The 140,340-nt window shown below is 52.5% G+C and overlaps 5 protein-coding genes across 11 annotated transcripts in view; 4 read left to right on the forward strand and 1 right to left on the reverse strand.

The window, feature by feature from the left end:
- Positions 1-6,082: 6,082 nt before the first annotated feature.
- On the reverse strand, positions 6,083-32,819 carry MAEA (macrophage erythroblast attacher, E3 ubiquitin ligase). 5 transcript variants are annotated; one of them, XM_066278705.1, is made up of 10 exons: positions 32,662-32,819; positions 18,889-19,071; positions 16,818-17,021; positions 15,438-15,560; positions 14,664-14,777; positions 11,905-11,981; positions 10,724-10,832; positions 7,972-8,105; positions 7,018-7,213; positions 6,083-6,848 (listed from the first exon to the last, which is right to left on the reverse strand). In XM_066278705.1, the coding sequence occupies exons 1-10, from the start codon at positions 32,728-32,730 to the stop codon at positions 6,753-6,755; spliced, it is 1,305 nt and encodes a 434-aa protein (XP_066134802.1). In that variant the 5' UTR covers positions 32,731-32,819; the 3' UTR covers positions 6,083-6,752. The 5 variants fall into 5 exon arrangements, with proteins under 5 accessions (XP_066134802.1, XP_066134804.1, XP_066134805.1 ...); XM_066278707.1 differs by lacking the exon at positions 32,662-32,819 and adding an exon at positions 31,631-32,139; XM_066278708.1 differs by lacking the exon at positions 32,662-32,819 and adding an exon at positions 31,627-32,139.
- A 12,749-nt stretch (positions 32,820-45,568) lies between these two features.
- CTBP1 (C-terminal binding protein 1) lies at positions 45,569-71,174 on the forward strand. 3 transcript variants are annotated; one of them, XM_066279270.1, is made up of 10 exons: positions 45,660-45,800; positions 53,546-53,744; positions 55,380-55,534; positions 64,035-64,179; positions 65,791-65,997; positions 66,656-66,870; positions 67,541-67,671; positions 69,116-69,243; positions 69,801-69,918; positions 70,254-71,174. In XM_066279270.1, exons 2-10 carry the CDS (start codon positions 53,738-53,740, stop codon positions 70,438-70,440), a joined length of 1,293 nt encoding a protein of 430 aa, XP_066135367.1. In that variant the 5' UTR covers positions 45,660-45,800; positions 53,546-53,737; the 3' UTR covers positions 70,441-71,174. The 3 variants fall into 3 exon arrangements, with proteins under 3 accessions (XP_066135365.1, XP_066135366.1, XP_066135367.1); XM_066279268.1 differs by lacking the exon at positions 53,546-53,744 and having other exon boundaries at positions 45,569-45,800; XM_066279269.1 differs by lacking the exon at positions 53,546-53,744 and having other exon boundaries at positions 45,569-45,800; positions 70,257-71,174.
- A 26,839-nt stretch (positions 71,175-98,013) lies between these two features.
- SPON2 (spondin 2) lies at positions 98,014-102,464 on the forward strand. Its single transcript, XM_066232550.1, has 6 exons — positions 98,014-98,283; positions 98,702-98,927; positions 99,263-99,486; positions 99,568-99,759; positions 100,122-100,296; positions 101,713-102,464. Exons 2-6 carry the CDS (start codon positions 98,705-98,707, stop codon positions 101,895-101,897), a joined length of 999 nt encoding a protein of 332 aa, XP_066088647.1. The 5' UTR covers positions 98,014-98,283; positions 98,702-98,704; the 3' UTR covers positions 101,898-102,464.
- Positions 102,465-111,579: 9,115 nt separating this feature from the next.
- On the forward strand, positions 111,580-135,996 carry LOC136338283 (transmembrane emp24 domain-containing protein 11). Its single transcript, XM_066280502.1, has 5 exons — positions 111,580-111,785; positions 125,580-125,680; positions 133,169-133,294; positions 134,002-134,148; positions 135,815-135,996. The coding sequence occupies exons 1-5, from the start codon at positions 111,662-111,664 to the stop codon at positions 135,962-135,964; spliced, it is 648 nt and encodes a 215-aa protein (XP_066136599.1). The 5' UTR covers positions 111,580-111,661; the 3' UTR covers positions 135,965-135,996.
- A 2,256-nt stretch (positions 135,997-138,252) lies between these two features.
- The window catches only part of RNF212 (ring finger protein 212), a 22,158-nt gene continuing 20,070 nt past the window's right edge, over positions 138,253-140,340 (forward strand). Inside the window, exons 1-2 of the mRNA XM_066233109.1 lie at positions 138,253-138,361; positions 139,832-139,893. Coding sequence (XP_066089206.1) covers positions 138,253-138,361; positions 139,832-139,893 — 171 coding nt within the window. The remainder of the gene's footprint in view (positions 138,362-139,831; positions 139,894-140,340) is intronic.

Below are 140,340 nucleotides of genomic sequence, written 5' to 3' on the forward strand. Positions count from 1 at the left end.
ATGGGTGCTCAAATGATAGCCCCAGGCCCAAACCTGTGGTCCAGCTGCATTGGACATGTGCACCCAGGTATTCTTTATGCACTCCAACCTACCTTCCAGGCCAGCAGCCCAGAGGAGGACTCTGGGAGTCGCTCTCACAGCAGGGCCCCTGCACACATCCCATCAGGTCCCAAGCGGTCCTCTCAGAGGACATGGTAGGTGGCCTCATCTTCCCATGGAGCCCCCACTCTGTCCTCTTGTGCTGTGTACCGGGCCTCAGGGCCTTTGCACATGCTGTGCGCCCTGCTGTCACCAGTCTCAGCCAAACCCCTCCTCCTGATTTGGCTGCCTTTTCTCAGGAAGGCCTGCTTAACCTCCAGGTGTTTTGAGTCTCTCTGGGGTGTCTTCAGCATGGTGCTCAAGCAGAGTGGATGCTTCCTTGGACCTGATGTGGTGGCCAAATGGGATGAAAGTGTTAAGGACATAGGAAAGAATGGACGTACTGGTTGACGGCAGCACTGTTCTGAGTGGCCAAAAGTGTGGATACCCGAATGTCCATCAACAAGCAAAGTACAAAATGTGTCTCCTTTACCCTTAAAACTTCACCGGAAATGAAAGAAGCCAGACAAAAGGCCACACAATGTGGCTGCGTGTGTGAAATGTCCAGAAAGGCAAGTCCATAGATGCAGAAGCAGCAGAGGGCTCCCAGGGGAAGTGGGGGGAGGGAGGGACAGCTTATTGGCATGGGGTCCTTTGTGATCTGCAGTGAGAGGCAGTGGTCGCACAACCTGGTTACAATGCTAAAAACACTGAATTGTACATTTTGAAAGGGTGGCTTTTATGGTACGTGAATTACACATCAATAAGCAGTTATGAAACAGGAGAAGCAGGGTAGTGCCTGCCACGCCAGTCTCCCTGTGCCCTGTCCCAGGCCTGCGGTTTCTCCAGCGGCAGTTTCACGCCCTCATCCTGATGAAAACTCTCTGTCCCATCTTCTCTCTCCAGCCTGTTGCCTCTGTCTCATCTCACATCAAGATTCCTAGAAAGCTTTGCATTCACCTGTGTCCACCGTGCCGCCGTGGCCTTTGCACGGCTCTCTGTCTCCTATGAGCATGACTTGAGTGACGTGTCCTCTGTCCTTGTTCCAGCTGTTGGGCGGGCGACCCTCCCTCCATTCACTCGGCCTCTTCCTCTCACCCCACATCCAGTCCACTTGGAAATCCAACAGCCCCACTTTCAGAAAGCACTCAGAACATAAGCACCTCTCACCACCCCACTGCCACCACCAGGTCCCAGCCACCATCCCCTAAGCGGGTCCCCACCTCTGCCCTCATAACCCCAGCCCATTCACCTTGCTGCCACCAGAGAGTGGCCCTTAACGCCTAAGGTTTGATCACATGACCCCTTCATCCCCGTCCACTGGCTCCCATCCCAAAGAAAACAAAACCTTTCATACTGCGCAGGAGGCCTTCCTGACCCCCAACAGTGGTTCTTTGAAATGATCTATAAAATTGATGAGCCTCTAGCTAGATCAATCAATAAGACAAAAAGAAGCAGAGATCCAGTGTTAGGGTGACATTACTACGTGTCACAGACAACTCACCTACAAAGTTCTAGAACCATCCAGAGACGTGCAAAATAAAATGCACCCATGGGGGGTGGGGGTGGGGAGAAGGGTGATACCTTGAATAGTCAGTCAAGGGCTGACTATTCAAATCGAGGTAATTCTTCAACAGAATAAAGGAAAAGGAACATGGTAATGTTTGTAGAGAAACAAAAACACATTTGACAATTCAACCTCCATGCACGATAAATCATGAAACAAGAAGTGTACATCCTCGGCCCTGGCCGGTTGGCTCAGTGGTAGAGCGTCGGCCTGGTGTGCAGCAGTCCGGGGTTCGATTCCCGGCCAGGGCACACAGGAGAAGCACCCATCTGCTTCTCCACCCCTCCCCCTCTCCTTCCTCTCTGTCTCTCTTCCCCTCCCGCAGCCAAGGCTCCATTGCAGCAAATTTTGCCTGGGTGCTGAGGATGGCTCTGTGGCCTCTGCCCCAGGCGCTAGAGTGGCTCTGGTCGCAAAAGAGCGACGCCCAGGATGGGCAGGGCATCGCCCCCTGGTGGGCGTGCCGGGTGGATCCCGGTCAGGCACATGCGGGAGTCTGTCTGACTGCCTCCGCGTTTCCAACTTCAGAAAAATACAAAAAACAAAAAAAAACCCAGAAGTGTACATCCTCAACTTGAAGGACAGATCCAAAAACCTGCCAGAACGTGGTGGTCCACTGAAGACTGCAGACCAGATAGCGTCCGCAGTCACCCCACTCAACAGGTGCTGGGGTGCAGCAGCTGCAGTGGTGGAAGAAGAGGAAAGGGCAGAGGCGGGAACAAGTATTCTGCAGTGACACATCCGTAGGTCCAAAGTGCTTTAAAATTTACTTTAGAAGCTACTAGACATAATGGGTGAGTTCAGTAAGGTCACAGGAAACAAGATCAAGACACACAAAAAATCAATTATATGTCTGTATGTATGTCAGCATATGGGAACAAGCTGTCAAGTTAAACTTTAAAATTACGTTTGTGATAGCATTAAAAATTGTGGCCTACTTAGGGCTCACAAAATACATACAAGTATGTGCACTGAGTTATCAAGTGTAGATGACAGTGTTGAAAGTTCTAAGCACATGGAGGGATATTCCATGTTCACAGAATGGAGGACTCAATGTTGTCAAGATGTTTAAGTCCACGCTATGGACTCAATTGTGCCCCCCCCCCACATCTGTATCTGGAGGTAATTAAGGTTGGTCTTTTCCGGCAGCCATAACAACAGAAAGGCATTTTCTCAATTCTGCACTGATCTACAGATCCAGTGTACTCTCCACTGAAATCCCAGAAGACATATTTTGATACTTTTACAAGCTGATTGTAAAATTTATGTAGAAAAGCAAGGGAACTAGAAAAGCCAAAACAACTCAAGAAAGTAGAAAATAAGTATTACAAAAGGGACTCATACTCCCCCATTCAAGACCGACTTCAGAGCTACAATGGCCGAAACCCTGGGGTGTTGGTGTGAAGACAGCCCTGCGGGGCCACATAGAACAGAGCATCCAGAAATAGACCCAGGAGATACTGTCAGGGAATTTTGTTTCAACAAAGAAGCTACATCATTCAATGGGAAGGAAAAAAATCTTCTCAACAAATGATGTTGATTTCTCCCTCCACACACATGTTAACCTATAATAGGTCACAGACAACATCAAAGGTAAAACAAAATCTTTAAAAAGATTTAAGAGGGTATCATCGAGAAATTGGGATGGGCAAGTTTTTCACAGAACACAAACTAACATTAACCATAAAAGAAAAATTTGATAAACTGTAACTTAACTAAAATGGAAACCTCTGCCCATCAAATGAACTGTCAAAGGGTAAAAACACTTAACAGATCTGTATCCAGAATATGTACAGATTCCTTCAAATCAAGAAAAAGTAGGCCCTGGCCGGTTGGCTCAGCGGTAGAGCGTCGGCCTGGCATGCGGGGGACCCAGGTTTGATTCCCGGCCAGGATACATAGGAGAAGCGCCCATTTGCTTCTCCACCCCCCCACCCCCTCCTTCCTCTCTGTCTCTCTCTTCCCCTCCCACAGCCAAGGCTCCATTGGAGCAAAGATGGCCCGGGCGCTGGGGATGGCTCCTTGGCCTCTCCCCAGGCGCTAGAGTGGCTCTGGTCGCAGCAGAGTGATGCCCCGGAGGGGCAGAGCGTCACCCTTGGTGGGCGTGCCGGGTGGATCCCGGTCGGGCGCATGCGGGAGTCTGTCTGTCTCTCCCCGTTTCCAGCTTCGGAAAAATACAAAAAAAAAAAAAAAAAGAAAGAAAGAAAAAGTAGACAACCCAATAAAAAACAGGCAGACTTCAACAGATAGAGGGATAACCAATCAGCACATCAGAGCCAGACATCATCAGTCAAGGAAACGCAGCCCCTCCCCCCGCCCCCCTGCCCCCCCCACCCATGTGGCCCCAGTGCACCGGCCTGGGTGCTCACCTGCACGGGAACTGCAGCACCCAAGGTTGGCAGAGCGTGCGGCAGGGAAACCTTCACACACTGCTTTCCCTCTGGAAAAACTCAGACCTTTGAAGTTACACGCACAGCAACACCATGGCTCAGTCATTCCACTTCCAGGTCTTACCTGAGAAATGAAAAACCGCCCACAAAGTCTTTTCCAGCATCTATCACAGGTAAACATGGAAACAAACCAGAAGTCCATCATGCAGAGACCGGGTGAACGTGTGGTTTAGTATGGGATGGTCACTGCGCAGCGATGCAGAGGACCAGAGGCACCACACCGCACGACTCGGGACTCGCTGAGCCCCGTCGACGCCCAGCTCTCTCTAGAACGTGTGGTTTAGTATGGGATGGTCACTGCGCAGCGATGCAGAGGACCAGAGGCACCACACCGCACGACTCGGGACTTGCTGAGCCCCGTGGACCCCCAGATCTCTCTAGCAGTGACTCCAGCTCTCCAACAGCCGTGGGTCTGGTGACACTTTCTGGGGTTCGGAAACGCTGTAGCCAGACTTGGGGGAAACAGGTCCACATTTATAAAAACACATCAAATTGTTTAAGGTTTGTGTATTTCAGTGTGTGCAGTCTTTGCTACAACTGAAATCCCAGTGATCTGACGGCCAACAGACTGTTAACTGAGCTGTGAGTGTCCAGCCCAGTGAGGATGTGCTGCAGGTGGCCTCCCACACCCAGACGGTGAGCGCGGGCACCCCACTAGCAGGCTGTGTCCAGTGTCCCCTATGACGGGATAGCCACCAAGTGCTCTTCCAGTGGGCGCTGTCCAGCAGTATAGAGCCAGTCCGGCTCACCGCCTGCCATTAGGACCCACATGGCCATTTCCTGTCCACGAGGTTTAAGAACTGACTGAGCCACTCCGCTGCTGACACATCCCTGTGGGTTCGCTGACTGGGCAAGACCCTAGGTCCCCGTGGGGCCATACTGGTCTTGGTGGCTGCCAGCGTGTGCCCGTTTACTTTAATAAAGGAAGAAGCTAAGGCCAGGCCAGAGGGGTGAGTGCCACGGGGTGATCAGAGAAGCCTGCTCACAGCTGCACTGTTGCCCCAGCAACCTCAGGGCACGCAGGGCATGCACAGCTGTCCACAGACCACAAGGCTGCTTCCCAGGCCAGCCACCGGGGACCGCCCTATGTGGGTGTTCTCACAGTGACACCTGGGCGGTGCTGCCACACTGTGCTCCCCCGAAGCAAAGCGTGGCGACAGCCCACAGGCTGCGGTCTCTCTGGGACGTTGTCTCAGGCCTGGGCTGAAGAGCAGAGGGTCGAGTGCAGGCAGTCAGGGCCGGGAGCAGCCCGGAAGGAGAGGTGCGGCCCAGGTGGACAGCAGGCCAGGGAGGGCCTAGTTGGGGGCTGTGAAGACCATCTGTGGCTTTTGCAGGAACATTTGAAGGGGCAGTAGGGACAGAAATTAACCACCCAGTGTGTCAGGGTCAAGAACTGAGACACGGGGCTGCTTCCCCCAAAGCACCAGTGTCCTATGTGATCCAGTTAGTCTAAGCCCCCTTTTGGCCACATCAACAGAAGCTACACAGATGAAGAGGAATTTGCCAGAGCAAGCTAGGCAGCTCCTGGTGGCTGAGCAGAGGATGGGGCCCTTGGCTAAGGGCATCCTACCTGGCTTCCATGCAGCCCAGCCCCTGACACCTCATGTCCCAGTGTGTGCTGACTGGGGCAGGCCGGGGTGTGTGTGACCCGCTGCCCAGTCTCTGTCCAGCAATTTCTGGGGAGAAACACAGTTCCAACGAAACCTCCCCTGTCGTGGAGAAGGGGTGAGGACACTGCCCCACTCCCAAGTTCAGCAGGGGCCTCTGAGCATGAAAAGGGCCCTGTTGGTGGCCTGGCCACTGGACAGGTAACTGCTCAGCAGGGCACTCACTCTTCTTCAGACACTCCCAAGGAACCAGTGGGACCGTGTTAGCAGGTGCCCCTCGAGTGCTGTGCGGCTCAAGGGGCCCTACCTTGCATGCTGCTAACAGCAGGGACGGCAGACAGGGCCACGGTGTCAGAAACACACAGCAGCCTCCACCTCACAGGGAAATGAGAAATAGAAAACCCTTTTATTAACATGTTTTACATTTACAGTTTATTAGCTAAGCAACATCCACATGCAAACATGACACTACAAACCTCTACGGGACAGCGGTGCTGACGACAGAGTGGTTCCCTCAGTCCCAGGTTGTCGCGGTTACTTCAGCTGGACTGTTCTGTGACCAACATCATTTAGAACCGAGTGATGGAACCACAAGGCCTCACAGACTCGGTCCAGCGGGCCCCACGGGGTGCACAGGCCACGCCAGTGGGGACGCTAAAGCCGGTCAACCTGAGGGCGCTGGGCGTGGCAGCAGCTCCGTGGTCCACGTTCCTGGTGCTTCGATCATGGCCGGTGAGCCAGCAGCCACCCCTGCCCCGGCCACCACGCAGGACACACCTGTTTCCCAGGGCTCACCTTCAGCACAGGGAGGAAACTGTTTCTGAAATGTTCTCGAGTGTCCCTCAGTGTCAGGTGGGCCCCGAGTCTCTTGGGGGAGGCCCCTTCCAGAGGATCAGCTAGCTGACTCCCGGTACAACATCCTGCCGATCAAACTGTGGTTCTCACGTGCGCCCGCACCCTCTCCCTTCCTCTCCTCCGAAGTGCCTGTCGGGGCTCACAGGTCTTTGGTCGCAAGAAACAGGAACACCGCCGCAGGCAGGGCACGGCAGGGGCCTACATGATGTACACCTTCTCCGCTTGTGAGAAGTGGAAGACCTCTTTGGTTCTCGGGCAAACGACCTTATCATCTTGACGGATAGAGAGCAGAGACTGGAAAACAAGACCGGAACTCATTAAGACAAACCTCACAATGAACCGTCAGGAAGTAAGTCATCTGGGTTTTACCCAAGTCGCTTCCTGAAGGCACACCCGCCGCCCCTGGTGCCCCGCCCCCTAGTGCCCCCGCCCCCCCCCCCCCCCCCCCCCCCCGGCCCCTCACATTGTAGCCGTAGACGTATCCGTTGGGCAGCATCATGGGCGGGTTGTTCTCATTCATCACATCGCCCGAGATCTTGCAGACCAGGCGGGAGTTGGCACAGTGGGCCATGGGCAGGGGCTGCGCCAGCTTGTTCAGGGAGCGGCTGCACACGGGGCAGTCGGGGCTCTTGGAACTGCCATCCTCCTTGTAGCACTGTCTGTGCCTCGGGTTAAGGAACGGTCACAGGGTCGTGAGATCCGGGGTGAGACTAGGTACATGGAGGCCACTCATTGCTGCACGGGGACCAGGCAGAAAATACACAAGAGTTCTTCCAAGGCAAAGAAAAGACTGCGTTTGGCAGGAAAACAGCCCGAGGCCTGAGCAAAATCAGAGGCCAGAGTCCCACAGCCAGGCCCCTCCCACTACTGGAGAGCAAAGGACCCGGACTCACAGCTGGCCCTACACGACCCTCACCACCCTCACCATGGAAGGGCAGGGGAGAACCATGTCAGCTGAGGCCGCCTTGGGGAAGCTGGGAAGGCTGTGAGCTACAAAGTTAAGCTCTCTCTCTCTCTCCGAGTGCTCGACACAGGCCCAGGGATAGCCACTGGTCCCATCACAGGCAGGGCCTGCCCAAAGTGCCCAGCGTTAGATGAGCAAGAGGCAGACAGCCCTGATGGAGACCTAGAAGAGACCATGTGGTACACTAGAGAAGGACCCACACACACTAGGTCAGTGTCAGCTCTCTGGCCACAGGGGGGCTGCCACTATGCGAAGATGTGACCACTGGGACAAGGGTCAGAGCAACTGACACTCCACCGAATACTCAACCCCACAGGAAGACTATTCTGAATGGTTCGACTACCAGCTGCCAGAGACAGGCCAGCGTTAGCCTTCTGTGGACACGGTGTGCTGGCAGCCTCAGGGCAGGCTCCTAGCCCAGCCAGGGCCACGGACACGGGCCCAGAAGGATACGGCGTCTTGATGGCCGAGAGGCCGGCCTGCAGGGTGAGGGTGAACACCGAGTTGTTCCCCAGCTGGTGCAGCCGGTAGTTGTCGTATCGGAACTGCTGGATCAGCATCCTCCACCGGGCCGGGTCCAGCAGATCCTGGAAGAGAAGGCAGAGGCTGGGACGAAACAGCACCCACGCAGATCAGCACTGCAGGACAAAGCCCCTTCCTGCTGGCTGGGTGCTCAGCGGTGGGGGCTCTGTGGCCCCGTGACAAGGACAGGACTCGCTGTGGGCTAGAAGGACAGCTCAGCTGAGTGCACCCTCTTGCAGGGAGCCCCGAGCTCTAAGTGAAAAAGCCACATTACAGAAAGTGAAGGTTAAATCTGGTCAATGTGTCCCTAAAATTACAAGGTTCACACTCAGAGGCGTGGGGTGGGGAGGCACATACAAAAACAAAAGTGAAACCCCTGATATCCACCCAGGAGGAGGGTGTGACCTCCCTGCAGGAGCCCTCGGAGAAGCGGAGAAGCGGTACACGTCACAGCCTAACCATAACTAACTGTCCTAACACCACTCCCCTCGGAGCCCAGTGCAGGGAGGGCTGTGCCTGGAGAGAGCAGCCCTGCACCCTCCACTCCAGCCCCTGTGCTGTTTCCTGGGTGACCCAGTCCCACCCACCCAGGACTTCCCACCAGGGTATGAGGCAAGTGTCGGGGTCCTCTGCTCTGTCCTCTGAGCCTCCTGCTTTTGTTTCCAGGCCACCCTACAGCCTCCGCTCCAGGGTGTCTGCACCCGATATCGCCCATTCCCTGAGCCCAGGTCCTCCCATGTGTATCCCCGAGCTGCACCTGTCACCTGTCACCCAGCAGGCCCCGACTCTGGGGGAGTGGGTGAGCACTGCTATTTGTTGGGGAACCCCCCAACAGGCAGACCTATCTGAGAATTGCCATTGTAAGGCCTCTAAGGGAGGAGACCTGGGTGTCACACCACCCTGGGCCAGACGTCCAGTCCCAGGGGTAGGTCCCCCTGGGTACTTACATTGTCATTGTCAGTACCCTTCTCCACAGCAGGGAAGAGTTAAAACAGCATGAGTTAGGATCTGAGTTTAAGCTCAACACCTGAAAAGTTCTGTGACCTCATGACTTTTGATTGTAATACATCCCGGACTTTTGATTGTAATACATCCCCAAATACCACAGAATTCTGTGAACTCAGTCTGGAGAAGCTTTCAGATGCTGTGCAGAAGGCCTGTAGCCAATACTGCAGAGGTGGGGGCAGTCCGCCAAGGGCTTCACAGTACCCTGGGCATGGCCCAGCCCTGGGCTGGGTGGAGCGTAGGGCAAGCCCTGGACAGAGCAGCTTCAAGGCCCAGACAGTATGGCTGGTCCAGACCACAAGGAGGAAAATTCATGTCAGTCCTCCAGGCACGGGCACCTATGCATGAGTGCCGTGGTCGGACTGTGTCCCCACAAAATCCACATGCTGAATCCTAAGCCGTGCAGTGGTGGTAGAAGATGGGGCTTTGGGAGCTCTGGCCATGAGAATGGAGCCCCATGACAAGTCTATGGCTCCCTGGTGCCCACCCCCAGATGTGGGCCACCACAGTACACAGATCCAGCCTCCAGGACAATGAGACTATGTTTCTGCTTTACAAGCCCCAGTGTCCGGGTTCTGTGACAGCAGCTGGCATGACCAAGATGGGACGTGAGTGCAGAGTGGTGCTGTTGTACAACACACACACGCAGGGCAGCTCTGGGTGCGGGGCAGCTCCGTGCAGGGGCAGCAGCGGGAGTGGGGGCAGCTCTGGGTGTGGGGCAGCTCTGGGTGCGGGGACAGCAGCGGGAGTGGGGGCAGCTCTGGGCACCAGGGCAGCTCCGTACGGGGGCAGCAGCGGGAGCGGGGGCAGCTCTGGGTGCGGGGGCACCTCCGTACGGGGGCAGCAGCGGGAGTGGGGGCAGCTCTGGGCACCAGGGCAGCTCTGGGTGCGGGGACAGCAGTGGGAGCGGGGGCAGCTCTGGGTGCAGAGGCAGCTCCGTGCGGGGGCAGCAGCGGGAGTGGGGCCTTGGTCTTCAGGTGATGGTGCAAATGGAGATGGGAAAGGCTAGGGGCAGCTGAGTGAACTGAGGGGCCTGTCACTTCTGCTGGAGGGACGATGACCCTTGTCACAGGCAGAGCATGCTGCACTAGTGGACAATGGTGGAAGCTGCTTCTGAGGTGAAGGGGCAGCTGGCTTCCCAGGTGCTCGCGGTAGCAGGACGAGAGAAATGGCTGCAAGTCGGAATTGTTCATGAGCAGGAAGCAGGCTTCAGGATTCGGGAGAGAACTCAGAGAACGTAGGTAGCCCAGCGACCCAACGAGGAGACGAGTGTGACTAGGACAGCGCTGCATCCCCGCCCAGCAGGAGAACCGAGGGGAGGGGAAGGAGTGAGGACGTCGACTTGGATGTCAGGACAGGATGATCTTCAGGACAAGGGGAGAAGGACCCTGGGTCCACTCCGAGATCCGCGGGGCTGCCCTAGGCTTCAGGGAAGACGACCCCTGCACAGTCGTGACGACCTTGGGAAAGGCCCCAGGACACCTATGCTGAGACCCGGGCACACGCAGGGCAGGCCTCCCAGTTCAGGAGGCACCGGCAGGGGGTCCTGGGAGGTGTGTGCTGTCACCCGAACTCAGGTTCTTCTGATCCACTTTCTCAACAGTAAAATGGGAACCAAATGAGAAAGGGTTCATTTGGGATGTCGGTCAAAGGCCCAGGGCTCACAGACGTAGATTACCTTGTAGGGGGAAATGTGTGTGTCCGGCGGAAAGGCCAGCATGCCCATGACCTGGCGGACTTCATCCAGCTGGCTCCCTTCAGCCTGACTGAAGTGTTTCCTTGCATGTCTAGAAAACAGCAGTTTGGTTCTTCTAAGTTTGCATTGTCATCTTTAAGAATCTGAGCTCAGTCTATACTCAGTGACATGGGCCAGGGTCTGCCAGAGCTCAGCTCATCCAGGGCTGGACTCCCACCCAGTGCTCGGAAGCAGAGTTACTCCAGCACCTCTCCTCGACGGGACGGGGACGGGGACAGCATGAGATGCACAGGTAGAGACTCTCACACAGAAACACCTGGAGACAGTTGTTCAACCACACAGGGCACCTGCCCGAGCCCCTCTCGTGACCCTGACTTAGCACCCAAATCCCAAGGATACACACTGTGTCTGGATCCCAGGAGACAAGACCCTAGAAGACCCCAGGCATGCAACTGGGAGCCACTGGGCTCAGGGAAGCTGGGCTCCACACCTGCACTCCTTCCCCAAGACCCCCTCTCTCCTCAGAGGAAACCTGCCCTCACAGATGCCTTGGTCAGCCCTCTGCACTCAGACCTACCCCACCCTGGGGCCAGTGCCATCCTGCAGAGGCTGGATGGGTCAGCAGAACGGAGTCAAAAAGAACAAGCACACTGGGGAGACACCGAGACTGGGGCCATGAGACTGCCTGGCCATGGGGAACCCCTTGTTCACTCCCTTCACGGTGCTCATCCTGGGTCAGAGCACAGGCTGAATCAGGTGGGAACCAGAGTAGAATAGCATCAAGACACCTACACTCCAGGGACCGCCTCTGCCCCACGCTGGACCAGTGGGACACTGACACATCGCCCTTACCCAGGGGTCCTTGTTTGGGGACACTGCATCCAAAACAAGGCTGAGCAACAGTAACGGGCCAGTGTTCCCGTCCTTCTGCCTAGACCACCGGGCCTGCCAGGCTGAGGCCGCCTTGGTCTGCCCAAGGATGGGTCTCGAAACCACCAGGCCCCCAGCCTCCCCCACCCGCACTTCTTCCAGTGACAGTGCAGGCTGCTCTCCTTGGGCAGAGACCGCCCATCAGGACAGCCTGAGCCACCTTCCCCAGAACATGAACTGCCGGGCCCCAGCTCCCCACCCTCCACCAGAACTGTGCCCGTCCTGCTGCATACCTCACGGCGTCCAGCCTCTTGTTCTGCCGGATAAGTTCAATGAACTCCTGAATCCTGAGGCTGAACTCCAGGCAGCTCTGAGGGCAAGAACAGGACAAGGACTTGGGGCAGCGGCACCACAGAGCAGCATCCCCGGCCGACCCCACAGACGGGCTCGATGCTGGGTTTACAGCACTGCAGAAGGAAGCTCAGAGCCACCAGGGCAGTTCTGACGTCCCAACCCTAACTGCAGTCCACAGCCCACTGCCCACTGCCCACTGCCTCCCGGTGTCTGCGGTTCATGGGCCCAGCCTCACTGGCGAAGCCTCAGTGAAGTGAGGCAGGAGCAGGACTGCCACCCGCAGGCCTGGGCCCTGGAGGACGTCTGGTGGGCCTGACAGGCGTGACCAGGGGTGAGAAACAGCCAGGAGTCCCTGCAAGGCCCTGGGGCCATCAGCAGTTCAGTGTGTGGGACACAATGTCCCAAGCGAAGCAGGTAACCATGCGGGGAAAGCCCCCTCTGCACTGAGTCCTTTTCCTGGTCACCTCCTCCTCGGTCACCAGCCTAGCTGGGGCCTCACCTCGCCGGCCTCAGTGTCAGTGTCAGAGTCGAGTTCACATCTGCCCTGACCTGCCCGTCGGTCCCACCCTGCCAGGGGCTGCTGAGGGAGGCAGGCCCGTTCCTGTGCTGCGGCCGGAAGGTGGCACTGTACACAGACGGTCGTGTGGGCAGGAGCAGGGACCCGCAGGCTGAGGCCCCATGGACACCTGGGGAGGCCGGCCCAGGCAGAAGGAACGAAGGCTGGGGTGAGTGGCTGGCCAGGACCAGGCAGAACCAGCACAGGTGGGGAGAGCTGGTCAGAAGCCCCAGGACTGGCCAACGCCCGCCATGTGTCTGACAGGAGCCACCTGGAAAGTTGCACTGAAGATTTTGAGGGGCACTAAGATGCCACAGCAGGGTCCTTCGTACGGACACCCCCACACTAACTCTGAGATCTCAGGGCTATCGAGTCAACTTGGGCTCACATGCTATGGCTGGGGGGTAGGGGTCGCCAGCAGGCAAAGGTGACTTCTGTGACCTAAGATGGAAAACAAACTGCTTGCTCTACAGAGGTAGTAATTCAAACTTAACTGTCCTAGCCGGGGCCCTCAGCTGGTTAGAGAATGGTCCCGATATGCCAAGGTTTTCAACTCCATCCCCAGTCAGAATCAAATGCATAAATCAGTGAAGAATTGAAGTTTCTCTCTCTCTCTCTACTGTCAATCAGTAAACACTTTTAAGAAATATCTAAACTAAAATATCTTTCACATGGTTTCAGATAACATTCAGTATTTCCAACCAAAAACAGTTATGTGAACTACTGAACAAGAGGCAAATCTTAGGGTTCTTCATTTGCGTTCACTGCGCCCATATCCCAAGATGGTGTGAACAGAAACTGCCCCCAGCAAGTCAGGTCCATCAGCCCCAAACACCCGGTACTCAGTTTACTGACCCTGCATGCTTCTCCCGCCCCGCCTCCTGGCTGCCCAGGCCCCACAGCTCAGCAGGGACTCCTCAGCCCCAGCCCTGCGCCAGGGACCAGGCGGGAGCACCGCTCACAGGCTTCCCAGACCCTGGGGCCAGCCCAGTAAGGTGCAGAAAGCCACTCGCCTGGTGCCCTCCCGTCCACACCACAGGTGCTCACATCACAGCAAGGCTGGTTTCCCCCCTTCGCCCAGCCCTGACCTCCATGTGGGTGGACCTTTCCCATGCCCGACCCCTGGCTGGGTGAGGCAGGTGCTGCGTTCAAGGGGCAGGTGTGGTACAGACTAGAGGGAGAGCCCGCCTGCCTCCGGTCTCCGAGCGGCGGAGGCCCTGGGAGGGTGTTGCTGACGGTGCCCTGGGTGTGCTCCAGGTTACAGCTTTACACACTGGCGAGTCCCATTGCTTACGATGGCTCTCTGCTCCACCAGGACCAGTTTCAAACACAGCAGGTCCTGAACCACGTCTTTTCGTGATAATGTTGATAAGGCACCATAGGGTATCAAGGGGTACAACTGGTCTCGTGGTTTGTCAGAACCCACTGACCGGGTGGGGCAGGACTGACTGCAGGCCACCAGTGGTGACGGTGTGTATACAGAAACACCACGGCTAGGCAGTGGCGAAGTACTGAGCGCTGACTGCACCCTGCACTGAGACTTCCACGACACGCAGCACCATCACAGGTCACTGTGCACACACCGCCCCATTTCTTGAGACCCCAGTCAACTCACTAGACACTAACTTGGCATGACCAACTACTTCAGAAATACCTTCCAACTACTGGAAACTCGTGTCTCAAAGCTTCTTTTCTCTGCTAGTGTCCTGCATGGCCTGTGGGGTCCTGCTGGCCCTGGCATGGCCCTCCCAGGATCCTCTCTCCTTCTGGCCTGTGTGAGCTCGTGTGTACACACATACTGTAGAGGCAGTCGGGCACCCTGATTTGTGCAGTCATTGTTTCCTGAGCATGGTGCTAGGTCATAGGGCATCCTCCAAATGCACTTTAGAGTGACCTGTTCTTTCAAGTTCAACGGCCATCGGTGGGTTCAGCCTCGCCCGCTTGCCCACACGTGGCTGCGAGGCCCCGTTTGAGAGCGCCCGAAAGGGCAAGCTCTCGCCAAGCAGCCGTGGGTCTGGGAGGCAACGGGCTTGCAGAGACAACCTGTCAAGACGGGAAGCCCATTTCCTTCCGACCCAGTTCCCACTCTGTGAGCAGCACGGCTGTGGGGCTGGGGCAGGGAGCAGGGCGGGTGTTACGTACCAATTCTGGCTTTCCTTTTATGGTTTCCATACCAAGATCCTCACTTTCCTTAGGGGAGCCACTGGCCACTCTACTTTTCCGTCCCGGCTTCACGTCATGCTCGCTTTGGCGGCCCTGAGTGGCAGAGAGTGTCACCCTTGGCTGGTCACTATGTGCACACGACAAACTCAACCAGGGAGGGGTTAAAGCGCTCGGTTTAGAAAACAGAAACAAAGTTTTCTAACGGAGGCGGGAGGGTTAATACATGTTAAACATTTCCGCAAGCCCCACAGCGAAAACACCTCTCCATAAGCATATTTAAACTCTGTAATTATGTTTAGATGTCCACTTTTAAAGCTGCTTGTGGGTCTCAAGAAAAGCTGTATTCAAGAAGAATATCTCAGCCTGGAACACTGCCCCCTGCAGGTGGACAACAGCCTTTCCACAGGGCTTGTCTGAGTCCCCGTGATGACAGGTAGGAGGAAGGGACCGGCTCCAACCCCAGCAGCGGCTACCATGCTGCTTGCACGTGGTTGCCACCTTGCTCCCTCAGACCTCATGCTCAGAACATCAGTCCAAACCCTAACGCAGAAGGTGGTGCATCATCCAAAATGCCCAAAGCCCACATCAAACCCAGCAACCCAGCTGATGACCAGAATCAAAGAACTCAGAACCAGCAGATGGACGCGCCTTGACTCCCTTGTGCAGGTGGCACAGCCTCAGCCCCACCCGGCAGGCTCCAAACCGAGAGGCCCCACCCTCCGGAAGACCCGCCCCTCGGGGAGCTCCTCACACCTTCATCTTGCGCAGCCGGGACTTGTTGTCATGGCACCAGGCCAGACAGGTGGCGGTCTCCCGTCTTTCCAGGGACTCCTCCACTTCTTTGGCCGTCAGGAACATCTCGATGTTCACTAAGTCCTTGGGGGAAGGAAGCAGTGCAGTCAGAGCACTGGACCCAGACACTTTCAGACCCCCACCCAGCGCCCTGCAGCCCGCGCTGCTGGGACCACTCTGATCACACAAGTGCACCCCACACCAACAGCTCCCAGAGGTGTGGAAGGGTCTGCACACTGCCAGGTGGGCTGCCCGTGAGCCCTAGCCCAAGCAGAACCTTCTAGCCAGATGGAACTGAGGCCTGCCCCCCATTTCACCCTTCACAAAAACACCTGGAAACCCCAGCAACCCAGCACCTCATTATCTGAGGTTTTCCCTCTGAGGATTTGTTTGAACTTGAGATTTTTGAAAAGGGGTGGTCAGAGTGGATGGGTGGGACTGCAGTTGCTGAGCCCGGGGGATCCCAGCAGGGCAAGGCACCCAGGACGCAGGCCCCAGCAAGAGGTCAGGTACAGCCAGTAAGGAAGGACCATCCACAGCACAAGCCGAGATGACCAATGCTCAGACATCAGGAAAGAAGGGAGTCATTCAAAGAAAAAAAAATTTTCAAAGGGTAAATTTCTTCATCTGGAATGGACGTGTGGAACGTCAACACAAAAGGACCTTTGAATTTTAAGAGAAACTGAGGCTCTGAGCGCCTGCCAGTTCCCTGCACAGGTCACTCCCCATTCAGCCCAAGGTGGCAGCCACACACATGCGTGGGGTTTAAGCTACAGGACGGATCAGGTCATGGTGGGTGCAGTGTGTCATTGAGGAGTATGAGGCTAGGGCTCAGGGGGTCCCCGCACAGGGCAGAGGCCACAGGGCTGGAGGGCAGACGATCACCCGAGGGGGATCACCTGAGGTGGACACCCAGGGCCCAACAACCGTGAAGAGCTTCTGCCACCAAAGGTTAAAACATGGTCACTTGACTTGTCAGGGGCATAGATATCTTGGATCTGGACAGGGACAGAGTGGGCAGCAGGGACATGCTCTGCTCCATGAAGCTCTGACCTAAAGGAAGGAGCACGCTTGTTTCTGTACCTGCTCCACTGGAGCTACTGTAAACAGACCAGTGGAGACCGGGCCCTGCTGTGGAACAAAGTTCCACACCAGGAAAAACGGAGAACACAGGGAAAGATGGGTATCGTTGACAACCCTGCAGCTCTTCCTAATCACAGCATGTTGAAACTCCTGGGGAGGAACGAGGCACCTACAGGCCCTCGGGTTCAAAGACTGGCCCCTGGAGCCCCCGCACGGTGGGCACGCAGGCCGAGTCCCCGCCCACCGCCCACCGCCCACCTCGATGCCGCTCTGCCGTGCCAGCTTTACGGCGGTGTTGTAGTAGCCGCAGCGCAGCAGGTGCTCCACCATCATGCGGTCCATGCGCTTCCGCTTCCACAGGCTGGCGGCTGCAGGCTGGTCGCTGCTGTGCTCCTTGAGGTGCTCGATCCTGCGCTTGCACAGCTTGGCGCTCTCATCCTCAGCCTGGATAGACTCCACTGCCTGAGACACGCGGCACAGAGGCAAGCTCAGGCCAGCCGGCCAGGGTGTCGCTGACCCCGCCCCCGCCCTCAGCCCCAGGCCCCCAGCACCCTGGAGGCGCACTGGTGCTGGAGTCATTCCTGACGCACAGCAAACCCCCCCCCCCCCCCGCCTGTGGACCAGCACCTCTGTCCACGGGGGCTACCGGCTCAGGAGTTCCGCAGCTCTGTCACATACACATAATTTTAATGTTATAGCTTCTTAATTAAACCATTCTTTTTCACTTTTATTTATTCATTCTAGTGAGAAAGAAGGGGGCTGGTGGAAGGGGGGACATCAGCTGCTCCTGTATGTGCCCTGGCCAGGGTTCAAACTGGCCACCTCTGGCTTTGGGAGGATGCTTCAACCAACTGAGCTATCCAGCCAGGGCTTAAACTTTTTATCTTTATAAATTCATTTTCTATCTTACACAATACATTTTTTCCTTAAAGTCAATTTTGTTCAAAACTAGTACAGCTAGATAGCAATGTCCTGCACCTGCACTATGGTCCAGCACAGCCACCACTGCCGATGAACTGAAGTGTGGCCAGGAGCCAGGCACTGGGCAACACAGGCCCAGAGCTCTGGCTGGCCCTCGCTTTCTCGCACACACCACTATTTTTTGGCTTCCAGCTGCTGTCACAAGTGGTCTTCTCCTGTCTCCTTCCGCATCCCTGTGCACAAACCCTCTGGGCTTGCTTCTGCTCTTCCTGTTTGGAGTGTGAACGGGTCCTGCTCTCTGCACCACCTCTGCGCCTGCCCGCTGCCTGGACTGGCCACACCCAGCATCTCCACTCGCTCCCACAGCTCTGCCCTGCTCTGCACGTCCACCTTGCCATCCCAGGGCTGCACTCCGGACACCGCCTCAGGCCCACATGCCAGCGCCTTAGTCTCCACTGCAGTGCTGTCGATGCTTAAGTGTTAAATGTCTGCTATAAACATTTGTGTTTTTCACTTCAGTTACTACTTTCTTTTTCTTAAAGTTTTATTTCATTTAAGCTGAATCACTTTTTTATTTTTTGTTCTCTGCAAATACTTCCAAGCTGCTATTTATCCCTTAAGGACAGTAAGCATGGTCTGACTTCTTCTGAATCTGAAGTCTGTGCCGACCTCACTGCTTTGTTCCTTCTGTCTGGTCACAGTGGCCCATGTACCCGGTTACGCAGACACCAGGGTGCACACCACAGAAATGCATTTACTCTGCCTGGTGCCAGGGGGTTCCCCTGTCAGGACCACTTATGCCAGGCTGAAGAGCTGCAATGCTGTTGGGGGCATCCACTCCTGGGGCACCCACACCTGAGCACAGGGCCCGGGTCACCTGCACGCCAGCCCCTGGAGAGCACCTGTGTGCGCAGAGCAGCAACACACCCTCCTCCGGGGCTCCTCTCTGACCCCGCCCTCCGGGCGGTGCCCTTTTTCTCAGGAGCTCTTTGATATATTCAGTAAGATATTTTAAAACACCACATTTTGGGGGTTGTTCTCAGTGGGCATATTAGTGCAAACACTCTATCTACCATTCCCAGAAACAAGAAACCCTACATGCTGTTTTGAAGCGATATTCTAAAAATGACACATCAAGCTACGACCCATCCTGGCCTGCCCATGTGGGCACGGGATACTTTGGGGCCAGGACAGCGAGGCTCAAGATGAGGAGCAGGGCCTGGTGCTGGCCTGAGGCTCCAGAGCACAGGCAGCATGAAGGGAATGCCTGTCCAGCAAAGCCTCCCACTTCAGGCGATGACCACCAGCCCCCTTCAGGAGAGGATGGCCGTAGGTTCCACAAGAGATGGCCCTTTCTCAGGACAAACTGAGCGGCCCGAGGGCTGGCAGGCCCAGAACCAGCACTGACCTTCCTCTTGAGGACGCTGAGCTTCTCCACGACGCCATCCAGAAGGCTGACCACGGAGTCCACGGCAGGGCAGCTGCTCAGGGTCTTCTCCAGCTCGGCCACCACCATGGTGACGTGGCTGGTCTCACGGTCGATGTTCTTCTGAGCAGCGCGAAAGCGTTTGTTCAGGGTTTCGTAGGGCACCTGGAGGAGAGAGAAAACACTGCGACCCTCAGTCCAGGCAGGGCCTGCAGACGCCTGCACTGCACCTTCTTAGGGCTCTGGTTCTCCAAAAATGCTGCTTCTCTTCTGAACTCTGACCTGGGCCTACGAAAGACAGCATGAAAGGAGGGTCACTCATATTCCCAGATGAAAAGACCAACTGAAAAATACAAACTGTCCCAAACCCACAGCACCAACAGAACGCGGGGGACGCCAGGCAAGCTTCTCAGCCTGGGCACGAGGGTCCATTTTGTATTTTTTTCCAAAAAGGAAGCAGGCGATGCTATAGTTTCATCTACGATCCATCATCGGTGTCCTGTCCCAACAATTTATATTTCAAGATTATAGCCAAATGTAACTTTATTATTATATTGGGGGGCAAGGAAAGAGAGAACGTTGAGCCGCTCCTGTATGTGCCCTGTCACTGAGCGGCAACCTCCACGCCCCAGCAGCCCAGGAGGAGGCTCCAGCGGAGCTAGTCAGCCAGAGGAAGGGAGAGAGAGGGGAGGGGTAGAGGAAACATTCATTTGTTGTTCCATTCGGTCATCCATTCACTGGTTGCTTCCCATGTGTGCCCTGACCAGGGATTGAACCCACAACCTTGTTTTGGGACAACATTCTTAACCAACTGAGCTAATGGCCAAGGCCTTAACTTTTTAATTTTTTAATGAAAGACACCAACTCAGAACATTTGGGATGCAGGTAACCAAATGTCGTAAAATTGCCGGTGGGCACAGGGCCCCAGTGTCCACAGGCAGACGCTGCGCTGGTCCACCCAGGGTGTCCCAGCACTATCCATGTCCTGCAGCTGCAGGCACTGTCACCTCAGTACCCTCCTCGAGCACAGTGCCAGCCACTACGCCTGCACTCATCCCCAAGTGGCACCGAGCCACACTTCCTGCCACCACCTCCCAGGCACGGACTCACCTGCACTCAGCCCTCAGGACCTGCACCCTTGGCGAGCTCCCCAGGACTGAGCTTTCAGCCCCGCCTGCAGCCACCCTCCCCTCCCCACCAGTCTGGGCGCAGCCCAGGACCTTGGGCGTGGGGAAGGTCATGGGTGTGACCAGCGCCCCCCTCCCAGCAGGAGCTCCTAGAGTTTATCGTGTGGTCCACGTGTGTGGTGCTGAGTCACGTGGCAGTCTCTCATGCCAGCTGCTCCCCAACCTTCTGCACCAGTGCACCCGGCCACCCAGCCAGGCCCCCGCCTCCCCTGCCTTTCCCAACCCCACCCTGCTGTTTAGTCACCGAACAGCCAGCAAAGGGCTTCTGCCAAAAAGGAACGGAATTTCAGAAATGCTGAAGATTCTAAACCACATCAAACTATCACTTGAGAATGAGGGGGAAAGTACAACGCTCTCAGATGCTCAGGGACTCCACATTTTGTACTCACAAATCTTTTGGGAGAAAAAAGACTCAGAGAAAAGCCTCAGTCAAACAAAATTATAAAGTCAATGAGAGATACAATAAACAACAGTGAAGAAAAAAACCAATAAAAGATACAGTAAGGCTGAAAAAATGTCGTTAGACTAAAAGGAAAAATAAAAGACACTGCCTACATAAACATGGATAACATGACTAGGATTATAAGGCTTTGGAAGAATGAAAAAGCAAATAAAAATATATCCCAAAAGCACAAGCAACAAAACCAAAAGTAGACAAATGGTACTACATCAAACTTTAAAAAACTGTGAAGCAAAGGGAGCCATCGACAGTGAGAAGGCAGCCCAGGAACGGCAGGGGTGTGTGCAAACCACACAATCGACAGGTGAATATCCAGAACACATACAGAACTCCTACAACTCAACAGAAAACCCCAAATAATCTGATTAAACAATAGGCAAAGGTCTTTTTTTTTTTTTTTTAATTTTGAGAGAGAGAGAGACAGACAAGGTCAGGAAAGGAGAGAGATGAGAAGCATCACTATCGTTGAATAACTTGAGTTGTTCACTAATTCTCATACAAGCCTTAATCATGGGGGTGTGGGGGGGAGTGTCTCAAGCTGAGCCAGTGACCTTTGGGCTCAAGCCACTGACCTTTGGGCTCAAGCCAGTGACCTTGGTGTTTCAAACCTGGGTCAAGGCTGATGCTCTATCCACTGCACCACCATTGGTCAGGCTGGGCAAAGGTCTTGAACAGACACTTGTACCTTTCACATGCAACACTGCAAGTGAACGGTACTCCGCATCCCTGACCACAAGGGAGAGGCACTGCCACCACAGTGAGGTCCCACTTCAACCCACTCGGCTGGCGCCTCAAAAACCAGAAACAAGTGCTGGTGGGACATGGGAACACTGGGACCCTGTGCACTGTGGCAGGAATGTAGATGGTGCAGCCGCTGTGGAAACGGGTTGGAGTTCCTCAGAAACTGGTATGACCCAGTGATTCCATTTCCACACACAGAGAAAGCTGACCCTTGAAAAGAGGGAGGAGGGGTACTGAGCCCCCTGCAGTAAAAAATCCACACATACTTACGTCCACCCCCACAATATGGATTCCCAGCCTCAGAAGAGAAAATCCCGTCTTCGGTGGGTGGTTGGTCACATTGTGGCTGTGACACCGAGGTATACAAAGGCCAACTGCATATTTACTGAAGAAATCCACGTGTAAGTGCACCTGGGCAGTCCAAGCCTGTGTTGTCCGAGGGTCTATGGTATCCTTACAGGACTGAAGACAGGGTCTCAAAGAGACACCTGCACACCCATGTTCACTGAAGCAACCTTCCCAAAGCTGAGAACTGGAAGCAGCCTATGCATCTATCTATGTGGGAGAAAGAAAACGCTGTCTATACACGTGGAATACGATTCAACTTGAAAACAAAGGCCACCTGCCACAGGCTGCAACAAGGTGAACTTCAGAGGCCATGACGCTAATAAGATGAGCCAGGCACAGACAAACACTGTGTGTGCCCACTTCCAGGAGGCCGATCTATTGAGACAGAAGGGATATGGTGGATGCCAGAGCCAGCAGACTGAGTGGGGAGCTATTGTTCAACAGTGCCGTCGACCAATTATGTCCCCCCCATAAATCACATTGAGCCCCTAACCCCACTGGGATGGCGCCTCTGGGAGGTGATTAAGTCTCATGAATGGGATGCCCTTATCAGGGACCCACGGGCTCTCACTCTCCGCCAAGTCGGCCATCTGTAATTGGAAGAGGTCTCACCGAAAGCAAGCAAGAACGCTGCATCCTGACCTTGGGCCTGCAGCTTCCTCAAGTGTGACCAGTCTTTGGTACTGTGGTGCAACTGCCTGAGCTGACTCACAGCACTGGTTTGGCTATTCTGGGTCCCCTGCATTTATTTCCACAAGAATTTCAGGACTGGCTTGTCAATTTCTGCAAAAGAGCCAGCTACAACTTTCATATGGATTGTGCTGAATCTGTACATGAATTTGGAAAGTACTGCTATCTTAATAGTATTAAATCTTCTTCTTAAATATTTTGTTATTCCTGGTGCCATTATAAATAAAGTTGTTTTCTTGATTTCCATTTCTAGATATAGAAATACAACATCTTGTATACAGACTGGGTATCCTGCTTGTTGGTTCTAACAAGTGTGTGTATTGCTTAGGATTTTCCATGTACAAAAAGCATTCCATCTGCAAATAGTTTTGTCTCTTTGTGATTGAATGCCTTATTTCTTTTTCCTGCCTAACTGCCCTGATTAGTCCCTCAGGACAACACTGAATAGCAATGGAGAGAGGGGACAGCCTGGCCTTGTACCTGACCTCAGAGATACAGCACCTCATCAACTGTGAGTTTTCACAGATACCTTTACCAGGTTGAGGAAGTTCTCCTCTACTCTGGCCCAGTTTGTTGAGTGTCCTTATCATGAAAAGGTGTTGAATTCTGACAAGTGCTTTTGTCTGTCATTGAGATGGAGAGGTAGTTTTGCCCTTTGTGCTGTTAAATTTGTGAATTGCACTGATTTTGCATGTTGAACCAACCTTGCATTCCTGTAGTAAACCTCCTTCAGTCACTTTTCACACTCCTTTTCGCTTGTCAAATTCAGTTTTCTAGCACTTTGTTGACGATCCTGGCACCTATATTCATGCATGTGGAATACTGGTCTGTAGTACTCCTGAGACAGCTGTGTCTGCTTTTGGTATTGGGGTAATACTGACTTCATAGAATGAGTTAGGGAACGTTCCTTTCTATTTTTTTGGAAGAGTATGTCAAGAATCCATACTGATTCTTCTTTGAACTTGTAATGAATTTACCAGGAAAGCCATCTGGTCCTGGGGTTTTCTTTATGCAGTTTTTAAAAATCTCTTTAAATGCTATTGGCCTATTCAGTCATCTTTTATTTTTATTTTTTAAGAGAGAGGCAAGGAACGAGAGGGAGAGAGAGAGAGGTACACTGCGCTGTTCCTGTGTGTCCTGACTAGGGATCGAACCAGGAACCTCTGCGCATCAGGACAACGATGCAACTCACCGAGCTATCCAGCCAGGGCTTCCGCCATCATTGTTTAACCTTTAACCTTTACAAAATAGCAATTTTACGTGGTTCAATTAAACACACTTTCCCTTCTACACATGTTCAGTTTGTGCTCTTGTCCAACACTCCACAAGGAAGAGAGGTCTTGGATCTTCCTCAATTTGAAGCAGCTCTTTATGGTTCATACTTGGCGAAAATTTTGTTATTTGCTTCTAAATTCTATCTTATCTGCTAAACCAGAGACTTTGAGTCTGTAAGACTCAGATCTACTCAGTTTTTCCCTGGAACTTGGCTGTGTTATAGCTTAAGACCCTGGGCCTTCTGCAGCCAAAGAGTTGATGGTGTTTCCCTTCTGCACTTCTTTCCCCTTCAGTGACTCACAAAAAGTATCCTTCCTGTTTTCAAAACTGAAACGAAATCTGGCAAACAGGCAGCGGAGCCTTGTGTGACACATCTGCACTGCCACCCAGCTGCACACGACCCTCCCACAGTGTCGTGCTTTAGAGAGCTCTCATCACTGCTTCTCCAGTGTCTGCTGTGGGTTCCTGACAGTATTTGCTGACAAAGAAATGCATTTGCATTTGTCATCATAATGTTTTCAGCCATTTTACCAGCACAGGAAGGAAGTATTTCCCCAATGGCACGAGGCTTTTTATCTTTCACAATTAAGAAACCTCAGAAGAGGCTTCTAAATATTTATCACAAAGCCAATACATCTTCTAAAGTGTTTCCTTGAGCCCTGAACAGCAGTATATATCACTGTATGTTCTGCAGAGCTGTCTCGCGTTCAGGTAAGTGCAGGGGACAGTCTCCCAACCTCGGTGTTTTCGTGGTATACTGAGCTGACCTCCCCAAGCACAGCACACACTCCAAGGGAGGCTCACCACGAACAGGAGTGGTGCAAATCCCCCATTTTAAATAGGTTCCTTGAAAAATGACACATTCTGGTCCTGGTCAGGTAGCTCAGTTGGTTAGAATGTCAAGCGTCATCCTGATACGCCAAGGTTGTAAATTCAATCTCTGGTCAGGGTACATACAACAACCAACCAATGAATGCACTGATAAGTGAAACAATGAATCAATGTTTCTCCCCTCCCTCACACCAGACTTTCTTCTCTAAAATCAGTAAATAGTAATTAGGTCCTGGACAGGTGGCTCAGTGTCATCCCAGTGTGCCAAGGTTGCGGGTCTGACCCCTGGTAAGGGCACACAGGAGAAGTAGCCAATGAATGAACAAATATATGGAACGAATTGATGTTTCTCTCTTTCTCTCTCCTCCCCTTCCTCTCTCTCTCTCTCAAATCAATGGGGAAAAGTTTTTAAATTAGAAAGAGCAAAGAAAATCGGCATGTTTCTGGTCACCTGCCACAGGGGTGTGATGAAACCAGCAGCAGGAGGGAACGGCAGTCAGGACCACCACACTCTCCTCCAGTGCTCATGCCAAGGTGCCACCACAATCCACTGGTTACCCGCAGAAGTCTTGTCAGGCCACACCGGTCCTTTTCAGAAAGGGCAGTTTAAGTAAAAACGAGCTGCCCATCCTGAGTCAGCTGGGGTGATCACACAGCAGGAAGCCTACTATGGCCACAGCATGCAGGAGCCTGGCTGTCCTCCTCACGGTCAAGCACCCCTCGCCTGAGAGGGCTCACTGTCCAAAAGACACGTGGCCCCAATGGGCACCTGTGTCAATTTGAGTATGTGACAGTAACAGAGCTTACTCTCTCACTTTTTAGTTAAAAGATATAAACGAAAGCCAGTTGTTCTGCAACCAGGTTATTCTGTCACTTCACATCCCACTCTGGTGCCAAGCAGGGTCCAGCCCTTCCTGTTATGAATAAACGTACCTGACCAAGCACACAGAGGCAGGAGGTGCCTGTACAGCGGTCATTTGTACTTTCAAACAGAAGCGTGACAGCCTGTGCTGATGCAGCCCTTCTTCATCTCAATGCCAGGCCACGTCCCCTGGTCACCTGGTTTACTAGGTCACTGCGAGTGACGGGCTCGAGCTGCTCCTGCTCCTGCTGCTGGAGTGGTGAGCTCTGTGCCTTCATCATGTGCCAAGTGACTGAGCTGCCCTTTCTCATTCATTGTAATCGCTTCCCAGTTGGTTGGCTTGTGTTTTCTGGGTACATATACATATTATCTCTCATTCAATCTAATAGTTACATTTACTTGTTTCAATTCTTTTTTTTTAAAATAATTTATTTGTTGATTTCAGCAAGAGAGGAAGGGAGAGAGGCAGGAGGGGAAGGAAGGAGGAAGGGGGGGACATCAAACTGCTCCTGTACGTGCCCCCATTGGGGATCGAACCAGCAACCTCTGCACTTCCAGATGATGCTCCCACCAACCAAGTCACCTGGCCAGAGCTGTTTCCATTCTTAATGCTTTGGACAGAATTGACAAAATAATACTGAATAGTCTATTTTTTAATTGAAAACTTATTTCTTCTCTGCCCTCTCTAGGACTTGCAGCCCCATGGTCAAAACAGACAAAGGAGTCAAACACACTGTGTCAGGTGGAGGTGGTGGAGCTTCCAGTTTAAATAAGGTGACCTCACTGGAAGGTGACACCGGAGCAAAGACCAGAGCAGGTTAGGGAACAAGTCACATGGACATCTGGGGGAAAAGGTTCCTGGGCAAACAAGTGCAAAGGCTCTGAGGAGCCACCCTGTGGCAGCAGGGAGGCCACCGTGGCTAAGTCCCAAGGGCAGTGGAGGGTGGGGAGGAAGGGGAGAACAGGGAGAAGGGGGAGAGTAGGGACAGAGAAGGGGACGTGGGAGGCCAAGTCATGAGGGCCTGAGGTCTGTTCTGACAACTCTGGTTTTTCCTGCATGTAAGAGCAGAAGGTCCCAGACAGGGTGGAGGGCAGAGAGAGGACCAGCAGCTGGAGGAGGACATGGTTCATAACGGGGCAGTCAGAGCCACTGGAGGGGGAACTGAGGCAACAGAGAACACCAAGTGCTGCAGCAGTAGGCAAGACGGTGTGGGCTCCAATGCAAGCTGGCTGTGGACAGGGCAGCTCCCTCTGGGTGTGGGCTCCAATGCAAGCTGGCTGTGGACAGGGCAGCTCCCTCTGGGTGTGGGGTGTGGGCTCCAATGCAAGCTGGCTGTGGACAGGGCAGCTCCCTCTGGGTGTGGACTCCAATGCAAGCTGGCTGTGGACAGGGCAGCTCCCTCTGGGTGTGGGGTGTGGGCTCCAATGCAAGCTGGCTGTGGACAGGGCAGCTCCCTCTGGATGTGGGGTGTGGGCTCCAATGCAAGCTGGCTGTGGACAGGGCAGCTCCCTCTGGGTGTGGGCTCCAATGCAAGCTGGCTGTGGACAGGGCAGCTCCCTCTGAGTGTGGGGTGTGGGGTGTGGGCTCCAATGCAAGCTGGCTGTGGACAGGGCAGCTCCCTCAGGGTGTGGGGTGTGGGCTCCAATGCAAGCTGGCTGTGGACAGGGCAGCTCCCTCTGGGTGTGGGGTGTGGGCTCCAATGCAAGCTGGCTGTGGACAGGGCAGCTCCCTCTGGGTGTGGGGTGTGGGGTGTGGGCTCCAATGCAAGCTGGCTGTGGACAGGGCAGCTCCCTCTGGGTGTGGGGTGTGGGCTCCAATGCAAGCTGGCTGTGGACAGGGCAGCTCCCTCAGGGTGTGGGGTGTGGGGTGTGGGGTCCAATGCAAGCTGGCTGTGCACAGGGCAGCTCCCTCAGGGTGTGGGGTGTGGGCTCCAATGCAAGCTGCCTGTGGACAGGGCAGCTCCCTCAGGGTGTGGGGTGTGGGGTGTGGGCTCCAATGCAAGCTGGCTGTGGACAGGGCAGCTCCCTCTGGGTGTGGGACGGAGCAGGGACGCTGGTCGTGTTTTAAGGGGGCGGGGTGAGGACGCTGTGTGCCAGGAGGCAGCAGCTGAGGGCGGGTTGAGCACCACAGGTCCACGGTCAGGAAATGACAGCTAGAGCATCAGCAGAGTTGGTAATTTTCTCACTGAGCCACATTCAGTTGATCAGTTCAGGTACTAAATTATTTAGGGATATTTAGTTATTAACTATTAGTTTATAGTTATTAAAACAGTAAATTCTTTTCTCCAGAAAATTTTCAAAATAATGGTACCCATGTATAGTCTAAAACATATTATATTTAAAAATACCCCACAGTCCCCTCTGGTGGACATGGAGCTTGCCCTCCTCCCACAGCCCAAGGAGAGCACTTCCATGATGTGGCATTCTGGTGCTGCCATGTTGCCAGCCACGCTCTTCTCTGGGGCCACCCTACCTTCCTGGTTTGCTCCCTGTTCCTGCTTACCTGCAGCCATGGCACCAGGGCCCCCATGGTACCTGTCACAGGCCCAAGCACTCAGTGGCCCTGCAGTCATAACCTCGGATAGCTCTGAGAATGTCCTGAGTCACACTGCTCCAAATGGACTGAGTGCCGATGAGGCAGGGTCTGCCAAGACTTCAACACGGCCCACAAACTTCTCCCCAGAACACACCTCCATGGCCACCCACTGAAGCCACTGCCTCCACCCTATAGGTCCCCAGCCCTCCTGCTGACCCACACTTGCCTCAACTTCATCCTGGTCATTAAAAGGAACTGGACCGTCCTGTCCACTCATTCAACACCTCCTTCCCACAACCTGGAGCTGTGCCAGGACAGGGTCTTTCTTTTTCTTCTCGATACCCCAGTACCCAAGCAGTGCCTGGGGCTCAGAAGCTCTCCAAGAGCCACCAGAGGGGTGCGAGGCCTCACGTCTGGACCCTCAGCCTGCGCCCTGTGCCTGCCTGCTGTGCACTGAGACAAAGGCACCACAGGTCGCCGTCTGGGTCTGCTACGAGGAGCCCACAGCTGGGAGTCAGCACCAACTCTGGCTAAGCCCATCCATCACAAAACACTGGGTATCAGACACCTCTTCTTTCCTTGACTTAGTATGTGTTTGAAAATAACTCGTTAGCACAACCACCTGCAGCAAGCGGGAGTCCTCCTTCCACCCTGTCCGCACCACCGGGAAGGGCCAGGCACACGCAAGGCAGACGTGCTCCAGGACAGGACAAGCCACCCAAAGAGGCCTGCCGTGCAGTCAAGTGTCTGACAAGTGGTACGAAAGACCAGAGGGAAAGGCCAGAGCAGGAGGCAGGCCAGCCCTTCAACGCAGGCACTTCAGCTGCGCCCCAGATCTGGTGGGTCTGGGAGGGAAAAGGCAACACGAGGCTTGCAGGGAGGAGCCGGTGCCTGAAGGTCTGACAGGCTGGGAAAAAGGAAGGGGACAATTCAAGTGCCCTGGACCAGAGACAGTAGCAGGGTCTGCAGTGCAGCACAACCACTCTGTGAGGGAGGGACTGCCTGACTTTTTAAGTCAGAAAACCTATAGCAGAAGGAAATGAAGACCTGGCCTATGGCCACCAACCAGGACACAACACACCCAGGACCAAACCCCCCAGCAGGCCCTGGCCGGTTGGCTCAGTGGTAGAGTGTCGGCCTGGCGTGTGGAAGTCCCGGGTTCGATTCCCGGCCAGGGCACACAGGAGAAGCGCCCATCTGCTTCTCCACCCCTCCCCCGCTCCTTCCTCTCTGTCTCTCTCTTCCCCTCCCACAGCCAAGGCTCCATTGGAGCAAAGATGGCCCGGTCGCTGAGGATGGCTCCATAGCCTCTGCCTCAGGCGCTAGAATAGCTCTGGTTGCAACAGAGTGACGCCCCAGATGAGCAGAACATCGCCCCCTGGTGGGCATGCCGGGTGGATCCCGGTCGGGCGCATGCGGGAGTCTGACTGCCTCCCCGTTTCCAACTTCAGAAAAATACAAAAAAACAAACCAACAACAAACCCCCCAGCACATTCGTCTCTTACGTCCAAACTTCATGCTTTCCAGAGGTTCTCAAACTCGAGATCACAAAGCCCCAAAGGCAGCCAAGGTCAACTTTGAAGTTACAATTGTAGGCACATAACTGTCACCCAAATTTTCTACGACATGTACAAACCCAGGCTTTGAAACTGTAGGGTAGTACTAGGTCAAAAAACTGTCACCAAATTGAAAGTACAAAATTTAAACATTCCCATAGAGAATTTGTCTACAGACCCAGCTGAGAGCAACACCCCACACTCCCCGCAGTCTGTCACCTGTGAGGAAGACAGCTGGAGGGTGGGGCTGAGCTGGTTTGAGCTGGGGACCCCTAACTGAGGCACCAAGATGAAGCTCCAGGCAGGTTGGAGGTGGGCACAGGTGAGAGTCAGGGAGGAGCCAGGACCCACAGCCAGGTGGCCTGGTGACTAATACCAGGCCCCTTCTCCTGGGCTGTGCAGGCTACCAGCTTGGGTAGTGATAAAGAAGACCTCTAAAACACCACTTTATTTCTGCTATCTGAAGGAAAAAAACAGAAATACACCAAAACATTAATGGGACGATTAGCAGAATAAACAAGAGAATAAACATCAATTACTTTTGTGATCAGAAAAAGCTATTAAGAACAAAATCAGTTCAAGATGGCGAGCTAGGCACCCAAGTTTCTCCCATCTCCACCTGTGGAAGCCTGAGGGACGTGACCTGTAACACTCGAGGGCATTCAAGGGTAAGGAACCAGCTAGGGCCCGACCATGAGGCTGTGTTCCCACCACACCCTCCCTTACAGGAACATGAAAACAAATTCTGGGAAGCCAGATCCGGTCCCATGGTTCTCACGGGGGTGATATTGCCCCCCAGGGGACATCCTGGCCATGTCTGGAGAGCTTCTGAGGCCATGCTACTGGCATCTGGTGGAGAGAGGCCAGAGAATCATCAGGCCCCTGTGAGATCGGTGCCAGGAGGCAGTGTGCCTGGGTCTGAGCAAGGACAGCAGCGCCTCACTGCAGCTCCCTTTTTTCCCCTCCTCCAGGCACCCAGGGTCCCAGGCCCTGACACTGTGACGAACCTGCCCCATGGCTACAAATATCAGGACACCTATCTAGTCTGAAGACTCAGTCCTGTACACGCCTGGCCCCATGACCCTACAGGACACATGCCCTTGGATGACAGAAGCACCATGACACCGTCCAGGGCCCAGGCCCCAGCCCTTGCTGCCTTTTCCCTGGACATCGGGGCTGTGCCCTCAACCTGTGCCTCAGGTCTGAACCCTGCTCAAGACTGCACAGCTCAGCTCCTGCACCATCAGCTCTTCCAACATCCGGTTACATCCATGTTAACAAATGTGTCCAAGTCAAGGACCCTGAGTTTCCCAGTGAAACCTCACTATCCACTAGGAATTAGTCCTGAAAAGTTCTAGAAAGAAAAACGTTAACTCAGCAGAGACACACTGCACAGAACAGGAATAAATGGGACCTAAACAACCTAGAGGGCAGTGATGAAGGCAGCTTCTCGGACTGCTAACATTCTGCTTTTAAAAATACTCTAAAAAATCCCTGGCCAGGTGGCTCAGTAGGTAAAGCATCATCTTGGCACACCAAGGTCGCAGGTTCGATCCCCTGTCAGGGCACCTGTGAGAGGCAAGCAGTGAGTGCACACTAAAAATGCAACAACTAGGTCGAACAAGTTGATGCTTGCTCTGTCTCTCCAATCACTAAGATTTTAAGAATTTTTTTAAAAAATGAAAAAAACACTAATAAATAAAGCTTTTTAAAAAACATGGCAAGCTCCCTTGAAATGACACAATGGTATCTGCATGACTGTTTCAATAAAAGGCTACTTTAACAGCTGCAGAACGCAAGCCACACTCCTGACTGTGACAACAGGGGAGGACGAGAGAAAGAAACCTTTCCCGTTTCTCACATTCATCAGCCAGGACCCAAGGACACAAACCACCAGTTCTGACCTTTGAACCTTGTCTGTCAGCTCAAAAGACAACCTGAGGGTGGACTGAGTGAGTAAGACCCAGGCCAGCAGGTAACCGGCCCCTACCCCCCACTCCTGTTGAGTCCTCAGGCAGCTTGGTCTGCGGCCTCTGAGAGCCACACACTGACCACCTACACCCTGCAGGGGTCCCTCAAACAAGCGGCCTGCTCCTGGCCCCTCCTGCGTCAACCACCGGTTGGGGAAAGGGCAGGGTCCCAGCTCCGGTGCCGAGGCTGCCTGGCTCCAGTCCTGTGTCTTCTAACGTGCAGTCCCCCATTTCACACGCAGGTGACATCGGAGCCCACAGTACCTACATCCGACAGGAGAAAACACTTGCGAGGACTCGCACTGCACCCGCCATCAGCAGTCCCCACCAACGTGGATGGGGGGGGGGGGGGACAGAACCCAGAACCACTCGGGCTCAGCCAGGCTCTCCCAGGAATGTGACGACCTTGACCTCTGCAGGAACTCCCTCCCAGGGGTGGCGCCGCCAGGCCGTCGCCGTCCAAACCTTCCCCGATCAGGTGAGCTGCAAGCCAGGGCAGGCCCTCCCGCGAGGAACACCAATTCCACCTAATGGAATGCGACTTGGCTAACTGACCATCCAAGGTCACCCAACCGGCAACAACCAAGCGGCCAGGGCTGTATTTCAGGTTTGGTGACACCCGCAAAATGGGTTCTCGTGACCTGGCGGGGCTCTCCTGACAACTTCCCTAATCGGTGACTGGAAGCCCACACACGACAGCTTCTGACACGGCGCTTCCGGAGGGCAACTGGCCACCCTCGTCGGGCTCCGGGGCCGGGCGCCAGCCGCCCCACACAGGGACGAAGCTCGGCCTCGCCCCGGACCCCGGACCCCGGCCCGCCCGCCCCCGCCGGGGCCGGCAGAGGGGGGACACACGCCGGCCCCGAGGGCGAAGCCGGCGCCGGGCTGACGCGCTCCCCGCCCTGCCACGAAGCCCTCGCAGGCCGGGCAGGGGAAGCCACGGCCCCGAGCCACACCCGCCGGGCCAGCCCCGCGGACGCGCGGGCCGCAGACCCGCCTGACCCGGACCCCGCGGCCCCACGCCCACGGACCCGACCCCGCCCCGTCGAGCCCACAGTCGCAGGCCGCGCCTCACCCGGGGAACCGGGCCCCGCACACCCCGCAGGCCCCAAGCCCGCCGCCCCCAGGAGCGCGCACCCCCCCCCCGGAGCTCGCCTAGTCGCAGACCCGGACCCCGCGACCCCACCGCCTGCAGACCCCCACCGACCCCACAGACCCCGCCCGGCGCCCCAGGCCGCGCTCCGGCACCCGCTGACCGCCGGCACCAGCCCGGCGCGGCTGCCCCGCCCGCACACCCACCTTGAGGGTCGGGTACTCCTGCACCTTCAGGGTCATGGAGAGCTGAGCAGCCGACTCCTGCACCGCCATCTTGAGTCGGCCAAAACATTAGCGGGCGGAGGGGAAGCGCCGCGCGGCACGCCGGGTAGTGACGTCGCGGGGCTGGGTAGCCGGGCGACGCGTCTGCACCAATCGTGTCCGCCCACCGGCCTGGCGGCGGAAAAAGCCGCTACCAATCACCGCCGCTCTTCCTCTCCTCTAGCCAATCATCGGGAAGACAAGCTGGGCAGTGCCCTCCTTGAACTAGGGGCGGGGCAGGGTGGCCTCTTGGCCGGAGGTTGCTCCTGTCGACCCTTTTTCTCGACTAGGATGCGCTGGGACCCACGAGGGGCGCGGCTGTGGGGGCAACTAGTGTGGGGTCTCCCGCAAAGCTGCCCTTATATGCTGTAACCCTTATGGCAGTGACCCCTAGCGGCTGTAACCCCTCGTGGCAGTGACCGTGCAAGGCAGTGACCCCTCGTGGCAGTGACCCTCCAGGAAGTGACCCTTCAGAGCAGTGGTCCGTCGTGGCATTGGTCCTACTCCGACTGTCTCCTCTAGCAAGGTGGCCGAAATGTCTGCAGGCCGGGGCTGTATGTCAGCCATGGGGCCCCATTGCCAGATTAGCCGCTGGAGGCTTCATATGGAACCCCAGGTTTCCTATTGGAAGAGAAAAGGGGGAGCGTGTAAAACTAGTTTACAGGAAAGCGGCTCCCAATGTAGAATGGGGGCCTGTGCGCTGGAGGTGGGAGCATCGGGGGTACTCTGAGTTCCGTTCAACCATTTCACATTCTTATCCTTTCAAATATAATCCTTTCATTCTCTTTTTCAAAAAGAAATGAAATTATTTCATTAGTTAGATGTCCACATTAAACCATCTGTTATGTTTCACTTTTCAGGCTCATTTCTTGAACAATTTAAAAGATGATAGATAGATAGATAGATAGATGATAGATAGATAGATAGATAGATAGATAGATAGATAGATAGATAGATAGATTTAGCGAGAAAGAGGGACAGACAGGAAGGGAGAGAAAGAGAAGCATTGATTCTTCACTGCGGCGCCTTCGCTGTTCATTGATTGCCTTCTCATATATGCCTTGACTCAGGGGCTCCAGCGGAGCCAGTGACCCCTTGCTCAAGCCAGCGACCATGAGGTCGTGTCTGTGATCCCACCCTCAAGAAAATGGCCCTGCGCTCAAGCGGCAACCTCAGGGTTCTGAACCTGGGTCTTCTACGTCCCAGACCAACGCTCTATCTATACGCCACCGCCTGGTCAGGCTAAAAAAAAAATTTTTTTTTCGTGTTGGAGAAAACCCTAAGGTGACACAAGGGAAGCTGCTTTCCCCGGAGTGGGAGCTGCCAGGACTCTGCCCCGACCTCTGCCTAACCCCTATACCATGCAGCATCCCAGCAAAATCCTGTGATAACAGACCATATGAGGATGAGAAGCAGCTTCCTGTCCTGGACACAACGAGTTCCTTGTACCTGATCATGTCCATCATGTGTGCAAATTCATCAAGATAATCAGAAGCTTACACCCTTCTTCCTGCTGGTGCATGTGTTCCCGCGGATACTGGAAGTGTGTGAAGGTGAGAGGGTAAAAACAGAGTCCCGTCAGGAGAAATTTGGAACAAAGTGTTGGTGTGACTTTGAAAAAGGTAGCTATTCTAGAATTTTCTAAACCTTCCCCAACAGAAACAGGATGTTACCTGCTGAGCTTGATCAGCTTATTGAACCACAGACCATCAGAACAGTAGTGTTTCTGCCTAGGAGTTTTAGGAAGTTATTTTGTATTTCAAGCACAAAAATTGAACTCTATATGAATACAGGCAGCTTTGGGAAGCTATATGATTTAACCTAGGCTGTCTTGTTATCAAATTTCAGAAGCGTACAAATTAAGTGCATTGCATTTGGCCAATAAAATAGATCCTGACGTTATTTGAACGCATTGTCACCAACAGGAACCTGCAATTTGGTCATTCAGACATCATCTCTTCTCCAGGTTCACAGAACTAGACTTTTTTTTTTTAATCGAGAAATATTTGACATACAATATTGTGGGAATTTAAGATGTACCAACTATTGATTTCACACATTATATCATAATTGCCACAGTAGTGTACATTACATTCTGACAGTGGGCGTTTGCCTGGACCCCACAAGGACTTAGTGTGGAGTGCTTGCTCACAGAACCAGCCACGGAGTTATGTGCCACAACAATGACGGGAAGGGACACAGCTTCCATGAAGTCTGGACATAGAGGAGAAGAGACTAACCATGGTGGGAGCTAGAAGACACGGGACCAATGGAGGGACTTGAACATGTTGGCATATCGCTTCCAATAAGAGTCCACAGAGAGGCGGGGCTCAAGTATGGGGTATGGGGTGACCTGGATCCCTGAGAAGGCAGAGTGGCCCTGGAGGTGGGAGAGACACCTTGTAGGGGAACCTGGGCTTCTCCCACCCAGGCCCTCAGCTGTAGCAGGTGCATCCCTGGGTCCATGGCTGACATTTGGCATTGTTTTAAAAAAATGAATAAGTATCATATGTTTAATGCACAAATACTGATATTCTACATTAAAATATTCCCAAATCTGTAGATCTGGTAATATCTGTAGAAAAAGGTAGTTAAGCCCTTAATATTCTATCTCAAGAAGTCAAAATGAGGGTTAATTTGTTATGTAACAACTTCCCATGAAAATAAGTCGCAATCTCAGGTATGAGCAGTAGGCATGTCAATGAAGACCATATCTTCCACATGAGCCGCTGTGAATCCAGCAACACTCTGGGTGCAGCCACCAGTCCTGGCTGCCTGTGCCATCTCTTTGCTGTTTTGGCAGCTGCTTCAGCAAGCCTGGGGACACTCATGGTCAACACTGTCCTTCCAGCTGCCATGGAAAGCCCAGCTTTGCAGTTCATCACAAAGTGCCAGGTTTGCTCAAAACGTAACGCAGTCTTCTCGTGGAGGCTTCCCCGTGACTTGGTTGCCACAAAATTATTCTTTAATGAAAATGTATGCTTTGCAGTCTCCATTTTATTAATTTGGTGCCTCATTTCCTCCACCACCACGGGTGCCAGGAATGTCCTTTGTCACAGTTTTTGGCTGACTGTTGGCATTTGCTCACCTGCAGCAGAGCAGCTCTCAGGCATTGCAGAAATGTGTGTCTTACTCTACCAAGAAAAACACTGGAACTGGCAGTTGTTAATAACTGCAAATCACCGCTGTTTCAATGGGTAATTAATTGTTATGAGACTTCTTTGTAAACATGCGCGTCTAGTCCAAAGGAGAGGCTGGGGAGTGAAGGTACTACTTACAGCATCAGTTTACGGGGGAACCTTCTGACCCCCAAACAGCCAGCAGGGTTCTGAGGCTCTGCTTGGGGGTGAAGGGCTAATGAGGGCTGACTGTGGCTCTCAGTGCTGCCCATGGAGGCTGGCACACAGGGCCACTGCGTGGGGGCCGCCTGTGGAAGGGTATCCCCTGTCAACTGGCCCCAAGACCTGACCGACCAGCTAAGGGCAGAAGTCACAAGTCATCCAAGAGGTTCTCCATGATCACAAGGCTGCAGGGACCTGCCAACTGGGGAGATACAGCTTATTTAAACAGGGGACACAAAGTAAATAGCTACCTGTCCACTACAAAAGGTGAGAAGTTGCTTCACCTGCCGGTCCAGGGTCTTCATCCAAGCATTCTTTTTTTTTTTTTAATTTTTTATTTATTCATTTTAGAGAGGAGAGGGAGAGACAGAGAGAGAGAAGGGGGGAGGAGCTAGAAGCATCAACTCCCATATGTGCCTTGACCAGGCAAGCCCAGGGTTTCGAACCGGCGACCTCAGCATTTCCAGGTCGACGCTTTATCCACTGCGCCACCACAGGTCAGGCCATCCAAGCATTCTTGCTACACTTGCACTGAAGAAGTGCACAGAGCTGGGGGCACAGGGCTGCCGGCTGTGGTGCCTGAAGAGGGAGCTTTGTCTTCAGCCTGTGTCTGCAGGATCTGAGCGCATGGTGTCCTTGAGCCCACTTGTAACAGAGGCAGCAACCTCTGCCTTTACCCCTGACCTGGAAGATGGATTATCACCTGGGTTGGTGGCCTTGGGCTCCAGGCTGTTCTTCCTGCCATGTCCTGGCCTTTCATCTGTCTGCCAGAGAAACTGAATCATGGTGGGGCTGGTTCTTCCCTCCCTCTGTGGACTCGCCTCACTCCTACCTTGTAGGCTCAGATTCTTGGACGATATCTATCTTGGTAATGAGCCATATGAGGATTGGTATGAATCATTTCTCTTCTACAAGGTGGTAGCTCTTTCCCCCACCTCACCTTAACACCGCAGGCAGACCATGACCGCATTGGAGAACATCGAGGAACCCACTCCTCGGGGCAGGACACCCGGTGTGCCTGCGGGTGGGGTCCTGGAGGTTGGAAAGCAGGGGTGGGTAGCTGCTCTACCTGAAGCAGGAAGTCCAGAGGGGAGACCTTGGATGTGGGGCTCAGGCGGCGGCCCTCGGTTGATAGGTGTCCAGGTGGCGGCTGGAGGATACCCTCTATGCCCAGCGAGGCCTTAAGAGTCAGGGTGCCAGGTCGGAGGTCTCGTGATCAGTCGTGTGTCCGGGGACTCTGCCCACCCGGGGGGAGCCGGTTGCGATGCCAGAGGCCTGGGCGGGTCCTCCTGGGTTGGCCGAGGGCCCGGTGCGCGGGCACTACCAGCGACCCGTCGCTCCCCAGCCAAACCGGGGCGCCGGGGCGAGCAGCCGGAACGCAGCGCGCGTGCACGGACCTGAGGGCCTGCAGAGGGGCACGAAGGTGGGGACGAGGGGCCCGGCCAGGACCTGGGACCCCAAGACCAGGAACCACCGCCCCGCACCAGGCAGGGGCCGCCTACACGGATTTTTTTTTTTTTTTATATATATATAGCTGCCTAGACGTCACAATACCTCCTCGTGACGTCACCACGCGCCCTACGCGCCCTAGCCAATCACAGAGCGGCACTCACTGGCCCCTTTTCCCGACCCCTCCTGGCAGGCGCTGGCTTAGCCCTCTGCGGCCTCAGGCTCCTTCTTCCCGGATGCGGAATCCTTCGTGTCCCCAGTGCAGCAACCGGGTGGGGAACCCGCGAGCAGCTGGCGCGGGCTCTCGGCCACGTGGGCGGGTCCTTACCCAGGGGTTTCCATGGTGATCGCTGGGCGGTGGGAGGTGGGGGCGCTGACGCTGCAGCGCTTCTCCCACCTGGTGACTTGGGACCACGGGGAGAGATGCAGCGCAGGTTGGGCAGGCTGCAGGTGGCCTGGGGCAGGGACAGAGGAGATGACACTGCAGAACGGGGGGCAGGCACACGGAGTCGGCGGCAGCTGAGAGCATACAAGAAAGCACCCAGCACCCTCCTTCCCACCGCCGCGCCATCCGTGAAGGTGTCAGCCCCGCTCCCTGCTGCTGGGCCGCCACGTGCTGTCGTCATTTGTGACGACGTCTTCTCCTACAGAGACAGTCCATTCTATTCCTGGACTTTGGGCCCTGGACCTTCTGTTGAAAATTTTGTTCGTATTTCCCAGCACCCATTCCTTTCTCTCACGCTGAATGATACTAATACTAGTCAATTATCTTGGTCTCCCCATGCCGTGGCTCAGACAAAGGCATTCCTAGGGTATGACCCCTGACTGGAGGCCATCCCTCATGGTCTTCCCCTTCTGCTTTGCTAGGACTGGCTCAGGGTGGAAGGCATTCCACCCAGTTCCAGGCAACAGGGCCTGAGTGGGGACCTGCTGAGGAGAGATGGCTTCCAGGACGTTTATCTTTCACTAAAGAAAAGCAGATGGCAGGAATCAGTCCATCACTCTTTGCCTTTGACCTAGTAGGGTGATTATGATATGGTCAGGAGCTGTAGCGGCAAAAGGGAGACCCTGAGGAAAGAGAACCCAGGAGAGCTGAGGCCCACACCCGCCCCTGCGGGCAGGATGGATTTACCACCCCTGCATCCTCCTGACTCTGGACAGCTCACTGGTGAGAGGATAACCACCTGCACTGAAGCCACTCTGGGCCAGAAATTCTGGTGCAAAAAGCACAAGGCACCCTAGTTAACGACCCCTAGATTCAATTCACCCCCAGAATAATCTAAATACTTCTTGTGCATATTTTACCTTTTAACTCCCAACATTTGCATTTCTTCTGATGAGACACAGGCTGTGTGGTAAGTCAAAGTTACATCTCGGTCCCTCTGTATCCTTGTATCCTGCACCTTGCTTCCCTCAGAGTCAGTGCTAAACACACGTCATGAATAAAAGGGGTGACGAGTGGGGCAGCTCTCTGCTTTCAGCGGGGTCTGGGGGTTCTTGAGGTATGTGGGGTGGGGGCAGGGGCCGCAGGGTGTGTGATGAGAGAGGAAGAGCACCTGCACCTTAAGGCCCTGGGTCTGCCAGGTGCAGAAGGGATCCTCCCACCTCAGGCTGCCATTGTCCTATTCCCCGCCAACACAATTTAAAGGTTGAAGTACCATTTTTCCTTTCATAAATGCCTAAAATATCTCGAGTGGTTTGGATTTGCCCTGCAAAAGGAAGGAGGCGGTCACCCGTTGACACGGTGATGGTTCTCTGTCCTGTTGGTAGCATGTTTTTCACCCCTCCCCAGGGATTGACCACACGCTGACCCCCATCCACCACAGAGACACAGCCTGCCCAGGAGTTTGCTAAATTATCTACAGAGCTGAGTGCTGGGCGGGCGGCACTCGCATCAGAAACTTCCGAAGGGAGGGGAGGGCAGGGCCAAAGCCACCCACCATCAGGGCTTCAGTCCTGGAACGCAGCTCTGGCTCCCATCAGCGTTCCTTCTGGCACGGGGCTAACTTTCTGACTCTTTGCCAATAGAGAGAGAAACAGAGGTCGCGACATTCTTGTAGCACATCTTGGGGGTGGCATCCCTCCCTTCTGCGGTATCTGCTCATTGGAATGGCCAGCAAGTCCAGCTCACGCTCAGGGGAAGGGACCCTGCAGGTGTGAGTACCAGTGGTGGGGGCGTCCGAGGCCATCCCAACTACATGTCTTTCCAGAGAGCCAGTTTTTGGCTCTGTTAATCCTAAAGCGGGCTTTTCTTTCTTATATTTTTTTTATTTGTTCATTTTAGAGAGGAGAGAGAGAGAGAGAGAGAAAGGGGGAGGAGCAGGAAGCATCAACTCCCATATGTGCCTTGACCAGGCAAGCCCAGGGTTTCGAACCGGCGACCTCAGCATTTCCAGGTCAACGCTTTATCCACTGCACCACCACAGGTCAGGCTTCTTTCTTATTTTTAATCCTCAGCCCTCCCTTCTGTGATCTTTCTTCTCCCTTTCTCCTCCTTTGTGTTTACTCTGCTATTCCTTTTCTAACTTCTTTTTTTTATTATTAATTTTTTAATTTATTTATTCATTTTAGAGAGGAGAGGGAGAGACAGAGAGAGAGAAGGAGGGGAGGAGCTGGAAGCATCAACTCCCATATGTGCCTTGACCAGGCAAGCCCAGGGTTTCGAACCGGCGACCTCAGCATTTCCATGTCGACACTTTATCCACTGCACCACCACAGGTCAGGCTCCTTTTCTAACTTCTTGAGTTGGAGGTGAGACGACGGCTTTGCTACCCTTCTCCTTACACGGTACTATATATGCATTTTCAGATGAAAAACTCCCTTTCCAGTACCAGCCTGGCTCCACCCCAAACATTTACATGAAGCGCTTCCTCTCTTTTGGGCTCAAAATACCGTAAGCTCCCATTCTGACTCATTCTTTGAAGAATTAGGCAAGTGGAATTTTGTGTTTTTATATTTCCAAATGTCTGGTGATCACTTCTTACTTTTGTTGTCATTGCATCTGAGCAGAGAACCTGATTAATACAGATTTTTAGTATTTTGGGGGGAACTCGGTTTTGTGATCCTGTAATGGGTTCATTGTTGGTAAACATTCCATGCATTTTTGAAAATAATAAGTTCTTTGATTTGGGAAGCAGGGTTTTACACGCCTGTGGACTCGTGCTTGTTAATTGTGTTCTTCAGTTTCTTGTGAACGTATCGATTTGAAGCCTGCCTTATCAACAATAAGAGATGTGTGTTACGATAGTCTTCCATAGTTGTGGATATGATCATTTGTTCTTGTAGTCCTGCCAATTATTTGTCTCACAGGTCTTCAAGCTGTGTCTTTGGTTCATACAAGTTCAGGGTCCACAAACCTCCCCTGGGAAGTTGTTCTGTGGTTATGTTATGTGGTCCATTCTGTTCCTAACCATGTTGTTCATCTTAAGGCCCATGCCACCTGGTTTAATGAAATAGTAACAGTTTTCCTCTGATTGGCAACTACCTATACATCTATCCTTACTGCCCTGTGTTCTTCACATTAGGACACAGCTGGATTTTCTTCATCCAGCTTGCTAAGTGATTTTTTTTTTAAAAGGCTAGTTTAATGCATTTAACTTTGTTGTGATAATGGTTGAGATTTCCACATTTTAGTTTTACTCTTGACCACATTTTATCTTCACTTCTTTCTCTCCTTGCCTGACTCCTGCTGCATTGATCAATTTTTTCCTGATTCCCCCCACCACAGATTTGGAAGCTATCTGTATCATTTTAGTGGTTACCTTTAATCTTTTAACAATGCACATTTGACTCAAGGGTACAAGTTTATTCAATGCTTCAATTCCAATGGCCTCCCCTGTCCTAGCCCCTCAAAGTCACAAGATCCTGTTTCTTTTTTCTTTTTTATTTCTTGTTGTATTTTTCTGAAGTTGGAAACGCGGAGGCAGTCAGACAGACTCCCGCATGCGCCCGACCGGGATCCACCTGGCACGCCCACCAGGGGGCGATGCTCTGCCCATCTTGGGGCATCGCTCTGCGGCAATCAGAGCCATTCCAGCGCCTGGGGCAGAGGCCACAGAGCCATCCTCAGCGCCCGGGCCAACTTTGCTCCAATGGAGCCTTGGCTGCGGGAGGGGAAGAGAGAGACAGAGAGGAAGGAGAGGGGGAGGGGTGGAGAAGCAGATGGGCGCTTCTCCTGTGTGCCCTGGCCGGGAATCGAACCCGGGACTCCTGCACGCCAGACCGACGCTCTACCACTGAGCCAACCGGCCAGGGTTAAGATCCTGTTTCTTCACGGTCCCAGTCCCACTTTGTTTTGTACCCAAACTGCTGCTGTTATTATTTGATGTGAGTGACACACAACTGCTCCTGCCTCTCCTGCATCAGCCTCACCATCTCTTCCTGAGTGGTGGCCACCATGGACTGAGTAGTGAGGTAGACTTCTCAGCAGCCCTTCATGTCCCTCCCACCTCCAAATGTGAGCAGGTCCCCAACAGGACAGGCAAAGGGGGGGTCATCTCCATGGGGGGGGTAACTGCTGACTGTCTTGCCTTCTTGGCTTGCACTTGGATGAAGCAAGCTGCCATCTGGGAGAGGCCATGAGGCCAGTAAGTGAGGGACTTCACTCAGCAGCCAGGAGGCCCGAGGCCCGACCCCCCCATCCAGGCCTTCAGATGGGGCCCTGGCCACCACCTGGTGCAGCCCTGTGCACAACCGGTAAGCAGAGGATGGAGCTGAATGTGCCTGGACTCCTGACCCACAGAAACTATGAGATACTGAATGTGTTCTGACTTAAGTGGCTAAGTTTGAGAGTAACTTTTTTTTTTTTTACACCACAATAAATTATAGTGTTGTGTAGGAAACCCTAAGTTAATCATTATTTTATCTTGAGAGTTTGAAAAAACACATTGATGTCTGCTCTCATTACAACTCCTTTTGAGATAATCTGGGTTTTTTGGTTTTGTGTTTTTTTGTATTCTGTGGTTACACTCCCAAATGGAGAAGGAAGATCTTTTTTTTTCCTCCCAATTTAAGATTCGCAGTATTCCTGAGTGTGAGGTCTCACATCTTTCATCACGTGTGGAACAGCCTCAGTCACTGTCCCTTGAATTGTGCTTCACCTCAGGTGCTTTGCTCCCTAATGGGAATGCCTGTCCACATTCTGCTCTGAGCCACACTGGGTTGAATCGGGTATGCATGCACACTTATACCCCCCACACACACACCTGACACACTCAGCACACCCACACACCCCTTCACACCTGCACACCCGGCATGCAGTAGAGTATGCACTGCATTTGACCCACCACTGAGTTCATTGAGTTGTGTTTCCCACATTAACCGTGTAGATCACAGTCTCTCCTATGATGGGCTCAATCTCTGACGTTCTCTGTGGGGCATGGGTGCCTGCTGGCCACCCCCCTCCCCATGGTGGCTCCCTTCATGTGCTCTGCAGATTCTGATAGTGAGCCCACCTTTGCTGGTGGGAATCAGACAGGGCTGCATCGAGCTTCTCCCCATAGTGATGCTTGCTTCTCTCCTGGGCCCAGGTTTTATGTGAGTGTACCTGTCGCAGGGGTGATGGGCCTGGACCGTGGGACCTGTGAAAATTCAGTAAGTCTCCCTGGTGAGGCTCTGAGCCACGGTTACAAACTCTCAGTACAAGTGTGTCCCTGCAAGCTGGATACATGTGTGGCTTTCTCGTCCTCATACTGTGGGCACATAGCTCTGTTCCTGCACCTCCTGAGGGTGTGACTTTGCAAGTGCCCTTGTCCAGCCTGGCCTCTGCCCTGTCCTTCATGGCATTGGAAGTCATGGTCCTGGGCCACCCTTTACTCTCTCTCTGTTCTGGTCCATGACAGCCCAGCTGCAGGGGCACTGCATCCAGGGGCCTGGCAGGGGAAGGCCTAGTCTCTTTCTGAGAGGAGGGACACTTTCTGGCGGCTGTCCTCTGTAGGTGGTAGCTTGAGTTGCTTTTATGGGATGCAGAGCTCAGGGACCAGGATATTCCTTGGGCACAAATTTTGGTTTGGCTGAAGACCAAAGGGTTCAAGCTCCTCCCAGATGATGAGTTCTCCTGGGAGGGGACAACTTACCAGGAGGTGACAGCTCCTCTCTCCTCGTGTTGCTGGCACTACAGCAGGAAGAAAGTCCAGACAGAACGGAAATGGTTGTACTGGGCGTAGGGTAGGGAGGAGGTAGCCATGGGAAGAGCAGAGGATGGCAGGAGAAGTCCCACATGCGGAAGCCTCGTGAGGACAAGTGGGAAGAAGAAGCATGTAGCTAGAAAGTGAACAGGAGGCGGGGGGTGAGGGGGTGCCTGGGCCAAGGACTCTCTGACTGTGACAGGAAACCTTAAAGCGTTTTGAGCAGGAGATGATAGAATCTGATTTACATTCTAGGGCCACTCATAGTGACAAAATGATGTGTCTGACCTTGCTGTGGTTGGCTATGAGGTGGCAAAAGTAGGTAACAAGGAGCAACCTGGGTCTCAGCACTGGAGGTGCTGAGGCAAGACAGCAGGGAGGAGCTGGTCCAGCCCACATCAGGGGTTCTGGTCCAGGACAACGTTTTGTTTCATTTGTTTGTTTCCTTTTAGGTAAGAGGGGAGATAGTGATGCAGACTCCCATCTGTACCCTAACCAGGATCCACCTGGCAACCTTATCTTGGACCAATGCTTGAATACCAAGCTATTTTTAGAGCCTGAGGCTGGTGCGCTCAGAACAACCGAGCTATCCTCAACACCTGGGGCCACGCTTGAACTAATCAAGCCACTGGCTGCAGGAAGGGAAGAAGAAGGGGAAGAGGGAGGGGGAGAGAAGCAGATGGTCGCTTCTCCTGTGTGCTCTGACCTGGAATCAAACCCAGAATGTCCATATGCCAGGCCAATGCTCTACTCACCAAGCCACCAGCCAGGGCCCCCAGGAAAAAGTTCAGTGGTAACCCGCTGCCTGAGAAAATGAGGGTGGGTGGGTGTGAGTGAGACATGACCTGGTCTGGGATTTTAATCTTTCCTTCTGGCTCCTTTTGCATATGCATTTAGGAAAATTCTCTAAAAGGTTAGCTACATGCTCACATATATCCTGTTTTCTCATTTCCTTAGTATGTTACGATTAATCCAATTTGGAGGTATTTTCACAGATAAGTACCAAGTGAGGGTTTAAAAGCATTTATTTGTTTTGCAAGTTGATACCCATTCCCCACCACCCTTTAGGAATCTCACCACTTTTTTACTGACTTATAAATTATAAAAGTAGACAATAGGAATGATTTCAGGATGGTCAACCTGTTTCACAGAACTGTCCCAATAGTTCAGTGCTCGTCCCTTCCGGACATGAGGGTCTTCCCCGGCTGGCCTGCAGTTCTTCCCATCACTGGATAACCTGGCCTTAGGACCAGGCTAGTTCCCTCAAGGGCCTCGATCCCTTCTGGATAGTCTGCAGTAAGAGGCGGCCACTCTCTTGGGCTGGGAGCAATGGCCCCACAGACTGGGGCGTGGATCCAGTTTCAGCCACACCTGGCCACCTCCCAGGGACTGCCCAGCCCAAGCCCAGGAAGGTCCTGCTCTGCCTTCTCAGTCTTGGTGCTAGTTTCCAGCGCTGTGCTCCCAGCAGGCTAGCGAAGCTAGTCCAGGGACCTCCTGTCCGGGCTGCCCTTCTTGGGCTGGCGCGGCCCAGCATGTGCATGTGCAGGCCAGGGAGGTGTGCAGGGGAGGTAGGTGTGCAGATGCTGGGCAGGTGCAGTCCAGTGGTTGCGTGCACCCGGCAGGTGCGTGTGCAAGGTGCCTGTGTGGGTGTGGGGCAGGTGCAGCCTGGTAGTTGCGTGTGCAGGTGCCTCTGCGGGGCAGATGGCCTGGTAGTTGCATGTGCAGGGCAGGCGGGTGTGCCCAGTGGTTGCCGCGTTTGGCGCAACCATTGGGAGGGATGATGGAGGCCCGGGCCTGGCAGACGCTAGTGCGGAGCCGATGCGGGCCCGGCAGCATGGGGCGGGGCGGGGCGGGCGGGCGCCGTCTGCAGCCGCCCGCGTGGTGCTGCGCGGCGCCCGCGCCGGGAAACAGGAGGCCGCTGGGCCGGAAGCCCCGCCCGCGCGCGCGCGCCTGTCCCCGCCCGCCCGGTGGAGCGGCTGCTGGCGCGGCGCGGCGCGGCTCGGCACGGCGGCGCCCGGGCGCAGGCGAGCGGGCGGAGCAGCGGACGGTGCCCAGGCCGCCCCAGGCGCCGGGCTCGCGGCGGAGCGCGCCGGACTCGTCGGGGCCCGCAGCCGCCCGCGCCTTTCAATGGGCAGCTCGCACTTGCTCAACAAGGGCCTGCCGCTTGGTAAGGCCGCGCGCGCGCATTTCCGGCCGCGGGGGCGGGGCTGCGGGCGGGGCCGTCGCTTTGTGTGCGAGTGCGCGTGCGCGCAGGCGTCCGCGCGCCGCCGGACCTGGGGCGGGGCCTGGGGCGGAGCCGGGCCGGGGAGCGCCCAGCGCGTGCGCGGGCTGCTGCGTGCGAGTGCGCGTGCGCCGGCGCCGCCCTCACGCTCTCCTCCCGCGCAGGTGACACAAAGGGGCGCGGGACCCCTACCCTCTAAACCCGGGCCCGCCGTCTCCTCGCTTCCAGCCCCGTAACTCCCAGTCCCGGGCCTGTAATCCCTTGATCCAGGCTTTCCCACACACACTGTCCCCAGACCGCGGATCCCGGTGTCTGGCCCCCCAGACCTCAGATACCACCCCGTAGAGCCCCGGGTGTCCGGAGCCCCCACACCTTAATCTCAGATCCCGGGTGTCCAGCTCCCCAGATCTCACATGTCTGGTATTCGCCTCCCCAGACCTCATAACTTGGGGTGTCCGGTCCCCCAGACCTTCGATTCCAGACCCCGGGTGTCCGGTCCCCCCAAGACCTCAGATCCCAAATCCAGATCCCGGGTGTCAGGCCCCGCAGATCTCAGATACCACCCTCCGTAGACCCCAGGTGTCCGGGATCCCCGGACCTTAATCTCAGACGCCAGGTGTCTGGCCCTCCAGAACTCAGATCATGGGTGTCGAGCCCCCCAGACCAGAGATCCCAGACCCTGGGTGCCCGGCCCCCCAGACCTCTGATTTCAGACCCCAGGTGCCCTGCCTGCAGACACTGGTGCCTGGCCAGAGGGCCTCCGCGCTTAGCTTTCATCTGGGTCTGTCCTGGGGCTACAGGCCTTGTGTCCATGAGGTGAAGCCTTTGCTTATTTGTCTTCCTGTTGTAAATGCTCCCCCGGGGCTTAAGCGGGGGGGGGGGGGGGGGGCGCGGGGCGCACGTTCTTAAGTAGCACCTGACAAGATGAACTGCAGACAACTTGCTTTGAAAGAAAAAGATCTCACGAATAGCATTTTGGTCCAGTGGGAAACTGTGGTCCTGTCCCAGAACTGGCCCTGGCCCTGGCCCTGCCGTGGTCGCAGTGGAAGGCCAGGTTACTCTGGATGCTGGGCTGCTTGGGAGGTTGCCTCCTTCCAACTAGCGGGTTTTCTGTGAGGAACAGGTGCGCGGGGACGCCACGCCCTCCAGCACCATCGTGTATTCACCGCGGTTTCAGTGGGGCTTGTCTAATAGCTGGCCCTGGACTGCCATTGGGGTATTTCCCACCATTTCTAAAAATGTATAAAATTAATAGCGTTCAGCTGGTGGGGAGGACGGCCCTTCCCTCGGTGGCCTTCAGCTGGGCACAGCCTTGCAGCCTCCGCGTGGGCGCACAGGTAGAGGTGGAAGCCGGTGACGCACAGTTCTGCAGCTGCGTCTGCTTTGCACCACAAGAACTTAGCAAACTGCGCGCCGCCGTCCCTTCCCTGGGCCGATCTGTTTCCATCTTAATAATTCAGGAGCTTTGGACCCCAGTATGTTTTTCACCCGTTGTATTTGGAAGATATCAGAAACAAGGGACCTTGCAAATGCTCTAGGCCACACTGGGGGGACCTGAGCCTGGGCTGTGAAGGGAGCAGGTTGGGTTGGGGTTACCCTTCGGGTGGCGTTTGGCCTGATGGTGGCCTGCTTTTCGGTCCTGCCTGACTGTTGGTGGCCATCTTGCACATTTTGCTGTTCTTGTCAACTTCCAGCCAGTGAGGGCTGGGGCCTACTCATGGGAGGGACCGTTGTGGGGTGCGGCAGGGAGGGGCCCTTCTTCGCCTGTCCTCCTGGTGCCCTGGAGGGTCTGCAGCTTCCTCTTCCGCCCCCCTCCCCCATGCCCTTGGAGCCTGTGGAGTTGGGGCTCTGGCCTGTGAGTGGGAGGGGCTGCCACCACACCTGAGCCAGTGGGTTGGAGGCTACAGCTTTCTCTGGCTGGGCGCCCAGCCCTGCCCTGCCCTCTGCCTGCCCGTTGAGAGGGTGCTGCCTCTGGGGTGCTCGTGAGCCGGCCTTTAAACTGGTAGTTCCTGGAGCAGCAGGAACCTGGCCAGGAGCCAGACCCCTTCCAAGCGATGATTGGTTAGGGTCAGGGCAGATTCACCTTCCTGTTGGGGGAAGGGAGCCACTGTCACTGAGAGGTGAACAGAATGGCTTTCTTCTGGGTGCACTGAACCCCTCCTCACCCAGCGCCCACTTCTCAAGGTGGCTGGGGGGCCAGGCTGCACATGGGGGTTGAGGGCCTGGACAGCGTGACTTCCTCCCCTTCTCCAGGCCTCTCAACCCCTCTGTCTCCTTCTCAAGGTAGCAACTTCACTTGTGTAGAAATACACTCAGCAGAAAGCTGGGCATCTGGGCATTGCAGCCCATCCAGCCTGCGTGGTGGCATCCCAGAGATCCTGTCCCATAGTAGGCATTCTCAGATGTTTCCGTGAGCCACCCCAGGCATAGACAGGCACCTATCTGCAGGAGCAAGGTGCTTGGGGTTCAGAGGTAGGTCCAGCCCTGACTCCGCACCAGCCCAGTGGTGGGTGACGCTTGGTGGGAGCCTCCTTTGGGTCAGCTGACTTAAAGCAGAGCATTGGGCTCTTGATGGGACATCTCTGCAGACTGTTTGTCACCTGCCCTTGTGTCTTGTGTGAGCAGCCTCGGGCAGTGCTTGTTGGTGCTGTGATGCCTTTAGCTGGAACTCTGTTCAGAGACCCTCTTCTGGGCAGACACATGGTCACAGGCTTGGTGTTGTGAGGCTTTTATCCTGTGACAACTCTTCTAGAAGACCCATAGTTTCCTTCCACTGGTGGTGTGAAGGAGGACCTGTGCCGGGCTGTGTCCTGGTCCTCACTCTGGGGGGACGCCTGGCTCAAATCCCCGGGTGGCTCTGGCATTGTCATCAACACAGGTGGAGGTGACCCGTGCTGTGATTCCCTGTGTCCTCCCCAGGACAGGACCTCGCATTCCATGTCAGGGTCTGTCTCCTAAAGATGTTCAGCCTTGGACCACGCCCGCTGTCCGTGCACTGGCCTGGGACCCTGAGGCCCTGGAGTGGCTGGCCATGGAGCCCCTCGGTCTCCAGGGAGGAAACGCCTATCTTCCCACAGAGCCAGAGAAGTCGGAGGGTCTGTCGTCACACTGACGACAGGGACAGGCGCTCAGTGCTGTTGTTTCCATCTGTGTCGTCCTTCGGGAGGTGGTCCTGCGTGTCACCCGTCAGCTCCAGAGCCCGGCTGCGGACGGTGTCGGGGTGGGAGGAGGGCGGTGACCTGGTGGGACTGGAGCCTGGGGTGTCAGGAAGACCCTAATTTGGTGGGGAGCCTGGGCAGCTCTGCAGCCCTGTGGGAGTCCTGTCTGGGCCCCTGGGTGTGGCCTGTGGCCTGTTCGTTGTAGGTGGGCTTGGTGTCCATCCACCTGGACTCACCAGGCATCATCTGCAGCAGAGGCTGTGACGCCCGTTGGCTGGCTGTTAACCACTAGGTCTGAGTGTGACTTGTGAGTCCTGTGGTCCCCACCTGGGGTCTCCCTGCAGCAGCTGTAACATGTCATGTACGGGGGGAGACGGGGGCTGTCGCTGCCCCAGTGTTTTCTCCGTGAGCATGATCTCCCTTCCAGGATCAGAGCACAGGGCCTGAGCAGAGGGCCCCTGACTGAGGCTAGAGAGGAAGGGGGACGTTTGGGGGCCCAGTTCCGGGTGAGCTGCGTTTGAGCTCCTCATCAGAGCTGTGAGGGGTGATAGGGACCTGCTTTGATTGTTTTGGGGGCTCAGCATCTCCTGTGACCTCAGAGTGTGCCAGCTGCAGCCTCTGGGCCCTCCCGAGAGTGACTGTCTAGCAGAGAGCTGTGGCCACCAGGCAGGACAACCGAGCAGATAGTTGTGTGGCGCCTGACACTGGCGGGAACTGCCCCGGTCATCGCCTGCCTGCAGTCCTCCCCCTCGCTCCCTTGTCTTTAGAATAAGCGGCTGCAGCCTGACCTGTGGTGGCGCAGTGGATAAAGTGTCAACCTGGAATGCTGAGGTCACCGGTTCAAAACCCTGCCCATTCAAGACACACACAGGAAGCCACTACTATGAGTTGATGCTTCCTGCTTCTCTCTGCAGTTTCTCTTCCCCCAAATCAATCAAATTTTTTAAAAACCTAAAAAATATATATAAATAAACGACTGTAGACCACTTTCAGACTTGCCAGAAGATGAGGGAGCATTGCGTGCCCTGCACAGGCTCCTTGCAGGGGTCTCACAAGTGTGGTACTTACATTTGTCCTGTCCAAGCTGCTGGTGCTGGGGGGGGGGCATATGGCACAAGCATGTCACCTCCCCGTCCTGGAGGTCTGTGTAGGACATCCGGCGTTCACCCTTCAGCTGGGCTCTGTCACCTCGCACGTTACTGGAGGCAGTTGTGCAGATGGCATCGAGGGGCACAGTGAAGGCTGCATCTGGGCATGGGATGGGGGTAAGCAGGTGCGTGTCAGGGTGGTTGTCAGAGTTCACTCCCCGCACGCGTGCTGAGTGCAGAGCCACTTGTGCAGGGCGCCCACGAGGTGCCGAGGTCGGTGCATGCAGACGCTCCTGTGCCCGCAGAGTCGGCCCTCTGACCTCTCGGCATCTCTCGCTGTAAACCAGCTTGTCCCGGAGGGGAACACCGGAGCAGGGCAGGGGGTGCCTGGGGGATTGGAAACAGACGCAGCCCAGGTGAAGAGCAGGGAGCCCGGAAGTGTCCAGAACTGGGAAGTGCAGGCACAGAAGCTCCCAGCAGGCAGGCGCGGCCCTCAGCCAGGTGCGGCCCCGTCCCCCAGGGTCGGACCTCAGCAGGTGCAGCCCTGTCCCCCAGGGTTGAGCCCTGTCCCCCAGGGTCGGACCTCAGCCAGGTGCGGCCCTGTCCCCCAGGGTCGGACCCCAGCAGGTGCAGCCTAAGGCACTCTGAAAGCCCGTCTCACCAGCCTGTGTGGTGAGGCTGTTTGGGTGAGGGCAGAAGTTCAGCGTTCCTATGAGCTGGTGGGAGACTGGGCAAGCCCTTCCTCTGCACTAAGAGCCAGGGGCAGGTCTAAGCAGGGCAGTCTCATACCTAAAAACCTTGGGCAGTTTAATGCAATGTGAGGTGACCTGTTTGTGTTCCCTCTTGGTCCCTGTTGCTGAGGGGCCCACTACATCGCTGCCCTGGGCACTGGCCAATATGGACCCCCCTCCAGGGAGCCTGGGCTTTCGCTGTACAGTCATGCTGTGTAATGAGGGAGACACGCTGGCCCCTCTGGCCACTCCTGGGCCTGGAAACCCGTCGGCAAAGCAGGGCTTCCTTTTGAAACTGTTTCCACAGAGAGATTAGCGGTGGGCATGGGAGAACACAGCGTGGCGCTCGGACACCTGGGGGGCCTGTGTGCAATGCCAGCACTTCACACGTGGGGCTTAGCCCTGTGCCCCTCAGAGGGCAGGGAGCTGCCCTGGCCATTGGGTGTGTAGCAGGTGTACAGATGCTGCTCACGTGTGACCGCCAACGGCGACGGGTGGCTCTGCCGCCTGGAGGGGTGCGGCCTGTTTGGAATGGGCTGTGGCGACTCTGGGAAGCGTAGGAGCATGAAGAGGTGAGGAGTTAGTTCACCTTGGGCTGCAGGTCTTTGGGGTTCTGTGGAAGCCCCTCCTGGTTGTGCCAGCCCCACCACAGGAGGGGGCCCACTGCGGGCCGGTGCCCATGCACCCACCCTCAACACTCGCTGCTGGGTCTGGGGCCCGGAGGAAGCCCTGCTGAGCCAGCCGAGACCCGGGGCTGGTTCAACTGCCAACGGCCATCGCCTGACCCGAGGCTGGTATTCCTGGGGCCGCTGGCACCCTCCGTGGCCAGGTTGCTGCCCGAGACCCCTCTTGCCCGTCACCGTCCCCATGCTCCTCTTGTGAAGATCAGGGTGGGGGGTGAGGCTGGCCTCTGACCATCCCAGGCCTCGCCCACCACCACCTACTGCCAGTGGTCACTGGCCTGAGGACAGTCACTGAGGGCCCCTGAAGTTTCTCTGAGCTGTTGCCCCGTCACAGAGCAGCCCCCAGGAGCTTGTGTCTTGGTTTGTGGGGTGACAGCTGTTGTGCTGACTCACTAGGGTCTTTAGGCAACAAAGTTAAAGGAGGGTCCATCATTTGCAACGTGACAACATTCAGTTTCTTGCATTTTGTGTTTCGAGACAGGCTTGTCATAGAGCTAAGCGTGTGGCTGGGAGTCTGAGTTGTGAGAGCTCGGGAGCAGGGTCTCTGGGCGTGGAATCCTTCCCATCGAGGTTGCTGTCCCTGTGGCTTGACCTCGCACACGCTCTGTGGTGTGGGCATCGTGCAGGAAGGTGTGTCTGACCTGGGCGGAGTGTGGCTTGCCCCCGTCTGGCCAGCTGGGAAAGTCCGTGCCCCTTCCTAGACCTGCTGCCCACCGGCCCCGTGAGCTGGTGGCTGTGGCTGGAGGGAGGTTCGGTCTGGGTGGAGATGGCCAGCAGCAGGCTTCAGGCAGGAGCAGGATCCAAGTGGGGGGTCCAGTCTGGTGGGGGCAAGGGCCTCAGTGCATGGCCATCTAGGACTAAGGAGGAACTGAGGCTTACTGTGGACCCTGGGACCTCTGCCTCCTGCCACGTGGCCTAGTGCCCTCTGCTAGGGGTCAGGCACAGAGGGCACTAGGCCTTTCTCCCTCACACCATGGGGAGAAAGGCCCGTGAGTTCCCCATTCATTGGCAAGGAGCCATGCACTGTCTCTGGGCGCTAGTGATGAAGGGTCAGTGTTGGTGCTTGACCCCACAGACAGAACGGAGGGGAGACACTTCCAGACTCAGACACCCTGGGAAGTGGCTGCCCCCAGCAGCACCTGAGGTGCCTGGGATGTGTGGCTGCCCACTGCTATGGCCCTGAGAGGGCCTCACAGTACCAGGGTCCCGTGAGGGCAAGGGCTGTGCATTCCATGGGGCCATCCTTGGTTGTGGTGAGGTCAGGCGGTCCAGTCTCCCAGGCTGCCCCAGCCAGACTCCCCAGGTGCTGCCGGATGTCCCAGTGCATACCTGAGGCATTCCAGCCACCTGTCGGGTCAGCCCCTGTGCTCACAGGAACCTCGATCTGGTCCCTGACAGATGTGTCACCACGTGCATGTCTGCCTCTGTCCCCCACCGTCCTGCCCTCCGGAAGCACCGCGCTGCATTTTGGGGAGAACCGTGCCTGAATCGAGTGCTGGTCCCTGGGGCGCTGTCCAGGGAAGGGCGTTGGTGCTTGTGCTGACCTGGGGAAGCCCCACCTACGCCCACTTGTGGGATGCAGGAGACGCACGTCCCTGTTAGGTCTGCATCCAAGGCCCCTCTGTGGTGACCTTTCTGGAAGTCACAGAGGCCTAGGAAGCTACAGGAACCTGAGATAGAAGTTTCCAGAACTGGCTGCAGACCTGCTCCCAGTGCCCCGGCCTCCTGGTTCGTGGACGCTGGTGGCGTCTGGGTGGGGGCAGAGCCCAGCGGGGGTTCCCAGGTACATGGACACAACCTTGGGGCTGCACCTTCAGGGTAAGCCGCTCACTGTGTCTTCCTCCTGGCCGTATCCCCGCGGGTCACTGCCAGGCCAGGGTAGGGCCCCTGGGTCCGCAGGTCCCTGCCCTGCAGCTGTGGGCGGGGCTCGAGGCTGCAGTGAGAAGCTCCGCCTTGTGGAAGCTCTGGAGTTTGTGAGTTCTAGCTGCCCCTCGACGGTCCTTTAACGTGTCTCTTGTGTTTGATTTTTAGTCAGACTTTGACCCCCCTGGCGCAGGCTTCAGTGGTCGCCGTGCATCAGGAGCCTAAGAGCTTTGGTTCGAGACAATTAAAGACGTGGGATGAGGATCCAGTGACAGGACGCGGTTCTGCCTGGGGATTCGGAAGAGAAAACGCTTTGCAAAGTGGAGTTCATGGTCGTGGAAGCCGAGCCCATAGTAGGCAATGTCAGGTTGGTAGGGGCGCTGGAGCGCAAGCAGCCCGACCCGCCCGCTGCCGTGCGTTAGGACCGGGACGCTGCCCAGGGAGTTGCCTGCGTTTCTGGAGCACGTGCGCGTTTGCTGCTGTGCTTGGTTTCCATGGAGAAGCGTGAGGGAGCGGTTTGGGCAGGCAGGCGGATGCCACGTGCGCAGTGAGGGTGGGTCCTGCAGCCCCTGAGCAGGCAGGCGGTGCATTTGTTCTGGTCCTTCTGTGACTTTGTTACCAGGGTAGGCTCTTGCTGCTGAGACCTCTTTCTCGGTCAGCTGCGTGGTCAGATGCCCGGTGTGTCCCACCCCCGGCAGGGCTGCTGCCCGAGCCCTGATGCTGAGCTGGGGCAGCCCCATGGTGGCGTTTCCAGTTTGCGTTTTCCGAGTCGGGTGTCACGGTCTCCAGCATAGCTTCTCCTGGGGACCTGGCTGGGGTGGTCCAGCGCCCCGCGTCCTCACCTGGCCAGCGTCAAGTCCCCTGGGCAGTGGTGTCAGACCCCACTCTGCCACTTGCTTTCTGCCTGAGGCCATTGAGGACCAGGTTGTGTCAATCGGTGTTTATTTGTTAGACATTCAATCCAAGAAATGCTGAAAGCAGGCACTTAAAAATAACAGCAGTGAACCCATTAAATGCTAAAATGAGTGACATTTTAAAATGCAAGGTTATTGCCCTCCAAGTAAAGTCGGAGAGACGTCGTGGTCGCGTGTGCATGGTTCTGCTGTCTGGATGTGCGGGCGGGCCTGGGAACTGGCAGACACCCAGCAGCGGCCTGGCCTTGCAGACCTCGCTCTGAGGGACACTGTCCTGCAGGCCTCGCAGCCCCACATCTTTGCTGCTGGCGAACACAGTGGGTGGGCCGCACACCTGCAGGCGGTGTGGGCACTGGGGGGCTGGCGGGGTCACCGTGCTCTTTGTTTTACATCCTGTGCCCAACCGCAGCCCTATGCCCTGCTCAACCCTGGTGAGTCTTTCCGAAGCCATGGGGTGGACAGGGCGGTGTGGCTCAGCACAGGTGGCTGTCACCGGTGAAGCCCTCGTTTCCACCTCGGCTGGAAATGAGCTGTAGTTGCCTCAGATTCAGAAGGGGCTGGGTTTAATGATTCTTGACGCTCTCGCGTGGGAAGGCCAGGTCCTGATGCATTCCAGGTGCTCAGACTTTCTGCCCCGGCTCGTCCTGCCTGTCAGACCTAGCAAGAGTGACTCCGGGGGTGCTCCTGTCGGGCTTTTGGAGCAGCTAAGCTACAGCCTGAGGCAGAAAAGAAACACAGGGCACTTTCCCTGTGACATCAGCCCTGCACAGTCCAGTGCTGAATGGTGATGACCCTACAGGGCCACGGACACCCGCCCTTCCCACCTCCCCTGCTGTCTCTGCGCCCCCTGCCCTGTGGGGGTGGAGGGTGGACACCATTGGTCTGTGTCCACTCAGGCTTCAGCGAGCTGTTGCCAACACCAGTTTTTGATTTTTTTCCATTGAGTTCTCACGTACACTTGACAAGGGTCCAGGTGACTGGACATGGACAGCGTTCGTCCCCAGGGGTTGGCGGGGTTGGGCGGTGGGGACGGCCAGTTTCCTGGGGCCACCAAGCATGAGGCTGAGCAGCCACGTGTGTCATTGCAGGCGTCCGACCTCCGATCATGAACGGGCCCCTGCACCCGCGGCCCCTGGTGGCACTGCTGGACGGCCGGGACTGCACGGTGGAGATGCCCATCCTGAAGGACGTGGCCACGGTGGCCTTCTGTGACGCGCAGTCCACACAGGAGATCCACGAGAAGGTAACGGCCTGCAGAGGCGCTCGGGCAGTGGGGTGGAGTGGGGTGGGGGCGGGATTGGATCGCGCCGACCAGGCAGACCTGGAGAGATTCAGCAGGGCTGTTGTCACCAGGCGCTGTCTGGAAGTAGACACGGGCTTCTTGAGTCGTCTCCACGGTAACCAGCTTTTCCCAGATAGTGGAGCCTGGGGACGTGAATGCAGGGCCTAGTCCCTGTCTGGTGGGCGGCCCCAGCCGTCACCCAGTGGCCTGCCGTTGGGCGGTGTGCAGCTGGTGGTCAGCTCACCCTCTCTGCTCAGGAGGTCACGGGTTCCCACGATGTGCAGTACGTTAACCTGGCTTTCTGTTTGTAGTCACGTCTGACTAAGTCCTTCAGAGCAACCTTTCCACTGAGATGGGAGGACACTGGCCACAGTTTAACAAACCCGACAGCATCCAAGAGCCAGCAGGGTCTGGAGAGGCCCGGGTCTGTGGGGACGGGCTGGACAGCCAGTGTGGGCCCAGTGTGGGCGGGTCTGGAGGAGGCAGCTGCGGCCCGAGGTTGAGGAGCCATGCCCGACCGACCCTGGTCTGGGTGCAGCCCTGGGCTGGACAGCCAGTGTGGGCCCGGTGTGGGCGGGTCTGGAGGAGGCAGCTGCGGCCCGAGGTTGAGGAGCCATGCCCGACCAACCCTGGTCTGGGTGCAGCCCTGGAGAAAGAAGGGGCTGGAACCCAGTGTGCACTGAGCCTGAACCCTGAGTACTAGGTGACCCCCCACTGCCTGCCCAACAAATGGTACCATCCCCTTAGGAGGGGCATGCTGTTGGCCTCAGCCTCAGTTTATTTCTCTGAGTCACTTCTAGTGCCTCGTCCATCTCAGTCAAGGTGAGGGCTGAGCAAGACCCCCAGGCTGAGGGACAGCCACAGCCAAAGAAATCAGGCTCAGCATTTGACAAGGAACTGCTCACTATGAAAAGTGACATAGCAGATTTGGGTAAACATTGTAGATGATCTGGAAGTGAAAAGGAGAAAGCTGAAAGTGGGAGTTCGGTGGGTGGGAGGGAGGACACAAGGGCAGGGCGAGAGGCCATGCTGTGGAGTTCACACACTTCTAATGGGATCTCGGAATGACGGAGGGGGTGGCCAGAGCAACATCTGCTGAGAGCGGCTCACAGGTCCCACAGCAGATAGGGTGACCCAGGGGATGAGGGCAGTGGGCCCGGCAGAGTCTTGCTGGGACGGTCCCAGGAAAACACCTGTTTCCTGTAAAGCCGGCACATGCCTATTACACGCTTACAGGGTCACACTTTTGATATTTATCCCAGAGAAGTGCAACTCAGCATACACGGGAAGGCCTGCGCATGAAGGTTCACGGCAGCTGTACTCCTAGTAACTGGACCCGGAAGGAAGCACACGGCTGTCCCCTGGGCCACGGATGCAGTAAAGGAACAAGCTGCCGATGGATCGTTAGCCTGCCGGGTGGTGCTGGGGCTGCCACGTGGGGGCAAGGCTGACGCCCAAGGGCTGTGTGGGTGTGGTGGGGACTTGGATGGGGACGAGTGTGACTGAGGAGCTGATAGGTGGTATCTTTCTGTTTTATTTTTTTTACAGAGACAGAGTGAGAGTCAGAGAGAGGGATAGATAGGGACAGACAGACAGGAACGGAGAGAGATGAGAAGCATCAATCATCAGTTTTTCATTGTGACACCTTCGTTGTTCATTGATTGCTTTTTCATATGTGCCTTCACCGTGGGCCTTCAGCAGACCGAGTAACCCCTTGCTCAACTCAGCAACCCTGGGTCCAAGCTGGTGAGCTTTTTGCTCACACCAGATGAGCCCACGCTCAAGCTGGTGACCTCGGAGTCTCCAACCTGGGTCTTCCGCATACCAGTCCTACGCTCTATCCACTGCGCCACCCCCTGGTCAGGCGGCGATGTCTTTCTGGTGCTGGCAATCCTGTCCTGTGTTCTGTGGTGGCTACTGAGTGACAGATGATAAAGTCACATCAGGCCAGTCACCCCTTGCTCAAGCCAGCGACCTTAGGCTCAAGTCAGCGACCTTGGGATCATATTGATGATCCAACACTCAAACCAGCAACCTCAGAGTTTCGAACCCAGGACCTTCACATCCCAGGTCGACACTCTATCCACTGCACCAACATTGGGGCAGGCCGAAAGAGATTGCATTTTTTTTTTTAAGCGAGAGAGGAAGGGAGATATATGAGATGCATCAGCATGTAGTTGTGGCACTTTAGTTGTTCATTGATTGCTTGACCAAGGAGCTAAAGTCAAGCCAGTGATGCCTTGCTCAAGCCAGCGACCAGGGGATCATTTCATTGATCCTATGTCCAAGCCAGAGACCTCGGGGTTTTGAACCTGGGACCTCAGTTTTCTAGGTCAATGCTCTATCCATTGCGTCACCATGAGGCAGGCCTATAAAGATATTTCAAAGAGAAAAATAAACAGCATGTGAAAGAGATGCAGATAAAAAAATTTTTTTAATTATAAATATTAAAAGAAGTTTTGCCAATAAATCTGACTACTAAGAACACAGATGGTTTCTTCTAAAATTATAGCTTACCAAAACCACCTCAGGATGCTAATACAAAACCCACATAAGCAAGTGAACAGCCGTCCTGGGGAGGGGCAGGGACAGGGCCCTCAGCATGACAGCACCCCTAGCCCTACGGCTACCCGACTTCCATGGGAAGCACAGCCGTGGGCCTGGTGTCAGGGACTATGAGTTGTGTCCTCAGGTCTGAAGTGACTCCTGACACGAACCATCACTGCCCAAGAAATAACTTGGAAGATTACAAATGAGCAGAAGGTTAAATTTTTTTTTTTTTTTGCATTTTTCTGAAGCTGGAAACAGGGAGAGACAGTCAGACAGACTCCCGCATGCGCCCGACCGGGATCCACCCGGCACGCCCACCAGGGGGCGATGCTCTGCCCATCCTGGGCGTCGCCATGTTGCCACCAGAGCCACTCTAGTGCCTGGGGCAGAGGCCAAGGAGCCATCCCCAGCGCCCGGGCCATCTTTGCTCCAATGGAGCCTTGGCTGCAGGAGGGGAAGAGAGAGACAGAGAGGAAGGCACGGTGGAGGGGTGGAGAAGCAAATGGGCGCTCCTGTGTGCCCTGGCCGGGAATCGAACCCGGGTCCTCCGCACGCTAGGCCGACGTTCTACCACTGAGCCAACCAGCCAGGGCGGAAGGTTAAATTTTAATGGGAAAGTTGGAAGCCACAGTCAAGAGGAGCTCAGAAGATGGACATGAGGAAGCAAGAGTGGCTCACAGATCTCGGGGAGCTCTGCGCTACGTGTCGTGGGGTGTGTCCCTTCCAGTGGATAGTTTCGGGTGAGCACCTTCGTCCCCAGACTCTGTGGCCAGGGTGGCCGAGTGACAGTCCAGCCAAGGGGAGGGGAAAGGGCTGTGTGGGGTCACCTTCCCTCTTCCTTCCTGCCTGGGAGGCAGACGTGATGGCTGGCACCTGGGCAGCCACCTGGAAGACAAGGGGAGCCGTGTGCTGAGGACGGAGGAGGAACGAGGCAGGAGGCCCGGGACCCTGGGCCTCGGAGCTGACACCGCTACCCTGGACCACATTGATGCAGGCTTTGGCGTGGAAGGGAGACAGTGTCTGCCTTGTGTATCACCCTTGATCAGGCATTTCACCTCCTCACAGCTAGTGGGATGTTGACATTAAGTGTGACAGGAGGAAAGACTGGAGTTATCACCACAATACAGTGAAGAAAACTTCTGGGACTAAATGGAGACTCCAGCTTCCCTGACAACCAACCCAGTACATATATGTGCTGGGGGCCCCAGGGGGCACTCTGCCATTGAAGTTCCAGATTTCACCAATGCCGGGGGTGGGGTATTACCTACAACGACAAGAACCAGACCCATTTCCAGCTTCTGGGGGAAATTATTTTAGGCCCAGGATTGCATATCTGAGCAAACTACTAATCCAATGAATGAGACAGGTTTTCTCTTTCACTCCTGGGAAGCTTCCTACAGTTGGGCACCTACAAAAGAAGAGGCAACTATGAAAAAGGAAAACTGGGAACCAAGACACCATGCTTCCATCAGCACCAGTGGAGGTGCTGTCCCTTCTCCTCGGGGGAAGCCAGCCAGCCAGCCAGCCAGCCTGGAGCAGGCCCAGTGGGTCTGTGAGGGCCATTTCAGCCGTGGGGGTGTGGGTGCTATCAGAAGTAAAGCACCCAGTCCTGGGAGGAAGGGCTGGGGCCGTGTAAGAAATGAGATAAAAATTCAGGAAAATGAGGAAACAGGCTTTGTAGTATGTGGCCGGATGGCTGCTGGGCGGGCAGTGTCAGTGCTGAGTGGATGGGAAACTCTGTAACAGCCCCCACACCCTGGGGTGGTGCCCAGGGACATGAGATGTGTGCAAAGGACTGGTGAGCCTTGGGGTCATGTCCTCAACCCCAAGGAGGGTTCTGTGTCCGTGGAGGTATTAGAGGACCATCTGGAAAGGTGCTGGCCACCCCGAGATCAGGACAAAACTGGTAAGTTGTGCAGGAAATGACAGGTAGAGGGGTTCATTTGTTTAAATGACAATCACACACAGGTGGTGACTGCAGTGTGTATAGGACCTGTAGTAGCCAGAGGGCTGACCCCAAAATAGTCCACTAATGCTCCAACCCACAGTAGACTAACCAGCAGAAAATGGGTGATGGGCAGGGGTTGTTTGGGAAAACCCAGTGCTTGCGAGAAGCAGGTGACATTGTTCCTATGCTCAGGGTGCCCTATACTGTGTGACTGTGGCCCGAGGCAGCTGGGTGTGTGAGGTGCACACACATGGTTTTGGTGGCACTTCTGAGAAGCTGGTGTCCAATCTGGGCCTGCTCGTTGCATGAGCATCTGGAAGGTGTGAGTGCCTCTGAGCAGCAGGAGTAGCCCTACCTGTACACATGGGCCTGAGAAGATGAGTAAAACAAAAAGAAGCACCCCAAAAACTTGTGACCAGCATCACATCTGTGTGAGCAGGTGACACTTGTCTTGAGGAGGGGAGTGGGTGGATCTGGCCAGTGCCCACCAAACTGGGCTTGCCTTTGCTGTGGCGCCCTGCCAGCACGCCTTGGGCCTGGCTGCCACTGGGAGCACCAGGGGCTGTACTGTGAGAGTTCTAAAGCAGACCCTGCATCACCTCCATTCTGGAGTCAAGGACACTGAAGTCACTAGCCTTGTCATGCAGCTGCAGGGGGAGGGTGACATGGACACATGCCAGGGCATATTCTGGGAGGCTGTTGGTTCCCAACATGCGGGGAGACTCGGTCTGGGGCTTTCTGTAGACTTACTTGCTCCTTGGGTGGTTGACATGAGTGTCTCGGCCATTTTTCCAACCACAAGAAGGAATATGGAATCTGCAAGGAGAGTGGATCAGGAGGCCAGACATAACAGCCACAGTGGCCCCGGCCAGTGGATCCTTGAACAGAGCTGCCACTGGAGTAGGCTTTGATCTGGTGTCTGAACCTGGCTTCCCAGGTATGGGTTGTGAGAAGTGTGGCTTGCATAGTGTCCAAAGAGGACTAGAACATGAACAATAATTTACTAAGAAACACATGGGCAAGTCACTCTCAGAAATGCAAATTAAAGGTAAAGTCATAGACACCAGCTTACATTCATCACACTCACCATTTGAAACTCCAGGTGCCCAGTGCTGCTTGGTTGGTGCTGGACTGAGTCTCTCTAGGGTGTGGCTGGCAGCCACCCCTAGAGCCTTCAGAGAGTTCTGCGGCCCACCCACTAGTGGGAATTTCTAAGAAGGATCTCAAGGAAATGAACAAATAAACGCAGCTGAGTGCTCCAACCATGGGAGCCTGCAGACCTACTGGACCATCTTCACTGGGATGGAGATGCAGCACTGTCAGCATGGAGACCTCACTACCATGGCTCAACGCTCAGGATTAAAGCAAGATGCAGCTTGCACTTGCAAAGCCTGTGCTTCCGGGGTCTGTCATTCTGGCCAGTCTGCAGGCCAGCTTCCTCCATACACATCTCAGCAAGGAGCCTGTGTGTCTGTCCTGCCCAGGCCGCACCAGGGCTTACCTCTGCTGCCACCCCCTCCACCTCCCACATATACAAGGCCAGGGATGCTCCTTTTGCTTGCTTCGTCCTCTCCATTTCTAGTGTCTGCCCACAGTGGACAGCCACAAACTTGCCTCCCCTCGATGTGCTGCCATTGCCCTACCCCAACTGCTGTAGGGGCCCCTCCTCACCAGCTCTTATGGTCATCCTACCAGTCCATGCAACAGACGAGTCCAAAGGGATCTTCCTGGGGTCCCACCAGCTGAACTCTCCCTGCCCCTCCACTCCGTGGCCCCTGCCATACCCACTACTTAAGCTGTCTCCACTTTCTGTCCACCTTCCCATGTGCTCCTGGTTGGTCCCCTTTGGGCACTGTCTGCTGCTCTGCTGTCCACAGTGGTCCTTGCCCTTTAAAGATTCTATTGACTTTGGAGAGAGAGCAGGAGAAGGAAGCAATAATTAGTTGCTTCTCATATGTGCCTTGACCAGGCAAGCCCGGGGTTTTGACTTCATTGTTCCAGGTCATCACTTTATCTGTGACACCTCAGGTCAGACTGTTCTTACCATTCCATTACCAGGCCCAGTCCTGGCACCCTCCCCAGGGCCAGGGACCCATCTGGTCAGCTGCACATCCACTCAGGAGCTGGTTCCAGGACTTCAGTGCAGGGGCAGAGGCAGGGCAACTTCATCTCAGAAGCCTAGGCCAGCACAGTGCCTGCAGGACCAGGATCCAGGCCCTCTGCCCAGCTACTCAGCCATCTCTGCCTGGTCAGAGTGGTCCTCTTGGCCACATCTTCCAGGCCACCTCAAAGGGAACTGTCTGCATTGAGTGTCCGTATGTCCAGCTAAAACAGAAGCTGTTATTAAGGAGGTGGTGGGCAGTTAACAGCCTTTATCCCACACATGGAAACTCACTCTGCTTGTTCACCTGATGGGCCCAAAGTCTGGGTTTTCCTGGGGTGATAGGCTTTTCCCTCAGCTTACATGCGGTGCCTGGGAGTCCAGCAAGCTGTGCATGGTGGGTCCTGGCCTCCCTGTCCTGGGCACCCAGGGTCAGCATGGCCATTGGTTGGCCTCCAGTGCAGACAGCAACCACAAGTTTCAGTGACTTTTGAGGTGTCCTTGATTATGAAGCTCACTGTTTATGTCTATTAGGAATAAGCTCTATCCCCCAACAATGACATCTTGAATCACAGCATGTCTCCAGCCCTTCCTGAGGGGTAGCTCCTGGGCTGCAGCCTCTGCCCTAGATCTGAGAAATTGGACATTGTGGGTCCTCTGCCAGCAGTATGGCTGTTGCCAGAGTGTGTCCCTCCTAGACCCCAACCCTCCTTTACCCTTGTGGAGTCCCCGCAGAGCGCACACATACACTCACACAGCCAGGTGCACCCCCAGGGGAGCGCGCTCACCACCTTGCGCAGACAGGCCGCGAGGGCCTCCCCCACCGTTTGCCTGTGTGAGGGCCGCGATGCATGCCCTGCCTGTGGGGAGGTTTGTGTTACCGTCTGGTGGTTTTGCAAGAAAAATAGTGTCCCTCTGTGTCATCCAAACCCCTAGTAAACTCTGGCACCAGCCTGTACCTGTGGGCTTCACGCAGACACTATCTTGGCAGACGTTCAGGACTTTGTTGGAGACCCTGGGCCATCACCCCTGGACCCACGTTGACCACACTTCCCTGCAGACTGGAGCCCTGTAGCTGCTCTTGCTGTGCGCATAGTGCCGGACACCCAGCTGGACCCTGGGGCCCCTCACTGGCCTGTGTGCACGTGCAGCACATGCTCCAGCCCACCCTGCCCCCATAGGCTCTCCACAGGCCCTGCCCTGACACCCTGTCCCTACCCTGTGGGTGGAGTTCCAGTCAGACCTTACCTCCAGGGACTGGCCTGGTGGCCAGGCCTTCCTTACTCAGTACCAGCGACCCAGCACATGTCTTCCTTTGCATGTGGCATGAAATGAGATCATTATCGTAATTTGTTCACTGTCCTAGGGCTTGGTGTGCATGTCAGCCACCATCTAGTTACAGCTACCCTGGCTAGGTGCAGAGTTGTAGGGGTGGGTTGGGGTTGCTTCTGTTCTGGTGAAAGTTTGTCAAGGGCCCTGTGGCTTTCCATGTTGTAGGGGGTCTGGGGTTCCTGACACTGTGCTCAACATTTTCTGCCTATTTAACATCTGGTGCCCACAACCACATACAATGCATTTTCTTACTGCCCTTCCTGTGGTGGTGTTGGTGTCAGGAACCTCTGGTTTCTTTAATGAGCTGAGTCACAGGGTTAGATCTGGTGGCTCCTGACCCCAGAAAGCCTACAGCCCACACTGGAAGCTGTGGTCAGTGTGTGCTGGTCAGTGCCCCAGTCAGGGGTAGACTTGGGGGAAATGTCCATGTGGCCTCTCCCTGTGTTGGCTGCTTCTCAGACTCCAGACCGCAGGGAGGTGGGCTGGGACTGGGGCTCTGCAAGTGCTCACCACTGCTGTCCTCAATGCAGGTGCTGAATGAGGCGGTGGGCGCACTCATGTATCACACCATCACGCTGACCCGGGAGGACCTGGAGAAATTCAAAGCCCTTCGGATAATCGTCCGGATTGGCAGTGGCTTTGACAACATTGACATCAAGTCAGCTGGGGACTTAGGTAGGTTGGTCTCCTTTCTTTCTGCATGTCCTTTTGTATGTCCTTGGCATGACCTTGCTACACTTCATGTTGTATGATGGTTCTACTTTATAATGGACATCCTGCCACAGCCTTCTGGGAGCTGGTACCATGGGGCTGTGATGTCTGGGGCCCAAGTGGTTCCCCTGAGCAGGTGCAAGATCAGTGGCTTTCCTCAGCCTCGCTAGGGCACATGTCCTGTCCTGTCTTGGAGGCAGCTGGTGCTCCAGTCTCCACTCCCCAGGCTTCCTAGGGCTGGGGGGAAGGGCGGCCAGTGTGTGATGTTGGGTTTCACGCCTGCCTCTGAGACACAGTGAACAGTGAGAAGGGTAGTTTATGTTGTGAGTTATGACACACATGAAGGCATGTGTATGTGACTATGCACATGTACATGTGTGACGCACTAAAGCAAACTTAATGCCAACTACATCATGCTGAGCCTTCTGTTTCCATGATGCTCTGTTCTGCCCCCTCTTCCTGGTCACAGCCCAGTAAGGTGAGGTCACATCCAAGCAGGCCCATGGTTGTAGCCAGCACTTCTGGAGTCTGGTGGTATCCCACCACCAGGTATAGCTTGGGGAACTAGAATCAAAGCAGCTGAGGATTTGACCTCATGTCCTGGGGACACTACTCCTGTATGAGCCTCTTTTGCCTCCTGCTGACACCTGTCCATAGACATCATCTCCAATAAGGTGCCTGCAGTGCTGGGCTGTGGCCTGGACTTTCTAAGCTAGGTGACCTCAGGGCCTCATCCTTGTGCTGAATCGGCCCTCAGTGTCATAATTTCAGTCTGGGCTCTGTCCATTAGCCAGGGACAGTCTGGGGCTATGCCATGTGGGCACCCTATCAAGGCCTGGCAGGTGGGGACACAGAAGTCCCAGGACCTGTGCACCGTCTCAGCCGGGTAGCAGCTTGGTTATTCTGTCTCCCTGTGCCCCCTCCTCCTGCATGAGAGGAGACAAGGAGTGCAGTCTCGCAGGCTGTTTGGGAATGAGGAGAGATGATGGAGACAGGGGCCAGACGATGGAGATAGGGTGACCTGGGGCATGAGCTCAGGAGCAGCGTCAGCTCACAGTGGGAACCAAGCTGGTCATTGTGTGCAAGGGCCACACAGAGAAGTGGGGACTGAGGCTCAGTGTAGAGAAGCTTGAGCCAGTTCACTTTCCAGGATCACTCCGCTGCTGCAGTGACCTCTGTTTAGAGGTCTGTGTAGGGGTTGGGAGAGTGGGGACATGGGTGTGTGGGGGCCTCTCTGTCTAAAGCAGGGTTCCCGTTAGCCTGGGGAGCCCAGGAAGACAGGAAGGGTGGCTGTAGGGCTGCCTCTTGGTTCTGTTCTTACCGTGACCCAATCCTGGAAGGTTGAGGGGCAGGTGGCCCAGCCAGGCAACACCAGGTGTGGCATCTGCCCAGGCACTCACTGATCATCCTGTCCCCTCCCTGTCCAACCAGGGGGCCTGCGGGTGGCTTTGCCACATGGCACCTGCATTTGTCTTGTAGCCTTCTGGGATGACCTGGGGACGTATCCTCCGGGCTTTCCTAGATAAAGTGCCAAGATGGGCTTGGTGACCATGCAGGCATATCTTGTGTCCCTAGGCATCGCTGTCTGCAATGTGCCAGCGGCATCCGTGGAGGAGACTGCTGACTCCACCATGTGCCACATCCTCAACCTGTACCGCAGGACCACCTGGCTGCACCAGGCGCTGCGGGAAGGCACACGGGTCCAGAGTGTCGAGCAGATCCGGGAAGTGGCTTCTGGAGCCGCCAGGATCCGTGGGGAGACCTTAGGCATCATCGGATTAGGTGTGTAAGCCTGGCATGGGCTCAGTGGACGAGGTGGTTCCCACTTATACCCAGGTACAGTGTGGGATGGAGGCTCTGCCACAGATGCTGTGCTGGCCTGTCTCCCCAGGAACACCAGGCATGGGCACCCTGCACAGACATCCAAGAGCCACAGGGTCCCACACACACCCTGCTGCCCTCCCCTCACCTGTGGAGATAGCTAAGTGGATGTGGCCTTCAGGTGAGGGCCAGAGGGCCTGGGGCGTCTTCCCCACCTTGCCCACCAGAGCTTGTTAACCAGCAGCTGCTCTGGGTAGAGGGAGGTGTTCACCTGTCATGCAGTCTCACCCACTTGACAGCAGGTGGCTGTCCTGGGCCAGGTGGTATTTTGGGTCCAGCACACATGGGAGCAGGCCTGACCCACAGCCCTTGTGTGCTGCCCCCTCACGTCCACTGAGCATCCATCTGTGCTCTCTGCAAGCTGCCTCCAGCTCCTGCTCTCTCCAAAGCCTGTCCCCCAGCTAGGTCAGGTGGGGGTCCTGTGACTCCTGACCTGGTGGCTCCATGCTCAGTATCAGGGAGGAAGCCTTGGGGCCCAGAATGCTCTGCTCCCACACTGAGTGGTGTGTACACTGAGGCAGGGAGTGGTCTTGGCTGAAGTGACACCATCTCCCACCAGGTCGTGTGGGGCAGGCGGTGGCACTGCGGGCCAAGGCCTTCGGCTTCAACGTGCTCTTCTACGACCCCTACTTGTCGGACGGCACGGAGCGGGCGCTGGGGCTGCAGAGAGTGAGCACCCTGCAGGACCTGCTGTTCCACAGCGACTGCGTGACCCTGCACTGCGGCCTCAACGAGCACAACCACCACCTCATCAACGACTTCACCGTCAAGCAGGTGGGGGCCGGGGGATGAGGGCACAGACTGGGTGCTGGGGTGCCCCCTCTGGCCCACAAAGGCACACACACACGGTAACAGCTCCTGAAGGTGCCACCGCCCTCAGCCGAGGTCCCTCCTGGTCTCAGAGCTGCGTCTGGGGCTGAGGCCAGCTCCCTGCCCCTGCGGCTGAGCTGCCAGGCCCTGCCGGGAAGCCAGCCACACAGACGGCTTTGGACTTTCCTGCCAGAGGCTCCTGGAAAGCTGTGGGCCTGTGGCAGAGGTGGAGCTAGCTGCTCAGCTTCTGGTGCCAAGTTCCTGGCAAATGGAGGAGACACAGGGACCAAGGGTCTTGGGGTCACCGGAGGGTTGAGGTTTATATCACAGCTGAGGTGTTGGCACCAGGGCAGCTGGCACAAGGCTTGCTGTTCTGCATCCAGCAGGAGCTGGAACTGGGACCACTTCCCACAGTGGTGTGGGGACCACACAGGCCCTGAGCCCTCGGCCACCGTGGGGGTGCCAGGATCGCGGGGCACAGCCCCTGGGGCCTTCCCGGGCAGAGCCTGGTCTGGGTGGCCGGGCTGGGAAAGGCCCAAGGACGATTTTCCTGCCCAGCCCTCCTCCTCAGTGGGAGGGTAGTGAGGAGGCCTCTGTGTTGACTTACTCTTGGTGTTGTTCTGGTGTCTTCCAGATGAGACAAGGGGCCTTCCTGGTGAACACAGCCAGGGGTGGCCTGGTGGACGAGAAGGCGCTGGCCCAAGCCCTGAAGGAGGGGCGGATACGCGGTGCAGCCCTGGACGTGCATGAGTCAGAGCCCTTCAGGTGACTCCTGGCAGCGCTGTGGGTGGTCCCGAGACGGCGTCTCTCCGGCCAGGCACGCACCCGCCTGCTGAGGCTCACGCCCCACAACGGCTGGCACCAGCACCCAGGAAGTGAGGCCCCACTGCTCACATGCATCTCCAGGCCTCAGCCTCCAGCAGCTGACTGTTCAAGAACAGGGGCATAATGGGCTGTGTCCAGTCTACAGTCTGCTCCCAGCAGACCTTCCCCACGGCTGGCCAGGTCTCAGCAGGCAGGCGGCCGGCACATGGGCCCAGACCGTCCTCAGTGCCCTGTACCTGCTGGAGAAGGGAGAGGCTCGGATCTGAGCTTCCCACTGGGCAGCCAGGGCCACTGTGTTGTTGGGTTGCCCAGCTGTGCGAGGCAGCCAGCCCCCCTGTGGCGATGTCCAGGGGGCCCCACAGCTAAGAAGCCAGGCTGGGACAGCAGGCAGCCCTTGGTGGGTCTTCTGCCCTGGCAGCCAGTGGCACAAGGGCCTGGGGTCTGAGCTGGAAGCTCCCTGGGTGCCCCTGCAGGGAGTTCCAGAACAGCATCACCCCTCAGGGAGGCCCTCCCTGCTACTGTCAGGAGCCTGGGGTCTGAGCTGGAGGCTCCCTGGATGCCCCTGCAGGGGTTCCAGAACAGCATTATCCGCTCAGGGAGGCCCTCCCTGCTACTGTCAGGAGCCTGGGGTCTGAGCTGGAGGCTCCCTGGATGCCCCTGCAGGGAGTTCCAGAACAGCATCACCCCTCAGGGAGGCCCTCCCTGCTACTGTCAGGAGCCTGGGGTCTGAGCTGGAGGCTCCCTGGATGCCCCTGCAGGGAGTTCCAGAACAGCATTATCCGCTCAGGGAGGCCCTCCCTGCTACTGTCAGGAGCCTGGGGTCTGAGCTGGAGGCTCCCTGGATGCCCCTGCAGGGAGTTCCAGAACAGCATCACCCCTCAGGGAGGCCCTCCCTGCTACTGTCAGGAGCCTGGGGTCTGAGCTGGAGGCTCCCTGGATGCCCCTGCAGGGAGTTCCAGAACAGCATTATCCCCTCAGGGAGGCCCTCCCTGCTACTGTCGGGAGCCTGGGGTCTGAGCTGGAGGCTCCCTGGATGCCCCTGCAGGGAGTTCCAGAACAGCATCACCCCTCAGGGAGGCCCTCCCTGCTACTGTCGGGAGCCTGGGGTCTGAGCTGGAGGCTCCCTGGAAGCCCCTGCAGGGAGTTCCAGAACAGCATCACCCCTCAGGGAGGCCCTCCCTGCTACTGTCGGGAGCCTGGGGTCTGAGCTGGAGGCTCCCTGGAAGCCCCTGCAGGGAGTTCCAGAACAGCATCACCCCTCAGGGAGGCCCTCCCTGCTACTGTCAGGAGCCTGGGGCAGGTGTGACCGTCTTGGGGACCCACTGGGTCTGATGGCGGGGTGGACGCCCAGGCCATGGCGCTGACTTGCAGTGTGCTATCCTAGCTTCAGCCAGGGCCCCCTGAAGGATGCCCCCAACCTGATCTGCACCCCCCATGCGGCCTGGTATAGTGAGCAGGCGTCCATCGAGATGCGTGAGGAGGCAGCCCGGGAGATCCGGAGAGCCATCACAGGTGGGCTGGGGGGCGCCTCTGAGGCTCTTTCAAAGGTGAGCACCCACCAGGTGGCCGGAGGTGGGGCACCTCTGTCCTCACTCATCCAGCCAAGACTGTCCTGTGCCGGCCCTGGGCAGGAAGAAAGACATCGTGGCCAAGGCCGAGGAGGTCAGCCCTGGTCTCCCTTCTGGCTGACCACGTGCAGCCCAGGTCCTCTACGTCTCGTTTATGACCCGCACTCACTGTCATCCATAGGGGTTTCAGCCTGTGTTTTAAAAAGTCAGACACTTACAAACCTGGGCAGGGCCCTGTCCACTGCTCCCTGAAGTCCCCAGGCCTAGTGGATGGGGTGGGGGCACCAGGGGGCTGAGGGCACTGAGCTGTTAACAGGGTGACTGAGCCAGGTGGACAGTCCCATGCCTGAGGGGAGCTGGAAGGAAGGCAGAGGTGGCTGCTGGGCTCTTCAGTCCAAGCTCTGTGGTGGTGGCCTGTGTTCTCAACTGCCACCACACTCCTGAGGTCCCCGCAGTGGCAGCTGTTTAACACAAACACTGTCCTTCTCCTGTACTGCCCAGGCCGGATCCCCGACAGCCTGAAGAATTGTGTCAACAAGGACCACCTGACAGCTGCCACTCACTGGGCCAGCATGGACCCAGCCGTTGTGCACCCCGAGCTTAATGGGGCTGCCTACAGGTGAGCACGCGGGCGAGGGGGACAACAGGCTGGGGGACAAGGGAAGTCTCCGTGACGGCTCTGGGTGGGACAGTGGCCTGGCCGGGAGCTCTCAGGCCTGGGCATGTGTGCTCATGTGGGCCCCAGTGGACACAGAAGGTCAGGGGTTTAGAGCCTAAGCAGGGGTGGCCTTTGGCCCTGGTTAGACACAAGACCATTTGGGTGGAGGCCGTGCTGGTAGCAGGAACCCCAGTATGTGGGAGGAGAGGGGGCTAGGTCCTCCCAGCAAGCAGCCTGAGGGAACAGCTCGCTGTCCTCCTACTACTGGTCTCATGGTGTCCTCCCTCCTCTCCCAGCAGGTACCCCCCAGGCGTGGTGGGCGTGGCTCCCAGCGGCATCCCAGCTGCTGTCGAAGGCATTGTCCCCAGCGCCATGTCCCTGTCTCACGGCCTGCCCCCTGTGTCTCACCCACCCCACGCCCCTTCTCCCGGCCAAACTGTCAAGCCCGAGACGGATAGAGAGCATTCGAGTGACCAGTTGTAGCGCGGACGGAGCTCTGCAGCCTCAGCGCCAGAAAGCCGCGGCCTCAGAAGGCGTGTGGGGAGGAGGTGCCCTTGGATGGTAGCGGCACTCCAGAGACTGTCTTGGCGGTGGGAGGCGGGCCAGCCTCCTCCACGTTGACTAGTCCCCTCCCTAGGCCTGCGCTGCCCTGTGTTCTTTGCGTCCGCGTTAAGCAAAAGAAGTTAGTAGTTAATTCTATCATGAATGTTCTTGTCTGTGTGCAGCCTTTAGAACATCACAAAGGATTTGTTTGCTTAGCTGTCAACAACCAGAACCCCAAGGGAATGTTCAGCGGTCAGATCAGACGGTTTCCCACTCGTACGGGAACGTGCCCGGAGCAAGGCAGTTGGCAAACTTCTCAGGACAATGAATCCTACCCGTTTTTCTTTCTACGCCACACAGTGCATTGTTTTTTCTACCTGCTTGTCTTATTTTTAGAATACTTTAGAAAAACAAAACAAAGGCTGTTTTTCCTAATTTTGGCATGAACCCCCGTTCCAAATGAAGACGGCACTGCAAGCGGCTGGAGAGTGGGAACACGGGCAGCATGCTCCGGCCACGGGCGCTGTCCGGGGGATGCGAGGCACAGTGTCCGGCCTGTGCAGGTGCCGTCCTGCTGATGTGGTAGGCTAGCAATATTTTGGTTAAAATCATGTTTGTGACTGTAACCATTTGTATGAATTATTTTAAAGAAATAAAAATCCCAGAAAGAGCCAGTATGCCTAGTGTCTCTTTTAGTGGGTTTGTCTCACAAGACACTGGTGGGTCTTAGTCCAGGCTCTCAGGGGCCGGAGCAGGCAGCCCTGGGGACGCTGGGGTGGGGGGCAGTGGTCCCGTGCCCTCAGATGTGCACACACCTATGTGCTGCTGTGGAGGGAGCTGCCACCTGGTGGAACAGTCTGAGCACCAGCCTCGGCCAGGAAGGTGGCCTTCCCACTCAACGCTGCTCACTTAGGTGTGCCTATGACCTGGGAGAGCAGAGACCCTGGTTGTACAACTTCCAGAGCTGTGTGCCGCACAACACACCAGTCCTCGCACAGCTCAAGATGAGCCCGGTTTGTCTTCCACTCACCACAGCTCCCCTAGAAACCACATTGGTGCCAAGAACAGAGCCCATGAGTGTGGGAGCACGGATGCCTTCTGAACCCTCCATTTCCCATGCCTCAGAAAGCCTCCGAGCTCCCACACACGGCCCTGCTGCTCCCATTCCTGTCCTCTGCCTTCCTGTGCGCTGCGTGACTTCCACCCTTGGTTCTGCTTACCTATCCGTGGACAAGATGGGCTGCGTCCAGGCTGGCGTTTCCCTTCAAGCCCCCAGGGCCGACCCTGGTGCCTCCTGATGTGCGCCCTTTCATGGTCTTTCCAGCATGCTCTGCCAGGAGGAAACAGTCCACAAATACCTATTTGTGGGAAATGTATCCTCATTTTTTTGTATACTTTTTTGTTTGCTGTTCTGGTTTGGTGTTTTTTGCTTTCTTATATTCCAAATCTCTGACTTGATTCTTGGCTTCATCTACTCTACTATTGATCTCCTTTCAATTGTTCTTCATTTTAGTTAATGTACCTTGATTTCTGACTGATCCTTATGCTATTGAGCTCTCACTAAGTGCACTGAGCATCCTTATAACCAGTGTTTTGAACTCTATATCTAGTAGATGGCTTGTCCCCATTTTGTTTAGTGTTGTTTTTTTTCCCTCTCAACTTCTGTTCTTTCATTTGGGACATGTTTCTTTGTCTCCTCATTTTGGCAGCCTCCCTGTGTTTGTTTCTATGTATTAGGTAGAGCTGCTACATCTCCCAGGCTTGGTAGAGTAGCCTAATGTAGCAAGCAGGTCCTGTAAGGTCCAGTGGCACAGTCTCCCCAATCACCCAAGCTGGGCATTTAAGGTGCACCTCCTGTGTGGGCTGTGTACACACTTCTGTTGTAGTTGAGCCTTGATTGCTACTGGCACATCAGTGGGAGGGAGGGATTTGCCCCCAGGCCGATGAGCTGCAAGGACTGGCTGCTGCCACCACCAGCCACTGTGGAGGACCAGCTGTGCAGGGGCCCACACAAAGCAGGACTCACTTCAGCAGGGATCTGGTGCCTGCTCAGCGCACCTCTTGAGTGTGCTGCTTGTGAAGATGGTTGGGTGGTGATGGTTTGTTGTGGTCTCAAGCTGTGCACTGGTGCGCTGGCTCTGCGGCCTCCTGGGAGGCACAGGCTGAGGTCAGGTGCCGCTGTATTCTGCCTGGGACCACCTGGCATGAGCTATAAACTGAAGATGCCTGCCACTTGTGCTAGGTTTCTAAGTGCCCAGGTAAGGCCAAGCCTGAACCGGCGACCTCAGCGTTCCGCTTAGCAAGATGCTACTTGTTTGAGAGATTTTAGGAAAATGGAAAAGCCACTGGAAACAACTTTGGTGGACCCAAAAATTAGGTTGGGCAGGGTCCCAGGGAATCACCCATGCAGGGCAAACAGTGTAAGCCAGGTCGATTGACTCCATAGGGGAGAGCTCAAAAAGGAACGATGTCCTCTGCCAGCACCTCTATCTGGGCGAAAGCTGCCCCAAGCTCTTGTGCTGATGCCAGACAGTCCAGTCCTCCCTGTGTCTCTGGTGCCTTTCGAGCTGCTCCTCCAGTGCTGGCGCTCAGAGGGGGAGAGGCCAAGCCAGCCCCTGTGCAGGCCCTTTATGAGGGACCGCCAGCCTCTGGCTCCCTCAGCTTCCATCCCTGCTGGTTTTCACAGCCGGAAGTCTGGGTGGGGACTTCTCTTCTTGTCTCTGGGACCCGGGCTGGGACCCCTCACTCCTCAGGAGGGGCCTCTGCAGCTGAGATACCCCCCGATTTTTATCCCTCACACACAGGTGTGGGACAAACCCATTCTGCAACTCCACCCTTCCTATCAGTCTCCATGTGGCTTCTTTCTTCATTTTTTAAGAGTTTTAAGTTTTTTAAAAAATGTTTTGTTTATTGATTTGAGAGGGGGGCAAGGGAGCAAGAACATATTTGCTTCACTTGAGCTGTTCACTGATTGCTTCTCATATGTGCTTGATCAGACAAGCCCAGGGTTTTGAACTGGTGACCAGCATTTCAGGTCAACTCTATCCACTGCACCACCACAGGCCAGGCAAGAGTTCACATTTTTAAAACTGATTTTAGAGAAAAGGAAGGGAAAGAGAGAAACACTGATTTGTTGCTCCACTTATTGATGCATTCACTGGTTGATTCTTGTATGTGCCCTGACCAGGGATCAAATCTGCAACTTTGGTGTATTAGAACAGTGCTCTAACCAGCTGAGCTATCTGGCTAGGGATGTGACTTCTTTAAATCCCTAGTTGTAGTATTTCCATTTGGTTAGATTTCAGGTGGTTCTGAATGATGGTTGTTCTGTAGTTTAGTTGTAATTTTGATGTGGTCATGGGAGGATGTGAGTACCATATCTCCCTATGCCGCCATCTTGCCTGGTGTATGGCCATGTTTACAGCCACTTTTATCAGAAAATCAAAAGCTGGAATCATCCTGTCCAGCATAAGAATGGATGTCAGTAGCAGTTTTTATAGTGAAATACTCTACAGCCATGAAAATGAATGATGTGCAGGTCCACACACAACATCAGGTTGTGTGATCACACAACAGAGAGGAATAGACTTCTGCAAAGCTCCTGCATCAGGATGGAGGATCTAGTGACAAGGGGACTCTCTCCCCCAGACTTCTCATTATCACGAGTCCAGTGAGCCTCCTGCTGAGTCATCTTCAAGTCACCTACAAGTCATGGCTCCAGTGGCTTCTGCTCCATTGAGCGATCTCTCTGGCACTCTGTCACCTGTCCCTCCAGATTTCAGGGTAGTGGTTTGTCCTGTGACCTTGGCTCTTTGATGGGTCCAAGAAAAGTTGATTTTTCAGTTTTTCAGCTTCTTATAAGGCCAGAAGTGACAACATCTAAGCTCTTTACAAGTCAGAGCTGAAACTGTACTTTGTATTTTAATTTTTTGGTCTCATTCCCATCACAGAAGTGTGAGCTCTGGGCAAGCAACATTCTGTATCTCTGCTGACTGTCCCTGTGCAGTGTTTGCTATATGAGGGAGGGAGTGAACAACAGCCCACTGGCCACTCACAGAGGTCTTTGGCTAACCACCGGTGGAGAGACAAGCAAGCCGTTATTAAACAGCTGGGACCTCTGTGCCCTTCTACTGTCTTCTTCATTGTGTAAACACACCGTGACCCCTACGCTGGTTCCAGAATGAAGGCACCTGGCACCAGCTGCCTGGCTGCAAGCTGGACAAATGGTCTGGGAATCATCAAAGAGCACTGGCCTCCACAGTGGACACTAAACCAATGGAACCACCACAAACCTGGTATAATGCAATATTCTCTCTCAACGTAGAGGTTCATTGCAACCCCAAATTTCCAGCTGTTTCTTTTTAGCAAATTCAACAATCTTATACCTACATTTTATGTGGACCAACAAAGGTCTGTGAATCTGGGATTATGAGATTTTAGAGCACATTAAAAAGCAGACAGCAACAGAGTAACAAGAGACAGGTGAGGCTCAAAGGAAGAGAGGACCCAGAGAGACCTGGTGTGAGGCATGTGTGCTTCTGCATGCACATGTGCGCTTATGTATGTGTACATGTGCACATGAACTTGAGACGTGATCCAGGTGGCACAAGAGAATGGAGAAAGTGTACCTAGAGCAGGTGAAATGATGGACAGCTCCTCATGGGCAGATGGTGGGCTGAGACTGCTGAGGGCCTAGGCACACCCACCCAGGGTCCTGCCATCCTCAAGAACAAAACATGAGCCCTGGTGCCGAGTGGAGCCAGGGAGGGCGCAGGGGCAGTGGTACCGGCAAGGAGGTGTCAGACCACAGGTCTAGCCCCAGGCTCCAAAAGCCTGTCTACCACCTCCATCGAATGACCTTGGTCATTTGAAGAACCCAGCAGCTATGGCCCTCAGCCCTTTCCCCTCCATCTGGGTGCTGCTCTTGGGGCTCAGGGCCATAGGGAACATGCGTGGGTACTGGCTGGGCCCCGGGCAGGAAGATGGGGCAGTCCTGACCGGGGGTAGGTCAGTGAGGCAGGCTCTCTCCCTGCGACCTATGCCCCCTCCCAAGGTGGCCCCCTTTGGCTCCCACCTCCCTGCCTTTGGGCCTAGAAGGGGCTCAGAGGGAGCAAGAAGGGGTGTCAGGCCCCAGTCCACCAAAGGGCCCACTACTGTGCCTCTGCTGCTTTTGGCCAGAGCCCACAGGGTGTGCAGAATTGGTCTTCCAGCAAAAACAACATCGGGAAGAAGAGCTGAGGTCAGGGCCAGCTGCACGGCTCTTCTGGGCTTTCCGCCCTGGCGGCCGGCTCTCCTGAGTGAAGACAACCATCTGGTGTGTTGGGCCAGTGCCCAGAGAAGGACCTTGGGCCCTGTGACCAGCGCTGCTCCCTGGCTGCCCTACAGCCTATCCCCATGGCGTGCAGCATCCAGACCAGCCTGGGTCACGGGCACTGAGCCTGGCTATTTTGCCAGTGGCCCTGGCAGGAACGCCTCAGCCTAGCCGGTGTCCCTGACCCTCAGACCTGGTGCGCCGAGGCCCAAGCAGGAGTCTCCTCCGCGGCCAGAGCCCTGCTCTCCCACCTAGACGGTGCGGCAGCCTGCTGTCCCCAAAGCCCTCCGTAGACCAGCAGGTGTCCCCCTGCCAGCATTGCTGAAGACTTGGACTGGCACCCAGGGGGTACAAAAGGACCTGGTGGCATCACACAGTCCCACCCACAGCTGCTGCACCCTCAGACAGCCAGTGTGTCTCCTTTCCGTGTGTTCATGAGTGTTGTGCACAAATCACCCACTTCTCTCCCACAAGGGTGGCAGACTTGGTTCTCTTTAACTCACCAATGGTCTTGGTGATACGGACACCTTGGGTGTCTGTGCAGGACACTACTGGGATCATGAGTTACTGCTTATGCCTTCCCACCCTTCCTTTAACAAACAGTGGTTCAGCCTGTGGCGTGTCCTTGGGTCAATCTGGGGATATAGTCCCATCCCACACTGTGAGCTTTAGGGAATACACCCCAATGGTTTAAGAGAGTGCTATGTCCCCACAGCCACCTGAACCCCATGAGTTATCAAACTGCATGACTTAAGTCAAGGTAGCAGGTGAAAAATGGCACCTACAGGCAAGTTTATTTGCTTTTCTCTTAGTACTAGTGAAACTGTACACTGCCATGTCCCCGTATCCTGTGAATAACCTGCTCAAACTTCTTTCATTTTTATTTTTAATCTTTCTATTGATTTGAGAGAGAAAAAATGGAGAGGTGGTAAAGGGAGAAAAGGAGAGAGGAGAGAAGGGAAGGAGGGAGAGAGAGAGAGAGAGAGAGAGAAGCATCAACTCTTTTTTTCACCTAGTTGTTCCCTTTAGTTGTACACTCACCGACTGCTCAGACATGCCCTGACCAAGGGTCAAACCCATGACCTCTGGCACGCTGGGTTGATGCATTAGCACTGAGCTTTCCTGCTAAAGCAAACTCTTTATTTTCTATTCGGCAAATTGTGACTTGTCTTTTTCTTATTGATTTTAAAGACATCTTAACTATAATGTGGGTTATAAATATAATTTCATTTGCTGTTCACTTGTTTACATATACATTTTTCATCCTTCTCTGTCACTGGACGGTCAGCCTCAGAAGAGCAAGGAGGGATCGACTTCCCAAGCACAATGTCCCCTTCACCTGGGAGCCTGCTCTAAGCCCCCTGTCCCCCCATACACTGCTTCCAAAAGCCTACCCCACCCAGATCCAGCACACAGTCTCAGCTGGGAGTCTGCCTACTCCAGCACCTCTGAACACTCCAGAGTCTGCTGGGGATGGAGGCCAGGGCAAGGCCCAGATCAAGAGGCTGGGGTGCCCCTTGGGTAGTAAGAAGAAACATTGCTCAGGAGTCCCCCAGGCAAGAGGCAGGCTCCCTCATTGCTCTGTTAAGGGCTAGAGGACTTTGGTCCAAGTCAGTTATGTCTGGACCTAATTGGGTCCAGAAACTAAAATTCCCCATGGAGGAAAAGAGGAAAACCATCCCAAATCAACCAAGGGTCAGAGATGGGTCAGAGGTTGGTCAGAGCCTGTGTGTGGGGCTCATGACAGTCCAGTTCCAGGAACTGGAGGAGGCAGGGATGAGGTAGGTGGCTCCTTTCTGTCCTTGGGGGTTAAATGCATTGTTCTCGGCTAATTTCATATCACCCAGGGCACTGATGGCTCCCCCACAGCAGCCAGGCCAATTCTGGGCTCCACCAGGAGCCCCACTTGCTTTGTACTTCCTGGTTCTTCCAGCACATCCCTCCAACACCCCCCCCCCCACACACACACACACACAGCCCCTGTCCCCACACGGAGGGGAAGGGGAAGGCCGTCCTCCCTGGCGGTGTATCTCCGGGAAGGCCCTGCCCCCGGAAGCATGCCTTCCCGGTTCCTCCCCTTCGCCTGCCTCCTGACCTCCCCACCTGCTGTGAGCTGGGCCTCTGTCCTCTGGGTACTGCAGTCTGGTGGGGTTCAGAACAGAGCTGGCCTGTCCCCTCCTGCCCAGTCACAGGAGGAGGCTGGGGGCTGGGAGGGTGGCTCAGGCAGAGGAGGTCCTCGGGGTGGGGGCTAACCTGAGTGCCTGGAAAAAGGCCTGGGCAGGCCCAGGCGACACCAGGGAAAGAGGCCACCTCCATCTTGTTGGTGGGAATCGGGGCTTCTGGTCACAGTGCTCTCATCTGAGCAGTGAGTGGTCAAGCCGCCAATGGCCACTGCTGTCTGCCTAGTGTGTAGTCCCCTGCAGCCACCCTGGGAGCCTTGTAGCCAGACGGGGCAGCCCATGGGCAGCAGCCCAAGCTTAGGGCTGGGGGCCAGCTTTCCACAAAAGTGGTGAGTGTTTTAGCAAATGGAAGGTCCTGGAAACTGCTGAGGAAAAAACCAGTCCTGAGGCACATCCAGGCTTGGCCAAGAAGATGACAGCGATGGGGGAACAGCACCCCTCAGCTCCCCAGCTCACAGGAGAAAAGGGTGCAGGGTAGTTGGTGGGGTGGGCTCAGGTGGTCTTTAACATGGCCAATCGGGCCAGACCCTCAGTTGAGACCTGCACCCTCAACTGTTCCCTGTGGGGTACTTAAACCACCGCCCCTCAGTGAGGCTCCCCAACTCTTCTCGAGCCCTAACTAAGACCACCTAGGAGGCCAAGGCCTGCTCCTCCTCAAGGAACCCCTGCAATTCTCTCCCAAATTAGGTCACGTGCTAAGCAGGGGGAGCCTCCTTCTACTCGGAGGGTGCTGTGAGTGCTTGCTGGGCCCATTGTTGTGAATGGGTATCAGGGTGCCCCTGCCCTAGGAGGTGGCCGGTGGCCATGTCCCACTAAGCCCACTGCCCTCCACGGAGCAGACCTGCCTGCCCACAGGGGAAGGGCTCTCGGCCTGGAAAAGGCCCAGTGCATCTTCTCTGGGTCCTGCCCCTATGGCCCTCTCACCTCTGTGGCCCCAAATTCTGATGTCCATTTCTTTCCAGAGTGACCATTACCTCCCAAATCTCATCAGCTGGTCTCTGCCCCAGGATGCAGTCTCCATGGGGTAGAGGGCACTTGGTCTGTGTGGTCACTCTTGATGGCAAGAGTGAATGGATGAATGGGGGTGTTCAGCAGCGGGGGGGTGTGTGTGGCCATGTAAGCCACTGGCCTAGTGACTTTGGCTGCTGGCGTCCCTGCATGGAAAAGCCATGGAAGCTCCCTTGGGCCCTGTGTTCAGCCCAGGGCCTGGGCCTGTTTAGGTGGGTATACTGGAGGGGGGCTCTACAGCCCAAGGGATGAGGAAGAACCCCGTGAGAGGAGCTGTCACACCCACAATGAGACCACATGCTGGGCAGGCCACTCCCCAGACCCAAACAGGTCAGTCGGACAGGGCCTGGCTGGGGGACTCCCACCCCCACTCTTGCTCCCAGCCCCTTCCCAGTGGGAATGGGGGCGACTGGAAGGAGACAAAGGCCAGTGCAGGTCTCCATGTCCACCTGGTGTCTCCAGGAGAGCTCATAGTTGGGGGTCAGGGATGAGGTCACTTCCTGCTGCCCTACCCCCTGTGGCCTGGGGCCTCAAGGACCCCAATCTCTGCTGGCCCTGAGCCTCCACCCAGTTCAGGCCTGTCCAGCTTCAGAGGAGGAGCTGTAGGAATATGCTGTGAAGACCTGCAGAGTCAGGGTAAACAATCAGAGACAGCGAGGTGTCCTAAGACCAAAGCTCTGAGCCAATCTGAGTCCAGGGCTTCTCTGACCCCATGCTGGAGACAGCAAAACAGCAGGGAAAGATTCAATAGCAGAATTGTTCAGGCTCTCAGAAGAAAGATTAGAAGTCACCATGTTCCTTGTCCTTTACTTTACCCCCCTGAAAACTTCTGTCTGTTTCCTTGAGTTATTTCTACTGGCTAATAAGTATCTGAGGAAGGCTGGGGATGGGGCCTCAGTCCTTCAGTCTGTGGACCAGGGAGGGCTGTTGCCTCCCCTGGGCCCTGGAATAGGAACATCTGGTCTCTGAGCAGTGCACTGTCGCCATGACAAGTGGTGCCCGTGTGAGGAACAGGAACCAAATGATGGGTTAGCTGCTTCCAATAGTTCACTGTCGCCACAACAGGGAACAACCAAGGCAGGACCCCTGGTGGGAGCCGTGCGTGGGGCCTGGTTGGCGGCAGGCAGCCCAGGCATTTATGGGTGGGGTGTCTGGGTGAGCGAGGACAGGCATGCCGAGTGAGGGCCTAGTGCATCTTGACTAATCAGCACCAGGCGATGTCCCGCTCCCCGGCAGCCACCCCGTCTCCGAGGCTGCTGTCCCAGAAGGGCTGCTGCTAAACACGCTGGGATGCTTGGCCAGGTGAGAAGAGCCCAGAAGGCTGCCAGTGGGTCCTGGGGATGGTGGGTGCTGGGCTGAGAATTGGCCCCACTGAGGGACATTCAGGCTCGTGTTTGTGGCCCCAAATTCTGATGCCCATCGAGACCCCTATCCTTCTCCACCACAAGCCAGGCCCTGTATTCTCCTGACAAAGCCCACAGCACACAGGCACAAACCAGTTCTCGTGAAGACATGGACACGAGAAGCAGAGTCAACCCTGTATTCTCCTGACAAAGCCCACAGCACACAGGCACAGACCAGTTCTCGTGAAGACATGGACACGAGAAGCAGAGTCAAATGCATTCACCCCCATGTAGCTGCGAAGAAGAGGTCCTGGCCTGGAGCACCTCCCAGGATGATGCCAGTATGGCCTTCTGTGTCCAGGTGCCCACATCCTCCCTCTGGACTCGAGGTGCCCAGGCCTCCACGTGTCTTGCACATGGGCCCCAGCCAGGCAGCAGGGTTCGGGCAGGGCTGGTTGGGGCTGCTGCCTCAGCTAGTGCTGGACAGTGTCTGCTGGCCAGGAGCCAGAAAGAGCCCAGGACACTCCCTGTCCCCTGCCCCGGAACTCCATACAGGCCCAGGAATGACCAGAAACATTGTCAAAAGCCACAGTTGAACTCAGAAGGGAGCTGTACGCAAGTGAAGTTCACGTGGAAGAGATGAGAAAGAAGGCACCATTCACAACAGCTGAATGCACATGTGTGTCACGGGTATGTGGAAAAACTCTGAAAGCCTGGAGGACAGATTCTACCTGAGGAAGGGCACATTTGCCTGAGACAGGAAGGTCCATCCTCACAAAGATGTTGTTTCATCTTGAGCTCAACTAAGTGTCACCAATCACAAGCACCAAAGAATTACTCTATCACTCGGTAAGTCGCTTAGAAGGTTAATATTGAAAAACAAACAGGAACAGCTGAAATTCTGGAGTGCCTGGCCTGTGGTGGTGCAGTGGATAGACTGTTGACCTGGAATGCTGAAGTCACCAGTTTGAAGCCCTGGGCTTGCCCAGTCAAGTCACATGTAAGAAGCAATCAATGAACAACTAAAGTGAAACAGATATGAGTTGATACTTCTCTCTCTCCTATTCCTCTCTTTCTGTAACATCAATAAATAAAATCAAAAGAGAAGAAAGGAAGGGAGAAAGGGAGGGAAAGACGGAGAAAGAGAAAGAAGAGAATCAATGAATGAATTCTGAGTAAAAGAACAGCAATGGAACCATGGGAACCAGATGCGACCAGATTGTTGGGCCACAGCCAGCAGCACTGTGTGGTGCTGGTATAGGAATGGACAGGTCGCTGTCCAGAGTAGAGTCGAGTCAAATACACAAGGAGCCAGGTTCAGGAGAGGGGATACCTGCACTCAGTGGGAAACAGGTGAACACTTGAATGGTGTCAGGACACCTTCTCAGGTTCCCACCCTACAGTGTGTGTCTTCAAGCTGGGTTGAGGTCATGGGACTGTTTTGGTCAAGGACAGGAGCAGAAGTCACATTTGTCACCTCCAGGCTGAGGCAATTAAAAAACCAACAGCCACCTGACCGGTAGTGGCACAGTGGGTAGAGTGTTGACCCGAGATGCTGAGGTCCCAGGTTTGAAACCCCAAGGTCACTTCATTGACATGATCCCATGGTCACTAGATTGAACCTAAAGGTCACTGGCTTGAGCCCAAAGGTCACTGACATGAAGCCCAAGGTCGTTGACTTGAAAAAAGGGTCATTGGCTCCACTGGTGCCCGCTGGTCAAGGCACCTATGAGAAGCAATCCATGAACTAAAATGACACAATTATGAATTTATGCTTCTCATCTCTCCTTCCTGTCTTTCTCTCTCTAGCTTAAAACAAACAATAAAACCCCAACATGCTGAAGACCTCACAACTCAATAATAAAAAGTTAAACAACTGAATTAAATGGGCAGACATTTCTCCAAAGAGGACACACATGGCCAACAGACTCAGTGTCATCAGGGAGATGCCAATCAAATGAGCTAGTATTTCATACCCACCTGGAGGGCCAAAATCAAGAACCAGGTGATAACAGGTGCTGGGGAGGTTATGGACAGAGCCCTCTCGCTCGGCTATTGTGGGGTACATTGGGCAGACTTCAGAATGATACACAGTGTTCCCATACCCTGAGAATCGAGAGCATGTGTCCACACAAACACGGCACATGCAGGCTCACAGGAGCAGCAGTCACAGTAGCCTAAAGGTGGACATAGCCCAACCGTCCTCAGCGGACCTACACAACAGAACACTACTCAGCCACAGAAAGGAATCAAGTGCCAACACGTGTACGAACATGAACAAACCTGGAAACCAGACCCAGAGCCCATATATTACATGGTTCCACTGTGTAAAATGTCCTTCTGCCCTTCGAGAATGGGCACCTCCTCCTTATCCTCCCTGAAGGCATTCTGGGCATGCACATCGCCTTGATGACTGCGCACAGGCATGGCCCATTGGAGGACCCCACACTGCCCAGAGGGGCGAGCTCTGGAGACTTGGGAGGGCCATGCAGGGGACACGCTGAGCAGAAAGGGGCTGGCTCCACACTGCAGGCAGGAGGTGAGTGGAGCAGAGAGCAAGCCCCCGCTCTGTAGAGCAGAGCACATTCCATCCCAAAACACCCAGTAGGGAGCCAGGGAAGCCTTGCTCGTCCCAGTTTGAGCTGGTGCTGCCCCTTGCCCTGTGAGAGGGCCCCACCATTTGTCCACTGGCCATACACCAAATGGGTGGGACCGAGGGAACAGGGGACTCAGTCATAGCCGGATGTGGAAGGGTGGGGGTGCCCAGGGAAGGTGCATCCACATGGGCCCCTGGGCAGACCTCGCCAGGGTAGCAGGGTCAGGACACAGGACTCAAGCACAAAAGGTACAGCCCCAGGCTTGTGCAGAAGAAAATCAAAGATGAGACAGCTGGCTGGGAAATCCCCCGTGGGGCTGGGCCAGGCCACACAGGAGGGTCTGAACCATCCACAACATTCTAGCCTGTAGACTGTGACTGGTGGGATCCTGCAGGGAGCTCGGACACTCTGGGCCAGTGGTCTGGAGGAGGCACCATCCCCCTGGATTGAGATACCCAAGACTACTCAGCAAGAGCACAGGCTGTCTCCTGCCCTGGGAGCTGAGGGTCCTCAACACAGTGACCACCAGCTGGTGATGTCTGTGCAGAAGAGGACGTGGCACCAGCCTCTGCCTGCTCCCTGGCCCTGTCTACCCTCCCACAGGCCTGATCTCTGCAGCTGGTGCAGGACAGGGGTGATGCTGGGATGGTGACCACACCTGGCCTGCAGTTGTGCAACCTCGGCTTTCTGCTGGAAAACACGGGGCAGCCAGAGCCAGGCTGGTGAGCATGGCCCTGATGGGGAACATCTGTCAACCACTGGCAGACAGCAGAAACCACGTTCTCTAAGCAGTGAGCTCACAGTGGACACATTCTTGGCAGACTGAGTATGTCATAGGGGCTGAACGCCTCCTTGGTGCCCAGACAGTACCCACCCAGAACCTCCTCTTCGGGCTGCACTCCCTCTCCACTCTGGCGGTGGCCCTCATCCTGGGCAGGGTCCTCAGCTCCTCACCTGGCCCTCCCAACACCTCTGCCTCAGCTCGGCCCGTTCCTGAAGGACCTCCTCACTCCACCCTCCAAGTGTCATCTTCATGTCTGAGTCAAACCACCTTTTCCCCTGGTTTCTCATTCATTCTGGAATCTATCCTGGGGTGGGTACTGGACAATTTACCTTCTGTGTCAACCTTGCACAGGTTGGATCTGCAAATAGAACTACTAACGTGTGCTGGCACTTGCTCGTAGCTCACCAGGTGCCAGCTGCTGCTGCAGGCACTTCTCACATTTTCTACACACAACTACCCACATTTGACAGACATGGAAACTGAGGTACAGGGAGGCTCAGTCAGCGCTACGGCCATGCAGCTGGCCACGAGCAGAGCTGGGTCTGGAGCGGCCCCTGCCCCCTTCTTTCCTCTCATGCACCAGGCTGTTCCTCCACTGGAATCCGAAGGCTGCTACATCCAATTTGAAAAGTTGGGACTCTGCCCTGGCCCGTTGGCTTGGCCGTAGAGTGTCAGCCGGTGTGTGGAAGTCCTGGATTCAATTTCCGATCAGAGCACACAGGAGAAGTAACCATCTGCTTTTGCACACACACTCCTCTCTCCTTTCTCCTCTCCTCCTACAGCCATGGCTCAGTTTGAGCAAGTTGGTCCTGGGCACTGTGGATGACTCCATGGCCTCTGCCTCAGGCAGTAAAATAGCTCATTTACTGAGCAATGGAGCAGTGGCCTCAGACAGGCAGAGCATTGCCTAGGAGGGGGCTTGCTGTGTGGATCTCAGGAGTCTGTCTCTGCCTCCCACTGAAGTAAAAAAAAAAAAGCTGGGATTCTAACAGGAAATGCAGGCACCTATGACCCAGATGCTGGTGGAGCCTTGACATGGGCTAGCACGTCCTGCTTTCTTCTTCTCATGCCCATCCTCCCTCTTTCTTGTCAAAGGTTTTATAGTCTTGTTGAGAAGACCGTTGCTCACCACACTTGGTCCCTTCTGCAACAGTGGTGTCCTACCCGCGCACACAACAAGACTGACAGCCAGTCTGCAGTCTGAGTGGCAGCACTAAGCTCTCAGGGAGTCGCATGTCCCAAGGAGCCTCATGTGCCAGATAGCACTTGTGTCCTGATAGCTTCAGGCCAGAGGCCTAGGCCAGGGCCTGAGGAAGGGCCTCGGTCAGCTGGTCTTGAAGCTGCCCTTCACTCCACAGAAGCTAGTCGATACATCGCAGGGTTGAGAACTCTACCCTGAGAGGAAAGTAGCCCAGTGGGTCCATTCCACTTAGGATGTCTGTCACCAGCGGACACTGAGAGAATGGAAAGGCACCAGAGGTTATCTGAACTGTGTGTCTGCAGCCTCTCTGAAACCCATCCCACGGAGCTTGGTTCTTAGACCAGCTCCAATTCCACAGTGACAGCCTGGGGGGCACTGAGTGTCCCCACAAGGGCACAGTACGGGACAGTGAGGCTGTGCACAGACTGCCCAGAGGGGCACCAACACCACCGCTGCACAGGCCTCCCCAGCACACGTTCCGATGGCTCTGGGATCAGGGTGGATGGAGGGCTGTAGGGGCTTCCCGGCACAGCCAGCCCCTTTCCTCCTGGGTCTCCAGCCTTGCAGGTCCCCTTTCCAGGTGCTTTCTGGGCTCTTATGGGGCAAAGATGCACAGGGGCTGCGGGGACCCCTCACCTCCTCCTCAGCAGCAAGGCCGGAAAGAGGAGCCCTGAGCCAGACTCAGGCCAAGGGTCCCACACAGGCCCTCCCACAGCTCCCACAAGGGTTCCCTACCCTGCATGTCCACGCCCTTGAGGCTTGTTTCTCCCTGTGCAGAGAGTGGGGTGGAACGGGTTCACCAGATGGCCCTCGGCTCCCCCGTCCCCCACATGCTTCAGTGTAGAGATAATCCCTTCCCACATGACCCACAGGCAGCCAAGCAGCTTTGCCGCAAGGGCTGCCCCATCCAAGCTCTGAGTCAGCCGGCAGCCTTGGCAGCCCTCACTGGCCAGCAGGGCTGATGGTGGATCCTGGGATAGGGACCAGGACTGGGGGACTTATGCTTTAATTTTCACACTCCCTTCTTCCCAGTGGATTTTCTCTTGTTCTCCACCATGCCACGTTCTGATAAGCACTAGGGCAGGAGCTAAGTTCCTATAGGAAAAGCATCTTTTGAAGGACATGTGGCAGCTGGAAGCACCAGCTTTGGTAAGAGTGAGCAGAGGGGCACACGCAAGAGGGTGGGCCAGCTCCCAGACAGAGCCAGGGTGAGCCAGCACCCCAGGAGGACCAGGAAGAGGCCTTCCTTCCCTCTCAGGACCCACTTCTGAGCCTGGAAAGTCTGAGCAGGTGCTGGCGGCCCACAGCCTTGTGGCCGGACGGCCTGGCTCTAGCCTTGCACTGGCCTACTTTATGCTGGCGCAGTGGAAATGTGGGTCAGCATTTGCTCACTTGGCCCAAGACCAGAGCCAGTGAAAGGAAGCATGCTGAGCTGGGTCTGCCTGGGGGCCCCAGCTCCACAGGGCCAACCTACCTCAGTGGAGCCCCTGCCCCAGCCATCACTTCCTGGCTGTTCAGCCAAAAGGTGGGACCCCTCATTCACTCCTTCCTGCTGTGACTCCACTGGACACTAGTACCTGGCTTGTCACCAAGGCAAGCACCATACTCTCCCCAGTCCTGTAAGCTGAACCCAGCTGGGCTGAACTGGAGGGCCCCTCACTCACAGCAGCCGGGCCTGGTGCCTTCACCCCACCCAAGTGTCTGCACCCTGAGATGCCTGGGCACCCTGATGCTCCAGACTTCCAGGGGCTCCACTCTTGAAATGCTGTGTGTCTTGACTTCAGGAGGGCGCCCTGGAGTTGTGTCTACTGCCAACTCTGGAAAGCAGAGCCTGGGGTGCACAGAGCTGGACACCTGCAGGTGGCAGGCACTGTCTGGCTGCCCTTTGTGAAGTGCCCACTTCCCTTCTTTCTAGGAATCCCCACAGGTTGTCTTAAAGCAAAGGAAACAGGTCTTGTTCTAAGAGATTTAAGTAAAGGATCAGCTGCCTGCCAATCACCTAAAAGTGACGGAGGAATGAAGAAGCCCCCAGCACTGTCTCATCTGGCTGGTGAAGCCAGTCGGGCAGGGCCATGGAGCTCACCTCAGAGTCCTGTGTCAGGAGCGAGGGCAGGAGTGTGGGGCATCCAACCTCTGGTGACCAGGCAAGCCCAGTGTCCTCTGGGCAGAACCAGGGGCTGGACTGGAGGGAACTGGAGACAGAGCTCCCTCAAGCAGATCACAAACACCTTATCTCCCATCAATTCTACTGTCTAAACACTTAAAAAACCTGTTTCTGAAATAATCTCAGACTTACAGAGAAGGTGCAGGAGTGGCAGCGTTGCCCTGTCCCCTGTCTGGCTTCCTCTGATGTTTATGGTTTATCCCCAGCAGTCAAAGCCAGCACATTTACTATCATACCTATTGCTACCAGCTGCAGACCTCGTCCAAATTTCAGTGGCCTTCCTGCTTGTGTCTTTCCATTGTGGGACCCCCCCTCCAGGGCCCCAAGCCACACTGAGGCTCAGTCCCATATGTGCTGTCCAAGGTACAGCCCCCCCCTCGGGAAGCAGTGCTGAGACGGGGGACACACCTGGTTCAAGCAGGGGTTGGCAGGGCTGCCCTCCACTCCTGTCACTAAGGCAGCAAGTGTCACCTGTGCTATGGTGACCTGAAATGTTTATTCTCAGTATCTGGGGTCATGCCGGTGTCCTCTTTATTTAAGAGATTCATGGAGGCTGAGGCTCCCACCCTACAGTTTAGCCAGCATCCCCCCCAACACACCCTCTGCCTTCTCAACTCTAGACTCTGAAGCCCCACTGGAAGGGAGTGTGGTGCCTCACGAGGGCTGGGGTGGAGCTGTCCAGGGAAGGAGGTAGCCCTCTCTGACTGGGTGCACACTCACAGGCAGCCACATGCTCTGGGGAGAGAGGCCAGGAAATTTTAGCTCCCAACTCACTGGATGTGTGACCTCAGGAAGTTACGTGGCCTCTCTGGGCCTCTGCCTCTCCTCACTACGGCACAGGCTCTGACAGCCAGTCTCTAAAAGGACGTCTGGGCTCTGTCTCACTTCTCATGTCTGCCTTGTACCATGACACTGGCCACGGGCTAATGCACATGCAAGTGCGTGGCTGCGTCTGAGGGAGGGCCGAAGGAGGCGAGGCCGTGAGTGCTGGCAGAGGGCCCACAGGAGCTGCTGTTGTGATCAGAGCCATTGTGGCCCACGACCTCACGACATGGGCCCATGCTCTATTCTCACCGCACCCTCACAAAGCCATGAGCGCTCCAGGGTGCACAGGGCACCCAGGCCAGGGAAAAGCTACATTCTTGCTGACAGAAAGAGCATGTTACTTCACAAGAGAAAACACAAACAAGGCCTGGAGTTCCCATCAGCAACCCTGGACAGAGGACAGTGCAGTGCCATCCACAAGTCACTCAGGAAGAAGGACTCTGCCCCAGGCATCCCTGCCCAGCACAGCACAGCAGCAGCCGCTGTGAGCACAGAAGAATCCATGCATGTGTCATCCATATACCCCATGCAAAGGGAATACCAGAAAGAGACCAGCAAACTGACCATAAATCAGAACAGAGGCTTCAGAACTGTTATCAAGATGAGACCAGTGGAGAGGAAATGGGACGGACAAGGGGCCCATGTGCATTAGCACCAGTATGTGCTAATCTGTGCGTTAAATAAGCGCATGACTGAGATGTAGGTCATGAACATCTATGTGCCAAACAACACAGGTGCTAAACGCAGAAAGCCAAAGTGAAAGGTAAACCAGGACTGATGAAAACAGATGCAGAACTCTCCCTGGATCTCCTCAGAATCAGGCGCCAGGGACTGAAAAAATAAACGATACAGATGTAGATACTGACCTTCACATTCCTCAGACAGAAACCAGAAGGCCACCATGTTCTGTACTTGGCCAAAAAAAAAGTGTATTAATGAATATGACCTTACTATAAGCCAATAAATTTTAAAATAAATAACAAAACATGTCACATACATAAGCCCAATATTAACAGTCAGAAACTAAGGAACACATTCCTACGTAACCCTTAGATAAAAACAGGAAATCAAATCTGAACACGCAAGCCTTCCAGAAAGCCACAAAAATGTAAACACATCTCAGCAGAGCCAAGGGCTTAACTGACACAGAACTCAGATGCTCCTGGAAAAAGAGTAACAGTGGGGGCTGTGCGTTCATCTCAGAAAATCAGAGTGAGGACAGTAAAACACATTTCAAAAAGAAGAAAAGGGATAATGAAGATAAAACCAGAAATTAAGTGGAAAACAAGTAAAAATGATGCTGTTTTTCCTAAAAACAAATAAAATACACACCCCTTGCCCTGCTGAAGACTGATTAAGAAATGATGGTCTCTACAGTGTTTCCGTAAAGTCATGGTGCACTTTTGATTGGTCACAGGAAAGCAACAAAGACGATAGAAATGTGAAATCTGCACCAAATAAAAGGAAAACCCTCCCAGTTTCTGTAGGATGATGTGGCAGCATGTGCACATGCGCAGATGATGACGTAACACCGTGTATACAGCGGAGCAGCCCACGGCCATGCCAGTCGAGATGTGGACGGTACAGAGGAAAGTTCAGTGTGTTCTGTGGCTCGCTAAATTCGAATCCATGACCAAAGTGCAACGTGAATATCGGTGCATTTATAACGAAGCGCCACCACATAGGAATAACATGACTCGGTGGGATAAGCAGTTGAAGGAAATCGGCAGTTTGGTGGAGAAACCCTGTTCTGGTAGCCATCAGTCAGTGACAAGTCTGTAGAGTCTATACGGGATAGCTACCGAAGGAGCCCTAAAAAACCTGTGCGTGAGCCCACATCAAACTGCACTGAATAGGTATGAAACTGGGAGAGTTTTCCTTTTATTTGGTGCAGATTTCACATTTCTATCGTCTTTTGTTGCTTTCCTGTGACCAGTCAAAAGTGCACCATGACTTTACGGACACACTGTATTTAGAATTTGCATGTGTTGGAGTTTAGAGACCCACATGTGATTAGGAATGACAAGGACCCAAGGAGAGGAAAGGCTGAGAGACTGCTTCAGTGCCACAATTTGCAAATCTGGTGCAAACAGGTAATTTTCTAGTGAATATAAATTAGCAAAATAACTTAAAATAAGGGAAAACAGGCCCTGGCCAGTTGGCTAAGTGAATAGTCAGCCAGCATGAGAGGACATCCCAGGTTCAATCCCCGGTCAGGGCACAAGGAGAAGCAACCATCTGCTTCTCTTTTCCTCCCTCTCCCTGTCCCCTTCTCTCTCTCTTCTCCTCTTGCAGCCAGTGGCTCAGCTGGTCCTAGCATCAGCCTCAGGCGCTGAGGATAGCTCAGTTGATTCAAGCATCAGCCCCAGATGGGGGTTGCCAGGCAGATCCCAGTCAGGGCACATGCAGGAGTCTATCTCCCCTCCTCTCACTTAAAAAAAAAAAAAAAAAAACCAACCAGGAGAAAACATAAGTAGGCTAATACAAGAAACTGGAAAGGTGATTAAAGATCACCTTTAATCCAACAAACAGAGGAAAGCTCCGGGAACAAATACAGCCGAGGATGATCTCACCTTAACTTGGAAGAGAAGTTATTCCAGTGTTACTTGAACTTTTCCAAGACAAATAAAAAGATGAAAGATGCTGTAATTCATCTCATGAAGCCAGTATAATCTAATACAAAAACCTGATGTAGTACAAAAACAAAAAAAACTATAGACAAATATCACTTATAAAAGAAGATGAGAAAAAAATGTAAGTAAGAGATGAGCGAAGAGAACCCAGGAAGAAGTCCTGTCCATCAGGACTCAGCTAGTCTGCAGAGGCTCACGGGCCCAGTGACGGGCTGGCATAATGTCATGAACAATGTCATGAACAATGAGCACATAAAATTCAGAGAACCAAATCAGTAAGTACTGACAAGAAATGTGACAAAATTCAGCAATCATTATTAATAACACCAATTAAAACAAAAATAAATCAAAGGCTCTGTACACACAGAGGCCAAGATCATTCCACACTGAAACACAGAACTGTTCCAAGAACCTGCAGAAGCCATTGGTGGTGCTGGCCGCTGCCATGATTACTCAGAGTTTTCTTGGAGGGTCTAGCAAATGCAGTAAGATAAGAAAATAAAATAAATGATATAAACATTAAGAAAAGTAGGTAAGCCCTGGCCGGTTGGCTCAGCGGTAGAGCGTCGGCCTAGCGTGCAGAGGACCCGGGTTCGATTCCCGGCCAGGGCACACAGGAGAAGCGCCCATTTGCTTCTCCACCCCTCCGCCGCACCTTCCTCTCTGTCTCTCTCTTCCCCTCCCGCAGCCGAGGCTCCATTGGAGCAAAGATGGCCCGGGCGCTGGGGATGGCTCTGTGGCCTCTGCCCCAGGCGCTAGAGTGGCTCTGGTCGCAACATGGCGACACCCAGGATGGGCAGAGCATCGCCCCCTGGTGGGCGTGCCGGGTGGATCCCGGTCGGGCGCATGCTGGAGTCTGTCTGACTGTCTCTCCCTGTTTCCAGCTTCAGAAAAATGCAAAAAAAAAAAAAAAAAAAAAAAAAAAAAGAAAAGTAGGTAAAATTACTTGTGCTGATGATGTGACTGTAAACCGAGATAGACTTCCCTTTACCTTAGTTTAAAAAATTAAAAACCAATACAAATATTTGATACAAGATGACTATACATTTTTCACTTCTCTAGCAATAAGCCCCAGAAGTAAAAGCAGTGGAGACACCTATTCACAGCAGTGACAGGGGAGGTGCTGTGGCCAGCAGCCCCAACAATAAGGTGACCAAACAGTTCAAGGCATTCACTGTTCCTGCACCTAATGGCACTCTGCTCCCACAGCTCAGGGACAGTGCCCTCCAACTCCAGGGGTCCAGAAACCCCGCCCAGTGTCCAGCATGCAGGAGGGTGAAGAGCGGAAGGAAGTGGCTCACACTCCATTTGTGTTCTCTTAGGAAAAAGCTTTCTTACTGGGTGAGCTCTCAATTAAGTCAAATAAAGGCAGCATGCAAGTGGGGTCTTCCCAGAAACCACGAGACATGTCAGAAAATGACAAGTTTCTGAGAATGCTTCTTTGACAGAGTCCCAGCCAGTATTCTATCCATCCAGGGACTGACAGGCTATTGGTTTCACCACAGATGTGGGATATTAACTGAAGGCTACTGCAGAGCTGGACAGTAGGAATAAGCTTGGATAAATTCAAACACCTCACAGCTGGAGGGATGTGGAACCACTGAAACTGGGCTCCTGAACATGTCGGCAGGAATATAAAGTGTTACAATCACTGTGGAAAACAGTATGGAGTATCCTCAAAAAAAATCAAAGTACAACACAGATATCTGCATACTCACCATATTCACAACAGCATTATTCACAATAGACAAAATATGGAAGGTCCTGGCTGGTTAGCTTAGTCAGTCAAGAGCATCATCCCCGGGCTCTGGCTGGTTGGCTCAGTGGTAGAGAATTGGCCCGGCATGTGGGAGTCCCAGGTTCAATTCCCAGTCAGGGCATACAGGAGAAGCGACCATCTGCTTCTCTCCTCCCCTTCTCTCTCTCTCCCCAGGCACTGAGGATGGTTTCATGGCCTCACCTCAGGTGCTAAAAAATAGTTTGGTTGCTGAGCAATGGCCCCAAAAGGGCAGAGCATTGCCCCCTTATGGGCTTGCTAGGTAGATCTTGGTTGGGGTGCATGTGGGAGTCTGTCTCTGCCTCCCCTCCTCTCACTGAAAAAAGGAGAAAGAGAGATAGAGAAAATTAATCCCTGGCCAGATAGCTTGGTTTGTTGGAGTGTTGTCCTAAAACGTGGAGGTTGCTGGCTCAATTTCCTGGTAAGGGCACATTACAGGAGCAGCTCAATGTTCCTGTCTCTCTCAAAAAACAAAACAAAACAAAACAAAAAAACACGAAAGCCACCCAAGTGTCATGGATAAATGAATAAACAAAATGTGGTCCATCCATATAATGTAATATTATCCAGACTTGGATAGGAAGGGAATTCTGGCATAGGTTACAACAGTGGTAGTCAACCTGGTCCCTACCACCCACTAGTGGGCGTTTCAGCTTTCACGGTGGGCGGTAGTGGAGCAACCAAAGTATAAATAAAAAGATAGATTTAACTATAGTAAGTTGTTTTATAAAGATTTATTCTGCCAAACTTAGCGAAAATCTGACATAAAGTACTTGGTAAGTAATTATTATTATATGATTTAACTTGCTGTAACTCTGCTTCATAAATTTTATAAAGTAAAGTTACTTCTCAACTTTATAAATCACCATTACTGTGGAATCAGTGGGCGGTTGGTATAAAAAGGTTGACTACCCCTGGGTTACAATATAGTGAACCTTGAAGACATCACTCTAAATCTTCAAGTCACAAAGACTGTCATGATTCCAATTACATGAGGTCTCTAGCGTGGTCAGATTCATAGAAAGTAGAATAGTGGTTGCCAAGAGCTGGGGGGAAGTGGGGGGAGAAGAAGTGTTTAATGGGGACAGCTTCAGTTTTACAAGAGGAAGAGTTCCGGGGATGGGTGGTGACGACCATGCAACAACATGCATGTATCCTGATACCACTGAGCTGTGCACTCAGACATGGTTAAGACGGTGAAGACAAATAAAAATACAGTACCTCAGAACTTACTGTTCTGCTCTTAACAATATTCAGCCAATATTCTTTCCTTTTATTTTTCTTCTTCTTTTCCAAGTGAGAGGAGGGGAGATAGAGAGACAGACTCCCACATGCACCCTAACCAGGATCTACCTGGCAACTCCCCTCTGGGGCTGATGCTCTGCCCATCTTGGGCCATGCTCACAACCCAGCTAATTTTAACGCCTGAGGCAGAAACTCCACCACAGAGCCCTCCTCAGCACCTGGGGCCAATGCACTTGAACCAATTGAGCCATAGCTGTGGGAGAAGGGGGGGGAGGGAGGGAGGGAGAGAGAGGGAGAGAGGGAGGGGGAGAGAGTGAGAGAGAGAGAGAAGGGAGGGGTGGAGAAGCAGATAGTTGCTTCTCCAGTGTGCCCTGATCAGGAATCGAACCCAGGACATCTATAGGCCCAGGCTGACGCTCTATCACTGAACCAACCAGCCAGGGCACCAATTTTCTTGATAAAAACCAAAATACACCTCCAAAAACTGTTGCAAGCCTTTGGTTAATATCCATATACAACTAGTCCCGCATCAAGGTTGGTTGGTAAAAGTTGTTTTGTTATAAGGTTGATGAGATGTCTCAGGAACTTCACTTTTGTTTATATCAATTAGCATGGGGTACAAGTTGTTTTGTTTTATGCCCTTTGGCTTAAGATTGCAGACTTTGAGGACTCACTGTACTGAAAAAGTTAGTTCAACCTTTTTTGTCTCTTTTCTCTTTTATGAAGGACATCATTTTCAAAAGTCCCTACTTGGCCATGTTTGCTGAAGTCCTGGCTTCTAATTTGGATGGAGATGCTGTGGTGAGTGCAACCGAGCTCTGATGCTCCTGAGAGGCTGTTGTACAGAGGCGGACAAGTCTGTGTTCATACCCTGAGAGGCACTCCTCCCACATGTGCGGCTCTGCAGTGTGCCCTGGGCTCCTCGGAGAAGTGGAGCTGGAGGTCACAGCCATGCTTGCCCCGAGGCTTGGGTTCTCTGATCCCCTTCAAGGTCGGAGGGGTCACAGTTACAGAACAACCCAGCAGGCAAGGCCTCCTCCACTGGGCATTTGCTTTGGAGCAAGAGGAGAGGGGTTATGAGGTTTCTTTTCTTAGCACCTCCCTGATCCTGGACTGCAGAGGCTGCAAAGTTCAGCCCAGGGCCCAGGATTCCCGATGGGTAAGGGCTCAGAGAAACCTGAGTTCAGGGGAGCTGAGCTGCAGGGAGGTGGGAAGGTTCCTGGCAGCGGGGGTCAGCAGCAGTGGTAGCTTTGGAAACTCATCCCAGCCTGCCCAGCCCTAACAACTCTGTAAGTGGCTCATACCTGAGGTAGACCCCTCTGCTTACACTAGTCGGGCTCCTGGCCATGACTCCTCTGGCCAAGAGCTCAAGAGGTGACCCCTGAGACCTGTGAGGGAGAACTCAGTAGAAGACTCCTTTGAGTGAGGAAGCCAGGAGTGCCCTGGCCTGGACGGGCACAGGAAAAAGTGCTGAGGTGGGCAAAGTGGGTGGGGCCGAGGCTGGGCACGCTCAGCCTGCAGGACTGGGGCAGCACTGGGAAACCTGTGTGCAGTCTGTGGTAAGTGAATGCCAAGTGGGTGAGTGAGCGACAAATGTTTGCCTATGTGATTGGCAGGGTCCCCTTGAGGAGCCAGACAGCAGGCCTGTCTTCCCACTCAAGTCAGGCTGTGCCACGCCCAGGGAGGGCCCTGAAAGAGCCCTTTTTACACCAGGCCTAGAGGGCCCATCGGCCAGAATCCAAATGGAGAGGTAACCAAGGTCATTCCGGTCCAGCTGGAAGCGGAATACTGCTGGGGGCATCCTGGGTTCTGTGCTCCGTGGCAGGGCTACAGCCAGGGACAGAGGATGACGACACAGAATCTATCTAGTGCTCCCTGTATGCCAGGCCTGTCCTCAGCAACTACAAACTTGGGCTCCTGGAAACCGCACACCCGAGATCAGTCTGAGTAGTCAGGGAGGATCACAGCTGCCACAGTCCACCATTAGCAAGACCCTTAGGTTAAAGACACCTTTAAAAACTGCAAATGTCCTTTGAGGTGGGGACACAGTGCTCCTCCCATGCTGACACTAATTGGAGCTATAGCAGGCACTTAGGTCAGGGATCGGGGGATGCCCACTACAGCCATTAGAGTCACAGGGAAGGGGTACAGACAGGGAGAGTAGGGGTGCAGAGTCCTGGCCTGTAGCCACACTCCTGAGCCTTATTCCCCTAAGACTACTTCAGGGGTTGACTGAGCACAGAGTGACTTACAGGAAGGGACCCTAGTATCAGTGTCAACGAGTTAATCAGGCAGTCCCTGAATAAGAGTAATAATAATAATAATTATAATAATTATAATTATTATTATTTTTAGAGAGAAGGGTGGGGGAAGGGAGCAGCGGGAAGGATCAACTCGTAGTAGTTACTTCTCCTATGTGCCCTGATCAGGCAAGCCTAGGGTTTCAAACTGGCGACATCAACATTCCAAGTCGATGCTTTATCCACTGTGCCACCACAGGTCAGAAATAACAGAATTCAATCTACGAAATGTATTTTGTCCATCCTCAGTCCTTCCTCCTGAAGCCTTGGGGAGCAAAGCTTTTGTCTACTGAGGTCATTTCTGGTCCCTGCTACTGAGATGCAGAAGGTGCTCGACACTCCTCAGCAGGAGGCAGAATGCAGCATCCTAGTTTGCAGAAGAAGGAGGAACCTGAGAGAGTGGTCTGTAGCAGAGTCCAGGACTCACAGTGTAAGCCTACTCCCTACTAGCTGGGGTTCCCACTTGAGGACCAGCCCGGCCAAGGGGCCAAATCACCTGTCCTTGGGTTTCTCTTTGTGCCCCTCTCTGATCGTGGCAAATAATCGGGCCCCTTCCCTGTCCCACTGTGTCCCAAGAACCCCTTTAGGCATGATCTCAAGGAGAGGCTTTCACCACCAAGGGAAGTGTCCCCCTGGCCACCCCCTCCCAGGCCTCCTACCTGGACCAGGCCCCGACCCTGCCTTCAGCCTTTGGTACCCACTGGCAACAGATGCCAGGTGGGGCTCCACAGAGTTGCAGAGCCCTTCTGCATGGGTCTGGAAGGTTGGGAGTGCAGCCTCCTGATGACACCGGGCTGCCTCTCAGCTGTCCTGGGCCTTCTGTAAAATGGGGTGAGACCGGAGGCCCCCGGCAGCCACTGAACAGTAGGTGAAAACTGGGTTGTGCCTGAGCACACCATGAGAGAGTGGACAAGGTGTCCCAAGCATGTCCCACCTCCATCCTCAAACCCAACGCTGCCATTTCTCCAAGGAGAAGACATAAGAGCTGGAAGATGTCATTTACTGTTTGCTCGCATTCCCTCGAGTGTGTGGGGTTTCCCAGGGCTAGTGGCACAACCCCATGGATCCACCGAGGCCACAAGGGCACGGCCCTTTTCCAGCAAGGGCCGCACAGATGGCAACCAACACGACACACTCGTCCAACCGGCGCAGGAGTCCAAGGAAAGACGGCTGTGAACACAAAGCCAGGCCACTTTCCTCGTGAAAGATTTCTTTTTAAAAATGTGGTTGTTTTTATAAAACATTGTGCTATTTCTGTTAACGTGTAGTAGGTTTAATTTTGTTATTTTTAAGTGTTCTGAACGGCTCTGCATAACCCACACAAACAAAAGCTCTTTGGGTTTGAGGGTCCTGAGTTCAAGTGTGAGCCACTGAGTCAGACTGTCTTTGGGCCAAGGACCTGTAGTCTCAATACAGTGCTCACAGCTACTTATTTGAAATCCAGGTGACATCACCTATTTTTGTTTGCATTCTATTCTTGTTGATTCTATTTATTTATTTTTCTTTCTCTGAATATAAGAAACCTTAACATGGCTCCAAAAGTCAGAATGCTGTTTTAGCATAAAACCTCCTGGGCGATTCTGAGAAACAAGACCATCCTCTGTCCTCCCCCCAGTTCCCGGACCTCATGACTTGGGTTTTAGAAACATTTCCTGACAGTGAGCAGTGACAAACTTCAGAATCTGTCAGCGTTGTCCTGTGTGTAAAATGGCCCTTGACACCCTGGCCCTCAGAGGGAAGTGGGTCGGGGACCTACTGCCCAGAGGGGGTCCAGCAGTCTTTCAGGAGGGTGCTGGGTGGGACGTTTGTGAGCACTGGCCCCGGGGTACTGACTCCCTCTGGAGGGGCAGCAGCGAAGGCCCTGGCCAGCAGTGTGGCCAGCACGGCTCTATGCAGCTCTGATGTAAAGGAGGTGGCTGTGTTTGTAGCAACCAGAGCCCTGAGGCCCCACTTCCCACCCCGGCTCCAACACTCGCACCACCACCACCGTAAGGCTGTGGCTGTGGCTGTGGCTGTGACATGCTGGCTTTGGCACCACTTCCAGGGAGACACTAGGAAGGCCTGATGGGAAATCAGAGAGCAGGAGGGAGAGGAGAGGGCGGGGAGGGTGGGAGGGAGGGAAAGACAAAGAAAGGGGTGCGGCGACTGGCAGGCACTCCACCAGGGAGGAGTGACCTCAGCGCTAGAGAAGCCTCTGCTCAGCCTCAGAGCCAGGGCGGCCAGGGCAGCTCCAGGGCACTGAAGTTCCTTTCTCTCCCCCACGTCCTATCATCCGCTCTCTGCTGGCTGCTGTGGAGGACCTGGGGCCTCACTGGCCAGACGGGTGCCATCCTCAGCATAAATTGGACTGGGCTCTCTTGCTGGGACCGTCCCAGGCCACAGTCCAGCTGCCTGCCTTCCTGCTGCTCCTGTAGGGTGAGTAACCGTGTATGCCTGTCCCCAGCCCCCAAGTTGCCCAGGCCTCCTGGTGCTTCCCCTGCCCAGAAACCTGCAGCACCCCAGAGGGAGGCCCAAACTAGCCGTGTAGTGCTGGGCACAGCGAATCCAAAGTTTATGCTCCAGATTCTGGGTTCCCTTGGATGGCAGCACCAGAGGTAATTGGGTGTGGGGCACCAGGGCTCTAAACCTGCCAGGCACCCTGGGTTTCTAGAACCAGCAAATCCAGCTATAACCTGACTGGCTTCACTTTCTGGAATGGGAGATTAAGCCAAGTCTGAGCTTGGAGGTGGATCAGGGAAGGGATGTTTAGGGGCTGTCATCTAGGTCCCTGTCAGGGCAGGCACACTGCAGGGTGTCTGGAGCTAGCATGTGGCGCTTTTCCCCCCTCTTCTAGGTGATGGGAACCCCGACCCTGGCCGCCACCCAGGGCAGGGCCCTCTGGGCTCTACTCCTAGCCACACTTGGCTCCGCAGCCAGCCAGCCACTGGGGGTAGACTCCATGTGCATGGCCCGGCCCCTGGCCAAGTACAGCATCACCTTCATGGGCAAATGGAGCCAGATGGCTTTTCCCAAGCAGTACCCGCTGTTCCGGCCGCCTGCGCAGTGGTCTTCCTTGCTCGGTAAGTTCAGTCCCTGCCACCTGCTTTTGGTATGTCCACCCAGGAGGGAACAGTCCCCTGACAGCCGCGCCACACTTCACAGTCTGAAGGGCACTCTTATCCAACTCACTTAAGTGCAAAAAGTATTTGCTGGATGCCAGCTGGTGGTGACCTAGGCTGTGGGGATGTGTTTTGGAGGGAGCAGAATGGCCAGTGTCATGGAGAGGGCCACCGAATGCTGGTTACACCAGCAAGGTGCCCGGGCAGCATAAGGCTACAGGACATCTGCACATAATGGGTGGGAAGGAGGAGTGCATCCACCTGGGACAACTGCTCATGTGGCAATGGGCCCACAGGGGCAGCGCACAGCTCTGACTACAGCATGTGGCGGGAGAACCAGTATGCCAGCAATGGGCTGAGGGACTTTGCAGAGCGGGGCGAGGCCTGGGCCCTGATGAAGGAGATCGAGGCCGCTGGAGAGAAGCTGCAGAGTGTGCACGAGGTGTTCTCAGCGCCCGCCGTGCCCAGCGGCACCGGGCAGACATCCACGGAGTTCGAGGCCGACGCCAGGCACTCACTTGTGAGTGAAAGATGGTGGCAGGGAGGACAGGGTTGTGGGCCATGGTGGCCACCTTGCTGAACACACAACGCCCCCCCCCAGGTGTCCTTTGTGGTCCGAATCATCCCCAGCCCTGACTGGTTTGTGGGCATCGACAGTGTGGACCTGTGTGACGGGAACCGCTGGAGGGAGCGGGTCACCATGGACCTTTACCCATATGATGCAGGAACAGACAGCGGCTTCACCTTCTCCTCCCCCAACTTTGCGACCATCCCGCAGGACATGGTGACTGAGGTGAGGGGGCAACAGAAGAGTTTTACAGAACTGGCCACTTGGGGCAGCTGCCATTGCCCAGCTTTGTCCCTTGTTTGGATGGCAACCTTGTCTGCCGGGTCCCAGTGAGCAGAGGTAGAGCCCTGCCAGGAGGGAGCTGGCTGAGCTACAGGAGGGGTACAGGTGGGGTCCTAGAAGAGGCCAGGCCTTCCTGATCCCTTGCCCAGGCTGTGGGCCAGGTGCCCCAGTCAGCCACAAACTCCCAGGGGGTGTCCTACAGTCCCTCTGGACTCAGCTGGCTCCTGCTTGGGCCAGACGCACAGCAGGTGCAGGCGGGCTCTGGGCTCCCAGCCTACGCTGACACTCTTCCCATCCTCCCCCAGATAACATCTACCTCTCCCAGCCACCCAGCGAACTCCTTCTACTACCCACGGCTGAAAGCCCTGCCCCCCATCGCCAGGGTGACCCTGGCGCGGCTCAGGCAGAGCCCCAGGGCCTTCGTTCCACCTGCCATAGACCTGGCAGGCAGGGGCAACGAGATCATGGACAGCCTCTCAGGTAAGTGGTCCCACTCCACTGCCACGTTCCCTGCCTTCCACAGCTGTGTTCCTGGGTCAAGTGCCCAGGCTCGCGGGCGCCGCCACGTCTATCACTGGCACGTGGGGAGCAGAGCACCACTCAGCTTCATGTGTCATACAGGTATATGCTCAGCCTTCTTGCAACAGGCAGCTACAAACCCCCAGTCCCTGGACCACCTCTTACCTCTCGCCCCTAGAATAACCCTGAAAGTGAGTGTCCCAAGAGGGACCATCTGTGAAGTGTCAGTAATGACACCCAAGATCTGCCTCTCCGAGAGGCAGTTGCCCACATGTGACCCTACAGGAGGGATGGTTCAGGGACCAGGTCACATCATTCACCCCAAAGTGCTCCCCTGAAGCAGGTGTAACTTGCAAGTGAGGTCACCTAGTTCTAAACCTGGCTCTTGGGTGTGGTGTGCCCACCACCTGGCTGCACAAAACCACCAGGGACACCAGAGTATCAGGAGAGGATCAAACCAGGAAGAGTCCGCTGGTGCTCAGACAGCCCAGGGCACTGTGCTCTTAGGGTCACACAAACCTGTACCTCTGAGCTTGGTGCAAGGCCTCGGCAGTTCTGGGGATTCACGGCATGTGTTACAAGATGACGGGAGTTCTGGGGTTCTGAGAATTCTGTAAGGACAACTAGAGTCCTGGGAGATTTGCTAGTTGGTTGATTCAAACTCTAAACTAAAGATTAAACTCTTGGCCAACATTGTAAGTGAAAGACTTTTACACACCACAGCCCAGGAGAGGTGAAGGAGGCCCCAGCCCCATCACGGGTGTGCCACATGGGTTGTGTCATAGCTGACAAGAAGGACTTCATTAAGTGGACCCCTCTGTTTCCTCCATGGCAAAGGGGACAGTGAGGGGTGTCAGTGGAGGTGGCACTGCCCACCAGGGGCGGGGACCCTGTGTGTCAGGTGCTGGGCGAGCATGGGGCTGTGCTCCCACCGTGGTCAGCTCCTAAACGCGTCAGCGAGATTGGATTTGCAGCAGGAAGTTGAGGCCTTCAGTGTGTGCCTCACTGCAGCATGTTTCACACAGGAGGGCTCCCCTCTTTCCCCTGGAAATGTGAACAAGGCTAAGAGTCCCCCAGGGACTTCCATCAACACAATGCCAGTGTCGGTCCCCAAAGCCCTGCACAATGGAAACTTGAGCACAGGATCAGGCTCTTAGCATAGAAATATTAACTCAGGTCATTTTAGTGGTTTCTTAGGAGATGGGTTTGGTAGCATCTGCTTGTAGCTGACTCTGAACTATGCCGAGAAATGCAAGCATTTCATCTCCACTCCGAAATCTGGAGCTGGTCTCATAGGATAAACACACACTGGGGGTCTCCCTCAGCCATCAGCTCCTCCTCTGCCCAGCTAATGGGTCTCTTCTGTGCTCGGTCCAGTTCCAGAAACGCCCCTCGACTGTGAGGTCTCCCTTTGGTCATCCTGGGGGCTGTGCGGAGGTCCGTGCGGGAAGCTGGGAGCCAAGGTCAGGACTCGGTACGTCCGTGTGCAGCCCGCCAACCATGGGGCATCCTGCCCTGCGCTGGAAGAGGAGGCGGAGTGCACCCCTGACAACTGTGTGTGAGCCCCACGCCCCTCAGTCCCTTGACCCATGGTTGGCTGGGCCCAGTCTGTGGGTTAGGGCCACACGGTGAGCTGGCCACACCAGCAGCCTCATCACTTCTGAGCTCCACTGCTGACCAACCCCTCTGTAGAGACGTGCCCGTGGGCCAGAGGGGACTCCTTTCTGCAAGTTCTTCCTCACGGCCCCCACGCCTTAGGGTCCACCCTCATGGAGACATACAAGTCTGCACTAAGGCATGCCCGGTGTGTGCACCACCATACTGGCCACAGGTGTGTGCACAGAGGACAGGCACGCAGCTCCACGCCGGGTGCCCTGCAGGACAGCCACACACCCCAGGCCCAGGAGCCCCCAGCCCCACAGGACTGTCTGTGAAATACCTCGGTCCTGGTGCCCAGGCAGCCACTGGCACAGGAGCCCTGCACCCACACCTGCTCCTCAGAGCAAGACTGCCACCAGGTGCTTGCTGCTTCTGATGCCATAGGAGATAAGGGAGGCAGGCTGGGACACCTCACCTGGCATTGTCACGTACTGATCTGTGCACGTGAATAAAGACGAGGTTTCCTGACATCAGTGGCCGTCGTCTCGCATTCCCTGAACAGGTACGAGGCGAGGGCAGAGTGAGCAGACACAGGGCCACCCACTAGCCCCTGAAGTAGGGTCTTCCCCCAGACTTCACAAAGGAGCATACGGCAACTGTCAGAACAGCATAAAAATGGTGTTCAGACCCACTGCACACACCCAGCACACCTGGCGGATGCTGATAAAAGACAGTATCAGGGAGTACAGAGGATCAGGGATGTGTCCCCGCCCCATGTCATGGAGCACCAAGGGCCTGACCTCAGAGATGGCCCTGAGGGCTCACTGCTTACCTGCCCTGGCCCTTGTCTGAGGTCAGGGGTTCACTGCCTCATGTTACCATCAAGGACCCTCAGGGGCTCCCGAATGAGCGGAGGGCAGGCCAGGCTGAGCTGGGCCCTCAGAGGATGGTAGGGGATGGGGACCCTTTCAGGCCCTCAGAGGATGGTAGGATATGGGGACCCTTTCAGGCCCTCAGAGGATGGTAGGAGATGGGGACCCTTTCAGGCCCTCAGAGGATGGTAGGGGATGGGGACCCTTTCAGGCCCTCAGAGGATGGTAGGAGATGGGGACCCTTTCAGGCCCTCAGAGGATGGTAGGGGATGGGGACCCTTTCAGGCCCTCAGAGGATGGTAGGGGATGGGGACCCTTTCAGACCCTCAGAGGATGGTAGGGGATGGGGACCCTTTCAGACCCTCAGAGGATGGTAGGGGATGGGGACCCTTTCAGGCCCTCAGAGGATGGTAGGGGATGGGGACCCTTTCAGACCCTCAGAGGATGGTAGGGGATGGGGACCCTTTCAGGCCCTCAGAGGATGGTAGGGGATGGGGACCCTTTCAGGCCCTCAGAGGATGGTAGGGGATGGGGACCCTTTCAGGCCCTCAGAGGATGGTAGGGGATGGGGACCCTTTCAGACCCTCAGAGGATGGTAGGGGATGGGGACCCTTTCAGGCCCTCAGAGGATGGTAGGGGATGGGGACCCTTTCAGGCCCTCAGAGGATGGTAGGGGATGGGGACCCTTTCAGGCCCTCAGAGGATGGTAGGGGATGGGGACCCTTTCAGGCCCTCAGAGGATGGTAGGGGATGGGGACCCTTTCAGGCCCTCAGAGGATGGTAGGGGATGGGGACCCTTTCAGGCCCTCAGAGGATGGTAGGGGATGGGGACCCTTTCAGGCCCTCAGAGGATGGTAGGGGATGGGGACCCTTTCAGGCCTTCAGAGGATGGTAGGGGATGGGGACCCTTTCAGGCCCTCAGAGGATGGTAGGAGATGGGGACCCTTTCAGACCCTCAGAGGATGGTAGGGGATGGGGACCCTTTCAGACCACTCTTCCTCCTGCATGGACTGCTGCAGAACCAGGTCCCACTGCCCTCACTGCCCTGACTGACAGGTCCCACTCCTTTACCCATCCGGCAGCAATGTGCCTGGAAAGGGCTCCACACATCCTGTTTCTAGCCTCTGCCCTCCCACTCTGTGCTGTCGAGGACCCAAGGCGCCCCACGTCACTGTGCCAGGGGCAGCGCGCCTTACCCACCTTCCTAGCCCTCTCAGAAACAGGGAGTTCAGCTCCCTCCTTGACATATCAAGTTCCTTTGGCCCACAGGCCCCCACTGGCCAGGTGATGCCCCTTCTTCTCCCTGACATACCTCCCCAAAACATCAATCTCAGACCCCCTCCATCCTCTACTGACACTCACCTCCTTGGCCTCAGTTCTCTCTCCAGAACAGATTTAGATCCCACTGATCACCTGACCCTAAAGAGGAAGGAGTGAAAGCAGTCGCCTGTGCCCAACTTCCCCAGTGGGCAGCTGGAGGCCTAGTGAGTGCCTTACGCATGCACTGATGCCTGACGTGCTGTTAAACTTCACAGCAGCCCTCTTCAGCGAGAAAGAGCCCCTGCGCTCCAGTGAGACACCATGCTGGGTCTGTCTGCTCACGGAGAGCCCTGCCCCTAGGAGCTGGCTTTGCAGGCTCCCAGCGAGTGGCCTTGGGGTCGATGCACACATGGTGAGAGCCGCAGAGCACAGCCCAGGCACGTGGCAGACACAGCAAATACTTGCCCAATGAGCAAGGAACTCGGCTTTCTTCATCTGTTTTGCAGGAGTTCCAACACTAGGCACTTAACATATCAGACAAAACGAGAGACCTTTTAATAAATAAATAAATAAATAAATAAATAAATGTATGTTTCAGGAAGTGCTAGAAAGTAGGATATTTCTCTAAGGCCAAAACAACCAGCAGCCGCGGGGTAAGTGGCGGGTACAATAGGCAGACACCGCCTCGGATGCCCTGCTGACCTGGGTGTCTAAGGCCCTCAACTCACGGGCTCCACCACCAGTGAGGAGCCCCCACACAGCTGGCCCTACAAGGTATGGCCTCGCTTACACTTGGCTCTACAGAGAAGAAAACAACTGTCCTAAAAAACCCTGATTGTAAGCCCATGCTTACATGGGCATGAGATCTGAAAACACCTAGTTAAAAGTTTTATTTGAAAATCCCTGGGCTAGTGACCCCTGAGCACCTGGAAAAAGTGAGCAAAGTCCTCCTTGAAGACAACCCCCCACACACTGTGGATTCAGAGCCCAAAGAATTCCCCCTGTAATCAAAACCCACCAACACACGAGGAAACCAGCAGGACACCCCTAAATCAGAGGAAACAGCAGACTACAAAGTCAGACCCACAAAGCCGCAGTTGCTGGGATCATGTATAGGACATGCGTGAGCATGTGACAGTGCTATCCAGCCCGAGTGTACCACAGAACCAAGCAGAGAGTAAAGCCACAAATCCAACCTGAACACACAGACCACACACTCTAATAAAACGTCCAAGACTGGCAGGCTGAACTCACAAGACTGTGCACTATTTACAGAAAGTGTACAATCCCATAAGAACACTACAGGTCTGGGGATAGGCACTGTAGTGCAGATCCCTGTGGACACCTGGTCCACTTTCCCCTCTTTCCTGGGGCAAGGGCTAGGTGGGGAAGTGGGCAGGAGAGAGAACTAACAAGTATTAGGGGTCAGAACATTGACTGCTCATGTGAGATACTCCAGACCCCAAGACACACGTTAAACGGCCTTCACAGAAGCCACTTGTGGCTTAGGACACCCACCCTGGTGAGTACCTAGGACCTGCAACCACCCTAGAAGCAATGTTTGTTGTGTTAAGGCACTGAGATTGGAGAGATGATGATGGAAGTAACCTGTAAAAGAATCTCGTGTCAGATACTGCTCAGGCTCTGGAGAAGAGCTGGCAGAAAATATCGGTGGTAGTAAAGACGGTCCTAGTGGTTCTGGTAATGGTCCTGGTGGATGGTGGTGGTGATAATGATGGTAATGGTGCTGCTAGTGGTGGTGCAGGGTGCTCTTTCAGAAGCTGGCTGGGGACACCCTCACTGATAAGCCCACCCCTGAGCAGAGCTGTGAAGGAAAAGAGGGGGAGGTCTCTATCTGGTGATGAGCATCCCAGGCAGGGAAACAGACAGAAACAAAGGCCCCCCTCTGTGGGGTGACAGCCAGAAGGCCTATGTGGCCAGTACAGAGGCGGAGTGCAGGTTGGCAGGAGCCCTGATCAGATGGGGTGTGAGCTTCTGCTCCTAGTGAGGTGAGAAGAAGGGGGGGATGTCATGGCAGGGCTTTGAGTGAGAAATAACAACTCATGAGTGTATAATGTAAAGAGTCATCTGGTCATTTGAGAGCTGAGTGTAGTGGCAGAGGCAGGAAAAGGAAGCAAATCAGAGGCCAGTGCACTAACACGTAGAAGAGGGAGGCTGGCCCCAGAGATACGAGGAGAGTGGCAGAAGTGAATGAATTCCAGGTTTATGTTGACGTAAATGCGGTACAGATACTTACAGACTGGCATCTAACATGACTCCAGACAAGTCTAGTCAACTCTGTTCACAGTATTCAGTTCAGGAAGATTTTGGCCATCTGGGTCAGCCTAGGGCAGGGGTCCCCAAACTACGGCCCGCGGGCCACATGCGGCCCCCTGGGGCCATTTATTCGGCCCCCGCCACACTTCCGGAAGGAGCACCTCTTTCATTGGTGGTCAGTGAGAGGAGCACATTGACCATCTCATTAGCTAAAAGCAGGCCCATAGTTCCCACTGAAATACTGATCAGTTTGTTGATTTAAATTTACTTGTTCTTTATTTTAAATATTGTATTTGTTCCTGTTTTGTTTTTTTAGTTTAAAATATGTGCAGTGTGCATAGGGATTTGTTCGTAGTTTTTTTCTAGTCTGGCCCTCCAATGGTCTGAGGGACAGTGAACTGGCCCCCTGTGTAAAAAGTTTGGGGACCCCTGGCCTAGGGGGTACGAGGGAAGGAGGACAGGTTCACTCCTGAGGCTACTGTGGATTCTGGGGTGCTATCATATACTGAGTAGATGAGGGCACTGGGTCACACAAGGCTGTCCCAGCAGCTACACTGAGATCTGCAGGCCTCTCACACAGGCTAGACATGTGTACAACACCAGGTTGCAAGGGGCCGTGAGTGTGCCCAGTAGGTGGGAGGACCCAGAGCCAGCATGTAGAGGAGGAGGCAGAAATGATTTGCAGTCTCAAATGCTGGAAGAGGGAGGAGAGGAGCACAGGAATGACCCACTGTGCTCAGCAACACCAAGCATGTGACTGGGGGGCAGGGCTGAGCAGTTGGTGGCATTGGGGGGAGAAAGGCTGGGGCTAAGACACTGAAAAGTGGTGGGAGGGGCCTCCTGACAAATGGTGGACTGAACACTCACATCTAACCCCACTTATGCCCAAACTCCACTAAAACTATAGAAAAGGATGTTTAGATGGCATAACCCAGATGACTGCCTTGGGCATTAGGACTGCCCAGGTGCTCTGAGGGAACATTTTCTCTCCTCACTCATCTGAGATGCTGCCATTTCCATAAGAGGTAGGAGAGAACTCTTACTTCCTCCTCTCACATTCCAAAAATATTGAACTGGGGCTGCAGCAAAGAGGAGCTGGTGTGAGGCCAAACTATGTGAGCAACGGGGAAAGGCAGGGCTTCCTGGGGTTTGCTGCTGAGCGTGAGCCTGCAGCAAAGTCCAGGAGACAAGTCTGGTGCTCCCGTGCTGCGTGGGCCCTCAGGACAGTAGTGTCCCTTGATACGAGGGACAGAAGGTGCAGTTCTCTCTGAGGGAGCTTTCCCAGCTCTCAGTGTAGGTCTCAGGCCTCCCACCAATCAAAATCAAGCAATAAGTGCAAAAGTCACCAGTTAAACAAAAAAACAAGTCACTAAAATTGATTGAAAGTCAGCAGAAAAAACAATAGATTCAGAGACCCAAGGTAATAAAATTGTCAGAAAAAGAACATAGAACAGGTACAATAAAAATGACCCATCAGCAGGGATGGTTAGAAATAAACAGATACATTTGGAAAGAAAAGACTGTGTAGAGGGACAGACTTCAGTCAGTAGGTTAAAGAGCTGATCCAGGCACAGGAAGAGTTAGTGATCTGGAAGATGTCACTGAAGACAACATCCAGAATGCCACAGAGAGAGACAAAGAGGAGGATAACATCAAGAAGATATGGAGGCCCTGACCGGTTAGCTCAGTGGTAGAGCATTGGCCTGTCATGTGGAAGTCCCAGGTTGGATTCCCGGCCAGGGCACACAGGAGAAGCGCCCATCTGCTTCTCCACCCCTCCCCCTCTCCTTTCTCTCTGTCTCTCTCTTCCCCTCCCGCAGCCAAGGCTCCATTGGAGCAAAGTTTGCCCGGGCGCTGAGGATGGCTCTGTGGATTCTGCCTCAGGTGCTAGAATGGCTCTGATTGCGGCAGAGCAACGCCCCAGATGGGCAGAGCATCGCCCCCTGGTGGGCATGCCAGATGGATCCTGGTCGGGCACATGTGGGAGTCTGTCTGACTGCCTCCCCATTTCCAACCTCAGAAAAATACCAAAAGAGAAGATATGGAAGATAAAATGAGAAGTGTTAAAATGTTTTTTGGGTTTTTTTGTTTGTTTTTTAATATTTTATTTATTGATTTTTAGAGAGGGGGGGGGAAGGGGGAGGAGCAAGAAGCATCAACTCCCATATGTGCCTTGACCAGGCAAGCCCAAGGTTTTGAACCGGCAACCTCAGAGTTCCAGGTCGACACTTTATCCCACTGTGCCACCACAGGTCAGGCAAAATGTTTTAAATCCAACATTCCAAGGATATAATGGAGATAAAGGGATATATATATATATATATACACACACACACACACACACACACACACAATTTTTTTTTTTGTATTTTTCTGAAGTGAGAAACAGGGTGGCAGAGAGACAGATTCCAGCATGCACCTGACCGGGATCCACACAGCATGCCCACCAGGGGGTGATGCTCTGCCCATCTGGGGCGGTGCTCTGTTGCAACTGGAGCCATTCTAGCGCCTGAGGTGGAGGCCATGGAGCCATCCTCAGCACCCAGGGTCAACTTTGCTGCAGTGGAGCCTTGGCTGTGGGAGGGGAAGAGACAGAGAGAAAGGAGAGGGGGAGGTGTGGAGAAGCAAATGGGCGCTTCTCCTGTGTGCCCTGGCTGGGAATCGAACCCAGGACTTCCACACTCCGGGCTAATGCTCTACCACTAAGCTAGCCAGCCAGAGTGAGATAAAGGGATATTTAATTTAAAGAGAAAACAGAGCAAAATTAAAGAACTGGCTAAAATACTAAGGTATCTTCAGAACCAAAAAGCATAATATATCTCAAACAAGATAGGTAAAAGCCACCCATGCCCATGCATATGACATAAAACTGCTGAACACCAACACAACGAAAACCTTGAAAGGGCCCAGAGGAAGGAGCACCTATTGGCATGACAGTCATTTCTCAACAGCAGCCAAGGGAGTCAGAAGTCAAATAATACTTTTAACATGTTGAGAGAAACCCAAAGTTGCAAACTCAACACCATCTTTCAAGGATGAAGGTTTTTTACCCATTTTCAGAGTAACAAAAACTGAGTTTAACACCAAGATGACTGCAAAAGAAACTTTTAGAGGTTGTGCCTCAGTACAAAAGTGTCTCTTCTCTGTCCTCTGGAAAAAGTTAAAAGCAAAGGCAGCGCAGTGGGAGAACACCCTTTAAATGTGCACCCTGCTTTTACATCAATGGAGCCAAAAGCAGCAGACGGGGGCGCAGGAAGCACCTGTGTCCACCTGGGCAGCTATGAGAATCTGTCCAGTGGGACCGGTTTGGAACTGTGGAGTCTGTGGAAGGCTTGCAACTTCCAAGGGAAGGTTTGGATGGTAAACTGTGGTTAATTTTGGTCAATTTCAGCTCCTGGCACAGAAGCAGTACCTGTCCCTCACTCCAGCCCAGGGGCAGGCCACCGTGTATGTGCTCCTGGGGCAGCCTGTGTGCAGCTCTCAGGAACCACAGGGGACAACAGGACCTCCCTCGTCTTCCAAATATCAGGGAAGCATGTGCTTCCCTGGAGCAGCCGGTGTGCAGCTCTCAGGAACCACAGTGGACAACAGGACCTTCCTCATCTTCCAAATATCAGGGACCTGTGAGTTGATAACTGATTGGTGTATCTGATCACAGAGACGCAGACAAAGAGAGAATCAGCTGTTGTTGCAAGAACCCCCTTTCCAGCTGAAGTGACTTGGAAGACATTTAAAAGCTGGTACCCTTCGCTCTGTCCTTCCACTTAGTTTTTCACTTTTTTCCCCTTTCAGAGCCAAACATCGAGGATAAGGTATTTAAAAACAATTTGCACATACAAGGCAAATTAGAAGTGACTGTGCTGCCCAAGGAACATCTCAGGAAAGACCTGAAAGACAGGTGATTCTCGACACAGAGACCATACACCAATGAAACAACACAGAACAGCAAACCCCAGAAAAGGGAGGGAATGTGATTTCCAGAGGTACCACAGCATTAGATCCAAATGTCCAGTGTTCAACAGATAATCACAGGCTACAAAGAAACAGGAAAGTACGGACAACCCAAAAGAAAAGAATAAGCCTGACCAGGTGGTGGCACAGTGGACAGAGCGTTGGACTGGGACGTGGAGGACCCAGGTTCGAGGCCCCGAGGTCGCCAGCTTGAGCGCGGCAGGCTCGTCTGGTTTGAGCAAAGCTCACCAGCTTGGACCCAAGGTCGCTGGCTCGAGCAAGGGGTTATTCGGTCTGCTGAAGGCCCGTGGTCAAGGCACATATGAGAAAGCAATCAATGCAACTAAGGTGTCGCAACAAAAAACTGATGATTGATGCTTCTCATCTCTCTCTCCGTTCCTGTCTGTCCCTGTCTATCCCTCTCTGTCTCTGTAAGAAAAAAAAAGCCAACAAAGCTGTCCCTGAAAAGTATCTAATGGCAGATCTAATAGACAAAGACCTTTTTAAAGATGCTCAGAGAAACAGTGAAATGTCCAATTTCAATTCCACAGTGCACTTATGTGGTCTCTTAGTTATGTGAAATGTCACCACTGGGTGGAGCTGCATGACGGGCATTTGGGAGCTCTAAACTGTTCTGCAACTCTTTGTGAATCTATTGTATAAATATTTTAAAATAAAAACTTTAATAAAAAAAATACATTGGATGCCAGAACTGAAAGGATCTAATGGATCACACTGAGTGATTTTAATTCCTTTTTTTATGAGGAAACTGAGACTCAGAGAGTCTTGATCAGGGCGAGGCCTCAGCTAAACTCAGGCTGTCACCACCTCCGATTCCAGTGTGTCCCATCTCAGCAACCTTCTTGTTCCTCCAACCACACTTCCACGCCTGTTTCTTCTTCCCACACCCATTCTCCACCTCTGCATGCCCCTCCTCTCATTTCTTAACCCCAGGACACAGTCTTCACTCACTTCCTCCCCGACCCACGTCCTGCTAAGCAGTGGAGACCACCAGAAAATGGCCGTGTGGGTTTGGGGACCCGGCATCAGCTGGGCTTGGCACTCTCTGGTTTCCTCCAGGCCCGCACTGCATTTCATTCCACTAGAACTTCAAAATCCTTTAAAAATAACAGGTCAGAAGGCATTCTGATGTCATCATGCTTGGAAATGCCCCAAGGTTCAGCTGTCCTGTTCACTGGGACTTGCTGAAACACCTGCTTAAGGGTAGCCACCACATGTCACTTCTCACACAAATCAATTTACAGACGTTTCCACTGAAATACAAGCACTCAAAGAGCAGCATCGCTTGCAACTGACCCACTTGAAAGCAAGCACTACCGAAGTGTCTACCGGGAGTGGTGACAGACATGCAAAAGCTAATGTTTCTTTTAAGTTTCTGTTTTTCACTTGCAACTGCTTTTTATTTCCATGTGGGGGAACGAGAGGAGAAATGCATCATAGAGGACATTCCAAGTGACACTCTGATCACAGGTAGGTGAGATGTGCTCTGTCGAACGTTGAGCTCAGGATGCTACGCTGTGGCCTCATGACCACTGCTGTGTACATTGTTTAGCAGTCAGTATCATACTGTGGTTTCTCTTGAGAAAGTTTATGAAGTCATGCAAACCCAACATGAAAACAGCCTTTAGAGTAAACTGCATAATTCATAAGCAGGAAACCCAGATGCAACCCCGCAGAATCCAGACTTGATTTGTTTTTCCGGTTGTCAGGTTTCCCTCAGTGAAAGATTCTGATGCCATTAATTCTGCTAAGTATGGTTGAATTCTCCAAAAGTATGTGAGGGCTCTAGATAAGTCCAGTAAAACAGGCAAAACAGCAGACACTAACGTGTCCTCTGACTGTCCGTGTTCCACAGGGTGAGGCACTAAGGGGCCACGCTTTTGCAGGCCTGACACTGGTGCCACACTGGCTGCCCATGGAACCTGCCCTGTCGTGGGACTTCTGCTCATTCCCACCATCACCCAGTCCCCCCAACCCGGTGAGCTCCACTGGCCTGCTGAGGAAGAAGCAAGTGCCAGGGTCTCAGAATTGCATAGAAACTCTAGTATGTTCAACACTCAAATCAGAAACAACATCAGGTGCCCTGATTTCCATCCCAAAAGAAAAAAAAGAGCAGTATGTAAATGCACCTTTTTCTGTCAGTGTTGATTATGGATTCGTATGTCCAGTTCAATTGTGTCAAGTTCTTCTCTGTTTATCTTGGCCGTCACATTGCAAAGTGATATGTTCTATTGCAAAGACTAATAGAACATATCTTGCAGAGCTGAATAATGCACCGCATGTGGAGGTAAAGGAAGAGGCTGCAAAGTGAGACAGCTGTTGGGGATGAGTCGACGGCAAAGAAAACATACAGAGAAGCACTGGGTGGTGTCAGAGCCTCACTGCTGGCATGGTCACTGTGGGAAGAAGCTGAGTTTGGGACTGTGAAGTGTGAATAAGACCACCCAGATTCAGGTCCCAGGTCTGCCATCTAATAACTCTGTGCCTTGGGCAAGGGACTTAACTTCTCTGCTTCATTTGTAAAACAGGATGAAATAATAACGATGCCTATTTCTTTCTATTGTGATGATGACTGAATTGATATTGGTAGAGCTCATAGGACCCAGCCAGACACACAGAATATACTGTTTGTGTTCCCAGACCCCAACTTTTTCATTGCAGGGATGTTCCAACTCCTGGGTGAATAGCAGGTGGCCATTTTCCCAGTAACCTGTGACTTTTTCAGCCTGCATTTGAAAGGATGGCAAAGAGTAAGAAAAAGGAGTAGTAGTCCTTCCCCCTGTCTGCTGCCTTGAGGCCCACCAGCTGAATGGACTTGGCCTGGGACAAACACATTGGCAGTGAGCCAGAGAATCACCTGATCCACTAGACGGTCTAAGGCATAAGGCAAATGTGGTGCAACAATGTTCAGCAGCTGCAAGGACAGGTCTCAGTCTGGCTGGCCTCTCATTCCAAATCAGGAACCTCTTTTAGTCCTTGTCTCTCAGACATTTAGCCTACCCACTTCCTTGTCCTGCTCTGGTCTTCCCCACCTCCACTGGCCCCCTCCCCTGCCTCCTCAAGCCTCCACCTCTGTTCTCCCCACTCTGTTGTCTCTGTAGCCATCACCCCGTGCAATTCTTTAGGTTCAGAACTCAGCTTCTAAAGACTACTGTACTTACTGAGACAACATGGAAACAAGTCAGGTCACTTGTTTAAATTTCTCTTTAAAAGAGAATGAGGGGCCTGACCTGTGGTGGCGCAGTGGATAAAGCGTTAACCTGGAATGCTGAGGTCACCGGTTCAAAACCCTGGGCTTGCTTGGTCAAGGCACATATGGGAGTTGATGCTTCCTGCTCCTCCCTCTTCTCTCTCTCTCTCTCTCTCTCTCTCTCCTCTCTCCTGTCTAAAATGAATAAATAAAGTCTTTAAAAGAAAAAAAATTCAAAAATTAAAAATAAATAAAAGAGAATGAGGTTTTAAAGTTCCAGAATGTTTAATATGCTAACAGAAAGAAAAGGAAAAAGGTAAGAAGGAATGACCAGGACACATGGAAAACAAACAGCAAGACAGTAGCTTAACCCAACTACATTACACTAAAGTGCAAATGGGCAAAGCTCCAATGAAAAGATAAGGATGACTGGATTTAAAAACAAAACAATTACACGCTGTTTCTAAATGAAACACCTTTAATATAGGGAAAGGATTAATGTAAAAGAATGGAAAGACATACACATAAATATGAACTGAAGGAAAGTGAGTATAAAATAGACTTTAAGAAAATCAGTACCCCTGGAGTTAAAGGGGCACAGAAACCAACGATGTGGGGTTTAATAACAGAAAGATGTCTAGACGTGTTTCCTACTTCACTCTTACAAACTTCTTTTAAAGGAATTTGAGCACACAGACCATCAATTAAGTCTCCACTCATTGTTATTTTCCCTGAACTGTAATCATGTCCTAAATCATCAGCCCCTTACTTAGGTGTGCTAAGTAACATAACAGTGTACCCCAAGATACAAGTCTTACACATTCCTTTTAAAAATTCCTTTTATGAAAAAATTTCATTTCATATTTACTGTCTGCTCTGTTCACTGTACGTTGCAAGCCCCTAGATCTGAAGCCAGGACCCTGGCCAGTTCACCTGCTTGCAGTGTGGACACACTTCTGACTGCTGTGGGCCAGGAGCACAGCCCACCTGTGCTGCAGGAAATGGCTCTAAGTTCCTCCCTTGTCTCACCCAGCCATCGCAAAACTGCCACTTCCTGTGAAATCTGACTTGATCGTGAACTTACGCGTCAAATATACTTGGTTAGGGAGTGCTGATCCAGAACATGCTCACATTCAATTTTCAGGTCACCACTAAAATGAAAACAGACTTTAAGTTTTTCTAGCATCTGTGGGGACCTGAGACCATGTCTGATATCCCTCATTCAGGAAGAGCACAGCCAGCTACTCATTTCTCTCTTCACAGCTCTGAGGGTCCAATGGTGTCCAACGAAATACACCCATCTAGAAAGTTCCAGAGAGACCTCAGAGCCAGGTATCAAAATCTACCTGAAAGTGTGATTTTGCTCTTTGGGACTAAAAATAGACACAAGGAATTCAAGGACTTAGCTTTCCACCTCCCTCGATGAAGGCAGCACAGAGCGCCACAGGGGAATAGACTTGATTTAGGAATCAACAAGGTGTGCTTTGCAGCTGCCTTTGTTGCCCAATAGCTGGTGACTTTGAGCTGTTTCCTTATCTGTAAGTTAAGGCTACACCTGCCCCAGAGCAACACCTGGCATGGTAGTGACTGGATACAGGTGATTGCCAATGTTGGTTCCCACCCTCTTGGACTCTGTCTCCAACCTTGTCACTTGACCTCCCAATGTCAGCCCTAAGCTACTAGCAAAGCAGGTGTGGCTGCAACTCTAGCTAACACTTCCTCCACTACCCAAAGGAAGAAAATTTCCTGAGAAGAAGAGAAAAGGCTGTATTCCCTTCCTGGGGACTGAGAAGATGATGACAAAATCAAACCTGTGCACCTGGGAACGCATCAGCCTAGGGTGCCATGGCTAAATGTAGAGTAAGAATCTTGCTTGTGATTTCTTAGAAGCTTCAAAGTCAAACAAATGCTGCATTATTATTTTTTTTTAGGTAAGAGGAGGGGAGACAGCGAGGCAGACTCCCACATGCGCCCTGACCAGTATCCACCTGGCAAACCCATCTGGAACTGATGCTCAAGTACAAAGCTATTTTCAGTGCCTGAGGCTGTCGCACTCTGACAGAGCTATCCTCAGTGCCTAGGGCCACGCTCAAACCAATCAAGCCACTGGGAAAAGGGAGAGAAGGGGGAGAGAAGGGGGAGAAAAGGGAGAAAAGGGAGAGGGGGGGGGGAAGCAGACAGTCACTTCTGTGTGTCCTGACTGGAAATTGAACCCGGGACATCCATATGCCAAGTCAAAGATCTATCCACTGAGCCACTGGCCAGGGGCAAATTCTATATTTTTATGGTGTTTCTCTTAGCTCTCTTAGTAATACTATTCTTTAATAATAGATTCCAGATTGTCTTAAGTGAAAAAAGAGGAGAGAGGTCTTTCAGGCAGAGAGGAGGAGCAGAGAGGGACCTCTGAGGGGCTGTGGTGTAAGTCCCAGCTGATGGCCTGATGACAGCAAGTGATGACACCTGCTAGTCTTTGTGACATTTTTTGAAAACCAAGGCTGTTAGTCCCTTATAAAAGGCAAGCACTGCCTGACCAGCGGTGGCACAGTGGATAGAGCATTAACCCAGAACACGAAAGTTCCTCATTCAAAACCTGAGGTTGGGCTCACCAGCTTGAGCGCAGGGTTGCTGATTTGAGCAAGGGTTACTAGCTTGGCTTGAGCCCCTGGTCAAGGCATGTACAAGAAGCAATCAGTGAACAACTAAAGTGAAGCAACTACAAGTTAATGCTACTCCCTCTCTCCCTTCCTGTTTCTCTCTCAAATCAATAAAAAATAAAACAAAACAAAAAACAGGCAAGCACTGAGAGAAATGAAAAGGTGCCATGGAGCAGCACATCATTAAAGAGAAAATAATTAAAATTCTGAACCAATGAGTTAGCTCCTGGTTGCTCCCTTTTGAAGGTCCCAGATATGACTGCACTTGCCACATACCAAGTTTGCTGTGTTTTTCTTCAGAGCAAAACTTATCAGGAACTAGGAGACAGGAGACGTTAAATAAGTGTTATTATTTATGACTCCCATTCATGTCTTCGCAGAAGACCACGCCACACCTGGGGGTGTCTGAGGTTGGGTGCTCTCTGGAGCAATTCTAAGACAAGGATTCAAGTGCAAGTGATTCATTAAGGAGATGCTCCCAGGAACCAGAGGAAAAGAAGCCAGGAGAGATGAGATTTCAGGCGAAGCCCAGACTCAGACTGAGCCCAGGGGCCTCAGAAACAGAAGAAAATAATGCGGATATGACGACCCAGCACTTCTGCTCTGAGTAGGTGCACAAAAGAAGTAAAAGCAAGGACTCAGACACCCGTTCACAGCAGCATCATTCACAACAACCAAAAGGTGGAAGCAACCCAAGAGTCCATCAACAGATAAGTGGATAAACAAAGCATGATGCAATATTATTCAGCCTTGAAAAGGAAGGAATTCCACCCTGGCCAGATGGCTCAGAGGAGACCCTAGTAGCTGGGAAGTAGACGAAAAGGGGTTAGGCTTTGTTAGTCATCAGGGAAACACGGAGCAAAGCCCACTGAGATGCACACACCAGTGAATGCGAAATGAAAAAAGCAGAAAGCGTCAAGTGTGCAAGCCCACGGGCAACCCTTGCACTCTCAGGCCCTGGACTTCCACTGCATGGCATTTACAGGAGTTGAACACAGACACATCTGTGACCCCAACAAACACATACATTAGCTCACATGCATGAGACTCTTCATGGTGGCACCATTTGTAATGGCTGATAACCAGATCCTGCCCAAAGTCCATCAGGAGACAGATGGAAAATAAAATAGTCACCTGTGGAGAGTGAAACAGTAAGCAGCAGACAGGCCTCACAAACACAGGTTGACTGGGGGCCAACACAAGCATGCACATCCTTACGTAAGGTTCAGAGACAGCAATCACCTGTCTTTAGAAGTAGGAATGGAGGTTGCCTTAGGGAGGGGAGAGGTGTTAGTGAGTGGCAGGGCATTTGGGATGCTGACCATGTTTTGACCAGGGTGATCCGGTTGTGATAACTGGCTGAGTTTCACACTGATCAAGCATGTGTGACGTGTGAAGTGTGTAAGCACCAGTTGTCTGGTTGACCCCGGTATGACTTGGGCATGGAAAGCAATTGCTTTCACATATTAGGAACCCAGAGTAATCCCTTCTAGAATGCTCAAGGTTCCCTGAGGACCCTTGGTTTTTCCTACAACTGTGAACTTTTTTGAGATTCCAGGTAGGAGGGTAGCAGTGAGGTGCTGTGTGGCTGAGAGGTGGTGCATATAATATGTACTTACAGAAAAAAAGTTTGGAAGGATCATACTGAATACAGAGAACTCCAAGAGAGGATTTTTACTTCCTAAAATTCCTACAAGAAATACATTTTATTTTCCTAATATCAACTCAACTGGCTACGGTTCTGGCCTCAGGGACCCACGGTTAGGAGCAGAAAGGACAAGCACAGCAGGGTCACAGGTCAGAGCAGAGTGCCTGAACAGCCTGTGCAATGGGTCCGGGGAGACCAGGAGAGGCACCTACAGGCGACTGGGAGAGGGTGTCTGCACGGCGGTGGCAACCGGCCTGCACACAGTCAGCTGGCAGCCAGTGTCCACTGAACGCACACCCCAGAGGAAGGGTGTCTGGGCACTGAGGCTGGTCTGCAAGCTATGTAGGAACCACACTGGTTTGAAGCACTCAGAGTCCCCAGGTGGGGAGTGTACTTTGTGGTGAGAGCAAGGCCCTCTGTTAGTAAACTGAGCTAAGTCTTTATCCTGTTCACCCTCTTATTGTCTGGATGGTTCCAGAGAAGTCACTTAGACCTCAGACAACTCCTCTGAGACAGTGGGGATTACTATACCAGCTTTACAGGATTGGGGGACTCGATGCGAACTGACAGAAAACACTGCATATTGAAAGCCCATAATAATGTCCAAAATCACTTACCAAGTGCTTGTATGGTGCTCACAATGTGCCAAGTTCGGCCCTAGCCGGTTGGCTCAGCGGTAGAGCGTCGGCCTGGCATTCAGAAGTCCCGGGTTCGATTCCCGGCTAGGGCACACAGGAGAGGTGCCCATCTGCTTCTCCACCCCTCTCTCTCTCCTTCCTCTCTGTCTCTCTCTTCCCCTCCCACAGCCGAGGCTCCACTGGAGCAAGGATGGCCTGGGCGCTGGGGATGGCTCCTCGGCCTCTGCCCCAGGCTCTAGAGTGGCTCTGGTCGCAACAGAGCAATGCCCTGGAGGGGCAGAGCATCGCCCCCTGGTGGGCAGAGCGTCGCCCCCTGGTGGGCGTGCCGGGTGGATCCCGGTCAGGCACATGCGGGAGTCTGTCTGTCTTTCCCCATTTCCGGCTTCAGAAAAATACAGAAAAAAAAAATGTGCCAAGTTCTGTGGTAAGCAGCTTACAAATACTAATTTATTCTTCATACCCTAACAGATATGCCTTTACCATCCTGGTTTTACCAATGGGGAAACTGAGGCATGCAGTTCAATGTTTTGCTCGAGTGTCTGTTTCTAGCCAGAAACCCATACCATTGTGCCATCATGTGGTGAGAAGCACAACGGAACAGCCTGTCCCTGCTCTGTATATGTGCTGTCACCTGGGCTGTTCCATCCATACCAGAAGGCTGGCTCTCCCAGACTGTGCCCGAGCAGTGCTTCTCTCCTGCCATCTGGTGGTAGCCTAGGGGCATAACACCTGCCCTACGCTTCCTTCCTATTCAGGGGTTCAGGTTAGGGGGCGCACAGGGCTGGGGGATGATGGTGAAGGCAAACAAAAACTACCTCACTCGTTGAGGACTCAGGCAGTGTGCCAAGGACACTGGTGTTTTAACAATGACTCCACTGACATTCATTCAAAACACTTTACTGAACATGTACTGGAGGGCATTTCTACTAATCCCACAAATCCTTATGGAGCCTCTATTATGGAGACAAACACTGCTCTTGGCTTACTGCCAGGCCCCAGCCGCACAAGGAAGAGGATACAGCATGTCCCTTGCACTCCAGAACCTTACAGAGTGCAGGCACAGGATGACAACCAGAACAGCTGGCACCGCTGACAAGAGCCCAGTGTGGGCAAGTCTGAAAGAGTGACAAGAGCCAAGTCCCAAAGAAGTGGGAGGGTGGCCACTGTCAGAGAAGGGACACCCCAACCACTCCCACCAGAGGCAGGCAGACAGGGAGTGAGCATACTTGGTGGTAAGAACCATCTCAGAGGTGGGGCTGGACTGCAGGAAGAGCAGAGCAGCAGGAACCAGTTGGAGAATGGGAAAACACAACAGAGGCATCCATGTGGTCATATATTTGGGAAGCCACCAGTCAGCATGGCTATGTGCTTTTCTTCAGGACATTCAACTGCCTCAGCAAAGGTGCCGATCAGGGTGAGTCAGTGAGAGTGCTCCAAGTATTCCGCTGTTGTTGGGGGATGTTCTACAAATGTCAGGTTGGTCCTGCTAGTCGACAGTGCTGCTTGTTCTTCTGTTTCCTTGCAGACATTGTCTAGCATTTCTACCAGTTACTGGGGTCTATTTCTCCTTTCCGTAGTTTTACTTCATGTGCTTTGAATCTCTCTTTAATGCATGTAGGATGATGACATCGTCCTAGTGAATTGACCCCTGTATCATTATATAATTATAATTATTACCTTTGTCATTGGTAATTTTCTTTGCTCTGAAGTCTTTATCTGATCATTGTAAAGCCACTCAAGCTTTCTTATGACATATGTCAGAATGGTGTGTCTTTTTGTAATTTTACTTTTAACCTGCCTGTAGCATTATATCCAAAATGAATTTCTTGTAGACCGCATAATATTGGGTCATTAAAAACATTCATCCTACCATCTTTGTCACATCTCTGTGTAGACCAGTTACATGTAATATAATTACTACTTTTTGAGTTTGTTAATTTTAGAAAAAGAAGGAGAGAAAGAAACATTGATTTGTTGTTCCATTTATTTATGCATTCATTGTTTGATTCTTTTTTTTTTAATTTTTCTGAAGTTGGAAATGGGGAGGCAGTCAAGAATCCCACATGCGCCCGACCTGGATCCACCTGGCATGCCCACCAGGGGGCGACGCTCTGCCCATCTGGGGCGTCGCTCCGCTGCGACCAGAGCCATTCTAGCACCTGAGGAGGAGGCCATGGAGCCATCCTCAGCGCCCAGGCCAACTTTGCTCCAATACAGCCTTGGCTGCAGGAGGGGAAGAGAGAGACAGAGAGGAAGGAGAGGGGGGGTAGAGAAGCATATGGGCGCTTCTCCTGTGTGCCCTGGCCAGGAATCAAACCCGGGACTCCTGCACGCCAGGACAGCACTCTAACCAACTGAGCTACCTGACCTAAGTATATGTAATGTAATTATTGATATGCCAGAATTTAGGTCTGATTTTTGTTCCCATTTTCCACTCCTTACGTTCCTGTGGGCCACTTGAACATTTTGTAATATCGCATTTTGCATCATCTGTAGTATATTTCACTCTGTTTGTATAGTTGTTCCTGGTGGTTGCTCTTGGGATTACAATACACATATCTGACTTATCAGTGTAGGAGAATCAATATTTTACCATTTCAAGCAGAATATAGAACTTCACTACCACGTAAGTCCCTTTGCCCTCCCACCCTTTGCAATGTAGCTGTCTTAAATATTACATCTATATACTTTGAGAACCATCAGATTTTCTTTCTTGCTTTCAACTATCAAACATTTAAAAACTGTCTTTTGAAAAAACAATCTGTTTCCCAAGATAGTTACCCTTTTCATTGTTCTCTCCATTCTTTTTTTTTTTTTTTTTTGGTGGGCCATCATCTTTAATCCTAGCTTGTATCCAGCGGGCAAGAAATACACACAGTGGGCTCCAAAACCCACTCATTCAGTGCTCACAAAGCTACTGACTTATTCGAGTTTCCTAGAATCAAAGGTATCTCCCTCACCAGACTTATTCACCTCTGTTCCCCATCTTCTCTCTGTACAAACTGGCTTCTCCCTCAGCACTCCACCCGCTTGGCTGCTTCTCCTGGCCTCCTCCACGTGGCCTTTTCTGCTCTCCTCTCTAATGCTAATATCAGGAAACGAGATATTCTCCATTCTGATATTCCAAGTTTCCTTATCATTTTTTTTTCTGTTTGAAGAACTTTGTTTAGCCATTATTTCAAAGCAGGTATTCTAGTAAAGCAGGTATTCTTAGTTTCCCTTGAGCTAAGAATATTTTGCCTTTGTTCTGAAGGATATGCTTGGTGAATATAAATTTGTTTGACAATTCTTTCAACACTTGAGAAATGTGCCATTTCTTTCTAACTTCCATATTTCTGATTAGAAATCTACTGTCATTCAAATTGTTCTACCAGTAATGCATTGTTTGCTCTATTTCCACATATATTTTTTGTCTTTAATTTTGAAAAAATTTGATCATGGTGTCTCCAGTGAAGGCTTTGGGGAAACTTATCCTGCTTTGTGTTCACTCAGCTTCTTGATTCTGTAGGCTTTTTTCTTTCAACATGTCTGGGAAGTTTTCAGCTATCATTTCTTCCAATGTTTATTCAGTCCTGCATAGGCACATTCACTTTATTGAGCTTTGCTTTTGGTGCTTGGAGATGTTGCATTTTTACAAATTGAAGGTACAACTCTCTACCAGCAAAAAAGGCTACAACTTGCTGAAGGCTCAAATGATACCAGCATTTTTAGCAATAAAGTATTTTTAATTAAGTTATGCATGCTGTTTTTTAGACATAATGCTATTACACACTTAGACTACAGTATAGTGTACACATAACTTTCACAAGCACTAGAACATCAAAAACTTCACATGACTCACTTTATGGCAATATATGTTTTATTGAAGTGGTCTGGATTGACCTGCAACATCTGAGGCATGATTGTACTCTTCTCTGGGATTTGTAAACTAAAACCTTCGAGTACTGTCCCACAGGTTCATGAAGCTCTTTTTTTTTTCCAATCTATTTTCTTTCCATTGAATAGATTTGATTATTTCTATTGATCTAATTTCAAGTTCACTGACTCTTTTCTATCCTCTCCACTCTTTTACTGTGTCTATTAAGTTTTCAATTTCAAATATTGTGTTTTTCCTGTTCTAATGTGTCCATTTTTTCTTTTATACATTTCTACTCTTTTTTTTTTTTTTTTGTATTTTTCTGAAGTTGGAAACGGGGAAGCAGTCAGACTGACTCCCGCATGTGGCCGACCGGGATCCACCCGGCATGCCCACCAGGGGGCGATGCTCTGCCCATCTGGGGCGTCGCTCTGTTGCAACCAGAGCTATTCTAGCACCTGAGGCAGAGGCCATAGAGCCATCCCCAGCGCTGGAGCCAACTTTGCTCCAATGGAGCCTTGGCTGCAGGAGAAGAGAGAGACAGAGAGGACGGAAAGGGGGAGGGGTAGAGAAGCAGATGGGTGCTTCTCCTGTGTGCCATTTCTCTTTCGTTGAGACTTCCTATTTTCCCATTCTTTTAAGGGTGTCCCAACTTCTAGTTGATTTACTTTATGATGGCTATTTAAAATTCTTGTCAGATAATTCCAACATCCATGTCAGTGCACTGTTGGTGTTTATTAAATGTCTTTTCTCATTCAAGTTCAGATTTTCCTGATTCTTGGTATGCTGAGTAATTCTGTAATGTATCCTGGGCATTTTGAGTATTATGTATGACTATGAATCCTATTTAATTATTGTTTCAGCAGGCTGTCAATCCATTTCGATTCAGAATACACCCTCATGTTAACTTAGTTTTCTGAGACTTTGCACTGCTGTTCTGGTCTACCCTGCCTGTGTGCTGCATGTTGGCCAACTTGAGACCTGGGCAGTATTCCACACCACAGGGAGAGTCTCAAAGTTTTTGCTATGTTAATTCTGGTTGGTTACATGTACAGGCTGCTCAGAAGTGTGCTGCATAACTTCAGATATAGTCTAAAAGATCCCTTTCTCCAGGTCCCTCCTCTCTGTGATCCTCCCTCAGCTCTCCAGGGTTGAAGACGGGTGCTGCCTCTTTGCTGTCCTTAATGCAGGGCAGGCATCCTGACAGGTTCCACATGTGAAGTGTCCAGTGGAGATGGGTCCAATTTCTTTCTTTTGGAACAGAATAGGTACACTTGGACAGGTTCCAATCCACAGGATCACCCTATTCCAGATCCTTTGGCTAGAGAGGTTTCTTCAGTGGACTTTCTCAGTTTTTCCTCTCTCAATTTTGTCGGTTGCACATTGCTCTAGCTCCTAGGTGTAGAAATATAGGTGGGGGGGAAACAAACTCAATGTACTGCTGAGTCACGCTCTGAGTCACGAGGTCCTTAGCCAGTGAGCTTGTTTCTCCACCTTTCAGAGTCTTCTGACAGTTTCCCAGTGCTTTCAGCTGTAAGGAGCAGGAGGAACAGGGTAGAATGCACTTGCTCTGTCTTTTCCAGAATCAATGATACTTTTAAAAGAACTTCTTGAAGTAGACCATTCTAAAAAGTATAGAGCATACATTATATATAGTAGGAAACTTCTGAAGGGAAGAGGCTAGGTCCATTCAAAAGATGTTTAAGGCTGCAGTCACTCAGCGCAGGCAAGCTTCAAACTGAAGCCTTCTGTCCCAGGAAATGTACTCTCTCAATTGTTCTCCACTCTCTCACTTTCCAAGGCTGTCCCCTGCAGTCAGCACGAGGGTGAAGCTCCCATCTCAGGTCCCTGTGGGGGCTGTCCTCTTGCCTCCCAGGAAGGCAATGTGCACTGGAAGTAGTTCTGGGCTTTGGAGGCAAATAACTTCACTGGGAATTCTGCCTCTACAACTTATTATTACTAGATGATTCTGGGCTGTGACTTTATCTCTGAGACTCAGTTTCCAACTTGTAAAATAGGAATAATAACACAGAATGCAACACTTTTTACAGCCTCCACCACTAGTACCTGGTCCACGCCACCTAGATTATGATGATAGCCTTCCACCTTTCCACTCTTCATGCTTCTACATTCTTTTCTCACACAAAAATTTCAAAATGAAAATCACATAATTTCACTCTTTCAACCAACTGCTTCCCCAAATCCTTACAATAGACCAGTAGGCCTTCCGTGGTCGGGCCCCTGCTACACCTTCAACCTTATCTACCATTCTCTCCCTGCTAACCTTCCTCCAGCCACTCTGCTGTTCTTTAAACATCTAGGCATGCTCCTGCACAGAAGGACCTTTCCCAAGGTGGAGACAGCATTGCCTGGTGCTGAGAGAAAAGGCATACACTGCTTGGCTCTGAACCCTGACTCTGCCACATGCTAGGTGTGTGCCCTTGGCAAACTCCTTTTTCTATGCTTCAGTTTCATCATGTGTAATATCATCATAAAAGCAGTATCTACCTACATAATGTTATTAAAATTCAGAAAATATCTGTAAATTCCTTAGAATCCAAACTGTAGCAGGAGCCTCTGGAAATGGTGAAAGGATCTGACATGAACACACCAAAGCTTCAAGAAGAAATTATGCGGGAAGTGTTCAGGATAAGTCACAGGAGGGAGAAACTGAAGGCAGGGGAACTACTGAGGAGGTGTGGGAGAAGGTCTCAGCCTGACCCTCACAAAGTTACGTTCTAGGTAGAAAGTTTTCATAGGCTTATCTTCTTTACTGTCCTCACAGCTGTGATACCTGAGAGGAATACGAACTGTCCCCTCTTCTCTGCCTAGAAAACTGAGGCTCAGAGCGGTGAAGTAACTTGTAGAGAAGAGTGAGATGGGACCAGGAGCTCAAATCTTCCTATATATTCCAGTTTCCCAACTCTGCTATGTGACCTAATCACCAAGGTGCAAACTGTTCAATAGTGAGATTTTGTGTGGTGGCACAGTGGATAAAGCGTCGACCTGGAAATGCTGAGGTCGCCAGTTCAAAACCCTGGGCTTGCCTGGTCAAGGCACATATGGGAGTTGATGCTTCCAGCTCCTCCCCCCCTTCTCTCTGTCTCTCCTCTCTCTCTCTCTCTCTGTCTCTCCCTCTCCTCTCTAAAATGAATTAAAAAAAAGTGAGATTTTGTGATTGGGTACACTGAAATATACAAGTTAATTTATAAGTAAACATATATAACTATTCCTTACACTTATTTTATAAAGTGTCTTATCTTATATTTTTGAAACAGGGTCTTTCAAGATACAGCAATGGGACATGGTCAGACATGATTTCCTTGAATCTGCTCCTGGTTTGGGGCTGTTTGTGACTGTTACAACTTACAGTGAGGAGGTAAAATATTTTTTTATGTTGCATTATTAAAATTTTTCATTTTCTAAAATTCACATGCTGTGTATCTCACAAACTCTTTAAATCTCTGCATAAGCACTCATTAAGTAGCATTTACTAATGTGTAGACCTCCAAACAAAGACACTGCACAAAGATGGAGAGGGTGCCTGCTCCAGCAAGCCTTGTCTAGCTGATGCCTGCAGAAAGTTTAAAAACAATACAAACTGAGGTTTGTGGGACTTGCTGGGCAGAAAGACCCACAGCCAAGGAGTCCGAATGGTTCTGGCAGGGGCCGCACCTCCTCCCAACCCCCACACCTAGCATGAGGGTCAGATAAGCCACTTCCCCATCGTGTTCTGGCAGGGGCTTTCTCTAGTACTCAGCAGCCTCCAGGTTGGTCTGGTCTCTCTGGGATTTAGTAAAGGAGTAGGAGAGGCACCATGAGCAAGTGGAAAGCACATGGGTTTTGGAGTCAGCCAAGTTAACCTGTAGACCGTCTTCTACAAGCTGAATCCTGTGCAGGTTCTTTTCCTGCTTTGATTCTCCATTTTCCCATCTGTACAATGAATATAACAGATGTCCACACCTGATCATGCCAGTTCAAGATACTCTGTACTGCTCAGTCCAATAACTCAAATACAGTTGCAAGAACTACTTCCCTGTGGACTTGGAGTTGTTCCGGGATGTGCTCATCGGGTGAGGGTGGTGGTGGCGCATAGCCTTGTAGAACAGGCATCTCCTCTGGTGTGAAGAGGGTACTTGATGTAGACAGGACAATGTTCTTATTCTCCTGAAAACTGGGTGATACATGGGCCTGAGCTCAGGGCAGACATGACACCCCTACGCATGTGGGGACTGGAGCTGGCTCACTGGAGACTCCATTCCACCTAGACTACTTGATTCCTGCCTGTTGTAGCAGTCGTCTCTTGGTGCACCTGGCACTTCCCGACAACAGTTCCACTGCCCAACTCCAGTCACCTGCATGCCACCTCCTGTGTTTCTTGTCCAGTGATACCAAAGCCTAGGTCTCCTGTCCTTTTCCAGGAGTCTTTTATAAGCAATCTGTAAATGTCCCCATGGTTTATTAAACCCAGAACCCAAATCTTAGTTGTGCTAAAAACTGTCACAGAGGCCCTGGCCAGTTGGCTCAGTGGTAGAGTGTCGGCCCGGCGTGCAGAAGTCCCAGGTTTGCTTCCCGGCCAGAGCACACAGGAGAAGCGCTCATCTGCTTCTCCACCCCTCCCCCTCTCCTTCCTCTCTGTCTCTCTCTTCCCCTCCCGCAGCGAGGCTCCATTGGAGCAAAGATGGCCCGGGCTCCTTGGCCTCTGCCCCAGGCGCTAGAGTGGCTCTGGTCGCAACAGAGCGACGCCCCGGAGGGGCAGAGCATCGCCCCCTGGTGGGCAGAGAGTCACCCCCTGGTGGGCGTGCCCGGTGGATCCCGGTCGGGCACATGCGGGAGTCTGTCTCTCCCCGTTTCCGCTTCAGAAAAATAAAAATAAAAAAAATAAATAAACTGTCATAGAAAAACCTGTTCACTGTTATTAAGATAGAGAAGGTTTGTTCTTCAAAAACACAACTGCCTGAAACAATACCTCCTTCTAGGAGAAATATTTTCATTCATTCTGCATTCAACAAATTTTATCATTGGCTTAATATATGCCCAACCCTCCTCTTGGCCTACGAGAGACAACACTCTCACCCACAAGCCTTATTTTCAGGAAGGCCCTCTGTTTGCAAGATAACAAACAGCTCTACTTTCAGCATTTCTTACAAGCTAAGATCCCCTCTTAAGATCCCTGTCATTGCCCTGCAAGGACTCTGTTCCTACTTGGGCCAGTGTGTCTGAGGCATGGGTTGCCCCTGACCATGTGTCCATTCCCATGCATGTGTTTTGACAGTTCAAGAAAACAAGCCAGTAGGATAGGCAGGGCAGACCAATCAATGATACATATGGACCACACAAACATGCATTTTGTGCTCCATTGTTCATTACCATATTCCACGTCCAATATGCCTAATTCATTTTGTAGAAGAAAACTGTGGTTCTGAAATATTAAATGACAGACAAGATCTCATTGTCAGTACGTGGCAACACCAAAATTTTAACTCAAGTATGTTTTTTTCCCAATACATCAAACTAGTAGGCATTCAAAACGTGTGCTGACTTGACTACCCACTGAAAGTAGACTAGTTTAGTTTCCTTGATAGAAAACTAAAATTCAGAAACTAAATTTAATGGATAATGACCAGTCACTGAATAGTTTTTCAGAGAAGAGTTGTTATTCGTTTAAAGTTAGAAATCAATTGTATAATCTGACCCTTGAATGAAATCTAATTTAATAAAATTTCCCAATCAACAGCTTGTTAAAGGGAATTAAGTATATGACAAGATACTTTAATTTCCTGCAAATCAAAATTTAAAAACTTAAAAAAAGGAAGAATATTTATTGAATTTCTCTATTTGTAATATATACCTGAGTTTCAATGATTTAATAGACTATTTTTTTTTAGCAGTTTTAGGTTCACAGCAAAATTCGGCAGAAAGTACAGTTTCCACATGCCCTTTGTCCCCACAAACAGAGCCACCCCCACTATCAGCACTGATGGTGATTCTGTTATAGTTAGTGAACCTACATTGACACATTATCATCACTTGAAGTCCATGGTTTACATCAAAGTTCAGTAATACTGTTGTGCATTCTATGGGTTTCCATTATAGTATCACAGAGTAGTTTCATTTCCCTAAAAACCCTGTGCTTCCACTATTCACCTCTCTCCTCCCTAACCTTTGACAACCACTGATCTTTCCATTGTCTCCATAGTTCTGCCTTTTCCAGAATGTCACATAGCTGAAGTCGGTGTGTAGCCTTCCAGGTTGGCTTCTTTCATTTAGCAACAAGCCCTTAAGTTTCCTCCATGTCTTTTCATGGCTTGATAGCTCATTTCCTTTTAGTGCTGAACAGTATTTCATTGTCTGGATGGACCATCTAGTGAGGGACACCTTGGTTGCTTCTGAATTTTGGCAATTATAAATAAAGCTCCTATAAACATGTATGTGCAGATCTTTTGTGTCGATACAAGTTTCCATCTCAGTTGGGTAAATAAATAGCATATTTGCTGGACTGTAAGTTTAGTTTTGGAAGAAATGGCCAAAGTGTCTTCGGAAGTCACAGTACCATTTTGCATACCCACCAACACTGGATGAGAGTTCCTGTTGCTTTACATCCTTGTCAGCACTTGGTGTCAGTGTTTCAGATTTCTGCTGTTCTCCCAGGAATATTGTTTTTAATTTGCAGTTCCCTAATGAGATATGGTGGGAGAATCTCTTCGTATGCTTATTTTCCTTCTGCATGTCTTCTTTAATGAGGTGTCTATTCAGATCTTTTGCCCACTTTTAAACTGATTTGTACATTTTCTTATTGTGGTTTTCAGAGTTCTTTGTTTATTTTTGGATAACAGTCTTTTATCAAAGTGTCTTTCACAAATATTTCCTCTCTGTGGCCTGCCTTCTTACCCTCTTGACATTGTATTTTGCAGAGCATAAGTTTTAAATTTTAATAAAGTCCAGTTTCTCATTTCCTTCCTGGATCATGCCTTTGGTGTTGTATGTAAGAAGCCATAACCAAACGCAAGGTTATCTAGATTTTCTATGTTATCTTCTAGGAGTTTTATAGTTCTGTGTTTTACATTTATATCCATGAAGCATTTTGAGTTAATTTTTGTAAAAGGGGTAAAAAGGTGTGCTTACATTCATTTCTTTGAAGGTCAAAGTCTACTTGCTTCAGCACCCTTAAAGACAGTTAACAAGGGCTGTCTTTGTAACTGTTGTCTAGACAGGGAGACATATTCCTGGTGTTTTCTATCCTATCGTCTTCTCAGAATCCTCTCTTACTTCAAAACATTTTAAAACCTCTCTTATGATTTATTCCTTGACTAATGTGCTATTATTTAGAAGTGTACTTTCAATAGCTAAGTATTTTGGGATTTTCCAGCTACCTTTCTGTTACTGAGTCCTACTTTAATTCCATTGTGTTCTTAGAGCAGACACTACGTTTTTATTATTTTCAATGTGTTAAGGTATACTTTATAGCCCAGTGTGGTCCATCTTTATGAATGTTCCATGTGAGCTTGGAAAGAATGAGTAACCTGCTGTTGTAGGATAAAGCAGTCTGTAGATGTCACTTATATACAGTTGGGTGACAGTACCATTGAGTTCAACCGTGTCCTCACAGATTTTTTGTTTGCTGAATCTGTCCATTTTGATGGAGAAGTGTGGGCATTTCCAACCATCATAGTAAAATCTTGTTTCTCCTTGCAGTTTTTTTTTTTTTTTTTTTTTTTTTTTTTTATAGGGACAGAGAGAGAGTCAGAGAGAGGGATAGATAGGGACAGACAGACAGGAAGGAGAGAGATGAGAAGCATCAATCATCAGTTTTTCGTTGTGACACTTTAGTTGTTCATTAATTGCTTTCTCATATGTGCCTTGACCATGGGCCTTCAGCAGACCGAGTAACCCCTTGCTGGAGCCAGCGACCTTGGGTCCAAGCTGGTGAGCTTTTTGCTCAAGCCAAATGAGCCCGCGCTCAAGCTGGCGACCTCGGGGTCTCGAACCTGGGTCCTCAGCATCCCAGTCCAACGCTCTATCCACTGCACCACTGCCTGGTCAGGCACTCCTTGCAGTTTTATCAATTTGTACTAACAAGGTTTGATGCTCTGTAGTAAATACATAGGATTGTTTTATCTCCTTGGAAAATGGACCTCTTCATCACAATACAATGAATGCTCTGTGACTCCATTACCCCTGATGGTTTCCCTTTTTCAGAAGTCAATAAAGCTACTCCAGCTTCCTTCTGACTATGGTAAGCTTAAAGTTAGCATACATATTTTTGTCCATTCCTTAACTTGTCATCTGTATGTCTTTATATTTAAAGTGAGTTTCTTATAGACAATATATAGTTGGGTCTTGTTTTTTGATCCATTCTGACAGTCTATCTTTTAATTAGTGCATTTAGATCACTCATAGTCAAAGCAATTACTGGTGCAGTTGAGTTAACATTTACCATATGTGTCAGTTCTCTAATCACGGCCCTTGTTCTTTGTTCCTGTTACTGTCTTCCACTCTTTTTCTATCTTTTGTAGTTTGAACCGAAATCTGTGATTCTATTTTATCTCCTTTCTTAGCATATCAGTTATACTTTATTTTTTTAAAACATTTTTTGTGGCTGCCCTATTGTTTGAAATATATATTTACAACTAATCCAAGTCCATTTTCAAACAATATTCTACCACTTCGTAAGTACAGCAAATGCCTTATAATAACAAAGTACTCCTAATTCTTCCTTCCTATCCCTTGCAGCATTGCTGCCATTCATTTCACTTATGCATTAACTATAATCATCAAGTACACTGTTGCTGTTAATTTGAACAGACTGTTATGTGTTAGGTCAGTAAAGAAAAAGAAAAATTTTAATTTTACCTTCACTTATTACTCCTGATGCTCTTCTGTTCCTTATATAGATCCAAGTTTCTGACCTACATTGTTTTCTTTCTCTCTAAAGAATTTCTTCTAACATTTCTTGCACAGCAGGTCTATCAGTGACAAATTCCCTCAATTTTTGTTTGAGAAAAATCTTTACTTCTCCTTCATTTTTGAAGGAGAATTTTGCAGAATACAGAATTCCATGCTGGTGAGGTGTTTTTTTTTTGTTTTTTTTTTTGTTTGTTTTTTTGTTTTTTTTCTGGTGAGGTTTTTTTATCCCTCTTTTTCTTTCAAAACTATTTCATTCCACTCTCTTCTTACTTGATGGTTACTGAGAAGTCAAATGTAATTCTTATTTTTGCTCTTCTACAGCTAAGGGTTTTTTCTTCTGGCTTCTTTCAGGATTTTATCCTTGATATCCACAGTTTTAATATGATATGCTTAGGTGTAGTTCTTTTGGTATTTAACTTGATTGGTGTTCTCTGAGCTTCCTGATTCTATGGCTTGGTACACAGCATAAATTTGGAGGAAGTTCTTCCTCACTGTTGCTTTAAATATTTCCTCTGTTCCTCTCTCTCTTCTCCTTCTGGTATTCTCTTATGTGCGTGTTACACCTTCTGTAGTAGTCCCATGGTTCTCGAATATCCTGTCCCATTTTTTCAGTCATTTTTCTCTTCTTTTTAGTTTTGGAAGTTTCTGTTGCCCTATACTCAAGCTCAGAGATTTTTTTCCTCAGCCATGTCCAGTGTATTAATGAGCTCATCAAAGGCATTCTTTCTTTCTACAGCAGCATTTTTATCTCTAGCATTTCCTTTTCATTCTTCCTTAGGATTTCTCTCTCTCTGCTTACACTGCCCATCTGTTCTAGTATAATGTCTACTTTTCCCATTAGAGCCCTTAGCATATTAATCATAGTTTTTCTAAATTCCTGTTCTGATAATTCCAGTATCTTGCATGTCTGAATCTGATGCTGGCTCTGTCTCTTCAAACTGTGTCTTCTTGCCTTTTAGTGTGCCTTATAATTGTTGTTGAAAGCTGGATATGATGTACTGGGTCAAAGGAACCCAGTATTGGTTCTCAGAGGTTCTTATGTGTCCTCTGTATCTGCTGGTCATTTCTTTAATTTTGGAAGCAGCTGTTTGTCCTGTTACTTCAATTCTCTAACAGGTCAAAGAAGAAGTGGATTTCTTTCTGTTTAGCTTTTTACTTGTTAGGACAAAGTGACAACTTCTAAGCTCCTTACATGCCAGACTAAAAGTCCTATACCTGTGTGTGTTTTTTTAATTCCTTATAAACTAAACAGAAACTCAAAGTTCCCCAACAAAGATTACCAGTTTGGTGTATATTCTTTAAAATCCTAATGAAAACATACAGAAATATATATGTGCATGCGTGTTTTTACAAATGATGCTTTTTTAACAACGAAAAAAAGGACTCTATTCTGACTCCTCTACCAGAGGGTACGATGGACACTTTCAGTTCAGATATGGGTATAATACTCTCTTTTATTGCTATGTTAATGTTTCTTTATTTGGCTTTGCCTGAATTTAATCAGTCCCCACTGAAAGGTATTAAAGTTATTTCAAAAATGCAATTTTGCTACTACAAATAACATCGCACTGGATATCCTTTTACACATAACTTTATCTACTTGTGCATTTCTATAGGATAAATTTCTATAGGTAGAACTGCCAGGTCAGTGGTTCAATATAAACTGCCAAACTGCTCTCCAGAATGGTTGTTCAGCTTGCATTCCCAAAACAGTGTTTGGAGATACTATTTCTCAATAATGTCCTTGGGCACTTTTAAATCTTTGCCAACTTGCTAACAAACAAGGGATATCCTACTATGATTTATATATTTTTTATTACTAGCAAGTCTGAGTATTTTTCATGTTTATTGGCCATTTGATTTCTTAAGAATTGCACAATTTTTACTAGATATATAGAGAAGATTTACTTTTAAGAATGGCAACTAGAAGATAATAAACTACGAAAATCCTCAATCCTAGGTATTATTGTCAAAGTTATATGGTCCGCAAGGAACATTCTATTTTACTTCACATTCACCTGGCGAACACATCATTTGCTTAGAATCTAATTCTACGAGGCTTGTGTCATTCGGAGGGAGTAAGCTGGTAAGTACTCCCCTCCCAGTCCCTGTTGATGAACACAGCGTCAACACTATTCAGGCTTGACATCAGTATGCAGAACCATGACACCCGGGCTGGCTAGAAACATTAAAGTCCTGTGCTCAGATCTCAGCGCGACAACCAAGGAGGGAGCTGGAGAGCTTGGAAGGGGTTCAAAGGAGTGCTACAAGTTGATTAAAGGGCTTGAAAAATAAGAAGTGTGAAGAAAGGTTAAAAGAACTGTGATTATTCAGGCTTGAAAACAAGTGAGGGCTAAGGGTGAATAATGGAATTCCAATAAATAAAACACTTCACGGTAGATGGTGATTGGCTATTTCCTAAATGTGCTGAGAATGAACGAGGAGAATTTGTACTTTAGCGTCAGAAACTCAGTTGTGTGTAAAGAATTTTCCTGAGAAGAATAAGATTCTCAGCACCAAACACATCTGCCTAATAAATTTGATGTCCAGGAAGGTGTAAGTACCCTTAGGTCAGTAGATTACCATTTGGTGCATTATTTTACAAAGAACACTGCTGAGTAAAACAGGGACTAGCGTGGCAGTGAAGGAAAAAGGGAGATGAAGAATGTGGGGGCCGCCTGCTCTTGAAAGGGGAAAGAGGAAGGAGAAAGGAACCAAGGACACGAAGAGGGAAAATGAAGGGAAAAGGGGAATGTTCTAAAACATACTTCTTCCTTTTCACTGTCTGCACAGCGGATCCACTTAGACATTCACATTGGAGAACATGACCTTCATGCTGCCATTGCTCAAGCCAAGGACAAAGTTAATGAAGTTAGCTTCAAGCTTGAACATCTGATTGAGCAAATTGAGCAAATAGTCAAAGAACAAAACTATCAAAGGGTCAGTCTGCCTGTTCGGCTCATTTTATCTCTTCCTTCCAGGAACGTAATTCTGTAGACCGGGGGTTGGGAACCTATGGCTTGCGAGCCAGATGTGGCTCTTTTGATGGCTGCATCTGGCTCACAGACAAATCTTTAATAAAAAAAAATAATAACGATAAGAATATAAAACATTCTCATGTATTACAATCCATTCATTTCCTACAGCTCATGTTCATGTTTGTGGGTGGCTGGAGCCAATCACAGCTGTCCTCTGGGACAACACCAAATTCTTATTGGCTAATGCATAACGTACACAGATCGTTATATGGCTCTCACGGAATTATATTTTAAAATATGTGACGTTCATGGCTCTCTCAGCCAAAAAGTTTCCCGACCCCCGCTGTAGACAGTTCCTGAACCAAGGAAAGAATATATTGCCTGTTCTCTTGGTTTTTCTGTCTGAGCGAGACTGTGTGAACACGCAGGGTCTGGGGAAAGGGCAATCCTGTACCCTGTCTGCTGAACCGTGAGCTTCTCTAGGATAGGAGGCAGTGACCCAGCCACCTTTAGGGTGTGAGCTTACAGAATCAACAAATCAGTACTCCAAACACAACCCATGTATTTGAAGAGGCTCAGTATGCCCACTTTCTAAATCACAATTTGTCTCCTGTGACATTATGTGTTTTCTGGGCCACAGTACTTAGTGGAGACTCTGGTCAGACAAGGGCTCAAATACGCTCCACCACTCACTAACCTTGTGTCATCTGTAGGCTTCAGTTTAAATAAGATGAGGGTAGGTGTGCTTGACACAGTGCCAACTTAAAGAATCCAAACCATAAAAATCTACCACTATTTGGTAACTTTCATTTTGCTTAATGGTGACAAATGTATAAAATAGTAGATTAAATACCTGATATTTTACAGCAAAATACAAAAGCATCTTACAAGGTTATTCTTTTTTTTTTTTTTCCACTGACGAGAGAAAGAATGAGGAATGGAATGAGGGAGGAAGGGAGACAGGAGAGGGAGAGAGAGAGAGAGAAACATCAACTCATTTAACTTAGTTGTTCCATTTAGTTGTGCACTCATTGGTTGCTTCTCGTACGTGCCCTGACCTGATCGGGGTTGAATTTGTGACCTCTGGTGCATAGGGACAATGCTTTATCCACTAAACCAGTGATCCCCAACCCCCGGGCCACGGACCGGTACCGGTCCATGGGCCATTTGGTACCAGTTCACAGAGAAAGAATAAATAACTTACATTATTTCCATCTTATTTATATTTAAGTCTGAACGATGTTTTATTTTTAAAAAATGACCAGATTCCCTCTGTTACATCCATCTAAGACTCACTCTTGACGCTTGTCTCGGTCACGTGATACATTTATCCGTCCCACCCTAAAGGCCAGTCCGTGAAAATATTTTCTGACATTAAACCGGGCCATGGCCCAAAAAAGGTTGGGGACCACTGCACTAAACCACCTGACCAGGGCCACAAGGTTGATTCTTACTCCTTGTCTTTGATGATAACACACTTGGCTTAAAAAATCAGAAATGACACTTAGGTTTAAGATGCTAAGTAGGAAACATTAAATACCATGAATGAATGCATACAGCACCTTTCCTTCAAATTCATGCAGTAAATACTTTAAGAAACTAAACCTGCCTATCTCTCTTCTGTACAGGACCGTGAAGAAAATTTTCGAATGACCAGTGAAGACACAAATAGCAATGTTTTATGGTGGGCTTTAACACAAACATTAATCTTTATCTCAGTGGGAATTTTCCAAATGAAATACCTTAGAGATTTCTTTATAGCCAAGAAGCTTGTTTAAACTATTAATAAAGACAAATAATGACCTGCTAATTTGCATAATGTTTGAGTTAATAAGTTAAAATACATTCATAAATGTATATTACATCACAGCAAGTCCTCAAATAAGGTCGTTTTGTTCCAAGTCATTCTGCTATAACTGATGAGAAAACAACCATTTCCCCACCAGAACCACTGTCTGGAATCGACACTGTCTCCCTGTGCATCTGTGTATTTATCCCCACATCCCAACGATGGGCACAGATATACTTGTGAGGTGAATGGCATGTCCAGGTTGTCCCAGTCTGAGTGTGTGTGGGTGTAAGTGGCCCTGCGATGGAAGGGCATCCTGTCTGGGGTGGGGTCCTGCCTTGTGCCCTCAGCTCACTGGTAACCCTGAACAGAAATACACAGGTTGGAAAATAATGGCCTTACTTGTGTTCATTAACTTTCCCTTGATGTATGCAGAGCTCATATTTATTTGCTTACGATTACAAGTGTTTTGTATCTTTATTTAGAAGTTTGGTGTTTTTCTGACCAGAAAACACCAGAACTTAACTTGTGTTTATATTGATCAGCCTCGGGTAAAACTGGTTTTGTCATACGTCATGTCACTCAAAGTTTCCAATACCCTGTCGATGACAATAAGTGAAGATTACTTACACTTTTGTGATTTCAGACATCAGCGGTTGAAGTTAATGTCACAGCATGGTAACACTGATCAAAGGTTTCTGGCCCTGGCCGGTTGGCTCAGTGGCAGACCATCAGCCTGGCGTGCAGGAGTCCCGGGTTCGATTCCCAGCCAGGGCACACAGGAGAAGCGCCCATCTGCTTCTCCACTCCTCCCCCTCTCCTTCCTCTCTGTCTCTCTTCCCCTCCTGCAGCCAAGGCTCCATTGGAGCAAAGTTGGCCCGGGCGCTGAGGATGGCTCCATGGCCTCCACCTCAGGTGCTAGAATGGCTCTGGTTGCAATACAGCGATGCCCCAGATGGACAGAGCATCGCCCCTGGTGGGCATGCCGGGTGGATCCCGGTCAGGCACATGTGGGATTTGACTGCCTCCCTGGTTCTCACTTCAGGAAAATACAAAATTTAAAAAAATATTTTTAAGAAAGGGTTTCTATGACAGTGAGGCTCCTGAGTTTGGCAGGATAAGCACGTCATTAGTTCTTATTTCAAATTTGGTATCAGTCCACACTGTCCAGGGGAAATAAAGTGTCAGCCACACAAGCAAAACTTAAGTTTTCTGGTTGCCACATAAAAAAGGCTTTAAAAAGCAATAGAACCAACCCTCGTCACATATATTTAACCCAAAACATCAAAAAAAGTACCACTTTAGCATGTAATCAGCACAGAATTGTTACTGCAGGGTTTTTCTTGACATAAGGTGTTGGGAACGTGAGTATTTCACACGGAACATACACCTCAGCTTGAACCAGCCACATTCGAGGGTCACTGCCACATTTTGGGGACCAGTGCCACATTTAGGGGGGTCACTACCACATTTCTGGGGCCATTGCCACATTTCGGGGGACCACTGCCACATTTCAGCGCCACCGCCAATCACAGGGCTACACGCGGACCACAGAGTCACGTGGACACAGTCACGCGGTCACAGAGTCACGCGGACCCGCTCCCCGACGTCCCGGAGGCACAGCTCGGAGGACAGTGCCCCGAAGCCTCCTCTGAGACCTGCTCCCCAGGGGCACAGCGGCGGCTCCCTGGTCCCCCGGTTCCCCGGCCCGGTCCCTCCGGCCCCCCATGTCCCCCCGCCTGTCAGCCAGGCCCCGAGTGCCCTCTCCCGGCACCCAGTGACCAGTGACGGACGGACGAACAGAGGCCGGCGGGCCGGTCTGCCTCGTGCCCCTGCGGTCGCGGCCTCACCTGACCCGGTGGCCGTCTCCTGGTGTCCTGGACGCTGACACGGGGCTCCTTCCCCAGGGCCTGGACTGCGACCTACTGCCTCACAGGAGACTCACTGGGCCCGCAGTGACGGAATAAGAGTGCCAGGTCCTCCGCGCGTGCTCCTCTCCTCCGACCGGCATGCAAAGCAGCCTGCGGGGCGGCGCGACTCACGCTGCGCGCCTGCCCACCGGCAACATCCAACCAGCGTTTTGGCGGGAGCGTCCGCTCTCTGGTGCGCAGGCGCGGAACCTGTGCTCAACAGTGTGCGCAGGCGCAAAGTTGTCCTCCTGAGGCGCAGGCGCAGAGTCCTGCCCTGGGGCCGACGCCAGGGGCCTGGTCACCGCCTCGCGTGGGCGTGGCGTGGTGCGTGGCGTGGGTGTCGCGGGGACTGTGACAGACGCGAGGCATGGCCAGCTGGGTGTTCTGTAATCGCTGCTTCCAACCGCCTTGCCGGACGTCGCGCTTCAGCCTGACTAGCTGTGGCCACGTGTACTGCGAGCACTGCCTGAGCAAAGGTGGGCGGGGCAGCGGGGACACTGGGCAGCTGGACTTCAGATGTCTGTGGGGGTCCCAGGAAGCTGGGCGGAGGGGGGAAGGGCGAGGCAACCCCCAGGACTGAGAGGAAAGGCAGGGGAACTGGGCTCCGGAATGGGGACAGGCCGGGACACTGAGGCCAGTCCCTCTCGTCTCAGTTCGTGTGAACCCCGTGAAAGAAGAAGGGGACATGCAGGAAGAGTGGGGGGCGCCCCGCAGGGCTGCAGAGCTGGCGGTGTTGAGATCCACTTCTCAGCTGGGTAGTGGCTGTCCTGAGTCTGGCTGTATGGGACCAGGACAAGGGACAGCAACAGCCCAGCCGGGTATGTGCCACGTGTGATGCCCCCCGGGGACAAGGGATGCGGGGCTGGGGCGCAGTGAGTGGGCTTGGGCTTTGGGTGCTGGGTGAAGAAGCGAAACTGGTGGGGGAGTGGAGTGGGGCCCGGCCCACAGGCCTGCTGAACCCGAGGGTCCTGAAGACGCCCCTGACGAGCACGTGCAGAGGGATGTTAGCACAGGCACGCGCAGGTGGAACTGGAATTTCAGCGGAGAACGTGGTTAAATAAGTGCTAGAGCAGGGGTCCCCAAACTTTTTACACAGGGGGCCAGTTCACTGTCTCTCAGACCGTTGGAGGGCCGGACTATAAAAAAAACCTGTGAACAAATTCCTATGCACACTGCATATATCTTATTTTAAAGTAAAAAAACAAAACGGGAACAAATACAGTATTTAAAATAAAGAACAAGTAAATTTAAATCAACAAACTGACCAATATTTCAATGGGAACTATGCTCCTCTCACTGACCACCAATGAAAGAGGTACCCTTCCAGAAGTGCGGCGGGGCCGGATAAATGGCCTCAGGGGGCCGCATGTGGCCCGTGGGCCGTAGTTTGGGGACCCCTGTGCTAGAGTCAGTGGATTTGGAGCACAGAGAAGAGAAACACAGGCAGAGCGTTAGCTCGCTGCTAGCAGTTGGGACACAAGCTTTCGTTCTTAGGTGCTAGCACTGCCATTCAGGTTGTAGGAGCTCAGTACAGACTTATAAAATATGTATGCAGTGAGTCGATGCACAAGCTGTCCTTGGTGTTGTAGAAGTAAGGCCAAGGGCACAGAACAAAACTTATTTTATCTGTTGGGTGGAATGGGAGGAGTTCTTTTCAAATGAAGATGTTCGTATAAAATTGTAAGAAATATCTGGGATTGAAAAGTTTAAGTATTACTGATCTTTATAGTCACTGAGGGCATATTTACAAAACAGGAAAAAAAGATTGTTAGTTGTAGAAATCTTCAGCTACATCCATGCCTACAGTGTCATCCACTGTTTGAAAGTGAAAAAAATATAAACGCTATAATTCTGTATGTTTTTTTAAAGAAGTATTATAAAGTCTGTATTTATATGTGTTGAAAAGCATTACTCACAACAATATAACATTTGCTTTTCTTCTATAGGTAAAAAGGATGAATGCTTGATTTGTAAAGTTTCTTGTCATACAGTTTTACTTTCAAGACAGGTATGTTGAAATCTGTAGTATCTGAATATTGCTCACAGTGTTTCCCTTTAAATTCGAGATACCATTTTTAGTCATTTATGGTGTCTAAAATTTCTGTTCGTTTTGTTAGGTTAACTAGAAGATTTTACAGGATTTCTGAGTAATCAAAGTATAATTAGGATCTGGTTTCAAATATCTCATACAACCAACTGTAGATTGGCCTGTTTGTAAGTTTTCTGTACCATGTTCCTGGAAATAAAAATGTGTCGAATAGATTTCTTCAGTACAATACAAGCTCTTTAAAAAGGTGATAGGGTTTGGTTTTTCATAGGGGTCCTACTAATTAAGAGGATTGGAGGAAAGTAGGTTTAAAATTGATTACTATTGCAGTAGGGCTAAAACAATGCTTTTTGTTCTCTCTATAAAATACATCATTTTGGCCTGACCTGTGGTGGCACAGTGGATAAA

The sequence above is a fragment of the Saccopteryx bilineata genome, chromosome 5 (assembly GCF_036850765.1).
Source record: "Saccopteryx bilineata isolate mSacBil1 chromosome 5, mSacBil1_pri_phased_curated, whole genome shotgun sequence".
In the NCBI taxonomy this organism is placed as follows: Eukaryota; Metazoa; Chordata; class Mammalia; order Chiroptera; family Emballonuridae; genus Saccopteryx; species Saccopteryx bilineata.

Coding starts and splice junctions, on each gene's coding strand:
- LOC136338283 (XM_066280502.1), top strand. CDS start 111,662: ATGCAAAAGCTAATGTTTCTTTTAAGTTTCTGTTTTTCACTTGCAACT. Junction 111,786..125,579: donor AAGTGACACTCTGATCACAG/GTAGGTGAGATG, acceptor TTTTTGAAACAG/GGTCTTTCAAGATACAGCAA. Junction 133,295..134,001: donor CATTCGGAGGGAGTAAGCTG/GTAAGTACTCCC, acceptor CTGTCTGCACAG/CGGATCCACTTAGACATTCA.
- CTBP1 (XM_066279268.1), top strand. CDS start 45,761: ATGGGCAGCTCGCACTTGCTCAACAAGGGCCTGCCGCTTG. Junction 67,672..69,115: donor CATGAGTCAGAGCCCTTCAG/GTGACTCCTGGC, acceptor GTGCTATCCTAG/CTTCAGCCAGGGCCCCCTGA. Junction 69,919..70,253: donor CTTAATGGGGCTGCCTACAG/GTGAGCACGCGG, acceptor CTCCTCTCCCAG/CAGGTACCCCCCAGGCGTGG.
- SPON2 (XM_066232550.1), top strand. CDS start 98,705: ATGGGAACCCCGACCCTGGCCGCCACCCAGGGCAGGGCCCTCTGGGCT. Junction 98,928..99,262: donor GCAGTGGTCTTCCTTGCTCG/GTAAGTTCAGTC, acceptor ATGGGCCCACAG/GGGCAGCGCACAGCTCTGAC. Junction 99,487..99,567: donor CCGACGCCAGGCACTCACTT/GTGAGTGAAAGA, acceptor GCCCCCCCCCAG/GTGTCCTTTGTGGTCCGAAT.
- MAEA (XM_066278705.1), bottom strand. CDS start 32,730: ATGGCGGTGCAGGAGTCGGCTGCTCAGCTCTCCATGACCCTGAAGGTG. Junction 11,982..14,663: donor TAAAAGGAAAGCCAGAATTG/GTACGTAACACC, acceptor TCTTGCCCTCAG/AGCTGCCTGGAGTTCAGCCT. Junction 6,849..7,017: donor GATACGTCTACGGCTACAAT/GTGAGGGGCCGG, acceptor CTTGTTTTCCAG/TCTCTGCTCTCTATCCGTCA.